Below are 104,873 nucleotides of genomic sequence, written 5' to 3'. Positions count from 1 at the left end.
CAGGGGTCTCCTCCTTTGCCATGTGAGTTGTGTGTGAGGACTGGTGGACACAGAGGGGACTGGGACATGTTTGTCCCCACAGTATGCCCTCTCCACACCAAGGTGCGTGGTGCTGTTGGTGGTTTTGGCAGCGTTTTGCAGGTGCTGCTTGACCCCATGTTTCCCTTTCAGCTTTTATTTCGTACCCCGGTGATGGTGTCTAGGCCCAGCTGGGGTGATATATCACAAAATTGGTGGTAAATTGTGCACGGTGGCACCAACAGTGTGAAGGCAGGTAAATAGCCCTTCCTCAGACGGGCTGGGGATAGATCTGCATCTACACATTGACATCTACGTTTTTTGCCTTCGCTGTTGGCAGATGAGCTTCTCAAACATTGGTTTCCTTATAAATCTTCAGCAGGAACCTGAAGGTGCAGATTGAAGGGGCCCTTGCCAGTAACCTCAGGAAGGCTTTCCCTGTGAAATGACTCTGTAATATAATATTCTTTCATCTTTCCAAGAGATGGAATATGTCTGGAAAGAAGGTCAGTAGCAAAGTAGGATGTATCTGTCCATTTTGAATCTGCAATTCATGTAATACATGTCCATGTATAGACACAAGTACTTATCCAGCTGCCCGCCCTGTCTCCAATTTCTTGGTTAAGTGAACCAGCTGAAAGTATCGTTGTTCTCACTTTTGAACATCTCTAGTGTATTTTCTGCAGAGGCAATTTGAGGAAGACAGCTGGGATCAGCATGACCGAAGGGGACAAGGAGCTGGCTGAGTGTACAGGAGCTATGCGCAGCAGAGGGGCTGGCCTGGCCTGCAGGAGGGATGAGCCCTGCAGCCTGTGGGAAGGATGTCCGTGTCCGGGTTTACAAGGGCTGGGAGGAAAACGAAGACTGAGGAGCTCTCAGGTACTTCAGGTGTAATAACGTGTGGGTTGGAATTTTCTTTTCTACACCTGTATTCCCTATTTGCTTACAATGTTGTCCTGGAGGAGTTAAATGGAAAGCCTTGAGTGTCTGTAGCCTACGTGAAACCAGCTCGGAAGGGTGATAGCGGAAACGACTGAGAGTTGCCAGAAATACACAGCGGATCCCAGATGCTGGTTTGGGAATCTAGAATGATGCCAGGCAAAGGGTTTAGATCTGGTTGTAAGTCCAAGATTAGAAAAAAGGGATTGTCACCAGGCTTAAGGATCAGTGGATTGGGGCACTCACAATAGAAAAGTGGCCATGGGAGTGGGATACAGGATTCAGTTTTAAGGAGGTTTTACTGATTGAAAAGAATAATAGATAATAAAAAGCCAACTTCAAACTTCAGTGGCAGTTTAGATTAGATTTGCCTTAGAGCTCAAGTACTCAGACTAGCCGTCAACCCTTATTTGTTGTCAATAACATATGAAATTGCATATTGTCAGAACTATTATACTTTTAAGGAACTTGTTTTTTTCTTTATCTTTACCATTCTTACATTAGGTACTTTGCTTTCCAATTCAAATGACTAATATGAGCACTTCATTTGATGTAGCTTCTTCATTTTTAATATACTTTGAATTAACACAATAAATCAGAAACAAATCCTAAAAGATTATTCTGTTACTAAAAAGGAAAAGTATATATCAAAAACCTATATGAGCTGTCTTCAATTTAAATAGAAAAAGAGAGAATGGAAGTTAGTAAGTAAAAATGGTACAAGAAATAAATTTGAAGTGGCCCTTTGTTGGATTTTTTTTTATGACCTAAATATGAAGGCAAGAAGATGCTAAGCAGACTTTGTTGAGCAGAACTGAAGTCACATAGGTGTCATATTCTAGAAATTTCACTATAATCCGTGAAGTTTCTGTTTTTAAATGTTTAAGTATTGTTGTATCCTTGAAAAGTGGTGTTTTATGTAAATTGTTAATATGACCTGGTGTCTTGTGATCTTGTAGTTATGAGTGTTTCACAAACTGACTCATCTTTACCTAGAAACTTTTACACAGCAGGTCATGAAGTAGGGTAAAGAATGAAAGGGGAGATGGCTGCTCTCCCACAACTTGCTTTTAGTCTAAGTTAAGAACAAACACAGTGCAGAACTCTACTGTGCACTTCTCGTCATTTTTATTTTCCACTGAAGGATAAGATAAACTCTTGTATTATAAGATAAACGTACTCTATAACTAATACGTAGTTAGATGTGACAGTTAATAGATTTCACTTAGGAGTGCCAGCTAAGGTTGGCTCATTCAGTTAAAGTTTTATTTCATCTTGAGCAAGCTGTTCATGAAGCCGTGCACTGGAGTGCTCTTGGTTGTGTGGACCAAGATCTTCTTGCAGACTTCAGATAAATAGTGAAGTTAGCAATTACTATGGAATAATGTTTGAAGATTCTTAATTCTCAGGGTTTTGTTTCTGGAGTATATCAGAGGAAAAAAAAAATCCCAAACACATCAGTAGAAATCTAAGGTTTGAGGGAGAGGTTTACGGTAGATTTCTGCTTTCATAGACACGATTAGCCAGCAGTATGAAAAGTCTGGCCACTCCCCAGCACCGATGTTGTTGGAGTCCTGAGCTATTAAATGTAGATGCAGCTCTACTGGTAGGTAATTCCATTCCTGGTAGGATTTGCTCCTGCTCTCTGGCTGTAGTTTCTGGTATCAGTACAAAGCACAACCTCACTGACATACCCTGGGTCCACAGCAGGAGTATTTTGCCAGCGTGCTGGTGTAAAACTGTCAGAGGGCTCTTAGGATAGCTATTAATTTAGATGCTGTTAGTCAGATATACGCTGTTTTGAATGAGTCTTAGACAAATCATGATCAGCTAAGTTGTTGAGAGAGGAGTAAGTGCAAATTCTGTAATCACGGGCTGATTAGGCAGTGGTCTCTCTGTCTCTCTGCAGCAGAGGCAGAAGGGAAGCAGCGGGATACATACTTCTGCACCATTTGAAATTCTAAAGGACTAAAACAAAACGTGCGGTTCTGATATCAGACCCAATTAAGGGAGGTATGAATGAACACTTAACTGCCAATTAACTTGAATGCACGCATCAAGTTTTCCAAATGTGCAAACACAGAAGCTGCAGATCATCTGACCTGTGGTACTCGTAGTCTGAAGGAAGAGACCTGAAATCTGCTCGCAGACACGACTGCAGCCGCTAGTGTCTGGTTTGTTGCCTTTGCTTATTTGACCTTCACCTTTCTAATTTCAGCATGCAGCTGAGATCTGACTTGGACTCTGCTGCTTTTACAGCTGTAGCCAGGTTCACATGATCAGTTGGGTTTTAATGGATGGCTCTGTCTAATAATAAGACCTAGTCCTTTAGTCTTTACTCAGATTTTATTGAGTTCCTACCTGGCCAAATTTCTATTGAAATCTATTTACTTTTAATCCTGTTATTTTCTTTGAAGTACATTTAATCCAATCCTTTTTTTTTTTTTTAAAGTTTATTAATATATTTAATCTACCACTGCAAGTGGAATTTATAAACAGACTAAAACAAAGGGTGCTATACACTGTTGTGGGGCAAGTTTGTTCCACTTCTTTCTCTGTCATGTCAAGAGAGGTTAAAGGAAAGTAGCAGGAAAAGAGGAATATTTTCTTCTGGTAGGGGAAATAATTCAGCACAAGATTCTCAGAACAAAACGGCTTTCAAGTGGAACAGAAGAGAGCATGGAGTGATAACTTTAAGCACAGGGAATCCCTTAGCTCATGTTAAATTAAGCAACGTGCACTTAATGGTTGTCCTCAGGTCTTTGTTAGTACAGTAAGCACAGATAGTACAAGTGATCAAGAATGAAGAAGTAGTCGTATCAAGACACTGCAGTGTATCACGAACTGCAGAGTAAGTCCTATCTGTCAGTCAGCTGGGCAAACAAGTAAGAAATTCTATCTGGTGGGTTAGCAAAGCACTTGTCTTCCTAATAATAGCTATGCTCTTGGAAAGTCCTGCTTTGCAGAACCTCTCTGCAAAGGTGGAGTGTGGTCCTTCACCGTTGTATTTTTTAGGCAACAAATAGGTCAAGAGGAAACAAAACATCGTTACTTGCTTTTAGCTCTAGTATTTAGCCAGTTTTCAATATCTATCAGGTTGCTTCCTAGTTATGAATGTTTTTTTATTTTTTTAATGAAAACCTATTTATTTTTTTCCATAATATACTTTTATTCCTGCAACACACAAGTTCCTCTGAACTCAGTAGAAGTCAAGCCTTAGAAAATATTTTTTTTTTGTCCTCAGTATTGCACAGAAGGTTTCTCCTTTAGCTTTCTGACTTCGGTATTAGTCCTTGTTCCTGTTCTTCTTTACTCTTTGTCTATCGGTTTGTTCTTTCACGTATGCATCTGCACACAGCACCTCCAATTAAAATTATAGCCTCTAAGTTTGCTGTATTGGGTCTTCAGAAAAATCCCTGATGTTTCTAATTAAACTTTGCAGTGTAATATGTCTTGGATAACAGCATCTAATTGTTTTAACTACCTCTTTTTATATAACAGTTGGTGCTTTTTACATCTTCTGTAAATTGAAAATGGTGGTTACGCTCATCTGAGTTAAAGGTAGGTTTCTAAGCAGTGTGTGCTGCTACAACAAAAGAGCTCCAAAATGCATCCCATTGTAGAGGTTATTTGCAGTGAAATGACTCGTCTAGGGATATACCAAGAAGTGGTGCTTTGTCCTTACTGTGGGGACTTAATGTGTGTGTTCCATGTTCTACATTGGCCAGGCAGAAAACAAAGCTAGGAAGAAAAGTCTTCCACTTGTACGTGATAAATGCAACAAAGATGGCTTTGGAAGCAAGTTGCTTTGATCAAAGTAACATCCATAAAATCCTGGAGGGAGACTTGTGAGTGCTATCTCATGAAGACAATCAGCTGGAGACAGCAAGGGCTTCCTCGGGAAAGAGAAGGGAGAGTCCCACGACTCACTGGCGGCTCATGGAATACACCCGTTTTGAAGTAAGGCAGAGACCGTGTACTGTATGGATGATGTTCTCCTTTGAAACTGATTTCTAGCCATAATCTAAATGTGTTTTTTTTTTTTTTCCTGTTTTTGTTAAGGACAGTTTTCTCCTGTAGTGTCTAAAACTGTCCTTATTTTGAATCACATTTGCAGATAGGGCAGTTTTACTTGCCGCCAGACTTTCATGATACAAAGTCACATTCAGAGATAACAGGGATTGGTGAGCTAAGGTAAAAAAGTGTGTACTTGCAAATACACTTGCAATTTATAAAATACTGTATTGACAGAACAATTGTGGTTGTTTCCTTTACTTGCAAGTTAAGTAAAATCAATTTATCAGCGTCTGCATATTGGTGATATCATAGGAGAATTTTTAGAAGCCTCTTCAATCCATTGCTAGTTTTGGGCATTCACTACCTGAAGTCACAGCAATCTACTGCATGCCATCTATCCACCTCCCTTCTAGCGGTTCTCTATTACGATGACTTGTCACCATTCACTCCATAATTACATTTTCAAGGTTATTTCCATCTCTACTCCTGATGTCTCCAAAGCACATACATTCAGACCGATTCATTTCTGACAACCAAGTCTACTTTTCTCCAATAATATCTTTAATATGAGCATTTATCTTCTTTTCTGTCCAGGAGATATGCAAGAGTCTTTGCTTGCGCCACATCTCAAAAGCTTCAATTTTCTTCCTGTCACTATTAATAATTTCTCAGGATTCACATTCATAAATTGCTACAGCAAAAAATTAAGTATTTCACCAGTCGAGTCTTTCTCCATTTTGAGGTGAAATGTTTTTTCAGGCTTATATAAGGAAAGCCATGGCCGAATTAACTATTTTTCAAAATTTTCCAGTTTCTATTGGACAGGTTCTGATTGGATATATTTGATTCCAGGTAATTGAATTCATGAACAGTCTCTGTAGCTAGACCATTAAGCATAAAGTTAGCTTACATTCTATTTTTATTAATTAAGTATAGTTACTTTATTTATGGCACATTCAAGACTAGCTTGTAGTTTTCATTAACTTTTTATTGGCTCTCTAATACTTGCTGCACAGCACAAGCATTTGTGACGAAGAGCACTAAGTCATCAGCCTATGGTCACTTAAAAGAAGTCTATTGCAAATCCAACTTTTCAGTTCTGAAAAGTCCTTCACTTTTTTTTTTTTTTTCCCCAGCCAGGTTTTAAGGAAATCTGCAGTTAGCTGCAGTTGCAACAGTAGCACATGGCTATTTGTTTGCTTGATATTTTTTGAAAAACAAGGTGGATTTGGGGAATTTCTGAGTGCATGGGACCACTCTTAGATGAAATACCACCAAGAAAACTGGGAAAGTTTGGTAATACATTTAGCCCACAACAGTTGCCCACTGAAGGGGAGATGATAAGAACAGTCTCCCTCTTCCCCAGTTAGATGGGGACTGTTCTACGATCTGTTAAAAATGAGAACACGTGTGGTACTAAAGTTCTGATTAAGAGGCTTCTTCAGGAGAAGTATTGATTGTGTTTGTAATGCTGCTGTTCCTCATTCTTTCTCAGGTACAATGCCTGCTGCTTGCAGTAAAGAAAAGAATGATATGAAACTTTACAAATGAGACCTGGAATTTACCATTATGGTCAAAGAAAGATGTTTGATGAATGGATGTGAAACCTCAGAACTGTAATGTAATGATGGGGTCACTTCCTCATGATGGATAGATATGCTGTGTACTCTTCAGAGCCTTAAAAAAAGGGTTGCATTTACCGTACTCAGGGAAGCATCAAAGTGTTTGGGTATGACTTGAAGCAATAGAATCATTACAATTTGCCTTTGAACAAAGTCAGGAAATGTATTGATCATATAGGTTTATGCTGCTAGAAAAGCAGCTAATGATGGCTCTGTTGATGTGTTCTGTGAACAGCTTGAGGGAATGTTCATTAAAACCTTACACCATGTATGCTGCTGCACCATTTGGGAGCTTGAATGTAAAAGCTGGAATTACAAACCCTTGTAAAGAACAATTTGAGTTTACAAAATACAATAGCATATCTGAATTCTGCAGCGCCAGTCATTTCACCCTTACAAAGCTTCTGCGGTTAATGCGTGGGATTTTTGCGGCCATGCGGGTTATGACAGCATGACAAAGGAGCACGCTGACAACACAGTGATCATCAGCATGGAGCTTCAAGTGTCAGTGGAAGAACGCTTTCCTAAACTCAGGATATGTGGTGAACCACAGCATGTATGCATTTAGTATAAAATTAAATCTCAATATACTGTTTCACACATCTCTTCCTCCTGGTCCCTTGTCTAGAAAACATGAAAACTATAGGACTTTTGTCTAGAATAGTGTGGTGAGAGATGAAAGAGGAAAATACATCAGATGATGTCTGGAGTAAAAAGAACTCTCTTGTTTTCTCGAATGTGCTGGTGCATGGTGTTCAATAACAACAATACTGGTCAATAGAGAAGATGACTGAGTTTATCTGAGCCAGCGCTTGAATGGGTATTTAACAAAGTGGACCATGAATATGTGTCTAAGGAGAGGACAAAATACCGGTTATTAAGCAGACAAAGCCAGAAGTAGGCTAGACAAGGCAAGAGCAAACACAGAAATGAGAAAAGCATAGTCTTGACAGGCATGAATGCTTAGCAATACAAAAGTTGTGTTCACAATAGCCACATTACTAACCAAAAATTTGCTGTGACCGAATATTGGAAAGTCCACGTTGGTATGGTCACAGAACGTGGTGTTATTGAATGTCAGCAAAGAGATTCGTTTTGTAAAGTGGAGTGATATGTATCCGCTTACAATTTTACCAACATCTAATAGCACTATTTATATCCTGTCTGAATTTGGCAAGGCAGCTCATGTGTACTCTGTGTAATATACTGTAACTACGCTGTATGAAGTGCATAAGCACCTGCTTTCTTAAGTATATCTTGGTACTGTTCTTTTTATCTTCCAGACACTGTGTATTTATGCCTAATCTATTATATTTTCAGTTAAGCACATGCTGAAACTGTCAGCCTCCTTTATCTGACAGTATTAAAAAGGCAGAGAGATTTTTAGCGAGCACGTGAACATTTTAAGCTGCTACTTTATATATACTCATTTTTTGATTACGGGATGCCATTGATTTATATATGATAAATATTTTTTAACTTCCTTCAAGATTTGCTCAGCAGACATCTGTAACCCAGCACATGGAGAAAAAAACTCGAGTGAACCAGTTTCTTCATTAATTTTCATTATCATTTAGCTCTGACACTGCCTTGGTTCGCTCAGTCAGGCTTCTATCCTTCAAAAACTGTAAGGGTGTGTTCTCTCACAGAGCTTTATAGTAAAAAAGATTTAAATGGAAGAATAAGTTGATAAATCGAACAGACTCTGGATATAGTAAGAACAGAACAACATTACTTATAGGGGAAGAAAAAGTTAGGTAGTAACCCGCAATAGGTCCTTTAGCCCCCTAAGAAGTAACTTCATATAGCAAGGAAGAAATAAGACTAAATAAGTACACAAGTGCTGACATAATCTGTGAATAAATAAATAAATAAAAACAAGAGCTTTACAGTTTCCTGAATTCAAGCTAATTTGCAGTAATATTTAGTCTGCTGTACCAACCCCCAGTTTTGGGGTTTGTCTCTGTTTTCCTTTCTAAAAGGATTTTCCCATGGCCCATTGCTAGCTATGAGAAGTGGGAACACAAGAAAAAGTATGAATGAGCAAGAGAAATGGTAGGAATTGGGATGAACACGTGCTAGAGAATCTGGAGCTAGCTGAGCATCAGGGAGTTTCATGTGAGTGAAAAAAAAAAAAAAGTAGAGAGAGAAGGTGAAAAAAATAGCCCCGAGTGAATTGCAGGTATGTTTTAAATATCATTGTTTATGATCAGTAAGTACACTGTTGCCAAATTCAAGTTGAACTGGAGACGCCAAATTTTGCAAACAATATGATTAAATGCTCTCTTACATATCTTAAAACTAGGTACACCTACGGTTAATATTTACTTAATATCAACCTCCTTTCTAGTTTGATTTTGGCTTTGCATATTTGGAAGCTACAAAAAGTCTTCTCTGAAACTAGATGAAAGAACTTGCAATATTTTTACGAATCAGAGCATACTAACAAAATTCAAAGTTAAAAAAGAGATTGTTGTGGATTTTTTCCCCCATTTACACACGAAGGGGAGTTCCAGGTCAGCTGAAGAGCCGCATCAAAATATATAGGGAGTTTTTTTTCTGCATGCCTGCTTGCTGTTTTGAGGCTCCCATGGTTAGTAAATGTTAGTCTTCTTGCTGAACCTGGGGAAGAACATGTATGTGACAGCAGCTGTAATTGTCCTTGGGAATGATACAGCCTGCCAGCCACAAAAGGGAGAACCTGACTGTTTAGACTGTTGACAGGTAAATTAAACAAACCTAACATAGAGAAGTGTTGTTTCTCTTACACTTCATTTCTAATAATAGGTTTGAACATAATCCGGATAGAGATTTGCTTTGTATGTGCCTTTAATCACTGCTGAATTTGAAAAGTGGATGTGTAAGCAGCAGCAATTAGGAGGGTCCAAAAAGATTCACCAGGAGTCATCAGAGGCATGAAGTGCATAATGCTGCTGAGGAGAGCAACTGCTAACACATGTATGGATGAGAGAAAATTTGTAATTTGTTTTTCTGACAAGTATTTAACCATTTTCAATTTCTACTCTTCAGTACTGTGTAGTATATATAGTTTATTTTTAGTATGTAGCAAATGGTCCTGTTCATAACAAAAAATGATGTGAAGATAAAATTCTTCTTTGGTTTCAAAGTGCCCATTGTTCTCTCCTAACCATCACCACTGCATAGGAGAAATCAAAATCACACCTCAGGAGTCGAAGAAGTGCATAGAAGAAATGAATTAATCCTCTTTCAATGTTCTTTTAAGTTACTGTGTTCTTTCTTCCAGGTTTTGGGGAGTGTAAACAAGAAGAGTCAAGTAATTGAAAGAGTTCAGTGTTTGATTATCTACTGGAAGAAAGCTTAAACATGTTTTCATGCTAGTTGTATTAACTGTTTTTGTTTCTTTTTTTTTTTTTAGGTTGTCTATTACAGATGGGCCCACATCCAAATTGCAACATCCTGAATTGTGTGTGAGCTAAATCTGGTTACAGATACAGATCTGAATATCATGAGCAGGGTGGAGTGGAGCTTGTGTTATGATCTGACTCCCTCGGCCTGGTGACTTGGATTTGGCATGAGTTTGGCATGTCCAAGCTAACACTCATTTTTTACCTAGCCCCCAAATAAATAGGAAACTGGAGGATGTCCTGTAAATGAGTGACTGTTGTGTTATATCTCTGAAACCATAGGGTGGTCTTTAGCTGCCTGCAGCACTCTACATTTGAGTTTCTTTTGTTGCTGGTGTTATTCACTGGGAAAGAATGTGGCCCCATTTCCAGTGACAGAAGGTGTGAAATGTTAAAAACTAGAAGTGCTAAGTGGATTTTGAAGAGATCAAAAAAAAAAAAATTCAGAATTTACAGGAAAGGAAAAAGCCCAGTAGTTCCCTATTCAGCAGTGACCAAAAAAACATGGAGCCAGTTTCCTATTTAAATAATTGAGGTACTGTCATATGACAGTTACACAGAATCACATACTGAACAAAGAATTTCCTTAAAAAAAAGAAAAAAAAGAAAAAAAAAGATGTAGTCTATGCAGCTGTTTTTAAATGCACAGCGCTCCCTGCTCCCTTCCCCCATCTCCTTGGCTACTTGTCTCAGCATAAGAAGTACAGCATACAAGTTATTCAAGTTTAGAAACTAGTTAGTGAAATTGAATTCATAAACGAGTGCTAGTGGTTTTAGACTATAAAGTGTTTCCTAATTTATTTTTATAAGCAGCTGGAATACTTCTCAGATATTCACAATAGAGGTTAAGTTTAAGGTTTGTTGTAGCCAGACCTTATTATTATTATTTTTTTTTGTAAGAATGGTGATTGAGGAACACTGACACCACACAGGATACATGTAAAATGCCTATGCTAATATAGCATGTATAGCATATTCTTATATCGTGTAGAATTTTGATCTCAGAAAGTTTTGTGAAATATGCAGGCCCAGGTCTGATCTGGAAGTGAAGATAAGGCCTCTAAGAAACACTTTGCTGAAAGAAAGCAAATAGATTTCTATATCTTTTTAAATCTCTTATTAGTTGAAGGTCAGTCGCTGTGAGGAAAACAGATTTATAAATGAGTAGTGATAGTCAGGAAATTAACTTCTGGTGAATGATTTGTACAGATACTGGAGTCAAGTCTTTCTTGACAGGTAAAAGCATTTCATCATTCAAGCGACATTAATAAATAGGTAACTTAAACTTGCCTGAAATTCAGGGTTGTACATAACATTAAATTTACTTAGAAATTCCATTCTGCAGCACGGTCCAATGTATTAATATTTTAAAATCTCTGAATCAGAGCAGTAGAACAGTAGGCACCCCCAAACTTTCAGTAGAATGAAAATACTGTGATTTTTTTTTTTTTAATTTAGAATCACTAAAAGGTTTTTATGATTTTTTTTTCAGGATTTTAGTAAGGTTAAATAGACGGACTAACATCAAAACAAACAAACAAACAAAACCACCACCATGAAATATGAAAATACATAAACTATAAAAGCAGACAAATTTTAATTGAAAAGATATCACATAATCAAAAGAAAACAGTAACTGATAGCTCTTTTTAACTCTTCTTTATAAAGCCAAATTTAAATTGACTTTTTCAGTAAATGATTTATTTTTGAATGCTTAATTCTTCATCTCAAAAAGACTCAATTGCATTAAGTGAACTTTGGAGGTAATATATTTGAGGAAATGCACCTGTTTTACTCTAAACAGAATGGTTATTTTAGGTGATATATAATAACTTAACTGTGCTGAAATCTTAATACGGGCAAGGTAGTTTGTAGTTTTTATATGCTATTGGAGTGAAGGCAAACAGGTAGAAAGATAAGATTACTTTAACCCTCTGGTACACATCACAGTACATTTTTTCCAGCTAAAAGATAAAAGCTTCCTTCCCTTTCTGCCTCTGTCCCTGTTTTCCTTAGTGAAGACATGGTCCCAACATAGGATGATGCGGATTTAGTATGTATGACTTATACTAGGGACCTGACTGAATAAAATAACCCAGGAAAAGCTCAGCTGCCCAACAAAATACAATGCTCAAGTTTCATACTGAAAATTCTTGAATGAAGTTAGTTCTGTTTTCATGTAGAAAATTGTAGCCCAGTTCCAAACCAGAGCAATTCCTTCTGCACCTATGGCTACCATGGTCCAGTAGCTGCCCAAGGCAGCTTCTCTGCAGGCTGAAGACCTGGAGATTTCCTGTCCCAGGGCAGTGTTGTTCTTGCAGCTCCGGCTTTACCAGTGAATGGAGGCCGTGAACGATACTGTTCCTTGGAAATGTCTTCTTTCTTGGTCTGCATACACATTGTTTTGTAAAAAAACAGTAAGTAAACATCCTGGTCAAATTCCAGTTCAGATAACAGCACTCGGCTTGCAGAGTTTCTGCAGTTTCAACTGGATTGCATATTTATGCCTGTTAACCTGTTCTGTGGCATTGCATGGTGTGGTGAAACAGCTGTTGCATTGTGTTTGAGAAGTGGGCTCTGCCAACTGAGGTATAAAATGGATGTTTTTTGTTTGTTTAATGACATATGTTGTGGACAGTAAAAGTTACAGAAGTGTCAAACATTATTCTTTTTTTCTTTTATCCTGGTACGCTTGGTCTAATTATTGCAGTGATATAAATGAAGTCTGATCTTGTAAATATTACAAATGTACAGTTTTACTCCTTGCCTTGTTCTTAGACCATGTCTTAAATACATTGGTCTCTAAGACCACTAATATTAAATTTGCTATGGGATAAGGTCGATGCAGTTTTCCAAAATAAAGTCAGTAATATCCAACAGATAAAAACATGACAGTTTCAATAACAGCCAGCTTATTACTTTTTATCATACTTCAGGGGAGCGTATTAAGCACAACTTGTTTTTCCTTTCCCCAGTTTCAACAGATCAGGATGGATTTTTGATATCTATGAAATTTGACATATCAGATTGATGAAAACAGCGCAGCAGAGAACATCCAATACATGAATCTGATTCACCACAAATCAAAACTGAAACGTGAGTTTATTCCAAATTCAGAAAGTACTTTGTGGCAGGGAGGCTTCTTTCGGCCATACAAGCATGATCTCACTCTTTGTCTGCAGAAAAGACACAATTAAGTACAATTCTTTACTTCTTGGATTACAGCATTTGTTTTCATCATCTCTCCCTATCTCCTTTGCAAAAACCCAAGCATCTTTGTACTTCATATGTTCTTGCGATGTTTATCAGGTATAATAAGCAAATTTTATTTATGTTCTGCAATATATCTAGAATCTCTCTTTAAAGTTCAAGCACTTTACTTGAATACTAGCAATATGTTGCTTTAGAATGCCTTTTAAACAAAAAATTGAAAACTCATACAACTACTAACTTTCAGCAGTAAACTCATACGATCCTTTGATAGTTTACAGATGAGTACATGAACCTATCATGAACAAGTGTTGACTTGTTAACTAACTTCTCAATTTATGATTCATTAGTGGTAATGCTGGAATTAGTCTGATCTGCTCACCTAAAATCTTGATCTTATTGAAGCCATCTGAATTTTTGCTGTTGTCTTCAGTGAGGCGAACATTGCCCCACAATCTAATTTTTTGCTGCTTCTAAATACTAATTTTTCCTCACTTAAAATAATGCTGAAATAGGACCCTGTATAAAAGGAATGAATGCATTGTTTTAATATAGGTGCAGAAAAATGTGTTATTTGGTATGAAAAAAATGTATATGTGAATAAATTAACATTACTGCAGTGATTCTAACTGAACAGTTAATTTCTGCGGTTAACTAAGGAGTCATTAGCTGTATGGAATAGAAGATCAGGGTACTTCAAGTACAGAAGTAAGAAGTGGAGTCCCTTTATGGAGATAAAACACTGTAATTCACTATGCATTTGATATAAATCTGGAGAGGACTGGAGGAGAAGAGACAGCTGTGTTACTTATTCTGCAAACATTTATTTATATAAAGCTTCTTTCTCTCCCCCTTCTCTCTCTCTCTCTTTTAAAATTTTACTTAGAGAATTAAATTTCTACTTGAGAAATCAAATTTTGGCTGAGGGAAGAGTTATTTCTTGTAGGAACGCAAACTCCAAGATCATGGACAAAGTAATACTAACTGGAGACACAGACAGTCCAAGAAGCCAAGGCCAAGTTAAACATCTTTAAATCAGCATTAAGTTAAATCTATTGGGGGAAGGAAAAGAAAAAAAGGATAAGCTAACACCTTTTTTTCTCCCGAGTGTAAATGAAACGTAAAGGTGGCAACAGAATATGGAAGGATTCTTAGGAAGACGGCGGTTTGTAGCATGGAGGGACTGAAACAATTTTTACATAAATGCTTACTCTGGGAACTAGATATGAGATTTTTTTCATCTCTCCTTTCTGGAGGGTGGGAATAACACTATAATTTGGGGCTCTGTTCGTACGTATTAATAGCCCAATATATATATATATGAATGATGATGAAAACTATGCCATGAGTTTCTGGAAAGATGTTTTATATATACTGTGGGCACACGTGAATTTTTAATGCACCCTGAGTTCTCAGGTGTTTCCCTACAGTATTTACTATTGTATATTTAATGTTACTGTAAGTAAAAATTAAAATCTTTAATGCTGACAGAATTAAACGTCCTTTTTACCACGTAAGAATGTTATTCAAGCCTACAGTCTAGCTGCAAATTGTCCATGCAAACCAAAATCTAATCTAATCTAATCTAATCACTTTTAACTATATACCCTCGAAGGCAATTTGACCATAGATGGAAGGAAGTGACAATTTGCTGAGTAGTCATAGGCTGTATATAACCAGAAACTTTAAAAGGGACTGACATTTTCTTGTTTTTATGGCCCAAATCTGGTAGTAATAATATTTTAATGTGAGTTATAACATAAGCAAGAACATAGTGCAGTATTTTTACTTGGAGAAGGCAGCATCGTAGAAGCTGAAATGGAAAATCTGTTGTTAAAGCATCCAGTGAAGACCAGACTAAACACTTGTGCCAAACAGCACAGATTACATGCTGTATGTTCGAGCCATTCCAAGTAAAAACAAGCCAACTGTAGACATAAGGGGAGACAAAGGAATGGAAAAAAACAATAGCGGATAATAAGTGATTACTGTGTTAAGTTTGAAAAACAGTTGTGTGAAAACTCAAAGAAAGACATAAAGATAGTTGAAAGAAGCTCTATTACAGTGATTATAATTATCTAGATACCAAACCACCTCCTGTTTAAACTGTTAACTGTGGTAGTGAGAAATCTGCCAGTACCCAAATTAGTCTGGCATTTTCATGGTGTCAAATACTGTAATATGTACAACTGGCAAAGAACAACATAGTTTCATGCATCAAGTGCCAGCAGCAACACCCCACTAGCAAGGCAGTTTAATGGAGGCTATCAGACTCGAGCATACCAAAACCCCTTCTCTTCCTCTTTTTGGCAACCTTAAAAATATAAAGCACAGTCATTAGACTGGAATTTACATGACCTATTTTTCCAAACGTATGATTAACACTTTACCAGCATCACACCCTTATAGAGAAAAGATTTTGTTTCTGATATTCATCCAGGCGCTGAACAAATGAAGTTAGGAAACTGTTCCTTGTACATGCATGAAATCATCACTTGACACAAGACACACACACAAACACTGATCACTGGTTTTCCTTCATATTTTGGGACATTTACAATATCGGGGTATTGAATAACTTTTAATTTTCCTTCTGCGAGTCGTGGCAAGTGACTGCTTTTTTGAAACTTAACAGCACATCCTGCGGATGAATATGCATATACGTATTGTATTAGAAATGGAAATGTTTGTCCTTATTTATTTAAATATCGCACACCATATAACTAGGAGATAAGCACTGGAACAGCAAAGTTGACAGGCAAATTAGCAATGCTTATATCAATCTAATCCCCCAAACATTAAATGTTTTGAATACTTTTCTCAATTTTAAGCATTACTTGTATTGCAAAATATATACGAGACTACGTACAAAATATTAATTTGCTTTTCAGTCGCTATGCTATCAAACAGATGGCACTTGGGGGCTGTGATCCCCACAAGCAATAGAAAAGATGCTCTGAGCACCATTGTGCGGATTTCACAAGAAAACCCCAGTGAGCTACCCATACATAATTAATCTTAAAACTCTCTCTTAATTTTGTGCCTGCTTTTTCTTTACGGACAGTAAAGTTACAGCTGTAATGCTGACAAGTCAGTGCTGGTGGCAGGGGGAAACAACCTCTGGCCCCAGAGGAAGCCACCGGGGCAGCACGAGTGACCGAGGGACGAAACTGGCCGTCACTCCCCTTGGGCTTTCTTGAGAGGCGTGCGAGATTAGGGGCTCGTAAGTAGCAATTTAGCGTGAGTAGTCTGCTAAAGACCACTTCTTGTTCCCCTCTTTGAAGGAAAAAGGACAAATGGGGCTTGGAGATGCCACCTTCTTCCCTGAATTGGCTGAATCACAATGTAAGTGATCTGTGGGCTGGGAGACGGCTTTACTGCCTCCGGGAAGAAACGGTTCTCGCCTTTCACAAGAGAGGAATCCTTGCTTCTGGGCACTGGGAAAATCACAGCGTGAGCCCCCCAGGTCGCTTCCCCCTGGCGGCATTGTGCCGCGTGGGGAGAAGCTGAATGCAGGTGGGGGGGGGGGCATCCCGAAACAAAGAGGTGTGGGGAAGGGACAAAGGGGGGCGTGAGGAACACCTGTCTCCAGCTTGGAACCGAGTGAAAGGGCAGGGAGGAGCTGAGCCCCTCCTGTTATCTTGCTCGGACAGGCGGGGAGGCAGGAAGCCTGTGGCCCTGTAATGGAGCGCCCTTCTTAGCAGTCAGTAGCGGGTAAACTTCATCAGCGATTTTCCCATTGTATTTTAATGGCTTTTTGTTGAACCTCAAATTTGTTGGATCATCAAACTTATATAAAATCACAGAAAAGTTTCCCAGTAGAACCTCTTGAATTTCTCTAAAGAGCTTTGTCCCTTTTGTTGATGCATTCAAAATTCCAGCTCGGGTGCTTAGTTCTCTTCACGGCGGTTCCAATTTAAGAGGTGCTCATCATCATCCCAGTCTGTCAGAAGCACGTCTCTCCTTTTTCATCTTTCCATAATCTGCCACCATCTATCTCCACCAAACATTCCTTGCTTGCTGCAGGTAATGAAAACCTCTCATCAGTTTCTCTTCTACTCCTCCCGCAGCTCATACCCTCCTCCACTGCAATCACGGATGCCAGATCCCACCAGATTCCCCCATTTCCTCAAAAACCTTGGCTTCTTGACACCATTTATCCTCCAGGATCAGCCCGCAGAACCTCTCCATCCTGCCAGGCTGCGCTCAAGGCTCTTTTGCTGTGGCCTTAGAAACTGCGTAGTAAAATAGGGCATCAGAAGATAAACATTTGCTTTCTTTTTAATTAGAAATTTGGAGCCTGTCACTACATGGCTCATAGATTTAACCCTCCTCGACCTCTTCAATCTCCGACGGCTTGGTAAACCGGCCTACCTCCCGCCGCCGGTGCCATGCTCTCTGTAGGGAGGGTTTTTGGTAAGTTTTGCCATACCAGCAGGGCACGGGACAACCGTGACAAGGCTGACACGGGAAGCCCTATCAGCAGCTTTATGGCCGCCCGCCTCAACAAGCCGGCAAGCGGCAGACTGCGGGGGACAAGCCCGGATTCCCCCCGCGTTTCGGGGAGCCACGGCGGATGCCGGCAGGAGGCAGGGCTGTGCCCGGAGCCCGGCTGCAGCCTCCCGCGGCCAGCCCGGCCTCCGAGGCGGCGCTGCGGGGCCCGGCAGGAGAGGTCGGGGGGAGAGAGAGGGCGGCGCGGAGCCTCCTCCCGGCTGCCCTTCCCCGGCCGGTCGGAGAGCGGCACTGTGGCCCCGCGGCGCACGATCCGCCGGAGCCTCCCCGTCTCCCCCTGCCTCCGCCGCCGCCGCCGAGCAGCCCCGCAGCCCCAGCGGCCGGCAGGAGCGAGGGAGCCGAGCGGCGGGAGGTAACCAGGGGCCGCCGGGGTCCGGCGCGGAGCGGCGGGGCCGGGGAGGAGCCTCGCCCTCCCCCTGCTGCCGATAGGGCGCGGGGCTGCGCTGCCCGCCGCCGCCGGCCGGCCGCCATTTCGGGAGCGGGGAGGCTGCCGGAGGGGGCCCGGCACCGGGCGGCCGCGGCCGGGAGGGAGGGAGGCGGTGGAGGAGGAGGAGGAGGAGGAGGAGGTGGGAGCCGCCCGCTGGCCGGGACTGGGCGCTGCCGGGGAGGAAGGGGAAGGGGCCGGGTGCCTGGTGAGGAGAGCCTCGGGGAGCGGTAATGGCGGCGGGCAGCTCCGGCTGCGGGCTGGGGCCGCTGCTCTGTGGGCTCCGGTCGCCGAGCGCCGTCGGTCTTCCTCGGGGAGACACCGGCCCCTTCACCCCACAGACTTGGAAAGGGAAGGGCTGCGGCCTCCGTGGCCGCCCCGGCCGCTGGAGGAAGGGTTTCCCCCCCATGCGGTGCAGCGTAGGCCATAAAAACATCCCTGAAATGCAGAGCCTTGCGAGTGAAATCCGCCCAGTGCAAAAGGAGAGCAAAAGGTTTTTAGTGCTCGGAAGGACTGCTTGTGCTGAACGGTCGGAAACTGCCGGACCACGTTTACCGTGCGGTTATTTAAGGCACGTCCTATGTAGCGTGGTGTTCCCAGGTGCTTTGGACGTGGTCTACAGTTTGCACCAAGTGCCATAAGGTCACTGGGAATTCAGAGGAGCCCAGCTTAAAATGAGAGAAAAAAGTACTGTTTTTCTGGATGTTACTTTTAAAAGTCCTGTTCTAAACGACTAAGAACAAGAACACTTTGACTCTTAAGAGATGCTTACAGTGTTTTGACACAAACTCTTACCAAAGTTCAGCACCCATCTCAAGTCTAATGAAGCTTTCAGTAGGGCCGTGCGGTTAAAAGATGAGAATAATTCATGTGGAGCTTAAGCTCAAATCTTCCCAAAGTTTTTTTTTTTGAGATTTCCATCCCTTCGTCCATTTCACCTTTCACTCAAATAAAAGCTGAAGATACTTTGTCATAGGATGTGACTGGGTGAGCCTGAGGTCAGGATGTAAACCTGAAGCAAATTGCAAAAGGGCAGAAAAAAAAATCAAGCGTGGGATACGTTTGTAATAACAGGTTTAGCCCTGATTCATGGGGGTACAGTCACCATTAGTAGGGCAGGGCTGGTGTGGGTCATGGGTTTGCAGCGCTTTCAAGTTGCAGTAGTTCTTGTTGCTGTCGGCAGGACCCACGTGATGAGCCAGCATCAAAGCACATCTGGAAAATCCTTTAATTTCTTCCTTATAGGCTTTTTCCTGTCGTGTGTTCTTATTTATTTATTAAACTATGACATTAGGTGTTTTTTTGTGGCCTTCTCTATACTATTTTTAATTTTTAAAGGACTCTCCCTCTGTTGTTTTAATGTTACAGGTTTTCAGCTGGGGAAGGCGCTGATGTAGGAGGGAAGTGAGATTCTTGGTGTTACAGATGTGAAAGTGCAACAGTACATGACAAAAATGTTAGCCTAGGCATGGTGTGGGGGAACATCCATGGCTTGTTTGTAGCTGTTTCACTTTATGGTGTAGGTGAGTCCTTAGTTGTGATCTTGTCAGTTTTACAAAAGACACTCAACTTGTTGTCTTGTCTTTGCGTGTAAATACATTGTAATACGAACTTAGGGGGGTTGTAGTTCTGAGGCCTTCATGGTCTGTCATCTTGGACTCCTCCCTGTGTGCTGATCTGTAGCTAAATGGCTGAAATAATCAGTCTTATTATTTTAAATAAAGTTCGCCTGTGCGTGAATTGAGTGCTAGTAAAAGTTGCTGAACTAACTAATTCATGGGTTTTACGTTTTCTTGAGTTTTCTATGCTCAATTATTAGTTCTTGGGTTTTAGGAAGTTGCTGCCATCCTCTTTACTACAGAGGCCCTGCTACTATAAAAATGTTGGTAGGGTGTTAATTAGTCTTCAGTGACACTGCTTCTCGCAATTAAGTAAGGCCATACGCTGATATTTTCTCCTAAATCCAGCTGTGCTTGTGGAAGAAGCTAAGTTTGCTAGCTGCTTCTTCTCATGACTTCACTGGGGATTTTGATCTACTGGTGGGTTGATTTATGTAACTGGTCCGTGTTCTGTCTCAAAAGTGGTCTGTGTTAGCTCAACCCACTATTTAAAAGTATTTAAATCGAGCTGGCTGATGTTTTTCAGTCATTTAACGTGAACTCGTGTGAACTACTTTCTGAAGGTAAATCGGTAAGTTTAGGTCTCTGCCAAGGAAGTAGTGACAGTCATTTGGAGGCTGTAAGCTTTCTGTTGATGTACCTGGACGAGGATGAGGTCATGTATCTGTGGGTTTACATTAAGCTGAAAATAGTCTTCATCTTTCTAATAGCTGCATAATGGCCTGCGTATGTGCTGTGTTCAACTGGCCTGGTGGCTTCAGAAATAGAAGTACATTTGAACATATGAAGAAGATGTAATTGTACTGATGGAGCTGTGTAATGTAGTTTCCAGCTTAGGACCTGATGGGCTGGATTTCTTCTTCCCTAGAAAACATTTAGGATGTCTTTGTGAATAAGCTGTTCTCATTCCTATCTTGCTTTCCTAATGTTTGGCTTCTTGCTTTCTTTTTTAAGTTGTGATCTTTTTTAAGTTGTGCACCTTGAATCGGTGTGAAGTGTGCCGCAGGTCACTGTAGTATGTTTTGTTTGGGAAGTTACTTTGAAGTGGTACTCACATTGCTGTTGTATGTGGGCCACCGTCAAATTTCATGAACTGTTCTGTGCTCTTCTCCAACCTCCCTATTCAGCTTCCTATTGTGAACTCTACTTTGTAAGGCTACTGGTTACTAGATAACACTTGGGTGAAAAATTTGGCTGATGTTCCCGCATACCTTGTGCTCTGAGGCTCCAGCAGTCGTGGTCTCGTCAGTGCCCTGTTCTTGCAAATGCTTTCTTCAAACCTGAACGTATCTTTGTTTCTGATGTCCAAAGACTTCTTGTGCTTCTGTTTTATCCCGGTGTGCAACAAACCTTCATTTGGAGTTGGAGAACTGGGAACTGTATGTATCCATTACTCAGCTGTGGCACCGGGGGATCAGCAGAGTGCAGCACTGTCTGCCTCATAGACTTGAAGGACTTAAGTGGACCTTCCGGTAGTAAGAGAATATGTTGCAGGAAATTGGTTGGATGGTGCTACTGTTGACTTGTTCTGTGTAGTAGATGCAAGGGAAAGTTGTGGAGCTGAGAAGCCTTTGTATGTGGAAGCATCAGGACCTGGTGACGTTGTGGAAACCCTGGTAGATGCCTGCATACATCTGGAGATCCATGCTCGGGAATCTGAATCGCTGTTAGCCGCTTCCTTTTGCTCTCAGCTGCGTTTAGAATTCCAGCAGCAACTAGAAATACTAAGTAAACCTGTCTTCATTTGCATCAATAGCTAAAGCAAGTCAAAATCTGGGGAAGTGGCTTTGCATTTGTTGCCAGTTCTGATTGCTGCCAGCACAGAAAACTCTAAGTATTCTTTAAATGTTCTGCTTTCCATTCCTCCATGAGGCCACCTGCATGTGTATGCCAATAATAATAAGCAGCACCTGTGATCTTCAGTGGTGGTACTTGTTTCCAATGCCATCTCATCCTGATGGAACCGGTCCTTACCCTTGCTGCTGCCCTTTCACTGGTTCTCCGAGTACTAAAATAAAAGCTTATTATTTGTCCAGGTCTTGATCACAGAAAAAAAAAAAGAGATCCATATAAAAAATGGAAACATGAATGATGTTAACCTCATTAGGAAGAGTCTTGCTCATGCTCAGATTTATTTTCCTTTTTTTTTTTTTTAACAGTCGCAAATACTTAGTGCATTAAACTATGTGTTAGCTTCTTAGTTAGATCTTACTGGAGTTGCAACTTACAACAGGTTACAAACCATTTCCAGCAGTTCAGAGACACCAAGTCTTGAATTATGAATTCCAGCCAGTGCTGCCTCCGTGAAGGCCATTCACAGAAAGGTATGCAAGTACAGCTGGGGAGGATGTGCAAGGAAGTTCTGTAGCACAGAAGAATTGCAGTTTTACAGAGAGGTGTTACCTTTATTCACTGCCCTTCAACCTGACTGTGGGACAGGCTCTCCGGAAACACGATGTGAACAAGTTGCAGCTCCATCTGGCAGGAGTTTTCTTTTCTCTTTCCAAATATTCCTTTCTATCTCCCTATTTTATAACACGAAACAGGAATGCAATTTTAAGCAGCAGTACTAACTGCAGGAGCCCTGACATAACCAGTGGTCTGGTCTCACTAGTTCCAGCCCTTTGCATTGCTCTGGGGCCTGGACATTGCTCACGGCAAAGCTGCTGCCTGGGGTCTGCACTGGGGGCTGCGAGGTTTTTGGAGAGCTCTGCCCGATGGAGGCCTTCCTCCCCCAAACCGAGTTTGGCAGAGGGCCCCTGACCTTCAGCAGGGCTCTGCGCTGTGTGGGAGGCTACCAAAGGATGTAGGAGGGAAGCCACAGGAGGATTTGATATCTCTCGGCTCTCCTAGGGCTGGAAAGACATTTTGCAGGTACTGTCACTGCTTTCTGAGAAACAACCAACCAAGCAACCCTCTGTACCTAATCAAGGAGGACAGCTCCCTGTTGCTTTTCTAGCCCATCAGGCTATGTATCTGCACCCTTCGTCATCCCAAGGCTCCCTGGTTTTGCCATATCCCAGGCTTTGACCTTTTGCAGGAGGAAGGTGTTTGGGGTCCTGTGGAGACATTTAACAAGCGTGGGGGAATACAGATGAGCGGTGAGAATACCCGAGGTCTTCTGTGAGCTGTCCTTATCTGGCTTCTAGAAAAGCTGGCAGTGAGAGTGCTCAGCTGCTAGAAATCTGGTTTCACCTGAAGAAATCTCTGGTGATGGGGGAAACACCAGTGAAAGAGGTGTACAAAGACAGTTGTTCTTAACGGGAGTTGTGGTGCGTGAGGATGTGCTTGCTGGTGGCTGGGCCTGTCCCATGTCTCCTTGTCCCGCCGTGCCCAGCTGACCGGCCTCCATGCTCACCTGTCGGTGGGCCTCTGGCAAAAGCAGCTTCCCAGCTTCAAAGGACACAGCGCGGTGTGGTGTTGGACAGATTCTGTCACCTGTCAAGCATGGGCTGAGTGCTGCTGTGCATTAGCTTCCCCTTCTCCTGGTGAGCCATGTGGAGAAGAGCCTGGGAGCCCGTCCTAGCGAGCAGGGCCCCGCTCCTCCTAGACTTGAGGTTACTTCTCCATCACCTGCTTCGCGTGAGCCCAGGCTGTTCCTGCACTCTCCAACTTTGTATTCAATGTGCAAAGCTTTTGTTTCTTACTCAGAGCAAGATGCAGCTTCTGAGAAGAAGAACCTGTCTGTGGTGCAGGCCACATGCAAGGCTCAGAAATCAAGGGAGCGGAGAAGATGCCCCAGCAGAGCGGCTCGCATCAGGACGTACGAGACAGTGTCTTGCACTTTGGCTGAATTTTCTGAGAAAAGGAGGACCTTAGTTGAAACTTGAAGTAGATAAAGCCCTCTGAACACGCTGTGAAAATTACGTTGCGTGGGCGAAGGAAGAGAGCAGAAAAGATAGTTTAAGTGTTTTTAAAAGCACTTTGGTCTCTAGCTGGGTATAGATTTTGACGTTAAATAACAAAGCATTTGAGAGTCCTGTTCTGTTACTGGCTGCTGTCAGAAATGAAAGAATGCAGAAGGCTCACAAACCGTCTCCTTTGCTACTCCTAGGCTTATTGAGAAAAATCTGTTGGCAGGCATTTCCTTTTCTTCTTCCCTTTTCTACCTTGTTTTCTGACAGGGGACTGAACTTTGTCTGAAATGAAAAGTTTCGTGTTGTATAGACAGAATTAGAGAGTACAGTGGTTGGATTTGATTTGATTAGCTGCTTTTTTTCTCTTGTGCTTGTACTTAAATACTTGTTTTACTCCATTTATGAGACTTAAAAATACAAAAAATGCAAGAGAACAAATCTGGAAGTAGCCTTTGCATTTTAATGCATTTATTAGCAGGGCCTGATAGAGAAAGCGGAAATGTGAGTAATGGAAACAACGTAGTGTCGCACTGCCATCAGGTACATTTTGGCCTTTCTGTTCCCCTTCTAGACTGAATCTCTCTTCAGAGCTGCAGTGTTCTGTAAAATTGCTGAACAGCTTTTTGGTCTTTCCTGGAGTGGCTTTTGTAGTTTAGCACAAATTTGGCGAAGCCATGTGTCGGAGAGTGGGGTGAATAGTGTTCTCTGTCTCCAACCTGTCCTTTGTTTTGTAAATTTGGATCAAAAAGGTCAAGGTGTTGCTTAGGTGAAGTGTTGTGTATGTTTTGATGACAATTCTTAGTGCTTTGGAGCAGTGGAGTGTGGTTAAATGCAAAATGGGAGGTGAGTTGAGTTTCCCAGTCTCTTGAAAAGACTCCTACAAAGTAATTGAGCTATCCACCTGTTGTATTAGGAGCATGACAGAGTATTTGTTTAAATTTCCCTATGTGGTTTAGCTGTGTATTCTCTTTTATTTTTCTTCTTTTCTTTTTATTTTTGTTTGGTTGGAAAGCCTGGCTGCTGTTATGTGCTCTAGGCTAATGTGTACACCAGAATTAAGTCAAGCTTTGAATAAACCTAACATCTTCAGTGTGGACCCAGTGGTTTTGGAGTTTTTAGGTGTTTCGACGAGTACCTAACATTGGTGGAGCGTTGCAAATTAATGGTGTATCTAAAAGCAATGTATTCTGTTTTTGTTGTACTAGGTTTATGTTGCCTAATTCCCCACGTGATGGAACAAAGCTTTTCTTGACCAGCATGGATATATAAACACTTTCAAGATGGTTAAGAACTGTTGTGAAGAACCAAATGGAATGACAAGTAAGGAAACTTACTTTTATTCCAAATTCATTCTGCTGTCATTATGTTATTTCCTTACCTGATCTAAGTCAGCTTTGTTAGGTAAGAAATTTGTAGCTGAAATCAAATAGGTGTTCCTGTCCTTGGCAAAACTTATACTTGATATTTGAGTTCAACTTGTCATGTTGTGTGCTTTACCAGTAAAATGCTAGGCATACTTAATCTATTAAAAAAAAGTGTTGCTCAGTGTTAAAACTACTTAAAGGTGCATGCTCTGTGAGCAAAATACTAATTTTAATTTGTATTCTGATGATTCCTTTGTCAGGAGGGAGCACCCACTTCTACTGACGTCTAATTTGTACATTTGACAGTATGGTTTCCTGACAGAAGAGTTTATTATATTTTTTTAAAAACTTCAAACCTTTATTAAATATGACACCAGTGGTGGTTTTGGAAAGATGAGAAGGGACCCACTGCGGGTCAACTCCGTGAAGCTGAAAATGTAAGTTTTTATGGCAGTATTATTTTATTTGAATTTAAATAAAGATTTTTTTTTCATTCTTAAGAATGTCAGTACCTGTGTGTGTTTTTTCAGAGCCAGAAGATTCAAATGAACATCGCATGATAAATATTCTGTGCAATTTGAAATTTAAATTTTTGTGGGGAAATAAGCAACCAAAACCAATCTTTGTTTATGTGTATGGAGTTAACTTCCTTAAACTGATCAGAGAAATTTAAAGACATACACAAATGAGCGGCTTTGGTCATATTGGCTGAAAGTTGCCTTGTGTCAAGGCTGGAGGCTTCCTTTGCCCTTAAAAAAGGCAGAGAAGTAATACTGATTGCTTATTTGTCATTTGAACTTGATCTTGGTCAAACCAGAAGCCATGCTGCTGAATGATTTTGGTAAATCTTGAGCAGCAGTTAGAATATTTTTCTGGTGTATCTGCTTCCAAAACAAATTCTCATAATGACTTTGAAAAAATTACATTTACTGCTGATTGTTTCTCAGTGCAGTATCTCTGATTTAAGGAGCTTTGTGAATACCTTGGTATCCACTGTCTAACTCACTTAAAATAGTTCAGTATATTTCTTGCTTCAGTGCCTGTGTTCTGTCTGTTGTTGAATACTACCTTTTTCCTTCACTTCCTATATTTGAGATTATATGTATAATATGACTTGCAGTCAGTCTGATGTTCTGAAGAATTTGAGTACATCTTGAAAATGCAGGCCACAGTGCATGGTTTCTAAGAAGACATCCAGGTATGAAAGAAGTATGAGATATCTCAGGCTTTCTTCAGACCTTTATTCAACAACTGTATATTCATTTTCACATTATACTGAAAATTAGACAATAATGCAAGTCTCAAGCCTTAGACTTGAGAAGTCTATGAGATTTTTATTTCTCATAAATTTTGGTCAGATGCTGCTTGACGCTGTTTTGTAATAGCTTTTGTTTGATTTTGTAAAAAATACTGTTCTTCAACAATACATAGAAATTCCTCTCTGCTTTCTCAGAACTGGTAGCTTTTGCTGTGGAATACAAATGTGCTTTAGCTGAACAAATTTAACATAGCTTCAGTGTAAAAATTACTTGTATCTTTTAGCTTACTTCAGAAAATGCATTTGTATCCTTAGTGATCTAATAGCTTCTGTATGACGTCTGTATTAGCACTTATTTCCTAGCATAAATGAAATCTTACCATTTTTAAAAAAAAAGTTTGTTTTTGAAGGGTTTCGGGGACTTTTTTTCCACTTAGATTTTTCTTTGGATGGTTTTAATGGTTGTGAGTTCTTTGGATTGTATCATAAGAGAGAATATTTTGATTCTTTCTAAGGAAAACTTAAAGTTACCGTTTGCTTTACCTATGCTGGAACTTGGATTTCACCCTAAAGTGTCTGCTTATGATGACTCTACCTCTAAAATTTTCAGTATAAGCACTCTTTCTATTTTCTCAGCCGTTCTATAGGTTGTTCACTCACCTTCAATGTAGGAAAGGACTTAAATGATTTAAATGTTGTAATTCCCAGATATCTTTGCTGCTGTTTGGCTGGAATTTACCTTTAGTGCAGGAAACAAATCTTAGTGTCTAGTATAACCACAAGGCTGGGAGGCCTCAAGGCCATGATTAAGTTTTTTTCCATAAAACATTTCGTAGTCATTGTCTTTCATGAAGTAACTTCTCTTTCCTCTTTGTATTTTGTATCAGGAAGGCTGCTCTGGTATTAGTTTAACTTAGCTCTTTGTTTATTTAATCTTTTCTAATGCCTTCTAGAGTTAAAAATAGTATGTTGAAAACAGGTCTAGCTGTCATCCCCCTTCCTTCCCAATGTGAGGAGTCTGACCCGGATGACTATAATATTCCTGCTAGTTTGGGTTATTTTTTTGTAAGGACAATTGCATTAATGAAAATAAAATGGAACATTGTGGAACATGTCTGCAAGGGAATTCCTTTGCAGTAGTTACAGTGATTTCAATCCACTCTGTGCTTTGTGGAAGAATTTTCTTAGCTATTTGCCCAAGACCGTAATACTTAGTTTATCAATTTTAGAATGAGAGTGGAAAAAAATTGAGAGAGAAAAAAAAAACAACTTATTTTTCCTCTTCTGTATAATGGTATTTACTGGAAACAGTGGTCACGTTACTTTTGTTCTCCTAGAGAATTACAAACATGTCCTTAAGGCTAGTTTAAGAAACTGTTGGTTTTCCTTTCCCTGGAAAGGAACGTTGCTACTTGGACATTGGTATTGAGACTTGACATTTTGGTCCATCCCCATGTTGTGCAAGGTCAGCCACTTCTCTGCACTTTGTTGTTCCACCTGTAAAACGAAAGGAAAAGGTGCGTTGTGTTAGGGTGATGACATCGGTGCTCACCTGTGTTTGTAGTGACTGGTTTGCCTGTTGGTGGCTGCTGATCTTCGGCTGTGTGTATCTGTGCCTGGAAATGTCTCGTTCATCTACCCAGCTCCTTAGGGGTAGCGGTGCTGAAACAGGCAACATCAGAGGCTCGTAATCTGTGATTAAAAATAAATTCTGGACATCTAGAAAGATGATGACATTAAAGCACCCTGACCTGACAGGTCTACAACATCTCTCTAGGGTTTGAACATCTTGTTTTATAGAGAATGCCGGTGTCTTAATCTCTCTTTTGTTTGTAGGATTGCTTAATTAAGAAGGTAATTCTCATAGAAGCAGATTTTTATACGTTTGTGGTAGCTGGATTACGTTGAGAAGAGATCCTTAATGTCAGGAGATGTGTATTTCTGAAGAACTGTGAGTTGAGGAGGTGCTTGTTGGTTTTTTTTTTTTTTTTTTTTTTTTTTTTTTTTTGTAAAGGTGAAGTCAAGACTGCCACAGGAGTATTGTTTTTCATCAGCGCTGTAATGAAACAGCTGTTTGCTTTAATTGGTTGCGTGCAGAAGGAGGTATCCTGAACTGCCGAGTGTATTGCAGCCTCTGGCTGATTGTGTAGAAACCTCCTTCAGTGTTTTCAGCACAGCCCTGCTCTTCTAAGTCATTCTGGTATTACAACTGCATTTACGTCTCGGGGAAAAAAGCCCCCATTCACAGCAAACTACAAATTGATTTATATGTTAGCCAGAACCAACAAATGTAGCTGACCCCCAAGTCTGGCTATTGGGTTATTCAAAATTATTTCCCCTTTTTTAGTTTTTTAAAAGAGAATTTTGAATATCTGAAAAGACAAGTCTGTAGATAAAATCCCATTTCAAGTTCAGGGCATGCATGCTCTTAAAAACAAGTGAATAATTTTCCCTTTCGATTGAGTGTAGTTGCATCATCTCTTTTGTAATGAGTGCAGTGGGCTTTGTGTGTGTGCGGTCGTCTATTTTTGTAGACTTTTATTATGCTTGGTAATGTCAACAGGAGATATTGTCTGGGAATCTGTCCAGGAATTACATTGAAAATATGGTGGTAAACGAAGGGCATTCTGTCAAAATATCTGATACTGTCCATGATACCTTATTTTAGCCTTTTTTTTTTTCTCATTTCACCGTAATAATATTTAGGATTTGTAGTAATACCTTGAAAAGGTTTTTGAGATCTCTGGACCATGGCACTAGCAGCTTACTGTAAATGCAAGGATTATGACCATAGCTCATGCAAACAAAATCTCTTCCTATGAAACACAGAGTTCTTTGTAGTGTATCGACAAAGGAGAAAGTATTGTTCGAATGACTGATGAAGGTGAATAAAGCGATGGGAAGTATGTGATTAATTTTCACAAACATTTTTTTTTCTGATTTAGATTGATGCAGGCTGAAGCGTGGGGCTTTGTTAGACCATAAGAGTAAGGCATCCTGATATATAGTGTGATACACAGCCTAACGCAGGACGTGTGTTGAGAGGGCAAGATCCTATAGTGAAGTAAGGGAACCAGTTGTTAGAAGTCCTAGCTAAAGAGCATGCTTTTCAGCAGGCCTGATCATTATAAGGGACTTGAAATGAAACATTAACAACACTTGGAGTGCTCTGCTTAAAGTCTCTTGGTGTGCAGTAATGTCGAGGCGCATGAATAGCTTTCTCCCTGGCAGGGACTTTTCTTTGTCACTGAATCAGTTTTAGCGGGGAGCATTTTTTTTTAGCACTGACACCTTGTGTGAAGTTAGGTCTCAGCCTGTTTTACTGGCTGGAGGATGAATCAAATAGAAAAACAAGTTTGAAAACCGTGACTCTTTTTAAATCATTTTGTTTGATTTTTTTTGTGTGTGTGACAGTAAAGAACAGTGTAAAGATGGCTAATCAGAGAGAGAGAAATCAAAAGAGTATAATGAAAAAAAAATCTGCAATTGTCCCAGCTCAGTCTGGCTAGCTAGCATCTTCCAGTGTCATCTCTCCATTATTTTTGGAATGCTGCCTCTGCCTTTTTGTGTGTATTGTCATGCCTTTCACACTTCCTCTTCATTGTTTCAGACATCCATCTAATTTTTCAGCTGAACTCCATAAACATACAGTAGAGACTCCTGGGATCCTGAAGTTGTTTTTCTTACACTCTCAAGCCATAAGAATTTATATAACAGTTTACCTCCTTTTAAATACTTCTCTGGTAGAGAAGCTATTGCTAGATAGTGATTCTTTAGTGATCTAGTGATTTACTTCAGATTCTCAGCCTTACCAAGGTTTTCCACTCTACTGAATAACCCCTTTAAACACTATAAATGAGTTTGTTATGAGCTTTGCTAGAACACAACAAAGCTTTAATGTTATTGGACATAAAGGAAGAGCTGAGATCACACTATACTCTGTGCTTGGATTTCTATTAAGAGTTGCTTTCCTCTTCTACACAGGATTAGTGCAGTAATTGCTGTTACCATCAATGCCATCATGTTTTAACTAGAAGTATTCAAAGGTTTCATGGAAGAAGTGGGGGAGGCCCAGAGTCTCTTCTCACTTTATGGCTCATAAAGCTACAAAATGTTTTTAAAAGTTAAAAGCAACGACACCAACAAAAAAGCAACGCAAAATTGCTGAGGTTGGAAGGCAGCTCTGGACATCATCTGGTTCAACCCACCTGCTCTGGCAGCGTCACCTAGAGCCGGTTGCTCAGTCCAGGCAGGTTTTGAAGATCTCCAGAGATGGCAACTCTGCAGCCTGTCTGGGCAATGTTTTCTGGTGTCTGAATACTGAAGAACCTCAACTGTTTACTCTTAAAATATCCAAGTGGAAAAAGATAGTCATGTTCTGAAGGACTTCTGGAAGATTTGGAAGTGCATGCTATGTTTTCCAATAGTTTTGTAAGAGAAGCAAAGGCTCTGAATTTTTAACAGAATGTAAACTCTCCGTGATGTTGACTGGTCATCAGCAGATGTTAGCAGAGGAGTCCTTTTTAACTATCTGCCTTGCATTGCTTCCCTTACTTTTCTGGATTTTTTGTTTAAACTCAACTTTATTTGTTCTTTCTTCCAGACAAGGATTGGATAGCTAGCTAGTTGGGAAGTAAGGCTGCCTAAGAAGAAAGGCACCCTTCTGGAAAAAGCATTTCTGGACGCTTGTGTATTTCTTGATCTTCTAGCTATCTTAACAGGGGACACGGAAATGCGACCATATTAAAAGTTGTTGATTCTCTTCTTTCCAGGTCTGCTCTTCTTGTGTACATCCTGGTTACGAGAGGTTTCTTGTGACTTCTAAGCTTGTTACTGTTGACCTCATGTGAACAAAACAAAAAGCAAGCTGATTTTGGAAAACAAAATGCCACGGAGAAGGAAAACTGGTGGAAGTCCCTCTCGGAAGAATGGAACTGCTGTTGCTGTGTTTCAAGGGGACCCAAGCCTTTCAGTGTCACAAGCAGCATACAGTGTCAATAAGGAAGAGCTCTTCAACAGCATGTCAGAAATGTTTTCTGACTTGGATCCTAGTGTGGTTTATATGGTTCTGTCTGAGTGTGATTTTAAAGGTAAATAAAATACAGTTGGCGTTATAGTTTTGTTCCATGTGCAGACAGTTCTTAACTAGGGCAACACCAAAAAAGTTGGTGTGGGTGTTGCAAGTATATTTGTGAGTCTAGTTTTTAACGAGTAGGTGAGTCATAATATTTTGAAATTTTATAGCTCTTTGCATGCACGATTCTCCACGTTTGACAGTGTTTCTCTGAGACTGGTAATTTGCAGTAGCAGTATGCTTTAAAAAATGGAGGTACAGTTGAAGCAGCAACATCTGAGTTGTTCGGGCAGGGAATAACTATTGCTTGGAGCATATTAGTCAAGCTGTGTTCATGTGGTCAGATGTGATTAGCTGAGATTTTTCTAAGAATATTTGCAAAGAAGGTAGAGGTTGGCATTCTTCATATGTGTGAAATTTAGCCATTAAAATGGCTGCTTTTATTGCTGTTTTTGTTACCTGAATTGTACAGAATTTGTAACTTTATAGGTCACTCATATTTATTGCTATGATCATTTTTCTTTTGAAAAGAAGAATTGATGTAGTTATTCATGCTTTCATGTAATAAGATTTACACACTTAGGTTCAGTTTAAAAATTGAAAAAATAGAATCTTTTTTTTTTTCAGGGATAATAGTAAGTTGCTCTCATATAGTAGGGAAGATGGAAGGACAAGGAAGATTTTATATAACATGTACCTCTGTGCAGAGAGAGTTGGACTTGAACAGACATGTTGCTACATTGTACTTCAGAAAAATAGAAGCTTAGTTTTAATTTTATGCTACTTGTGCCAGGTTTTCATTTTTGTTAACGTTAATCGCAGGTAACCTATGCTCCATTTAGTGGTTTTCCAAAGATTCAATGTGGATGCTGGATTTTTCAGGCTATTAGTTGTGACATTTTCACTTGGGCCTAGCCATAATGAAAACAATTTTTATACTTGTATCTCTTTAGTTCTCAATAGTGTCTTTCAGTTCATTTCACACTATTTCACTTGTACCATGTAGGTTAGAAATAAGTCCATTTAAACATCCAGCTCTGACTTACTTGCTTTTTTTTCCAGTTAAACACAGTCATTTTTAGGTGCTGTTTCCTTAGTCATTTTAATGCTTATTATGTTATCATTTTGCAATATGTCTATTTTCAGTTCTGTCTTTTACCTCTAAAGAGATACAGGTCAAGAGGGTTGCAAAAGGTATGGTGGTAGATGAATTGGTGAACTTTCCGTTGATCGTCTCTTTAGTTATCACAAATACTTCTTGAAGTAAAAAACTACATTCACATCAGCTTGTGTTGTTCCAGTTGATCACACTTTATTTTCTTTACCTTATTCAACAGTAGAAAATGCTATGGATTATCTGCTAGAGCTGTCTACTCATGCCGAAGGAGCAGTATCTTCAAAAATCTCAGGTTTTGATTCAGTAGTATCATCGCTAGCTCTTGTTAATCAGCAAAGATCTGTTGCAAATCAAAGAATGGGGGAAAGTACTGCAGAACACAGTAATTCTGGAGAAGAAAAAGAAAAGGTCTTATCACCTGATGTGCAGCTGACTGAAGAACTGGATTCCTTAATAGAAAATGCCTTTCAGAGATACAGCTTGAGTGATGAATTGCCTAATTCTGCAAATGACCAAATTGTATGTGAACATGATGGCTTTAATGAATTTCCTCAGTGGGAAGAATCTGGTCCAGGTTGCAATGTCCTACATTTTCCACAGCAAATAGGGACAAATGATGAGGTTTTAGAAAACTTCTGCTGTTCTCAGCCACCAGCGAGCCAACTGAGCACCCAGACAAGCTTCCCAGCTGCATCAGACACTTTTGCACAAGTATTGGAAGATTCTGATTTGTCAGAAATGCATGTTCACCATGAGGTAGCTTCAGAAGCCTGTAAACAATCAAGTGGAGAAATGTCATGTGGAAATCCTGATCAGGCACAAGATACTGTTTCAGATCATAAAAGTGAAACTGCTGCTTCTGGTGAGTCCTCCCAAGGACCTCTGGAACTTGGAGTAGCTGTCAATGAAAATCCTAATTCAAAGTGCTTGGAACAGGACAAAGAGGTAATGACTGCCTGTAACAGCCACCAGAGCACTTCTCTTCCAAAGGCATCTCTTGAAAGATCCAGTTTCAAAACACCAAAACTTGTAGATTTTCAGCAATCTCAGCAGGGTTATGACTCAAACTTTTCTATGCCATCATGTCAAAGTCATCAACAATGGAACCTCATGGCTCCTGCATTTTACCCTTCCAGTGGAAACCACAGCTTTGTAACTCCTGTGGCTGCCAGTCCAGGGCAGTGGAGACCTATTTCAGACTATAGGAATTTGGAAGAAGGACTGTTTTTTTCTTCTCCAGCGGTTTCAAATGCCTGGGATAGCAATCCTTCTCTGAAGGTATGGGGAAATCAAGATAGAAACTCAAAATTGAACCTCTCGCAAGCACAGCAACCACCTGTTTGTCACATGATGAGAAAAAAGATGCACCTTATAGGTCAAGTACTTGTTCTTCTCAGAGGTGTTCCAGGATCAGGAAAATCATATTTGGCAAGGTAGAACATCTATATTGTGAGCTTATAAAAGAAGTTGCTTAATTGTCTACAGGATTTAGTGCAGGCAAAGACAATTTTCTGACGTTTGTAAATAGTTACGATTAAACCTTAATTGTCCTGCTGTATGTACAGCATTGTGAGTAATAATAATTGGAGAGAGCTGAGTTACTTCCAGCTGCTTGATCTCAGGTGAAAATAAAAATAGGAGGGGTAAGTTTTAATGTCACTCACTGGCCTGAGGTCCGGAATAGAGTTACGCCAGCAGAGTAAATCTTCACAGTAATATTTAACTCTACTGTGTTTGTCTAATCCCTAATAATTTCATGTGTTTCCTTCCAGTAACATAGTTGGAAATACAGTAGGTAGAAACTGCCCTTCCACTGTCGGAATTTTTTTGAGAAAATTTGTGCAAGTAGTGTGTGTTGAGTGTCTCAGGGTGACCCCTTGATTTCTTTTCTAACTCTCCAAAAGCCTAGATTACACATAGACTCCTTTGGCTGGCATCTGACATATTTGGTGCAATTAAAACTGCATGTCTATCTGGCAATGTGAACATATGTCGCTAGATATAGATAGAAAAATACCTCTCTGATTTCTTGAAATGAGACTTGTAGGGAAACTATCAGCTGGTTTCCCTAGATATACCCAACATTTGCAAAAGGAGGGAAATTATTACAATTCATCTTTGCTTGGAGGATGATTCATCCCTTACCTGAATTTGCTGCTTATGTTCCAAATAATCAGCCACGCTGCTTTTGGACAAGAGACTGAAGATGTGTATGTTAGTAAATAGCAGGGCTGGGGAGGAGAAGGGGAAAAACTACTTACTTCTTGATCTTTCACAGGACTTTGCTGGAGGATAATCCAGGTGGAGTCATTCTTAGTACTGATGATTACTTTTGTAAACATGGACAATACGATTATGATCCCGATTGCTTAGGGGAAGCACATGACTGGAACAGGAAACGAGGTGAGAAATAAATAAGGGACTAGTTTGCTTGTTTACAGTTCAGTGCTTGTGTACTGTTGAAGAAGCTGCCTGTCTTGTAATGCTTGTGTCACAGGATCAGCATTTTTCCCATCTTGTAATTACTTTTTGATGTGTGTAGAAAAAGAGTATGAGCACAAACTCAGAAATCACCTGTTCATTGTGTGTTTTGCAATTGAGAGCACCAGTTTTGTCAAAAGATTGTTTTGTCCTCAGATTTCATCGTGGTATGTATTTTGGGTTGTATCCCATTTCTGGAGTGGTGACTGGTGCTATCTCCTGGGAATATTTTTTCTGAGATTAAGCTGAGTGGTTATTTATCCATATACAATAAATAATGAGAATGTTGATATAAATAAAACACCTACACAGTTATTTTCCTGCTCGTGGTTATTTTTTTCTCTTGAGCATTAAAATGGTGGCAAATTTAAAATATTTGTAAGAACAAGACAGAAACAATATCTTTTCCATAATCAGTGTATTTTTTGATAGAGGCTCCCACTAAGCTCTCCGTAGAAACAGCTCTTAAAGCTTTTATTTGCTAAATTTGAATCATGATCACTTTTGTACTATCAAATTTCTAATCTGTAGAAAAATGGGTTAATAAGAAACACGTGATTCAGCAATAACTTTGATTGTTCAGACTCGTTGTAACATAGCTACAGAAACATGGTGCTGTATCGCAAAGCTAGTGATTCTAAACATTTTATTACTATGTATTAAAAATTACAATAATTCTTTTGATTTTTCATATTTTATACAGTTTACAGAGTGGACTATTCTTAAGACTGTTATAAAGCCAAGAATTTTGTATGCAACAAAGAAGTCCACTTTAAGGTGATCATGTAGTTTTTTTTTTAGTTTGATTTATTGATTGATTAGTCATCTTGCCATATTTTACATCTGCATTTTCATTCCTTGATTATCATGCATTTATTAATTCAAAAGAATAATGTCGTATCTCTGTAGCTTTACATATGGGGGGGAATTTCTAAAATAAGAGGGCCTTGGAACAGAGAGATCAAGTTGTGGCAAGAGTTCTTTACTCAGTGGTTAATCACTGTGGATTATCTATTAAAAAAAATTATTACGGATTTAGAGAAGTATAAGCGTTACATGTCCGCTCTATTAATCACAAAATTAACTATATCACATTCATTTGTACATGTGTCTTTCAGCCAAAGAAGCATTTGAAATGAGAATCTCTCCTATAATAATAGACAACACAAACATACAAGCATGGGAGATGAAGCCTTATGTTACATTGGTTAGTATTATAATTTCATCAATATGAAAAGGGATTACTGACCCTTATGTCAACATGTTTTGAAATGAGATTATCTTTCTCAGTCTAGCTCTCGTACCGCAGGGAAGTCTGGAGTCAAAAGTGTTATACAGAATGATACTATCCAGTGTTGTATTCTGTGTATGCCTGTGTGTTGAACTGGCCTGGTTTCCAGGTGACAAATCCGAGTGTTTTGTACTTAGAAGCAAAAATATATTTTTGTGTGGAAAACTGGATTCTTTCTCTTCTATATTATGAGGAGAAATACAAGCTACTTTTTAAAAATGTATGGTTTACTTGCATCGTTAGTGCAGATTATAAGGGCCATTTACTTGCTGCCTGCTCAAGTTTCTAGGATGTCAGGAAGGCTGTCCACTCTAGCTGTGTTAGCAGAGCCGAATTGCCTGTTTGGAACTAGCTTGCGTCTGGCCAGCTCTGAATGTCTGAATGTAAGCATCGAGATTTTCTGTATAAGAGGCTGTGTAGACACATGCATACCACATCTGGAAAGAGGAGATGCTCTGTGCTCTTGAGTCTGCTCTGAGTCAGAGGAGGTAGAACATTAAAGGGATTATATCAAATAGAGACTTTTTTTTTTGCTGGGATAATGGCACAAACTTAATTTTAAAATCTCCATTTATATAATTAGAATTGAAACAGTGGAAGAAAATATGTTATTCCAGATATTTAATTGGTTCTGAAAAATATAAAAAAACAGCTTTAAAGAAGCAGCCTATGCGTGTTGTACGTTTTTTGTAGATGGATGATGTGTTTTTGTTCTGTTTTATATCTGTTTTATTCAGGCTCAGCAGTTCAAATACAAAGTCATGTTCCGCGAACCAGACACTTGGTGGAAGTTTAAACCAAAAGAACTTGAAAAGTAAGAATGTAAAGGAAAATTTCACGTTTGATTGAATGCTTCTCATAGTCTGTAAACTATGACTTTAAATTTTTTTTTTGCAATAATAAGTAGACTTTAATAAGTTTTTGTACAATAGTAACCTCTAGATTTTATGTGTTATATATTTATATATATATATATAATTCTGTCACCTTGTTTTAATTAATACAAAAGATACTAGCAGCAATGCTATGTAACGTTTCCATGATTGCAGTTCTTTTGCATCAAAGAGCAGCGATTGCTCCTTTGGGTTCCTGAAGTTGCAAAAATGATGTTAGATTGGGACTGGTTTTGCACCTGGATGGTCTGTTGTCTTACTTGGAATGTTTTTGCTGCCACGTAGTTTAAGACTGTCAGCACCTTGTGGCCTCAGAGGGACAAACCCCTGTGTATCAGCCCTTGTGTTGTATACCTGTTCTTTAGGAGGGACCTCTACACGGTCCTGTTACTTAGAGTTTGTCTTGCCTATTTAGCTCTATATCAGTGGATAAGAAGGTATCTTAAAAATATATTGGCTGGATGCCAAGTTCAAAAGGTGTGATCAGTTGTTCAAAGTCCAAGAAGTGGCTGATGTCCTTCTAGGATAAATACTAGGGCCACTGCTATTTAATGTCCTTTTTATGACTTGGATGGTGGGACAGACTGTGCCTACTGGAGCTTTGCAGGTGATACTGAATTGAGCAAGAAAAGTGTCTTCAGCCTTAAGAAGAAACGTTTAGGAGGGATTGTATTGCTGCCTTCAGCTACCTGTTGGGAGCTTACAGAGAAGACTAAAAAGATCTCTTCTGAGAATGGTGCAGGGATAGGATAAAACATAAACAAGTTGGATCTTGTGAAACTTTGATTACATAAAATAAAGTTTAAAAAAAAAAAAAAAAAGGTGGTCAGACACTGAAGGAGGTTGCCCAGAGTTTGTGGACATTCAGTCATTAGGTTCATTGAAAACTTGACAGCGTGGCCTAGCTGTACCTTCTGAGCAGGAGGTTGTGCTGCATGTTCTCCAGAGGTCCCTTTCACTTTAAATTATTTTGTGATTTCATAATATGTGGTGTCATCTGAATTTGCATGCTTAGCTTAAGGTTGGCCACTTTTCAAGGGAGGTAAGGTAGATTATTTTCTTTCCTAAAATAGAACTTAAATGTGAGAAAGCCCAGCAGAAACCAATGACCACCAGCGTCTCGTTGACTGTGGCACTATCTTGACTTTTTAAGGAGCAGGAGCTTCTTGATACCAAGCCTAGATAAGGCTCTGAAGTCTCTTAAAGAACTGAGAGGAGCTCGGATGGTTCAGTAACCAAACACCCATAGGTTGTTGGACAACTTTCAACATAAATACCAGTTCCTGGCCCATGCAGACTTCATTTTCAGAAAGCAGGAGCAAATGGGAGTCATTTTGGAATAAACTGTGGTTAGGCAGGAGGAAGGAAAGTCCTACTTTCTTTTACTAAAGATCAGTTGGTATTTTCTCCTGTACCTTCAATTCCTGTTCTGCCATCCTTGGCAGGTTTCACTTGTTCTAGGTATAATTGCTGCGTTGGTTGTTTAACAGAGCCACTGGAAATTCTACACACCCAAAAAGTGTCTAGAATAATACGCAAGTAAGCTTTCCTCAAGACTCAAGGAGTTGTTACCTTATTAAAGCCAGAGAAGACTGAATTCTGAAATCTTCCTTACCCACCTTGACTTCTTCCATCACTGTCTGGATCTGATGTGGTGTCTTTCTGATGCTTATTTGAAGGCAACACATTATTGGTGCAGTTTTAGATTTTAGTGCTAAACAAAACATCTTGCAGAGCAGGGCAACCAGATGGGGTGAAGTCAAATGGAGCAGTAATTTGTCTGAGACTCACTGTTTTGAATACGTTGGTGCACTGATATAGAATGAATTTCTGCTTCAGCTTTTGCTATGTCCCTATGAGTTCTCTGGTTTGTCTTGCTGTAACCATCAATTATGCTCTTCTCTTAGTCTATCGTAATATGCAAATCTGAATATAAATATATTTTTTTAATTCATAGGCGGAATATTCATGGTGTATCTAAAGAAAAGATCAAGAGAATGTTGGAGCGGTATGAACGTTGCCTTAGTATTAGATCAATCTTGGATTCTTCAGTCCCAGACAAATCAGAAGTTGCTGCCTGGAGTGAAGATCCTCCTTGTCAGGAGGAAAGTAGTAGGTTAGATTATTTTACTAGCCTTGTAGTTTCAGGAAAAAAAAAAAAAAGGCTAAAGAATCAAGCTTTATGGTAGTGGACCTGGGTAGTGCTGTTGAACACTGAACACATTTCAAAAATTAGTTAAATAATAACAAAGAAATACACTGCAAAGTTTTCTTAGTTTTTAGGAATTACAAGACTTCTAGAAATGAGCAGTCAAGTGATATAGCTTACCTTAAAAATGTGCTGTTGTATGTAAAACACTTAAAGTCTATAAAATGCTTTTCAGAAAAATAGTCTCAAATACGAGCAAATTACTATTTCTGAGTTTGTGTGCTGGTATAAGACGACATTCGTGTAATAGTAATGAGTTACCTACTTGCTCTCGAATATGCATAATGTAGAATAGACTAGATTTCTGTTGGGTGCACACACCCAACATAGATAATTTTGTAGTGGTTAATCTGAATAAAGCTCTATATACATCAATAAAATCTGATTTCCTGTGCATTGTTATGCAGGTTGTTTTTTCCATGCTTACTATATTTGAAATTAAGTAGGGACTGATAATGAATGGAATGTAGTTGATTGTGAAAAACAGTGTGATGTGAAATGGCAGGTCCCTTCCTGGTTAATTTCTGGACTTTTTTGTTTAGCATCTAGCAATCAGGAGAGAGAAGCAGTCATTAAACAGAAAAAGTTACCATGTTTGTGGCTATGAAGGAGGAAATTTGTGGCAACAGAGTGTTCCACATAGTGAATGATGGGAATGGGGAAAGAGAGACTCCTGGGAAAGTATTCTTAGCACCTTGCTGAACTAAAACAGGGTACTTACCAAAGAAAGTTCTGCTTTGCTTAGCTCATTGCTTTTTATAACAGTGTTGAGGTTTGTGTTGTCATCTTAAATTTGTTTTCCTCTCACTAAGGTTTTTCAGCTGGATGATTATAGCGTGTCCTAAAAGGTGGCTTATGATCTGTAATTTTTACAATATTAAATAGCCAAGGCAAAATTTAAAATGTGGACAAGAACAGGTGCTTAAAGAAAGTCTGAAGTGGGTTTATCTTTCATTTCATTTTGTTTTTCAGAGAGAGAGAGGCGCATTCTGATATAAAGGAAGAAAAAACACTTGCTTCTGATCCAGTGCCTCTTGAATCAGCTGAAGATGATAAACATGTTTCCGGTTCTTCTCTAACTTTAGAAAGTAACTGTACTCCTGAACATCTTCAGAAAGAGGAAAAAGAAATGGAAAATAACTCAGTGGAACACAGTACTGAGAACAGCACTGTTCAAGATGACTTGAATGTTGATTTGTCAGGTTGTGTAGAAAAAGAACTGCCCTGGGAGAAAAAAGAAGAAAAGGGAGAAGGAATGGAAAGAATTACTGAAACAGAAGTGGATGAGGTTGAGGTGACCACAACTGAAGAGACCTTACACTTACATATAGGAGGAGCTGAGGAACACAGCGATAACAACATTCTCAAAGTTCAGGCTGAAACTGAACAATGCAGTGAAAAATGTACGGAACCAGAATCAACACAGAGCAGTAACATAGTGGAACCAAGCAGTTCTGCTCTGGACACATCAGGGAAACCAGAGCTACTAAACTTTCTGGGTGACTGGCCTATACAACAAACAATGGGACAGAGAGTCAAAAGAGCTAGAAGACTAGAAAAGTCTTCTCTAAAGAATGATAGGGAAGGTAAAACTCCCAATCCTGAATTAAGTAAAGAGCAAGCAGGCCTACCTGATACCTGTACTGTTGAAAAAGGACAGGAGGAAGAAAATTCAGCCTCTAGCTGTTTCTCTGTCAGTTCAGATATAGTTGTACCAGAACTGCAAATGTTAGGACATTGGCCTGTCTCCAGCTCATTAGAACAGAGACAACAGAGGCCAAGGAGAATGAGAAGGACAAGTCTAAGTCAGTCTGATGAAGGTAGAAGTACTGAAGGTGATGTTAATAAAAATGCTCTTGAGACTTTAGATGTGCTTCGTGGGACACCTGTGAACACTGCAGAACAAGAAGATACAAAAGGGTTGCATTTTCACCAACCTGAAACAGTAGCTAGTAAAACAGTTGGTGAGAAGAAAACCCAGCAAAATAAGAGAACAAGGAAACATCACAAATTAGCCCTCACTTTTACAAACAACAGTTTGCCCCATCCAAAAGAAGAGGAACAGTTGTCTATGCTTACTTCAGCAGAGGAGAAACATGATGTGTGCTCATGTAGACAAATAAGTAGCCATTCACAAACTGAATCACATGATTTTGCTCTCCTGTGGAGGTTAGAAAAGAAAATGCTTTTTCCCGAAACTGTCAAAGTATTGCATGGCAGACTAGATGGCTTTAAACCCAAAGATGTGGATAATACTTCAGATTCTCAGGAAAAAATACCCTACCGAGTCACGTACGATAAAAGCACATTTGTGGAAGAAAGCGAACTTACCAATATTGACGAGTCTGAAAAGCTAAATATGCTTTGTAAGCTCTTTGAGTCTTTTTCATTTGAAGCTCTGAAAGACCTGTATGAAAGATGTAACAAAGACATAGACTGGGCCACAGGTCTGCTGTTAGACTCTGATGAAAAATTGCACAAAGATGTTGATAGTGAGTGCTTTCAGGTAAGAGAAGCTGAGCCAGTTGTTGCAGACCTTGATTTCAAGGAAAATACAAACTACGATGAGAATCTCAAAAATGGCAAACACACAGAGCAAATCATTGGGACTGTTGATATTTCTGAGCCTTCAGAAGTCAAGAACTCATCAATCAGCGTTGCAGAAAGTAGGGATACCAAGGCAATTGTGACAGATTCTGATGTGTCTGACTCATTTGCTGCTATCTCGTTGAATGATTCAGTGGAACTGAAAAATTCCAGCGATAAAGCTCCTAGAGATGATGCAGACAGCTCTGCAGCAGGTGTCATTGAGCAGTCCATGTCAAGAATGCAGACGATGGAGCCTGTAAGCCCCGTTGAAGAAACGCGAAATAAACTCTCAGCCTCAGAACTTGATGCAGGTGTATATGTACCCATGACTTCATCTCATGGTCTTAATGCAACCACCAATTTGAAATCCAAATTAAATAACGAAAGTGAAAGTAGTAACCCTTCAGAAAGCAATGCAGAGAATGCTGAAGGGACTGCTTTGTTACTGGAAATGGATCGTGCACCTCTGATGGGTCCTAGGAGTGATAAAGAACTGGAAACTGATAAAGACATGCAGGGGAGTACCAGGGAGACTTGTGGTAAAGAAGAAAGTGAAACTGCACGCAGGGATGAAGATAAAACCAAGTTACAATGCCCTTCATCAGTATCACCTTCAGCCTTCAGTATAGATAGCCTAGAACTAACATTGCCTCCTGAACTGGCACTCCAGTTGAAAGAAATATTTGGACCTGTTGGCATTGATGCAGGTATGGGCGTAATCATTTCCATATTTTTATGAAAAAAATACAAACAACAACAACAACCAAAACAAAACAAAAAGTTTTGGTTAAAAAACTTTCTTCCTTTGCTTCGTGCTTGTTTTTTTGGGAATGTATTTGCACAGTTCCTCATGATGTTGCTTGCTTCTGTTGATCTCAAAATGGAACTGAAGCAAGCATGGCATAAAATACAAATGCAGTAGTGTTACTTTCTAATTGTGTCTTTTTGCACTTGCTTTAAAAGCATAAGAAAATATATTGGCTTGTTTGCCTTCTGAGCCACAGGCCTTTGAACCTATATTCAAACTGGAGGGTTATCAAGATGGTGAGGAAGATGCAAATGATGACTGGTTAAGAAAAAAGAAAGAGGAGAAAAAAGATTTTAGGCATCAGTTAAACTGGGGAAGAAGGCGAATGGTTTAGAGAGAAAATGAAGGAAGGCTATACTTAAAGATGCAAACAAAATGAAAAACAAACTATGGTGAAGAAAGCTGTAAGCAGTTTATACAAGAGTTAAAGACTGATAGAAAAAAGAAGGAAGGAAAACATGAGGAGTGTAATTTATTTTCTCTCCCTTTTTTCTGTTCTCTGAAAGATTACTTGATGTGAAACCCTGCATACCTGATCTGTTGGTGGGTTTGGCTGCTCTTCTGCATTCCATGCCCACCCCCTCCAAAAAAGAAAAATTACTTGTTTTTGATAGCAGAAAGGTGTTTTATTTTGTCTTATATCTGCCCTGGATTTTTATTTGACATGTGTACTTCCTGACCTTTTATTTTTTTAAGAGTGGGAAATGTAACAATATTAGAAGGACATTTTAGGGAAAATACATATCATGATGATACCATGATAATTCCTGTTATTTCCTTTAGAGTTAGAGGTGATACTTGTAGTTCAGCTTCTCTAAGTTTGTGTGTTTGAAAAGAGGGATGTGAATACTATTGCACAGTGGCTAGTAATGCTGTATTACTTGAAAGCAGCTGCATGTGGATTGCAATTAAATAGGGGAAGTCGTGTTTTCACAAATGATACTGGAGTTGTAAGTTAACAGTGGCTGTGGAAGAGAAGGTACTGCTTGAAAAACAGGAGGAGGAAGAATGTAGTTGTTCAGGTTATATTTCAGCAAGGTCCATTTAATATTAACTTATTTTTCTTACTCTTCTGAATTTTTGAGTACTAGATAATGAATTCTGTGTGGCTTTTTTTTTTTTTTTTAAACTTGGCTGTTACTGAAGATTTTTTTTAGGCATTACAGTTTGCGCAAAATCTCCAGAATTCAACTTAGTAAGTACTAGGCTATTGTACTTTGGTTGCTTGGATAAATTCTTATAGAATGCTTTAATGAGTGTATTTTCTTTCTTCTGCAAGGATCACTGACTGTTGAGGATTGTGTGGTTCATATTGATCTGAATTTGGCAAAAGTGATTCATGAAAAATGGAAAGAATCTATTCTGGTAAGTAGATTTCTTATGGTATGATGATGTGCTATGTCAGTCCATTTGGCTCTATGTCTCGGTCTGAAGGCGTCTGTAAGATGTAAATATCTTTGCGAGAACAATGATAAAATACAGTCATATTTTGTGAAATATGTGGAGTATATCAGTATGCCATAATTATCAGAGCTGTTGAAAGACAGTTAGAGGGATGAAGAAACTGCATGTTACCAGTATGTCATCATGAAAATAAGATTCTTGAAAACAAAGGGTCATAGTGTGAAACTTCACTACAAGATTGATAAAAATTCCACTGGACAAAAATTATTGCTGGCCTTTCAACATTTAAGAGTAATTCTTGTATGAATTATTGTGTATGCGAAACATCTCCATGTACGTTTATTGAGAAGAGTTCTCTAACCTCCATTCTGCTGTATCCATATGAAACTTGGACTGCTTTTGGGCAAAATTTTTGTTTGGTTCATTTCATTAAAGTTACAAAATCTTAGCTGTAGGGCATGTTCCTCCCATTGGCGTGTTTGGAAATACAATTCTGACTTTTAAAATTAACTTGTAAAATAATTGTCTTAAATATATTTCTTTTGAAAATCTTATATTTGAGAAATACTGTGAAACATTATTTTGAAGCTAGGTAGGCTTATCTAGAAGCTAATACTTAAAAAGTTTAATTGTGAAATGCTGTGTTTATAGCTTATTAATGTTCATATTTTTCTGTTTTTATTTAGAAGCGTCGGAGGAGAGATGAATCAGGTAAGTTGTCTACAGAAGGTATGCCATGTATTTCTTTTCATTGTAAAAAATACTTAATTCCTATTGTTAAAATATTTAATTATTTAAAACTTAAGTAAGGTTGCAAATACTCTGGCTAGTGAAGGATGGATTCATTTATTAAGGTAAGCTTTTTCTGTATTGGTCTTGGTACCGTTTACTGTTCTTTTATGGAGTTATAGGGGGAAATAAAGTTAATTATAAGCAATACCACTGATCCTAAGGAGGTAAAACCAAAAAACATACTGTTTTGTGTACTTGAAAGAACTTAAAGGGAAGCTCTGGCTGGAGTAAGACAGCTGTTTGATAGGATTTTTGTAATCTCTGTGGGAAGAAAAGGTGCAGCTAGAGAATTCCTAGCGGAGGAAGATGAAAGAAAGAGGTCAGGCATACAACATGCACACATTGCTGCTGTTTTTAGAGGATTTGGTTAGTGCAGGAAGATGTATATCCGTGTTCAAAAAGTGCTAAAGTCCCTGGCGATCTAGTTTCTAGTCACTCAACTACCTGTGAAGAAATGTTCCTCTACAGCATAATCCCACTCCTCTTGCATGGGACCTGGGTGGAGACTTGGATTGCGATGTAGGTGCAAAATCCCCACGTGAATGGCCAAACAGTGCTGCTATCATTAATTCCTAGAAATGTGGAATCAGGTTGTTAAGCATCTGTCAGGTTATAGAGGGAAGGCAGGTGAACATGTAAATACATGTTGATAATAGTCTTGTAAAAGCATGTGTCAACGTATGTGCAGGGTTGTTTACAGCTTGGAAATTCTTAGCACTTGAAAATTTGGTGAATCTGGGAAATCTACTGGTTTTGCTTTTGTTTTAGAAAATAGGTGAAGATGATCAGACAGTCTTTGGAAAAAGAAGTGAGGAAGGTTGCTTTCTGTTTTACCAGGAATAACATAGCTTTAACAAAGACCAAAACACCTAGGGTGAAAAACTTTGTAATTATTTTGGCTTTGCTTGTATAAGTAATCTAATCATCGTTTTGTCACCTCATTTTTATTGCTTTTGAAGGTTCTACACTGATTCAGCAAATAGATATGAATGATTCAGAAATACTGTTATCTCAAAATGTGGACAATAAAATGCAGAAGAAAAAAATGAACTGGCTTTCAAGCTCATCTAACGACATACAGACTAAAAAAGCAACATCAGAAATTTTTCCTTTCATGGATCACTGGAATGCTCAGACTCAGAAAGTTTCTCTCAGACAAATAATATCTGAAGAAATAGCCATGCAGGAGAAACAGGACCTGGTATGGATATCTCCATTTTTATGCAGTATAAATTCCTTAGTGTTAATAAAACAGTATCTTACTTGGTGACTCATCTTTGTGCTGCTGATTACAGCCTGAATTTGAGAGAGAAATGCATGCAAGTTAGTGTTACTGATTACAGTGATACATGCATTTGCTTGTGGTAGATTTTTATTTTTTTTTCAAATCTAATTTTAAAATTAATATTTTGATTGTTTCACAAACAGATCATGGTGCTTTTCACTATACAGGTTAGCATTTGCATTTGTTTGAATTGTTTTTTTTTTTATTGCTGACTTAAAAAGGGATGATTTCTTGCACTTTTTAATGGAAGCAATATCAAAAAAGTACTTAATTAGCTTCTTGCCTTCTTTATTTGGAAACGGATTGAATTTGTTTTAATATTTTTTCCCAAGAAGAACCCACAACATTCCTAACAGATGAGCCATTAAAATAAATATTTAAGAATCTCAAAGAATTTTCTATACTGACTTGTCAGAAAATAGGAATATTTTAGAGATTTTTTTTAGTTTTTTATTTACCACACAATTCCCATACAGTCTGGTTGGCGTATGCATAATACTGCCCTCTACTGTGAGGCAATTGTTTAGAACAGGCATTTTTGTTTGTAATTGTCTCTGATAAGTAGCTGTTTCTAAAGCTTTGTTTCTACTGCTAAAGAAAGCTAGATGTTATTAGCTAGATGTTACTAGTTTGAAAGAATGGCTTGTGGATTCTTTCCTTGAACTGCATGTATGTGGCTTACTGATAATGGTAACGTATTATCCACAGATTTGGATTCTTGGAGCTTGGCTTTGTTCTGACCATTTTTTTCCCTTTTTTTGTAGTCTGAGTGTTGGAACGATCAGTCTAGTTTATTCTAGGGTATAATTATTTGTTCTCTTCCACATAACTTCACAAATGTGAATATTTTTTTCATAGTATAGTTTCAGATGATAACCTACATCAAGACAAAATTGCTTCACCTACTTTATAATAAAACATTGCTTCAACCCCAAGCCCTCAGTATCATTTTCCACAGGTACCTGATTAGAGAGGTGGACTTCATACAAGCTTAGCATTGGGCTGGATAGACTAGCAGCAAAATGCATTTGTAAACTGAAATTCCTCCTAAACATCCTCCTTTTAAGTCCCTTCAAATGACTGCAGCAGTGTGTAATACAAATCACCTGTCTTTGCTTTCTTATCATCAGATCAATGTGGCAGGCTGATACTGAGGTGTTGTCATCGCTGTGGGTGCATAACTACTGAGTGGATGTTTTTTTTTTGAATCCTAACAAATAGCAGTATAATTGGATTGGCTCCACTGTTAATATATTTTGTTTTCATCATGAGCTTGCAATATTATTTCTTTGTCTTCTGGGTAGAAACGTGTTCCTTCTATGGCTAGAAAAGACTGTGCCGCTAAACTGAAGGAGAAGCAACTTTTTGAGATGTTTCCAACTATTAATCAAAATTTCTTAATGGATGTCTTCAAAGACAACAAGTAAGAAATCTTTAAAGTTCTTTATAAAACTGGTACTCAGTAATGCACAGTTATTGTCTTAACTATCAACAGTTAAGGTACAGCAAATTAATGGCTTTTTCCGAACTAGCACTTTGCTTTTTGTAGGTTTAAATAAAGGCAAAAGTAGCTGGTCTTTAAAAGAAAAAGGGGTATGAAAACTATATGTGTACACCCGATTCTTGCTTTGAGGAATAGGCAGTTTCACTTACCAGAAGAACGTTTCCGGCTATAGACGTCGGACTGTCAGTGGAACTGTGTATTTGCTCTAGAGTCAAGGTGTAAACAAAGTAGGAGAAATTAGTAGAGGATTTAACAGTAGATGCACAGAAGATATCATCCAGCCTAAGAAGAAAACTACCACCTGATGTTAACTGCTAGTAGTCTCATGGTTACTGCAGCAGCTCTGAAGGAAAGAGCCATCTCTTTAGCTCTTCCTGCTTGTATTCTGTTTCTCTGTTCTGCATTATATTTCTGGGGTGTGTGACTACCTTCTTAAATCTAAATTCCTGTGAATTAAACTTCTTTTCAAGAGAAACTTCTCTTTTTCATCCTTGGTCAGTTGAATGTGTGTCTCTACATATGGGTTTGGATGCCTATTTGTCAGTTTTTCTGCTTGTCCAGATTGTTATCAAAACCTTTCCTTGTGGAATGTTTAAAGCAAGTTGTTTATCCACCTCTACACCTCTTTCACTGTTTTTCATATTCTAAATTCTTTTCATAGTGTTGCCTTTCCCAAAATCTGTCTTTACTTCTTCTCTTTACAATCTTTCTCTTGTCTGCGTACTGAGCAGCAAGAAGAATAAAGAAGAAGAAAGGGCATACTGGAAATCTGGTGGCAAATGATCTCCTATTCTTACTGCGTTAAATTTAACACAGAGATATTCCTGCATAACAGTTCCAGAGAACTGAGCTGGTTTTAAACTAGATTGTACTATCTAACCCCATCCAGAGGAGATTTAAGATAAAGTAACTTATACAGCCCAGAAGACAGTGTTTCCTTCTAAACTGATGTCAGTGTTTTATTAAGATATGATGCAATTTACTGTAGTATTTCATAGTCCTTTCAGTATTCAAGTGCCCCTTAATGACATCTTGGTCAACTAAGACTGCTTGTGCATTGGTGGCAGTAATGCAGTACAGTGAGTTGACGAGCCTTTTTGTAAGATGGAAAATTCCATTCTAGTGCTTTATTTTCATAGGCATTTATTTCTGTAACTCCATGAAGGTCTGTAGCATGTATTTTAGTAAATGTAGCAGCTATTAATACACTTGAAAAGTCACAAATTTTACCTATTATACTTTACAGCTATTCTTTAGAACAGACCGAACAGTTTCTGAACTGTGTTCTGGAAGCAGATCCTGTAAAAACAGTTATAGCTCAAGAAAGTGTTCAGCAAAATGAAAATGTTTCTTCCTACAGTGCTGCAAAGAACCGTGAGAAGAAGGTACTGTGTTTTTTTTAATAGTAATTACAAATAAATCCAAAGCCATGTCAGTGAAAACACCCTACAATACATACTTAGATTCAACACTGCAAATTCCTACAGGCAAAAAAAGCTAAGGAAGAGGATGATGTTTTGAGTGAAATATTTCAAGAATATGAGTATCCACAATATGATGATTTAAGAGCAGAAGCTTTTCATCACCAACAAAAGAGACAGGAATGCTTGAAAAAGGCTGGGGAGGCCTATCACATGGGAATGAAGTCTGTGGCAGCGTTTTATGCACATCAGGTAAACTTAAATGTTGTGCTTTCTTTCTGAATTTAGAGAGACAAATACTAAATTGGAAGTGATAAAATTGTGCCTACTGCAGTTGATAAACTTGCTCAGTTACTGTTGCCTGAGTGTTATTTCGAGAATCGTCTTAAAATTAAACTCACTTCCATTAGTAATGATGCTGACACAGGAAGCTAATGTAACGAAATTCAGTGTGAAATCTCATGAAAGATGATATTTAAATGCTTAGTCAGATACGCTCATTTTCTTACAGATTGCACTCTCACATCTGCACGCTTGTAGGCACCAAGACTTGTGTCGATGTGGTCTGAGTTCACTCATGCATTACATGGAGTGCAATGAACATCGACTATTGAATCCTTTAAATGTCCTTTGGGTTCCTCTTAACTGGTGAGGGACTGTTTCTGGACACATCTTTTGTACTTTTTAGGAATCAGGTATTAAGATATGATCTTTTGCCTCAGAATTATGCTTATTTCGTCCTCTGTAAATGTTGGACAGGAGTACTGTTTGTTGTCTTTGTGTCCTCGTTTTGGATATCTTTATGGCTACAGTCTGTCTTCCTGTTGGTATGAGGTGGTGTGGTACACCATGCTTTTTGCCATTTGTTTTTGGAGTTTAGATCTGCAAATCAGTCTTGTGTACTCTGGCCTTGGAGCACAAGCTATCTGGTCTTGATTCAAGCACAGTTCTTGGCATATACTAGTTTGATTCCTGTTCATAGAATCAGAGAATGGCTCAGGTTGGAAGGGACCTTAAAGATTATCTAACTTCAGCCCCCCTGCATCATTGCTGTTGATCTTGTTCTTTGTTGTAAGTACAGAATGATTCTCTGTCCTTTCCTATACGCGTTTTTATTTGTCTTCACACAAGATACTTTAATTCATGCATCATTCAGACCACTCTTAAAAATTATAAATCTCTAATTCTTTTCAAAGGCTGTAGCTTTCCTCTGATCTAATGGCATATAAAAGAAAAATTTGGCAAGAATTTCCATTATAGAGCCATTTAATTCTAATCTATGAATTGCATTAGGAGAGAATAAAAATGAAACAATGAGTTGCTTGAATTTGCTTGTTATCTTATAAAAGCTTCATGTGCTTGGTATAAATGTTTGGATTGTTACTGTATATGTAGGAAATACTGAATACTTGTGTCTTTATAATGAGCTCTTTATGTTCTCAGTCTATATGTTCTTGAAGTTTGGGGAGGTTCTGAACAAGGCTCTGCATGATTTTAAATAAAAATGTAATTTCAAGTCCTCCCTTGCTTTTGTTCATAGACATAATGACAAGTACAGTCTGGAAATTTATAGTGTATTTTCTTTTAGGTAATAAAAAGGCAAACTAAAGTACCTTTATTCGTGAAAAAGTACTTTATACTTGGTGGCCTTGGCCTGTCCTGGGAGTCCTCTGCAAGTGAGAGTTATGGGGCTGGTGTCTCTGTTCTGACACTAATGTACTTCAGATGATCCATTTTAAGAAAGTGTAAGACAGTCTGTCACTTCTGTTCTCTTGAGCCCTTGTCAGTCCAGTACCCGGAGTTAAGACTTGCATTTCCTTTCAAACTGTGCTTACAGATCTTCAAAGACATAATTTGTTGCTTCAGTCTCTCAGATTTGATCACTGCAAGGTTTGTGGGAAATAGTTGGTGTTTGTTCACTGTGTAATGTGAATAACCCTGTACTGCTCCTTGCCCCTAATTCCAATAGGGACTATACTGACATTGTTAGTCATAAAAGCTGTCAAAATTATTGGGAGAGATAATAGGCGACCATCCAAAAAAAAGAAATAAAAAATGCTTAAGTGCTTGCTCTTCTTGGTTAGACTGATTTTTAGGGAATGTGTTCAGAAGAACTAACCTCAAGTATAACACTCAGCAGGTTTTTCCTGGGCAATTAAGCAGTTTCTTTGATACTGTTTCATTAAAGTTTTAGTGACATATTTTCAGACACTAAAATGCCATTGTTAGGATAATAAATCTGAAAATCGTCATGAAGTGTAACTTTTTAGCTTATGTAATGATGTTACATTTTGCCTTTTGCCTCTTGCCTTTTTCTAGTTTTTTCCCTTTCTCATGAAGATTTTGTTTATAGTTTCTTCTTGGTGCCAGCTTTGAGTAGTTCTTAACAAACAAATTTCATGAAATCCCCTTGTGCATAGGTCTCACTGAGCCTCTTCCAAAAATTGTGTTGTGATTATAAATTTCACTGCTTCAAACTGTGAGCTAAAAGCACCCTGCCAGTAGTGTCGTTTTGAACCCAACAACCAGTGTGAAGCTTAGGTTACGTCTCAGAGTGTAATAGTTGATGTGCTTTTGAATAAAGGGTCGCCTTCACGAGCAGAAGATGAAAGAAGCCAACCATGCTGCCGCTGCGCAGATCTTTGAGAAAGTAAATACTTCCTTGCTGCCTCTGAACGTGTTGGATCTGCATGGTCTCCATGTGGATGAAGCTGTGAATCAGTTGTCCAGAGTGCTGCAGGAAAAATGTGAAGGTAGGAATGAGCTAATAATTCTTGTCCCCTAGAAGTTATTCTCCTCATTCTCTGCTAAGAAATCAGTATATATGGCAGTATCAGAGGGTCTGAGTGTAATCTAGTACTATGTGAAAACAGCTGGCTTCCGTGTTGTTTTATTTTCAAAGTTCCCCCATGGAAATTGTTTTCCTTGACAAGGCAATGATTCTTTTTGCTCAAAGCTGCCAACCTCCACCCCCAGCACTTTGCTTCTTGTTTGTAAATCTTACTGTTGCTTCTGTTTTATCCTCTCTTTATTTTTTTTTGAAGACTTGATCTGTCCTTCATGGCATTTGTACAGAGATGGTAATGCAAACATTTGTGTTGTCTTTGCATTGCTTTGTCAGAACTATTTTGCTTTTTTTAATCTTTAAAGAAAAATCAGTATTTTGGAATACTAACCACAATGATTAGATTGTCTTCAAGTTTTACATGAAATTGTGTGGTTTAAGCTGTCTTTCAGTAACTGTTGTATACATTTGCCAGTAAGATCTCTAGAGATCAGAATACTGCTGCTTCCATAAATGACATTTTGTGCAGTTTTGCTTGAGGGCTTGTTTTTTCTCCCAGTGGAGTGCTCAAGTGATTTATGAGTGTTCTTGCTGTAAAAAGATACATTTTCTGCATTATTAGTTTACCCTATAAATCTAAGCACACTGGGAATGCTTTTGTAAGAAATATTTCTTATGCAAGGTACCACTGCACAAAACTTTCTTTTTAATATACAACAGCTACTCCACACAGTAGAAACAAAAGTGTTCAGTAAGGCTTAGATAGTCCTCCTTTTTCCCTTGGTATAGGTCAAAGCTAATTAAATTGCATTCTCTCGTTCTACTCCTGAAATTACATTTGTATACTTTAAGCTGTAATCTAATGCTTTTTTAGAGTTTTGTGAAACTACACTTACATCATGAGGTTTGGAATGATGGGAGGGGCTCATTGCTCAGTCCTAGTTCTTGAAAAGAATTCATCTTCATTTCCATACGTGGGAAATGGATCAATCAATATGGGCACTTAGCACTAGCAGAATTAAGAGTAAACTAACACAAAAAGGTTGAGAGAGAAAGAGAGAGTAGGTTAGGAAAGATGTCAATGTGAAGTGATAATCTTGAACTGACAAATCTTGGCTTGCGAGAACCCAACTTCATGTATATTTTTTCCTCTCTTTCTTAATCGACTTAGGCTGATGTGATCTCTAGGCTAAGAGCAATTTCATTGCATATCATAGCTAGATAAACTAATAAAGCTCATGATGTGCTGATCTACTGATTCACGTGCTCCAACATAGCAGAAATTACTGTCCAAATAAGTGTGACTTAAATGTCAAAAACTCTGTGGTTTTATATTTTCCTTCTTCTTCCTTTCTTTATCCATTAAAATCTCATTTGTTTATATGCATTATTGTCACTTAAAAATTAGTGTATGACGTCTCTCTTTTTTTAATTTTGCAGTTTAACTATATTCTCATGGGGTGCAAGTTCCAAGTAAGGAATAGATGATAGAAGCAGTAAAGCTGCTATGAAATTAGGAGGAGTTTCTGATGATCACATCATGCATATTGCAAACAATCTAGATTTAAAAAGCTTGACTGTATTTTTCTTTCAGAGAATCTTTTTCAGAGGAAGGCAAATATGACTTTTTATAAGAAAGGTGCATAGCTACCATGTGAAAACAAAGTTCTAGATCACTGGTGAAAGTTTTCAGAAAAATGGATGTAAAGGTTATGTTGAATGCCAGGTCTCAGCAGAGGGAGAATTTTAACCGTTACAATCCCTGCTATTACAGAGTACCAACAGACAGGTGGTAAACCTTATCTCTGTGTTATCACGGGAAGAGGAAGCCATAGTCAGGGAGGAGTTGCTCGCATCAAACCAGCAGCTATCAGATACCTCACAAGCCACAACTTCAGGTGAGTTTAGATTTTTGTTAGCGATTCATTTTTTCTTATCCCACATTTAACTAACTGAAATTGAAGTCTGTTTTAGCGTACTGCTAAACTACTAAACAGATCAACGCTGGTCTGCTGTTTCATAAGACCAGTGCCAATTGCATGACACAACCATCTAAGAAGGGATACCTATTAAATTTTAGATCCTTTTCTCTGAGGTAGATGAAAACACGATGAATTAAAGTTACCTAAACATGGCTTAATTATCTTTCTCCATTCAAGGTTGCTAGCTTTAATGTGAAGAGTTGTTAACCATGCTTTTTATTGGTCTCCAATATATGCTTCAGCTCTCAGCTTCTTACATGGGACAGCAGTTTAGCAGGTCTGGGTTGGTGTCATTGTGTTTGCTGCCTTTTCTTTACAGGAGTGTATGAAGGTGACTGTGAAGGTGGGACTCAGAGCAAAGACTTTTTTTCCATTTCCCTCTCACTTTCTACACAAAACAAGGGAGAAAATGTATTTTGAAAGAAGAGGGCATAAAAAGGGAGTAGGGAAAAAGGAGTAGAATGAATATAACCAAGAATATTGGACAACCTTTTTGTTTTTTAAAACTCTTCCTTCCAGTTCGTGGTGTTTCCAGCTGTTTACCTCTCCAGACCTTTATAAAATCCTCCTTTGCTGTCACATCCAGTGGACATGATGCTGGTTTCCTGACTCCCACATGCACATATACTTGACTGAGAACCTTATCGCTTTCCATATGTTTGATGAGGGCTGAAGGAGATGGCATTGCACGTAGCGTTCATCTTGAAGCTTCATCTTTTCTCATTTCACAGGTTCGCAGAAATAAAACCCGGCTGCCTGAAAGTCATGCTGAATTGAAGGGTTGTCAAGAAGAGATGAGGAATACAGAAACTGAGATGTTGGATTACAGCTAACAACTTTTTGAACAACTGCAATAATATTTTGTAATCTGTTTTAATGGATGGTGTTTTATCAGAAATGGTATCGATTTACAGCAAGTGGTCTTGTCAGTATATTTCCAAGAAAACTTTCATGTCAGATGGATCTTCTTTTTGAATCTGCACAGAGACGACATTTTACAGGTTTTGGAGTCTTACAAATGCAGATTAAGAATTCTGATGAGCGTTATATGATGTTTTAAAGGGAAGTTAAGGTACAATTTTAAAATACAACTCTTAACATACCCAGCCTATGACTCTTTCTTCACCTTCATCTATTTAAATTGCAGTGGATTCTGTGCTTTTGAAATGTAGTACCTTGGACTTTTATGATTCAGAATTTTGTGCAAAACCCCTCAGAAGAGCACAGGGAGGTGGGAACTCAGCAACTACTGATATTTCAAATCCAGTTACTGTTGAATGATAAATACGTCCAGATTTCAAGAGTCTGATTTAGTATTTTTAGTGGTCATTTTGTGATGGCTTGACCAGTTCTGTTGTCCTTACTCCATTCTAAACTACTACTGACACTGATGGAAGTTACATATAAAGGACTGTGCATTAAGACCAGCTGTATGTTAGGTATGTTTTACAGACTTACTGTGATACATTAAAGGGGAAAATACAACACTAGTTACACATCTCTACTCACACATAGATAATGCTGTAATTTTGGAAAAAACACTCATTTAAAAAAACAACTATTGGATGAAAATTGTTTCTTCCTTTTATGTCTTTTATAATGGAGCAAAATGAGTACTGTTTCATTTTACAGGTGTCTAATGGTGATGTCTTCATTCTGTGTGTATTAAATTTGGTAATTTTCTTGTAGTAAATATGTTTATCTGTGAGACATTTTAAATGTATTTTTTAACATCAAAATGAATGCTAATACTGCAGTAGTAATTGCCTAACTGGAAAGTCTAGGAGTACCAAAGCTACTCTGGTGGTGTTGCATCAGCATTTAAAAATACTCCTGTTTAAAAACAAAGACAAACAAAAAGAACAACAAGAAAAAATAGAAACACCTGTACTTTGTCAAACATTTCCAATAAGCAATTGGATAAGAAAAAAAAAAGATTTTTCATTGAAATATTGCTTAGAATACATTACAACTTACATCTTTGCCTCTTAAGAGGCGTAAGAATTCTTTAAACAATTTGATTTTTTTATGTAAGACTTTTTTTTTTTCAGAACAGATATGAGTTGTGTGTTAGGAATAGTATTAATAGGTTAAGGATTAATAGGAGAGTCTTTCATTTTTAAATTACTTCCCTAGAAAATTTTATCAAGGAACTACATGCATACTGAATTTGTATATGAATCCGTATGTGTGTGCAAGTTCTGCCATTTGTGTGCACGGGTAGTAGTAAGCAAGGAACTTCTGTGAGAAAAGCTGTGCACAGAAACAGGTTTCATTTCAAAATGTGTCTGTGTAAGTTGCTGACAAACTGAAAGACATGATGTTTCTTGAATATCCATATTTGTTGTAATATATACACAGTGAACACAATGTACGGTAGATCTAAAAATGAGTTTGTCATGCTTCAACACAGTTATCTTTTTATGGTGATTTCAAATGCAAGAATAGCTTGAATAATATTTAATCAAAGAGACTCCTACTGGAATAATAGATTGCTGTAAGTAATAAGTTTTATGTTTTTGTGGATACTTAATTCATCCAAATTGTTTCCCTTTTTCTCCTTGCTGGGCTACTCTGGCAAGCAGTGTTTGAAATACAAAAGGTCTGGGCCCCCCAAACAGCACTAGCAGGGCTGTTTAGGCTACTGCACGACATCCTGTGTGATCAGGCCTGTGCTGTGTCCTCTGTGACAGTGCCTAAAATGGACTGAGATGTCACAAGATAGCAGGTCACCTCGTTATCAGCTGTCCAGGGCTGCAGACCTTTGAATTGCTTAAATGGAGCTCGGATCGTTCTTTTGAACAAAGAAACCTCCTTCTGCTTCTGAGCAGATTGCCCGTAGTGCTACTTCTTATAATGAGTGGCTCTATAATGAGCAGCTCTTTGAGGCACCTCTTTAAAGCACAGACCCTGTTGGTTGGTCTGAGTGGCAGAGTTGCCCAGCAATGGTTCTAGCGTATGCCCAGAAGTGTCACGCCTCGAGCTGCTGGGTGCCGAAGCTCTGCGGTGATGTGCTTGTCCACGGGGAAGTGCCCGTGCTTCTGGTTGTTTTGGGAGGGGGCCTGATTCCCTCAGTACATTCGCACCATTCCTGACGTGGACAAAGACAGCGTAGATTTCAGTTCAAAAGATGAGCAGAAGAAGTTGTTGTCTTGCCCATCTGTTCATCATAGCCTAGTTGTTGACGTGCTTACCCTGGAGGTGAGAAATGCAGCTTTTCACCTTCTTCTGGCTTAGCAGGGGGACGGCGATTGCACTTGACTCTCACTTCCCCAGAAAATGCCATAACCAGTGAGGTCGGGGTATTCTTGAAGTGCCGCTTTCTGAGCCTCTGTCAAACCTGCTCCTGCAAGCTAAAAATTCAAGATCAAGGGGGTGAAAGAGATTAAACTATAGGAGTGCATAAACAGTGTCATGAAGAGGGCTAGGACTCTTAGAAAGAAGCTGTACCTGCTGAGCTTCAGTGTCCCTCCCTATAATTATTTTCTCTCTTTATTCCTATTTGGTTAAATGCATAAATACGTTCAAGGCAAAACCTCAGTTCCACCCTTACTGGAGAGTTTTTTCCCATCTGTCAGAGTCAGCAGAGAAGTGCATAGCTCAGGAGCAATTTGGAGTCCTTCTTTCTCTCCCTCTGTCCGTTGTCCTTTTGGGTACAGGCATGCATTCAGTGAGGTACTCTGAATACCTTACCTGGTTATATGTTGGTCATTTTCCTAATTAAAAGTTGTTTGATTACAGGCTGAATTTTGATGACAGACGATAGTTTAAAATTGTAATGCAAGCAGAACCAGTCTTGCTTTTATTGAAGTGGGAGATAAAACCTCCCTCAGCTTCAGTGGCTTGGGATGAGGCACTGCAGCTCCAATTCAGAAAAAACATGATGAGCTCAGGCTTTTTCTTCCACAGGAGTTGAAGTGTGTGCTTAGAAGCTTTTCTGAGCTGAATGCAGAATGGAGAAAGATGATCAGTGGAGAGAGAGAAAGTAGGGTTTTATTATTAAGGAACTCCATGCTTTCAAACACTTGCCAAACTGTCCATAAAAACACACGGGAATCCTTGTATTTCTTTGATTGTTTTTATAATGGGATGCATATTTTATAGTGGGATGAATTATTTCAAATATAGTTGTTTGAAAATGGTATTTGAAAGTAGGCTATGTTTTAGAACTTCCAGCCTTTCTGATGTCTTTTGCAGTTGCATCAGTGAGAGTCCTGAGGTATATCATGTAAAAATCTTATTTTTAATTGAAGTAGCATGTAGTATTGCCACCAGCACTCTGAAATAATGTGCGACTTTTCAAATACCTATATTGTGTACCACTTTTTAATCTATTATTCAACAGCATGTGGTTGTGATGACTGCTGTCCTCTTAATACATGACTTTGTTTCTTTTTTTTCTTCTATGAAACATGTTAATATTTAGTCCAATTTTTAATTTAGGAAATTTCTCATTTTTTTTTTTTCACACCAAATTTAATGCTAGCGCCAGCATTGATGAATAACCGTACAGTAAAGAAGAGAAAGCAAGCTCACAAGTACAATGGAGATGGTTATTCTCTAAAGTAATGTGGGTGTTTAAAAATATATTTCAGTCGATTATGAAAGCAGTGGGGCAAAAGTGATTTTTAAAAGATACCTTGATAATACTTGGATGAACTTGGATTTTGGTTTTAATAGTATGTGGTATGTTGTTTAAAGGTAATGTCTTTATAGGCCTGTTGAAGGACACCTCAGGCAAAGTTTAACTGGCGTTTTTTGTGGTTGTGGGAAACCAGTGTGACTTGGGAGTCCCCATTTAGACAATGTCCGGATGCCCTAGTTTAACCTGGTTGTGAGCACGTACAGTGTTTGGGGAGATCTTTGCAGAAGGTCGGCCAGACGTGTACTCTGAACAAGGTTGCGCTTGAGGAAGTGAGGAGTAACCAAATTGTTATTTCATCTTGCCACAAAATACGGTCGGTATTTAAGAAAACAATTTTATTGTTGATAATAGCAAAGAAGGATCATCGTTAATGTACTACGATAAATTATACATAGACTCTATGTTGCTCATGCTTATATCTTCTAATGCAATTCACGTTTCTAGAATAATTCTGCTCTCTTCACAGAGCTGGGGAGAGGATATAGTATGGACATTGACAAACAAGTGTTCATCACCACAGTTCCTGTGTATGACGATTACTTTCTTTTTTCTTGAATAAAAATATTTTTAATAAAAAAGAACTCCAATGAAAACCCAACTGATCATGCTATTTCAATGGCATTTCAGCTAAATACCCTGCTGAGTATCAAATGACTATATGAATATGCATGTGAAAAGACCTAGTATTGCAGCTACCAGTTGTAAAAGCTTTTAGGACCAGTACGTTGGAAGATATCAATGTCTATTTTTAAATTAAAAAAAATATTTTTTTTATTTGTATAAAGTTGTAATTTTGCTGTTAACTATAACTTTCATTTTTTACTGAAATACAATTTTGTAATTTGAATTTAGAATTTCTAATGTGAAAAGGAATTTACAAAATCTAGTTTAATAAAGAATTTTTGCCACAAGTATAGCCTTCTGTCTTTCCTTGGAAGACTGCGTTTCAGCTCATATCAGATTTTGTCAAATAGTAGACTTGGAGTTCTGCATGAAAGCCACTTGTCCTGACTTCGGGATACCATCTGTAGAGAGAGAAAGCAACCATCTGCAGGCGTAAAAAGGAACAGATTTGTGGCCTGATTTTAAGTGATGTGAGTGGGAGCTGAATGCTCACATTACTGAAAATGAGGGTCATGGTTTCAGGTTGGGTTTTTTCTTTTTTTTTTTCCCCCCCTGAAGTAGCTGAAGAGAAGCTGCTTAGGCCCAGCTTATTGTGTAGGAGAGCACGGGCAGTGGCATACGTCAGAGGGGCAGGTAGGAGCACTGTAAAGATGGGTTATCAGTGGAAGAAAGTGTGCTGGGTAGACCTCCTTTGGTGAGACCCCTTAGGTCAGAGGCAATAATCGGACGGATTCTGAGGAAGAGCAATTGCTGTATGATTGTGGATTTATAGCTAGCAATCCTAGCTTTTCCCAAGGCTGCTCTGTGCAGATCGAGTGCGGGTATTGCTGTATCACGTTCCTGCAAGTGTGGAAAGACACCTGAGAGCGAAGTGCTGGCTAGAGTCCAGCATGTTTTATTAGCTCTGGTTGGGGACAACTGACTTCGACGCGAGCTGGCTCCTGCAGAATCGTTCCTATGATTTCTTTCCCTTATAGCTTGGATACGCTGCAGAAACAAGCCAGGTTTGTGCATTTGCACAGCAAAGCCCTAACTAAAAAAAATGTTCAAGAGAGCAGGGAAAACAGGATTTGGAAACGTGAAAGCTTGGTGGAAGCTAGCTTAGATTTAACATGGCTGATTCTGAGCCACAGCTACGTACCACAGCCTGAGTAACGTGTAGTTAGTTTTTTTCATTACTTACAGACTCCTGTTTCTGGCAGCCAGGGCCATCTTGGGGATGAGTTTCTCAAACTGCAGTGTTTTAAAGTGGAGGTACTGCTACTGGACTTGCCTCCTCCCTGGAGGCGGGACAGCAGTGTTTGTACAGTGCTCAGCGCGGAGACCCAGCATGGCTCCTGTCCTGGCTACAACAGTCCGTCCTGATTCGACAGCTGCTGATTTGGTTATGCCTTTACTTCCTTGTGTGCTGGGCCAGCTCCAAGCTGCTCTCTGCTTACAGCCGGGAGTTTTCTCCTTGTTGATTCTCTTGGGATTTCTGAAAGTCCTTCTGCTTTTTTAAATACGAGAGAGGGACTATTCTAACATGTTCTTACCTATGGAAATGGTTTGAATGTTATAGTCAAAAATTAAAGGGTAGTAATTTTTTAATTATTATTTTTACAGGCGAACAGTAAATTTCAGCCCAAATCATTAACATACAATTAAAGGTGGGATGTGCTGGCGGAACACATCAGGTATTGTGACAATAGGTGGTGCCCTTGCTAATGACATAGAGCGGTGGTGGAAGCAGCTTTTACTGTGACCTTCCCAGAGCTGTTGTTTCTCTGTGTGAGGTACACTAGAGGATGTTATTACACATCACGTGCTGTTTGTTTCTTCCTCAGAGGAAGAGTACTGTATTCAGGGTATTGTTTTGGCGACTTTTTTTTTTTTTTTCTTTCTTTGCATATGGGTGGGGTTGGGCTTGTTTTCAAAAGGTTATTGCTGTTCTTTGCTGAAGATGGGCAAGACCTAGAAGTGCGTTTTGCGCTTAGATCTGGAGACGATAATGTTGGGTTTTCTCCTTTAGCTGCCCTGTGCTGCTCTTTGTAGCTTGGCTGTCTGGCTGCTGTTCAGAGCCTGGCAGGGAAAGAAGTTGTGCTGTTCGGTGGAGTCCTGTGCCGCCGTGGGTGTTGCTGGTGGCAGAGTCATCTTGAAAGCTCACGGGGAAGGAGACTCCTGATTTTGTTTGACTTTGTGTGTCAGGGAGCCTGGCTGGGCTAGCTATGGCTTCTTACCAGTTGTCACCCGATAAAAGTTCCCCTTTTCCTATAGGTTGCGTGGTTTCTACATGTCCTGGAGCTGGGAGGTGCTGTCTTTTGAGGATTTTCTCAGAAAGCCTTTCCCACAAACGGGGCCTGTGTTTGTCTGGAGTGCCAGTTGGGAGCTTTAGCTTTTTAGGAGCGTGGTATTTAACAGCTCTCTTGTCTCGTGACTTTGAAGGCCTGAGAAAGGCCTTGCAAACCTCATGGTGCCCCATTCCCCTCTCCACCCTTCTGCCAGATCCAGGAGCCTTTCCCAACCTCTGGGTTGGTTTGTCCTGTGTTCCTGAGGGCTGGAGAGTACCTGGAGCACTTGGGATGATGAGTCAGATCCTCAGCGTTTCCCTCCTACACCTTAATGGAAGATATATCGGGGGAAGCTACAGGACACAGGAATACCCTGTAAGCTGTAAGATCTATGGAGATGTGTGGATGGTCCACATCCGAGGGGCATAGTGCCTGAAAGAGCCGTAGGGAAAGCTGGAAACTGGATCCAGAGGTCAGCCAGCACCAAGAGACTGCTGTGATGAAGAACAAATGCTTACTATGGCATGAGGGACTTTATGTAGGAGGGTGGTTGGTGACGTGGGGTAGACGTGGATGCAGGTGAGTTGGGAGGATGGTAAATGCTAGAGCGGATCTGTAAGAGCTGATAGGGAAAGGTGTCAGAGTCACAGAATGACTGGGGTTGAAAAGGACCTTGAAGATCATCGATCGGTTGTGGGTGGGTGGGTGGGTGGGTATTGTGGAGGTGTCCAGGAGACCCTGGGGTGCTGCAGGATCGTGCAGTAAGGCACCCTGTGTGGTTGGGGCACTACTGCCGGGGCAGCCCCGTTCCTCCAGCCCCCACAGAGCAGCACTGATGTATCCAAACCAGCAGCTCGAAGCAGACTGCTGCCAGGATGCGCCATTCAGAGGTTTTGCTGAATTAAATGCATGTGGTAGGTAGGGCTCAACATCCTGTGAGTAACGTGTTTTGTCCCGTGGTCAGGTTCTGTTTTTATTTGTTTTGTATCTTGTTTTGTGTGTTAGCTTCATTTATGTAGCTTTCATATTGTAAGAGGGCTACACATCTTTCTCTGGACTGAGATGAAAACTGTGCTGCCGATTTTGAGGAAGGGAAGGACTTGAAGTTTTGGTAGCTTGTTGGTGGACAAACGGGGCTTTTGGCATCCGTTCAGAGATGAAAATGTAGGCTCTCTCTGCCACTTTAGGGTTTGACAAAGGCAGCTGCGTATCCCCAGTGCCACCAGAGGTCCCCACGACCTGAGACCCTTGTGCTGTCATGCTATCTGAACTTGCTACCCGAGCTGCAAAAACAAAAAAGACTGAGGCAGCTTTGGAGTGGAGGCAAAGGATAAAAGACAACATTTTGCTTTCCTTCCCATTGTCCTAAGCTGTTTTGTATCCTCTGTCGTGGTGTTGGGTCTAAAACTAGATTTGTGTCCTTGTGAGTAGGAATGCTTTTCATACGGCTCAGGAGACATTTGACCTGACTTGCAGCGTGCTAAAATAATAGTAAAATATTAAATGCTGATGCATTTCCTCTGTCTGATCAGGATGTGATAGCTGCTACTTTCTTTGGGCTGTAGGACATTTGAGTGTGGCAGTGCTTCTATGACAACAGTTGTTTTTAAAAGCTTTGTAAGCAACCACGTGGATCGTTATTATTTTTGTATTATCTTGAGAAACAGAACCTCTTACCTACACTCCATGAAACACCGCCATGGCTGGCAGCAAATGCTGGACAGCAGAGCGAGCAATGGAAATCCTGTGCATGTGCCACAGATTTAATCATTGTGTTTGATCTGTGAATGGGAAGAATGGTTGTATTGTCAGGTCAGGCTGTGGGAGCATTACGTGTTTGCTTGACTTCAGCTAACTCAAAAGGCATTGCCTCCAACTCCCACCTCTAAAAGTAGCCTTCCTCACCGGTGCGTCACCCTTTCCATTCCAGATTACCCTCTTTTACTGCGTCTGCAGTACCAAGTAGACAAGCCACAGGGGAGCTCCCTGCCATGACAGACCTCTTCCTCTTCCCCGGGAGAATGGAAGAAGGAACCAGCGTTTCCTCAGTGCTTCTGGCCTCTTTCAGCTCTTTCTTCCCCTGCTTCTCTTTGCAGGGAAGCACCTCAGCTTTGCGGCCCTTGGGCAAGGCCAGGGTGGTGAGGGCAGGAAGCTGATATGACCATGAAGCCATGAAGTCCCTCAGCTTGGGCACGATTTCACAGAGAAAACCACTGGATGGAGCCTCCTCCATGGTTTCAGCAAAGCCATTGGGATCATTCTTATGTTAAATCCACATGGGGGGCAGGAAGTTCAGGTGTCCCTGGTTAGAGGGAATATTACACAGGTCAGTCAATTTACAGAAACTGATGTGGGCTTGTGCTCATGCCACACTGTGTGGAAGCGTTTGCTGGCCAGCCTGGGTCTGGGCTCTCCTCCAGGCCTGCAGTCCCCAGCCAATGCTCTGTTCCCCTGGGGGCTGCAAACACCTCATAGGGACCCCATAAACCAACGGCAAGAAAACACGGGTACAAGTCATGTGTCACACATGGAAGACATTTATTCTGCTAATCAGGCTGGCGGGTGTTTGGGGAATTAGGATGTCTACCTGATTTTGGGGAAGAATACTGAGTTTTGGGGAAGTCATGTGGTTGCTTTTGTGATAGACTGTTTTAAGATGAAAGCTGGGGAGAATTAAGTAACCCTCAGTATGGTACCTAAGCATGCTTCCCTTTTAGGAAAGGGGAAGAAGATTTTTAAGTTACTCTAAAGGAGAGCACTTCCCATAAGTTGTCCTGACTGCCACTTCCCTCCTGGCGTCACAGGAGGAATTATACCACGAAGTGATCGTCACTTTTCTGCTTGTCAGATAACAAGAAAGGAAAGACTGTAAACATTAGCTTTGTTGCATGGCATATGCCACTGACAGCCACATCTCAAGAGAAACATCCCAAAGAAATAGGTAATCCGTTCACAAATTAAAGGCAGTAAAGAGTAATTCTGTTGTTAAGACTACAGAATACCGAGGTCTCAAAAAGCAGGGAGAGCTCTGCTTGCTGCAGCTCCACGAGGATACGGGTTCAGTGTACGGAACAGAGCTAAATCGGTCTTGAAAGGAGGCATGATGTAGCTGCCCACACCCAAGTTTTGGAGCCAAACCCAAGTCTGGTCACCATTTGCACAACATGGGGTTTTCCGTGTTGGGCCTGAGAGGTCTGCACTCAGACATGCCCAGTTCAGTGCCTCACACCCGTCTCAGCGCTGCTGCACCCAGACACTGGGTGGCCCAGGGCCTGATCACCAGAGCAGGAGTAGCTGAGGGCTGCTCCACGGCCACCTGAAGTGCGGGACAAGCCCGGCGCTGAAGGATGATGTTTCCATGTCACGATGGGGACCGATCTGCTGTTGCAGGGCAGATGGAAGTGCCCTTGGCCCACCCTGCCCAGCGAGTATACTGCTGGTGGCCAAAGCCCAGGCTCCTCTGTAGCAGTGCAAAGCCTCTCCCTCCACACCGGAGCTGCGTTGGATCCTTTGGCACACCTCAGGGCAGAGGCAGAGCCTTGGGAGGGGCTCGACAGCTGAGGTTTGAGAGCTGAGCTGAGGGTTAGCCTCACGTCAGGGTTTGGGTTCTGTGTTATCACCACATGCTTCAGAATGTGCCACTGCAACACCAAGCTGAGGGGGGCCTAACCACCGCGTTAGCTTGCTTAGAAACCAAAGCCTTAACTCATCAAGGCAAAGTCATGATATGTTTTACCAAAATCCATGTAGGAGTTGCTTGTGAAACTGCATTTTCATTTCCTCTTTCAGAATTAGTTCTCTGACAATGAGTAATTCTGCAGATATTTCTATGCTGGGTCCATTTTAGACACCTTTGCGATTCTCTCCTCCATGCTGTAAGGAGGTCCCCCTTTCTCTGAGGTGTCTGTCCCTGGGAAGGGGATGTGCTCACCCCCAGGTTGAAATGGGTCTGGGCAATGTACCTGACCTGTACTGCTCAGGAACTCAAGGGAAAGCAAATTGCAGCATCCCAGTTTTCCAATGCGCTGCTGACATCTTGACTGTACACATTTTTTCCTGCTCCCCTTTGAAAATGATGATTAAAAAAAAAAAGTTTTTTATCGAGTAAACACACACCTTGTATGTTGTTTATAACTTTGGTGATGTGCCTAGACGTGAACAATTTGCTTTATTTTGTGTAACATAATGGTCACTTCGGACACAAGAAAGGCTCGTTGGGGCTAAATACAATGGGCATCAAGAGTGTCATGGTTTACTTCCTGAGCAAATCTGAGAACAAGGAAGTCAGGCCAGGGTAACAGGAACAGCTTCCTTTCTTGATCTCAAATCCCTTCCCAACATCTGCTTCCCACTAATTTCTCCAAGTCAGACAGAATCAGTGGATCAAGGGACAAACTTGACCTCTCATTGTAAACCACCCTAAGCCATGACAAAACCCTGGATAATGTTATTTTACATTATTGGTAATAAATCCTCAGTTACTTGAGGTTTAAGACTATTTTTTTGCTGTCAACTTAGTCTTCAATGCAAAAAAATATATATATAAAATTTGCAACCCTCCACTCCACCCCCATAAATATTTTCCACAACAAAGTGTTTGTTTCTGAAAGTCCCAGTTAATGACTCATAGTGAGTTTAAAAAAAAAGGAGAAGCAAGGTATTTTTGAATGTATTAACAATATTTTCTCACAGCCAGCTGTTCCCCTTCGTTGCACAGTTTGAAGAGGTGAAAAGGGGCAAAAAACTGCAGCAAGAAAGACAAGAACAATGTCAAAGAAAAAAAAAATTATCAAGGGAAACATATCCGTTAAGCTGCAGTGTTGTACCTGACTTTGGAATTGTGTGTTGTGCAGTGAGTGTGGAGCTGGGGTGGTCCTCATGGCATCCCAGGTCTCTAGGAAGTGAAGTCATGGAGCAAGTGCTACACAGCATGTGCATACCCATGAAAAGGCTCCAGTATTTATTCAAAAACTCCCCAAAAATGAAAGAATCAAAAAAAATCCACCCTGACGTTCAAATATTTTTAAGAAATTACTGGGTGACGACGCTCCAGGAAGCATAGTGGAAGAAAATGGGTGGAAATCAAGGCTTGTTAGAACTTTTTTCTTATTCTACAGTCTTGTTTTTTCACAGAACTCATGATTCAGGAGTTGTTTATGAAGTATTTCACAGATTGATGCGCTCTTTATCCGAAATGCAGACTGCTTACCCAGATGGCCTCACATCTGGATTAGTTTGCAGAACAAAGCAGAAAAAATAGTTGCATTTAAAGTAGTTCTATCTGTAGCAGACCTAAAAGACGTTTAGACTTCACCTAAGACATTTGTATCAATATAATTTGCAAATGGTAGTTATTTCTCTACTTCTGACAAGCCACAGCATTTTAGTGGAAACATTTTTAAATGTTTGGGTGTCTGGCTTTCTTTATCATGATCGCAATGGAAACTTATTGCCTGATTGCATGCACTGGTACTGGGAAACACAAACCTGGTTAAAACCAGAAGAATAGGTGTTTAATGTGAAAATTAAGTGACATGAGTTCTCACGTAAGTTATTGAAGCCCCTTATCCAAAATTTTGTCTCAAATGAAAAGGAGTATTGAAGTGTTTAGGACTAGACTATTCCAAAAATGCCTTCTGTGAGCTACCTTTTCTTACCTTCATCCCTACTGATAATTAACTGAATTCATTTCTTTTCCCTATGATTCCCCAGCCTAACTGTGCAGCACTGTTCTGCAAGCTCCATCTCAGCATGTTTACAGCCTCTTTACACAGGTAATATTATTTCAGCAGCTATTTATATTTTTGGCACAAACTGCGTTTCATCTACACATAAATTATCATTTTGTTTCCTTTCTGTTTTATCTTGTAATTTGTTGGTTTTAAATCATTCTTGGAAGCAGTATTACTTTATCTTGGAATGCATCATACCAACATAATGTTTATGTGGACAAATGCACTAGCTCTCTTCATCAAAGGCTTCTCATCCTGCAATGAACACAAAACGCATGGCTTTAGACCTGGATGAGGCAGCCCGTTCTTGCTACTTCCAGGCAAGAGATGGTCAAGAATGGCTTCAACGAGCCCCAAATATTTTCTGGTAAAGTGTCGGGTTCCATTTTTCTGCCTCAGAGGCTGGTCTTGAGGCTGCTGGGCAACCCCGTGCTTGTGGATCTGGCTGAGGAGCAGCCAGCCCCCTGCGCTGGTCAGGACTGGGGCACCTGGCATTCAACTTGGGGCCCCTGTCCTGCTGTGGCAGGGTTCTCTGGCTGCTTCAGGAGTCTGGGACAGGGGTGCCCTGATGGCAGTCCCATTGCCTGCTCGTCCAACCTGGGAAGCCTCTTGTAGTTCCCTGACCTGTGCAGCCAGGTGTCCTCCCTATAGCAAGGGTGGCAAGGACAGAGGGATCCCCATGCACGTAGGGCTTGAGTCAGGAAGGAGCATGCAGGGAGCTGGGAAGTGGGAACTGGGAAATGCTCATAGCTCCTGCAGTACAGACCGTAGACCAGGCACTTGAAATCCCAAAACTAGCATTGGAGCCTTGTGGCAGGAAGGCTGGAAGTCATGATAACCCGGCCTGCTCGAGCTGTCTGTGCTGCGAAAGGCGCACTCTGTGTTTTATTACAGGCAGGGCCTCATTCCAGCTTGCACAAAAACATGCCAAGTGTTACCATGCCATGTTACCAGCACGTGAATCATGTGCAGAACCACCGGGCAGCTGTGGCTCTGCTCCTCTTCTCCTGCTTGTGGGGCTGTGCTATGCCTCCAGCAGCCGGAGCAGAGGCGGCCGGAGGAGCAGCAGCCTGCAAAGAGAGAGCGTGCTGCAGGCTGCTGGCTGTGCCTCCCTCCCCCAGCTTCGAGGAGCGGGTTTTTACATGCCACCAAAGACATTAAGACATTCGCGCTCACACGCCAACCCACAACAAAACCCACACAGGCAGCGCCGAGGAGCTCTCACCAGGAAGCTGACTTACCCTAAACCACTCCGCTGTTTCTCGTCATATTACATCTGGGTCCCCTGTCACTGCCGCTGCCGGATGAGTGACCCAGTCTCCGGGACTTATTTGGCCTGTAGGTGCAGAGGGCCCTGCTCACCACTTACTTTTTTTTCCCCTTCTTTCTACATAATATATTTTTTCTAATCTGCTAAAAAAAAAGTCCGTCTGAAAACCCAAGAACACAGATCTCCATTCTTCTTTTTTTCTTCCCCTATCTCACGCAGAATAGTTGACTTCCGTAAAGTTTATTTTTCAACAGCCTCTTTCAGCTTCCTGTGCCTGGTAAGTTCTTTGTCTTTTTTCCTTCTAAATGTTGTAAAGTGAATTTATATTCTGAATCAAATTCAGTGTCTTTAGTTTTACTTTTATTAATAAAATTGTGAAATGGATTTACATAATTAGTTCTATATAATTAGTTCTACTTTTAATACCATCCGTTAAATATTCAGTAGTGTGATATTCTGTTAAGAGATTGTTTAATCCCAACCCAGGTCATAGATCTTCTGTATTTTTGTTGCAGAGTTTGTTTCCACTTCAGCGTAAAAAGTCTTCATATGAAAGTAGAGAAAGTGGTGTGATGGGCTGCGCCATGCCAGTATTTTATATCTTAACTGATAGAAGAAAAAAGAGAGAAAACATGAATTATTCTAAAAATGGTGGGCCTGATTCTGATTCCCATTGCTGTTGTAAGAAACATGAACGCAGGAGCGATAGGCACGTTAGAACTCAAAGGATGGCTTTCTTCCTCGTTTGTGAAGTATTTCGTCATTGGGGGAAACTATTCCACTTCATCTTAAATGTTTCCAAGCAAATTTAGAAGTTTTATTGTTTGAATTTGAGAAAGGTGACATTCAGGTTCTTAGGACTGAAGTGAGGTTTGAAATATGTGTAATTTGCCGACATCTCCATCACGGGCTCTGGTTGCCGCCGCAGCCATGCCCCGCTGGGCGTTAACAGGCATCTCTCTGCCTTCCCCTGAGATGGAGGGGCTGTGCCTGCCATCCAAATGGCCGCGGGTGTAGCTTTTTGCTTTCATCTTACCCCCACAGCGTCTTCTCAGCTGCTTTCTGAGCCAACCATGCCATGGTCACAGTGTGGGATCCCGTTAGAGAGCAGTGTGTGTGCGCACGCACGTGTCCACGCCTGTGCACACACGTTGCTGGATCCTGCTCACTGAAACTGCGTCTGGCAGTGGGATGGTCTTGTCGTGTTGCCAATGAGAGGCAGGTAATCTAAAAGGTGAATGAAGAGGGAGCATACAGGTCCCTGTGAAAAATCTGAATCTAGCTTGAAGGCTTTCTAACTTTTAGGCCTCTCATGACCGCCTGCGTCAGAGGACAGTCACTATACCTACATGCAGCACAGCAAAACTGTGAAGATAGAACTATACTTCCAGAAAGTTACTAAAATACTTTTCCAGCCCGGTGTTTTTCTTCCAGAAGAAAAAAAGGCTTTAAGGCTTTCTAACTTTTTCTTGCAGCTGTGTTTCTGTCTGTGGATGGGGCGGGAGAGGGGCCGTGGCGTCTGGAGGAGGCTGGCTTGAACGCAGGATTTACCCTGAGGAAAACACTTGTGTGGGGAAAAGGTAGGGTAAGAGGGATTAGTTGTTATCAAGCAGATCTGCTGGCATAATTTTAATATCAATTCATGCCCTTCTGCTGTTGCTATCAGAGTAAGGTGGGATTGTGCATTGCACTGTGCCGCTTTGTGTTTTACATCTCTAAAACCCGCCGTTCGGATCAATGGGTGTTTGCAAATGTTCCAGTAGTAAAGACCACCCATATACACCTACGTGACTTTAGGCTGTGTTTTAATGTCAGTTTTCAAAGGCAGGTCTGAAGACGTATCACACGAGTGAAAGTGGGCACAGACTTGATGAGGATACCATGTTTGGGCCTTGGGTGGAAAAGCCCCACGTGCACTTGCTTCCTACTACACTGAGAGGTGAGGCCTTGGTGGGGTGTAATGCCAAGTTATATATTCACTAGGTTGGGCGTCAGGAACCAGGAAAAATTGTAGTTCCATATTTACAGAGAATTTGTGTTTTTATAAGTAACCTCTACTTACTGTCTAAGGTCCAGAGCAAAGAATTAAAACAGAAAAAATGGGCTTGACTCACATGTATAGCAAGACATAAATTCGTTGTTCATCATCAGGGCAAAGTGGCTGCAAATTACTGCTACTTAATCCCATTTTAAGGGAATTACTGTGCCAAAGCAGATAGGCTCATGGCAGCGGAGAATCAGGCCTCCCATGACCGCCTGTGTCAGAGGACAGTCGCTGTACCTACATGCAGCACAGCAAAACTGTGAAGATAGAACTATACTTCTAGAAAGTTACTAAAAATACTTTTCCAGCCCAGTGACCAGCTTCCAGAAGAAAATGTAGAAATTTAGCAGATCACAGCTCAGCTTCTCCACAGGGAGTGTGGACTTGGGGACGAAAAGGAAGGCCTCTCCCTGCTGCGTGGGCCCAGCAGCCTCAGAGGCTGGCACTAAAGCAGCAGCATCTGATCACAGCTGCCAGTGGCAGTGATATTGGGGAGGCAACCAGTTACATAGCTAGAAGTGAGCCGTATTAGTCCTCGGGGTGTACACGGACAATTCTCAGAGCACCCAGAGCCTGCAGGAAACGAGCACAATTTGTGTTGGCAACCTTGCAGGCTGAGCCGCTGGCCCACCCTGCAGAGCTGCTGGGCTGCATCGGCGGAAGCGCCTTGTGGCCTTTTTTGGTGGCACTTTCAGATAACCCGTCCGGAGGTTGCCTAGACAGAGAGATGAGAGTCTGCCCTTTCTCCTGCTGCTGTTGCTGCGCCATTCTAGATACATAGCAGCAGCTGTTTAACAGCTGTAAATGAAGAGGATTCTCACTGAAAAACACCTCTTCTCCCTAAAACGATCACCTCAATGTTCTTCGTAAAATGTTGGTGGTATGATTCTATAGCTTTATTTAAAAAACAGGTGAGTATTTCCGAATTCATGGTTCAGGTGATTAATTCAATTTGGATTTGATCACACAACAATTATAGTCTATTTTCTGTAATGCTTTTGAGCATTGCTTGAAAAGAAATAAAAGGAATAATTTGCCTGTTTCAAAGTCTTAATGTGACATTTCAGGCATCACAGCACACAGCATAACATCATTCCAAATTAGCTTCTCACTTTCTGGCCAGTGGTATGTGGTTTTATTAAATCAGCAGTTTTCAACTGTTTCCTCAATATGGAAACAGCTAACACCTAACAACTGAAATATGGCTTGGGATAGCCACAGTGCAGTAATCAAGAAAGGAAGTTGGCTGCAGCTGTCTCAAGCCCACTACTAAAGCATTATGTTTTAAAATCCTGCACAGGATCACACAAATATAACAAAGCACTGTAGCAACAAAATCTGTGGGCTTCTCCACAGCTCTTTGCAAAACCAAACGTGGTTTCATGTATATTTGGCAGAATTTAGTTGTGCTTCGTTTCTGATGTCAGTGAAAAATTGGAAAACCTTCCTCATCTACCCAAAGCTTTGATGACAGTGGAAAGAGAGATGTTCGGAGCCAGAAAATCCTCTGCAATGCAGCAGTGAGCGAGAGCACTGGAATTCACTGGTTGAGGCCTTGGTGTATTGGGTCTAAAACGAGCAGCTGCCAGAGTAGTGTGGAGTAATGGCCCCAGCAGGCCTGGAGGCTGTGGTGAAGGAGAGCTTGGAACGCGGCCTCAGCACTCGCTGTGTGCCTGTGTTTCTCCAACAGCAGGGAGAATTGTTCTTTTTGCATGAGGAATCGTATTTAGTCCTCACGCTCAGAAACTGCGGAGAAGTGTAAATTCCTCACTGGTGAGGGTGGTGTTGAGCTGGCATGCTTACCTTTACCTGATGAAATGACTGGCTGTATGAACCTGCTGGAAACCACAGGATTTTGCTATGGCTTGCATTTTTTCCCCAAGGGGGGCCACGGTGATATAACACATAAGAAAGACCCAACATGTGTCGGAAAGGGAACAAACACCTCGCCCGGCAGAAGTCAGCATGAAGGGCTGTGGTTGCTTACAGTATTCCGTGCCACTTGTTGCACACAAGCGTACAGTGGAGTGGCAGTCGTAACAACTGATACTCAACTATTTGCGGTTGTTTTACCAGCTGGTCATACCTCTTTTCCTCATGAGTGACAGTCATTTGCTTTTGAAGGTTATCCTGATTTATGTCAAAGTAGAGGTAACACCGAGTCTCCTACTGTACAAGTATGAGAACAAGACCCCTGCGTAGCTTAGCTGCTTGGTTATCTCCTGTGCACAGTCACTGAAATAATACGAAGCCTTTCCATCCAAAAAGAAAACCTTTCGTTCTTCTTTGTTGAAGGGTATGCCGGTGGACATGCAGTTTATTTGCAACTTGCTTTCTTTTCTTTTTCCCCCATCAAATAACTGTGCTTAAAAAATGGAAAATTCTTTAGAGTTCAAAGTTATTGAATTAGTGACATATTTGAATATCTATTAACTTCCTCTCATCATCTGTGCGCTTGTGGTTTTCTCACTACAAAAATATATTATAAAACATGTATCGTAAAAATCCCTCATGTAATTTCTTCTGTTTTCGTCAGTTTAAATGCAATGCAGGTTTTAAAATTCATGTATCTTTCAAGCGGAGTTTTAATTCTGGATGAAAAGCTGTTGTGTAAAATAGCTGAGTTTGAATCAAGTCTCCCAGGATTCAAAAATAAGGCATGGGAAATGTTTGCATAATGCTCAAATGTAGGTCTCCTAAAATATCTTTTTCTTTCATTTGTGAGATCATTTTCATGCAAAATATGTAAAAATTAAGGAAAAATGTAAAATGTTCCTTTCTATGCTTCCCTCTGAAAAACAGAAACTCTGCAGTAAGATTTATCAAAGCATGGGGATTTGCATGATCTTTAAACCAACGGAAAGCCAAATAGATGTCAGCTTTAAGTATCTGAAATGGCTTCTCAAAGTACTGAAGTGAAGAACGAGTGAGAAGGATTTATATATTACTTTTGGTGGCAGAGTCTTTTCTCCTTTTAACCTATTACATATTATCCAGTGCTGTCTGCAGTATTATAAGTTTTATTATCTTATATAAAAGTGACAAGAGATTAAGTTTATACCGGAATCGGAGAAAAGTGAAGGGAAACAGGCCCTGAAATATATAGTCTGTTCTGGCATATGGTTGCTGTAAGATATAAATCAATGCAAAATCTGAACTGCCAGGTATAATCTGTGCTAATTCCATGAAAAAAAAAAAAGGTAATCTTTAAAGGACAATTTCAATTGCTGTGTTCATACATAACTAAGCATAGGATGTAGGCAATTTCTTGTAGGCAAGTAGGCATACCCATTTAATTTAATTTACTACAATTAAAGAATTCTAGGGAGGCTATTTAGCAAGAAAAAATATTTTTCTACCTATCTTGTAAATATATATTAACTCTGATTTTATCCTTATGCCAGGTACAATGTAGGAATACTGAGTTGTGGGATAGACTGGGGAAGGCAACTGCTTTATCCTTTTCATTTGTTTTATAAATTAAAAAAAGACCTTAAATCAACAAATGCAAGAAAAGTCATGATAATTTTATGTTTTATGTTGCACCTTCTACCTGCAAAGTGATTGAAATTATTTCCAAGCAAGCCCTCAAAATTTTTAACATTTTAACATTTGTGCACATACACATAAAATTTAAGAATGAACTCAGAAGAATGGCACTTTCCCTCTGGCTGAAATCTAGACTATGATTTTAAATAGTCTAATATATACAGAGGCAAGAGAAATCTTTTTGTTGCTGGCTCTTCTAAGGGGAAAAATTAAAACTGTCAGCCAGTTTCTCAGTGTTATAAAATAAATAACCAATCAAATTGCTGTTGCTTACTTAATCCCGGCTTTGCTCATTAACTCAAGAAGTTTAGCATTCATCAGGACAGGACTGAACAGCGACATGCAGTAAATATGTGTCCTTCACAAGTAATAATAAAATAATAATAATAACAAAAACCCACAACATATTTTAACAAGAAGGCAATATTCTGAATTGTTTGATCAAATAATGCTTTATTATTTGCTGCTCAAAACTTGTATACATTCAATACATTTTATTATTATCACAAAACATGCAAATCTTCTGTCAAACATTGGATAATTCTGTTCTAACATTTTCCTCTTCCACCTTTACCTCCCACTGAAATCAATCTTATGCAAATACTGAACTTAATGAACACGGAGAACCTCCTGAGGTTAGGGGAGAAGATCTGGGCTTGAGAGCCTCCTTACTTTGTGATAGATAAAAACTGAGCAAAGTTAAACCCAAATAGACCTCTGAAAGTAACCTTGGCGGTCTTGTGAGGGATCCGTGGAGGGCAGAGGAGAAATGGTAGGATGATTTTTTTCATTTTTTTTCCCCAGCTCTAGGGAGGGTGTTATGCCACCTGTATTGTTCATATATTAGCTGTTAGTTATATTGCTAATGTCGATTACTTCGTAGTATTTAAAGAACCCGGTTGAGAAGGTTGGGTACTGTGCAAGCAAGGGAGAGGAGCGCAGTCCTACCCCGGGTTAGAGCCGAAACACGCTGAAGGCAGCCCTCTCCGCTGCAGTGGGCTCGACATGGGCCCCGAGGGAGAAAAAGCCCTTTCGCTTGTGAATGCAGGTGTGTATGTAGGGTTGGCGGTTGTTAGCTTTGGCGTTTTACCACGCTACACATCTGCAGGATTTTATACAAATTGATGCATCTCCTTAACAACAAATTATCGTTACATATTGTAAAGATGCATCTAAAAAATTTAACAGCTGCATATACAGTAGAAAAGTAATTGTTTAAAATGTATGTCTATATATTTATTTGTATGTGAAAGACTCTATGATCTGTCAGTTATATATCTATGTTAGTGCAGATCCAGATCTGGCTGAGCAGTCATTTCTGCCTGTGTATATACAAACACACATGCATACCTATATGTAGAAATAAGGTCATTTAAAGCCCATGATCTTTAAATTTTAATTTCAAGTAATTTCAATAACACATCCATTGTTTGATGCAAAATGTACATACAGGTTTTAAAATGAGGGTGAGATATCTTACACTGAATATGTGTGTTTCGTATGGCAATTTATAGCAAAGTCTGCAATGAACAAATATCAGTGTACACGAACATATATATCTATGTAGATGTATCTAGATACATATCTAGATATACAAGCATGCATGCATGTATATATGGATATAATATTATGTATATGGATGTATAGATTCATTATTGTAAAGGTTATTTTTTTAAATATATGCTGTTTTTTTTGATTTTTTGCATATGTGTGTATACACTTCTATGCATCCAGACAGCAAATAATGCATCATTATGCAAGAAATTACAACACATTTAAAACTAACAAATATTAGTTATGTATGAATAGAAAATGGATACTTTATGATTATACCCATATCTGCAGATGGTCAAAAATCCCCAAGCAGAAAGAGAGAAAGGGCTAGGCTTTCTGGAAAGAGGTTGCAATCTTTGTTAGAGATGGTAAATAAAAGAATACTTCATATTTTATCAGCCTCAAAACCAGAGCAAAACAAAAGAACAGATTTTGAAGAGTTAAACCTGTAAAAAAAAATTCTACAAAAATATGTTGTAAGTGCCCTTTTGATTTGTCTCAAACTTCAAGAAAGGTGAACTGTGTTAAAAGAGGATGTGGCATAAAAAATTTGAAGTGGTTTGGGGCCCAAAGCAGCAAACCTTTCCACATGTGAATAATTCTACACACACAGTAGTCTCATTGAAGTCAATTATCAAATTTTATACAATCTAGAATATCGGTCCATCAGTTCGGTCGCAGTGCAGTTAGGCTTGTGGGGAGATTTGCTTTATAACTGGGAGTCCATTCTGATACACAGGGTGGCTTTTCATAGGTATGTACAATAGCACAGTAGTCTGCGTGTAGCGCTTTATCCGCATTCATCTGCAAGCGTATCTGTATGTCCATCTGGACCCAAAAGTATGCCAGTGGTGAATATATATACTTATATGTATACATATATAAGTGTGTGTGTGTGTGTGTACAAAACCAGAGCTATGAGGGAACGCAGACGGACAGATGGTTGGCGAACGTCAGTGCTCGAACACACACACGTGTGACATTTGCACATCAGCTGCTCCGTTTCAGGCCGCATGTGTGCTGAGACTCAAGAATTTCTTCACTGTTTAAGAGCAGAGAAGAAAAGCTATCACAGAGGAGGGTGGGAAAGGAAGGTGGCGTACCCTGTATCTTGCAGATGGAAACGCTTGGTAAGTGCAAGAGCACGTGCAACACTTTGGGCATGACATGCTGCTCCATTTCTGGTGACTTTGGAGGGTATTGGACCAGGCTGAGGATGGCACATGGACCAGTTCACTGTGAAGGGTTTAATTCCCTACAGGGGAACCTACAGGTTTACCCGAATTTTACTTTGGAGAGGATGCAACCTTTCTCCTGAAAATGGGTCAGTTTTGAAAAAGCCTTGTAGCGCTTTGAATACCGCACAATCCGTAATTTACTCTGTCATGCCATAAACATGGGAAAAAAAAAAAAAAGATTTCAGACTCGTAGATTGAATTTTGAAGCAGGTACTTAACACAGATGAATTGAATTCTGTTGGGTTTAGGCTCTCTGACCGATACACAGGAGTCTTACAGAGCTTTTGTTAATTTTTCAAGTGGTTCTAAATATTTATGTTCATGCCTAATCTGTAAGTAACTGAATTAAGGTGTGATTAGTCACAAATAAAAGGCTCTCGAAGATAAAATAAGTATTTTCTTTATTTAATGGGTTAACTAAAATGAAAGATGAATAGTTTTTCTCAGTGACTATAGTAAATTGAATCGATCTTCAGATGTGTCATTATCCATTGCTTATATGTATTAATTATGGGTACTGTTACTAAAGTAATGAACTACCAATTTTTAATTTAAATGATAACATTATGCAGCTTTATAGTTATGTTCATGTTTGTAAGCAAGTGTGTAAATATGTACATTTACTTATGAGAAAAGCTTTCATCCATTTACTTGGACTTCATATCTCATTCAAATAACATTGGTCTGAATTTGTCATTGTTTTATAGCAAGATTCCCCGGTCTCAGTATGAGGGTTTTTCTTTTAAATCTGATGACTTGTGTTCCCTGGTTAATGACAAAGTTGGCAACATGACTGAATATTTGATCATAAAACCTTTACTTCAGTTTCAGTTGTTAAAACTGCCAAACAAAGAAACTGAGGCTTTTATTTTCAGGTTTTGTATTGATCCTGCAGTGATTTTTGTAAAGGTTCCTAAGACCGTGTTTGTCCATTCTTCAAATTTGCTGAATTAGATTTTTTTTTTAAGAATTTCAGTTTTGCATTTTTTTTTTCAAAATAAAGCATTGAAATTCTAAAAGAAGAACAGAATTTCAGTTTGGCAAATAAGGGAATGACAGAAAAATTTCTAAGTTTTTATGACTGCAATTTTTTATTTATTTTTCTATTCTGGAAGGAAATTGTTTTTTGAGATGAGATGAGATGACAAGACATCCTGACTTTGACAATATGGGCTCATTGCATGTTGCTTGCTCTTCTAACTTTAGGAAGCCACTGCGGTTATGATTGTACTTAGGGATAAAATATCTGTATAACAGCTCTCATCCAAGCTTCTATGCATCTTCATAATTCTTTAAAATAGAAAAACACATTGAGAGATAATCTGGCAGTTAATCTGTCTATATCGTAAATACACCAGATGACTGAAGCACCAGCAACCAAATAACCTGCTGTCTTGCTCTTGGGCCAGGGAATACAGATGGATGCTGCGGTTGTCTGCTTGGAAAGTGAGTGGGTTGAATGCAGATTTTTCGGTGGAGTAGTTTGGGGAAAATACGCAGCATCTTGCAAAGGTGCGGGCTGTGCACCAGTTCCCCTTCATGGCAGCGGTACCACCACGGAATGGCACTATGGACTGAAATGGTGACGCTGAGAAGAAGAGAGGCTATTTCCTAGACTGACAAGACCGGGACTACTTAGTGCTATAGACCAAAATCATTTTAAAATGGGGTCAAAATCCAGGAGGTAGCTAACACAAGTGTCAGAGCATCAGGTTAATGATTGCATGACAGGAAACTGCAGCAAAGGGCCACCGGCTTGCAGACCAGCAGCAGGCTCCAGACAGGCCACAGCCGATGTATGAGTTTGCAGCAGCCCTGGGCTGCAGCGGCACAGGCCCCTGCAGCAGTCTGGAGGTTTGTGTCTGAACGGAGCAAGTACGATTTGCTCATGGAGTTGAAGACAAGACAGCATGTGATGTTGGTGACCTGGTGATCTAGCTGGGCATCCAGACTAGATCCACAATGTCCATGGGGTCTCCGTCAGGGGGGCCAAACATCTCCGTGCTGCATCTTCTGGGTGCTGCCCCTCACAGCTTGTCTGACCTCTCTTGATTTTCTGCCAGACCTCCTCCTCCTTCTCCTTCCCTTCTTCCTTCTCTTCCTCCTCCTGCTCCTCCTGCTCCCGGGAGTTGCTCTTAGGCCCCATCTGCACCCTGCAGTGCTCAGGGCACCCATGGAGGTGAAGACGTAAAGCCGCGCACTGTTCCGGTCAGTGACAACAGTCTCCATAAATCCTTCCTCTCCTTTAGGGCCTCTAAATAAGAGACACAATGGAAGTTTTTATATATCTGCAGTACAGTTGGAATGAGTATTGATTATAACCAACACAGTGGAGATGTGTTGTAGACACGCTTCTGCAGACCCCATCTCCATGTGAGGTGGGACTGTGTGAGGAGTAATGCGTGCAGGCAAAGCCAATATGTGCAATCAAGTATTGCACAGCCACTGGAAGTCTCTCCAGTGGTTTTCAACCTTTACTTTTTTTTTATTACCACAAATATTTTTACTTCCTTGCAACATCAGTTTTCTTCAAGAGCTACTGTACACAGTGTTCAAGATGAAAAATTAGCCTGCTTTTATCCTGATATCAACAGGAACTGCACTAAGACATAATTGTGGTAGGGACCGGATAATGGCAATAATAGTTAACATGTTAATTGCTTTAACTCTCTGAAGCATTTTGTGGCTGCCAGATCAGTGTAGCATCTGAAAAGCCTGTTGTCTTGCCTGCGTGATTTTGTTTATGTATGAGCTCATCCCTTCCAAATCCCAGCCTACCTGGTGCTGCACAATACACAAGATAGGGTTTTGAAATCAGGAGATCCTGATCCTTTAGCTTTTCTCCCATCATAAGGCAGTGTCTGCTCCCTGCAGGTGTTTCACCACAGTGAGCCGTGCTCACAGTAACCCTGCAGTAGATGCCAGGGATGTTCCTGGCAGGAATGAAAATCCCATTTGGTTCAGCCAGTAAACTTACCCCTTCTGATACAAGCAGTCCTGCTTTTGTGTGTTGGTAGATTTGTTTCAACAAACATTAGATTAGTGTTTTGCAGATGTTTTTTCATGTGAATCCTCCACCCGCGAGGAGCCTGGAGCTGCTCTGCTCCTCCTCCCGTACTGTCGCATCCCATATCATATTCAGCCATGACCAAGTGTGAGGCATTTACCTGCATGGGACTGCTGGGCTGAGCAAAGACAGCCAAACACACGGCAGCAGGACCAGGCCTGGGGCAGCTTGCATGGAAGCGGTGAAACAGGACCTCGTGATAGGAATAAAATCCACGGGTACGAGCGCCGCAGCATCGTGCTGCCCAGCGGGATCCTGCAGAGCGGCTGCAGTGGGGCTCTGGCATGGCTCTGTGGGTGCTGTCCGTGCTCCCAGGGGAGGACAGGCCACAACTCTGCCCTCCGCTCCGCCAGAAACCCCGACCCTGCAGGCTGTGAGGGGCTTTGGGGAGGTGGCTGCCTCTGTGGTGGGTGCCTGGGGTGATGCTCCTGTCGTCACCTCAGGGCTGAGGCCGAGGGCTCTGTAACCACACACCCGTATGAGGCCCTCTGTTCCAAACACAGGGGGAGAAAAATGGGAAAGCGAAGCAAAACATTGCATAGACATAGTTACATAGACAATACGGCATCTTTGAAAAAACAGTGTTCTATCCAAAACTGTGCAAGAATTTGCTTTGAGGCTAATCCCCAAATTCATAGGATCACTATTCATGACTGTATCAGAATTAGACATAAATTCTCACACTCAATATTATAAAAGCTCTCACCATATTATCTAAGTAAAATCTTTTGTTTTTACAAGTGATGAAAGCATACATTGAAATAGTGTAAAAGAAGATCTATGTTTCTGGAATTCCAGATACAATATAGACTTGATAAAATCGGTAAAGTTAGGCAAACCGAAGTGTTGGAAAAAATCCTGCAGTAGGTTAGACTCAACTGTCCATGATTAGACGGTTTTGTGCAGTCTTTTAATGGGTGTAGCATGCTGGACTGTCAGACCAGGACTGTCGTATATAATATGAGAGAAGGGAACCAAAGCTTTTGCAAATACTTACACAACTGGCTGTATACTGGTGTGTAGCAGTGCCCTGTACTGGCCTGTCCTTTAAAGGACATTGCTTTCTATTGATGTTTCATCTAAAGGTTTTTCCACTAATTGAGATGAACGTGTATAATTATTTTAACTCATCCTCTCCTATCCTGAGGCCGTGTCAGTGACAGGCTATGTGCATAGTTTAGAATAGCTCTTCAGTATCCCAACAATACATGCTGGTGCCTGAACTCCAGCAAGCTATGAACAAAAGCAAGATTGGGACCACTGACTGCAGTCTGTCCTCTGGAGCAGAGTAGGGATCTGGTTATGTGTGGTGCATTTTTATAGATCAAAACAATTTGCTTTGAAAACGTAGCCGCGCTGTCACACTATTTCATCTTTTATGATTGCGTGTCGACTAGCCATGTACACTAGCTCTCAAAACCTTTTTTTAGGCTTTAATCATTTATATATGTTATTTTCAAAATAGCTAACAAAATCAGACCTGTTTATCTTCAAGCTGAGTAGCAGAACAGTCTTTTTATCCACCTTCTTCTATTTTGGCATTTATGAAATTTAAGATTTGTCGGCATTTATGAAAAGTCATGCTTTGGGCATTCTGACTTTTCTCCGCATTCAAATATAAACAAAATAATGAGGCTAAGGGCATTAAAGACTACTTGCACCAAAAAAGTGTTTGTTCCAAGAAGAAGACCTGGTACACGCTAACTTTCTCCTGTGAGCACATGCTTTTTTCTGAATCATGCACTACCAGCTTGTGGTGAATGGTGGTGTTTTAAAACTGTACTGCTGACACAGTTTTGAAGTAGAATACCCCATAGGAAAGATGATGATGCACTTAAGTAGTTGGACCACATATCCTGAGCGTACTTTTTGAATTTTCATAGTTGTATTTTTTAAATATCTTGTCTAATTCCCTTGAGAGCTTGCTTGGGGAATGGAGTAGGGCTTAGATGAAGCACGAAAAGTGAATTTCCAGTGGCTGCCACCCCACCTTTAACTCTCGGAGCAGCTCGTTTCCCAGCAGGCAGGAATGAATATCTGCCTCAGCCTCTATCCTGCTTCCCAGAAATGAACTGAGATGACGAGCGTGTGGCTGTGCGCGCAGGCCAGGAAGCGCCGCCTGTCGCAATGGCTCCCGCAGATCCCCGTCACCCCGCTGAGCACAGAGCTGCCCCGCAGCCTCGGCGCCGCCTCTATAAAGCAACGTGCTCCAGCCAGGCCCTGACACATCTTCTTTCGGCTGGGGTGTCGGGTGGGAGAAGCACCCCTGTGCGGGCACGCCGGCAGCACGGGAGGAGGTAGGAGGCTGCCTCGTTGCAAAATGGAAGGAGGGGAGTTGCCAGCAGCAGTTGTCAACGTCTGTGCAATGTGCTCTCTAAGCTTGCCCAGCACTCTTCTCTTCTTTCCCTTTGTTTTTCCCCTCTGTGAAGTAAGACGAAGCTTTGAGCGTACTAGAGATGTGCGGTGGTGGGGTTAAGGTAGCAAGACTGGAGAACGTTACTGTAAGGTGGTGTGTATGCTTCTGGTGGCCCTCATTCATTTCTGTGCAAATAACCCACAGTCCGACTTCTCTGTCCATATGTGAAGGAGACAGAAATATATTGTGTGTGTAACGCGAACAGGAAATTTTGAAATTGTCCAGTGATATTTTGTTTTAACCAGTTTTGTTGAGCAGAACTAATTTTCCTTCGGTTTTGCAGTTAGTGAATTTTGTAGCGTTTTGTGTGCAGCTCCGTGTGAGCAGTGAATCTTGCACACAGCCAGTGGGGAAGAGACAATTGCATTCAAAATAGGAAAATTTGACTGAATGCTGGCAGGAGCTCAAAAGCAATTGCATACTACGAAGAGTTACTCTCAGTTTGGTTTTTCAGCAGACTAAATGTCAGGGCAGCTGCATCCCCTTCAGATGAAATTGTCTGACTGGGGCAGCACTGGTGGTGTGGCTTGCTTTGGCTTATGTTATCTTGCTTGTTGGAAGTGATTTGTAAGAAACATTTTGAACTTTTTTGGTATTTTTGCTGCGCATCCCGCATTTCTTTTGAAAACTGTTAAGGTTTGTGTCAGTCAAGATTTGCATCTGAGGTCTTTCCTTGCTCGTTGTCGCAAGCAGTTTGGCATTGCTGTTCGTCATAGAATTGCCTAAATAGTCAAATCAGTTCATGAAGTGATTTTTTTCTTGTGGATACCACCTTTAGGGGACAAGGGTATATTTTCAATCTGAACTAATGGGTTGGGAGGAATTCAGGATTTTGGCTGTCTTGGTGAAAGTCAGAGGCAGGAACTGTCTCACTAAAAGCAGGTCAGTAAGATTGTAACAAGTTAACTTGATTTTATTAGTTCTTTAGAAAATTGGAGGGAAAAACCAGCTGGTCTCAGTGCAGAACAGCAGGGGTGATAAGACACTTATTCCTGTGGAGCAGCAAGAAGGCTGCTACACATGATGCTGGCTGGGAGGGACGGCAGGGTTCAGCGTCCTCCATGTGGGGTAATCCCCACAGCCGTCCCAGGACGTGTCCAAGGAACTTTATCTTGATGGAAAATGATCTGTTCACTGTGGGTTACAAATGTTACATTTTATTTTTACTCTTCCAGAAACATCGCTTGACTCACTGAAGAATTAAAACTGACAGCACCGCAGAGCCGTGTGGGAGAAAAGGGGATTTTAGACTCAAGTGACACAGTCAAGTCTTGAGGAGTAAAGACATTTGGATGGTTTCTCACCAAATGGAAGTTATCTAGAGAGCCCCCAAGACCACTGCATCTCCTCATTGTGCTTCTGCTGCGCCGAGAAAGTGCCCTTGGCCCTGGACGTTAATAAAATGCTGGATTCAATCAAGTGCGTGCTGGTGGGGGACTCTGCAGTGGGGAAAACATCTCTCTTGGTACGTTTCACCTCCGAGACTTTTCCAGACGCCTACAGACCCACTGTGTATGAAAATACCGGAGTGGATGTCTTCATGGATGGAGTACAGATTAGCCTAGGTCTCTGGGACACATCTGGCAGCGATGCCTTCAAAGGCATTCGCCCCCTCTCCTACCAGCAGGCAGATGTGGTGTTAATGTGCTACTCGGTGGCGAACCACAGCTCCTTCCTAAACCTGAGGAACAAGTGGATCGGCGAGATCCGCAACCATTTGCCCCGCATCCCTGTGCTGGTGGTGGCCACTCAGACTGACCAGCGCGACACAGGGCCCTACCGCTCCTCCTGCATCAGCCCGATGGATGGGAAGCGGCTCGCCCAGGACGTGCGAGCCAAGGGCTACCTGGAGTGCTCTGCCCTCAGCAACCGCGGCGTGCAGCAGGTGTTTGAGTACGCCGTGCGGACAGCAGTCAACCAAGCCAAAAGGCAGAACAGGCGGAAGCTCTTCTCCATTAACGAGTGCAAGATCTTCTGAGGGCCGCCGGCGGTGGTTTTGCCTGCATTCGTTCTCTCTGTCTTCTCACAGAGACGCTGCGGCAGAGATAATGGGGGGTGAATCAAAGGAGGACTCCTGGCAGGACCACAGTGCAGGTGCTCCTAATAAGACAGATGCACGCTCTCTCTGATCTGTTCCCCCACCCAACACACATGGGCACTATCTTTAAAAATGACGAGTACAGGTGAATGCAGCCCTGTGCTTGGACTTTGCTGTCCTGGACCGGAGGATTTACAGACCATAGCTGTGTTGATTTTGTTACTGGTGTTCCTCAGTTGTTGGTTTGTCTGCATTTATTTAATGAAAAACTTCTGCCTGGATCAGCCTCCCTTCGATGTATCTGTCTATGTGGAGATTTTTTTTTTTTACTCTAAGGACTTAATGTATAAAATCTGACCATTGTATATCTATTTAAAAGAGTCTTGTATTTGTTGTTGTAAAATCCTGACACTTTGTTTTCATATTTTGGAAGTTCTTCCTCATATTTTGGAAGTTCTTCCTCTACCTAACCATAGAAGCGAATCATCTTATCCATACAATAAATGGCCTGCAAGCAAGCCGACCACTTCTTACACATGCCTGAGTTACTGCACGACAGTGACTGAGCCCAGCATGTCCAGCGTAGGAGCGATTAAAACATACTTGACAGATATTTGATAGCTGACCCATGGCTTTGTGAGATTTATGTTGTTATCATAGTCCTCTTCCTAGGAAAATGGAGTCCGCCTCAGGTCAAAAATGGGATGAAACAGGAGGAACTTAACTTAATTCTTCCTAGACCTGACCTAATTACAACCCCAGAAGGGCTGGCTTGCAGTCAGGGCTTGTTTAGACACATGGGTGGGGTGGCAGAGACAAATCTGTACTATCATCACCTCTCATGTCTCCGACGTAGTTTTGGAGGCAAAAGATTTCATTGTCCAGGGATGAAAGGTATTTTTTCACGAGCACTAAAATTCTCACAATATTTTAGTACATTTTTTAATAAACTGTGGTTTTAGTGAAACCAGTGACCTACTATAGTAAAAAAATAATTACGTGGCAATGTTGAACATGCATATTTAGAATGGATAAATAACATTTTGGGGGGTTTGAGTGGTAAGAGTAACTGCCTTGGTTCTATAAAGCAATGACTGAAGCAGGTTTTGCACCCTGGGGAGCTTGGCAAGTCTGAGCGTCAAATCCTGGCATACCGACTTGGGCCAAGTTACCCTCCTGCACAGAAAGCCAGGCTGAGGAGGTGGAAACTCCAGGTGTGTAAGAGGACTCTGCTGGAAGATGGAGGGGGTCAACCTGCAGGGGTTCGTCTCACCACGTTGTACGTTCCTTGTGAGCTGTGGTGTCCCCCTTCTCCTCATGTTGTCTTCACCAAACTCGCTGCCCCACATCATCCCTCAGGTCTTGCAGACCTGTCTCATTCCAAGGTTTCTGCTGCCCTTCCTGGTCTTCAGCTAGCTCAGAACTGGCCCTTGAGGGGCCGATATCACACTGCCATGGACAATGGTGTACAAAACCATAGGATGATTCTCCTTCTCTGTGGAGATCCCAAGAGAATGAGCAATGTCTGTTCTGACTAAACCCTGACTCGTGTCTCAACAGGAATGGATGCAATGGATTTTCTAAGTCAAATACAAGATGGGACTTCAGGAGTTACCCTACTGAGCAAATAATCTATAGCTGGGATCTAACCTACCTGTAGTTTATTCCTGAAAAATCAGTTGTGTGCTCTTCTCCACTCTCTGTTATACCTCTGAGCTTCTCCATAAAGAGAAATTCCAAATGAAATTGTTCTTCTCCTACGAATCCCAGAGAAGATCTCATTTGTGATGTAGGTGAGCAAGTATCTGCATCGTGAGCACCTTGAATAGCAGTGGTGCGCAGGACACTTGATGTTGTAGTAGTCACGACAGCTCCCAGCCTGGTGAGTGTTTACCACTCATCAACCTTATTCCAAGGGAGGCTCCTGGTCATTAAAACATGTTGGTCTCATGTGAGGTGTCTGTATCAGCCTCAAATCTTTGCAAGCTTCTGCATCAGAGTACACAAGATGAGGGCTCTCATCACCACCCATCTTTCCTGTACTCTTCTCTTTCTGACCCCTCTTTCTCTTTGTAAAACTTTACGTGTACATTGCAAATCTTTTGCCCCCTGAAACACTAAAACTGACATGTTTGTAAAAGAACCCGAACTGCCTGATAACTTATGCTGAGTTACACAAGTAGCTAGGTATTTGCAGTCTTCATTTGAAAATATTTTGGCTTTTGGAAGAAATGTTTCTATATCTCAATTCTTGTAATGCGTCTTCACTGAAAGTGGTTTTTTTTTTCCCCAACCCTAATTTAAAAGTAGCCATTGTTACTGTTTGAACATTAAAGATCATGTGCAAAATATCACTCTTGTTATGGTCCCTTTTTTGCTAGCTGATTTAATGTCCGTTTTCATCAATGTGAAAAGTTTTTTGAAACATTTTTTGCCAGCATGTTCTATTATCTGGTGGTGTGTGTATGGTCTTCTTTTATTTCCTTCCTTCCTTCCTTCCTTCCTTCCTTCCTTCCTTCCTTCTTTCTTTCTTTCTTTTTCTTTCTTTCTTTTTTTCTTTTCTTTTCTTTTCTTTTCTTTTCTTTTCTTTTCTTTTCTTTTCTTTTCTTTTCTTTTCTTTTCTTTTCTTTTCTTTTCTTTCTTTTTTCTATGGGTAAAGCTTTGCTTACAACAATTTATGCTGCTGTTTTTATGTGTTGACAAACAGTAACTGCTAGGCCAGGATGCCCTGCTACAGTATCTGTCACAGGATGCTGGGATTCAGGGAACAGAAAGCTCCAAAGAATTGTTGTATCAGAAAAAGCCAGATGAAAATGTTCACACTGTAATTCAAAATCCCATTCCATCTATATTGGCTTCACAAAGCTTGTGATAATATGTTATAAAATGATGAATTTTTCATTGCAACTTGCTGAAGCAAAATGGATAGGCTTCCCTGAGCTGGCGATATGGGATGCACAGGGAATTCAGGAGTGGCTTCATAAACCCTTCGTTGTGCATCCTAGAGCCGTTGTGAACCCACTGAAAGTTGGCTGATTTTTAAAATCAAATTGAAGAGAGGATAAAGTAACAGAGGGATTTGGGTTTGGTGTTATGCGAAAAAAAGAACTGCTTCCAATTTTCACAGCCTGCTTATTTTCAGGCTCTTTTAGCTAAAAGGCACTTTTCATTGGGAGCAAACTGTGAGACACGTTATTTCAGTGTCTGTAATTATGCGGCTTTCCTGGGCTGATGTGCTCAAAACGTGTGGCAGCTCAAAAGCAGAGTGACATCTGGACGTGGCAGATTCTGGCAGAAAACCCTGCTGGGTCTGGGCGGGCACCGCTCATGCTGTAAGAGCACCGCAGCCTGCACGGACACGCAGACCCGCACAGCGCCTCATCCAGCGCTGCCCCTTGCCCGTGCCCGGAGCCAGCCCTGCAGGAGGACAGACAGACAGACAGACAGACAGACCTGCTCTCTCCTCAGGCCTCACCCTGCTCAGAGACTGACCAAAGCCCTGTGATGTCAGGCTGAATGCTCCTGCCAAAAAGCGCTGCCAGCGCAAATCACATAGCTGCTTCTCTTTATTTCTGAGAAATACTAATCTCTATTTGAGTGATTCAAGATGTTGGGCCACCTCCTGTTTTCTCTCTTTCTTTTTTCTTTAGATGAAAAGATATTTCCTTTCAACGCTCTGAATTATGCAAACTTGAAAATGTCACTCAGTGTCCCCAGCCGGATTTGGCCGAGCAGCTTACTGGGGTGGAGCCAGCGCTTCTGCGACCGCGCTGTGTACGCGGTGCGGATGGCAAGGGGAGGGATGGACAGCTTATGCCTCCCCCAAAAAAACATACTGGGGTTATTTTGTCAGCGTTACTTGGGCAACGGGGTCCCTGGGTACAGCTCTGTGGTAAAAACCCAACGCCAGTATTCAAAATACATTCAAATGACAGCTGGGTAAAAGCGTTTAGCTTCTGAAATGAGGTGCAGCCTGGCGGCTTGAGCCACTCTAGCCGAAAGGAGGAACCTTGCCCAAACGTTCCCTTTCTGACGTTTCAAACCTTTCACTTTATTACTTTGCTGCTAAATTAACTTTGGCTTACTGTTAAAATAGGTTGAAAATAATGAAAAAAAAAGAGAAAATATTTGAAACAAAATGAGAACAGCAACAGCACCGCTATTTTCGTCACTATATGACTTCTCGTTTTGACAGAAAAAGATCATTTTGGGTCACGATTTTTTTAATGCATTCTGCAAGTTGGATAAAAAAGTTTAATAGATCCACAATTATGATTAGAACTGGAAACTATTATTTAGCAAAGTACGGTAAGTATGGCCTATGTTATTTTATATACAAATTTCACAGCCTTTTTGTACTTACTTGATCTATGGCATATGACATGAATATTTTCTAAGATTAAACAATTAAAATGTTACATCCCCCCCCCCAATTTTATATAGGAAATTATTCAAGCTTGTTAGATATAATTGTTGTTGTTTTGCCAGTCCAATATTTGCAATTAATGGTTTGCAAATATTTGTGTAATTTTATGTGTACTCTGCAATTGCTAATGTGTCTGACCACATACTAGCTAATGCTTGTGTTGTGTTGACCTGTTGTCTTTTCATACATGCTACCACCATGAAATAAATCACCACAGGGATCAGATGTGAAGAAAAAAGAAATGTCAGCATCTGACATCTCAGCTTTCCCTGTATTACCATTGTATTCAAATGAATACAGCTATTAAAATAGTTTCAAATAAATGAGGCAGTTCATGTCCCCTAGCACTTTCTCCTAATGCCTCTCTGACACAGGGCCCAAGTGTTGGGGTGACAAGGATTAAAAAGAAAACAAACCATACAAAACATTTCAGAAGATCAGAACAGCTTGTCTGCTCCTGCCTTTTTGAATAAGTTAACCACTTTGACTTCATTAAAAGTCAGTTCAGCCTCTGGAAACAAGCCAGATATAAGTGCAGTTGGGTTAGCTGGACAGCCTTGTTAGAAAATTCTCTCTAAAAACTGTGATGAACTTTTTCCTCTGGATGTGAGGAAACCTGTTTTATGTCTCAGAGATCTCCCTCACAGCTGTAAGTGTGAAAAACCCAGGTGAGTTATCACGGTGCACCTGCTCTAGCTGACCTCCTGCGTGTCCCTCACGTTGCGCTCTGAGCAGCCGGCTGTGCAGAACAAAATTCAGGGAGAAAACAACCCTTTTGCACATTTAGGTGTTTATGTTGCCGTAACTGCTTAACTGTAGCTATGGTGGCCGGCGTGGTTCCTCCTGCCCAGGGGCACCAGGATGGTGAAGGAGCAGCATCACCGTGCGGCAGCCCTGCCCGCACAGCCAGGGGCAGGGAGATGGCCCTGGCCAAAATCTCCCCTTCATGGCACGTCCCTTCCCGGGACCTTCCCTGCAGGGCCCCGGGTTAGTAGTTAGCAAAGGATCTAGAGCTGTTGCTGCCTTTCTAGTTATGAAAAAGTGAATGAGCGACGTCTTGCACCTTCCACAAGCAGCCTACATGAGGCTCACTGAGGGTTTCTCTCATCATTTCTCTCCCCCCGTGCAGAAGTCAACATGATTCATGCCGGGGTGGAGCAGAAGGGCACAAGCATGTGTGTGTCAGTGGTTGTTTCTGTCTCTGGAAAAGAGGAAGGAAACGACGACCGATGTCTCCGCACGGTGAGAGGTGCTTGCCTGCCCGCACCGGCAGCATTTCCAAGAAGCCTCCACACGCCTGCTGCTGAGGGGGTGCCCCGGGCCTGCACCATCCCCGCGGAGCAGGACAGCAGCTCCTGGACACGAGGCAGTTCCCTGTGGCTGGGGATGCCTCCCCACAAAGCCCCATCTCCGTTCTTGTGCCAAAAAGGGTGAGGTTTTCGAAAGAGCAGGATTTGCTTCTGCTCGCTGCCCGCTGCAGAGGCCTGTGGCTGGGCTCCGCTCGGGCTGTGCTGCCTCTAAGCTGCCAAGGGGCAGCTCGCGAGGGTCAGGTATGGGGAACGGGTGCTCGTCAGCCTGTCCAGTGAATTAATTATGTAGGAGCAACTAGAAGGAGACTTCTGTGTCTTATACTGATAACACACATGCGACTGCTGAATTTTCTCTTTCTCGGAATACCTTGCTCTTTTTACATAAGAAATGCTAACTGACTTTTTGGCTTTCATTTGTCTGCCACCATGACATCAGGTCTGCTACTTAAAAGCCAGCGCCAGAGCCGTGAATGATGCAGGGTTCAACACAGCATGCACCTGAGTAAGGGCTGGAGGTCACAGGATTTCATAAGAGACTGGTTCAGGTTTCACATGGATCCTGGGCATTAAAATATATACATATATTTAATTATCATATGGTATATGGAATTTGTACCGGTGTCAGATCTGTCATAGAGCTGTTGAGCAACTAAACTAAAGCTGCAGCCTCAGCTCATGATTTGGGCATTGGATTAGACAACTAATGTTGCTGTTTAATCCCTCTCCCATCACCGACTCGATAAAGCCAGGCCAAGTCCAGTTCAGTCAACGGGAAGCTTTTAAACTTAGCCAGGTTTTGGACCCAGTCTGTGCAAGACTGAACAAGTAACCTACAGAGATGCAAATCTGAACTGACTGCTGTTGCAATCAACCTGAATCAGGGATTAATTCAGGATCAGCTTGACCAGGTCCTAGTTCTGAAAAATGTTTCTGGTGATGGCTTTGACCTGCAGAGTTTGCTCTGGATGGATTTGTGACACAGCTGCACAGGACTGGGGCTCTGTACTGCTTCAGTTAACTGCAGGCATAGGGAGGAGGACAGAAAGAGAAGGGAGTGTATATACGATGCACTGACTCCTTTACTATTTTACCAGATTGTAATCACATCTGTCAAACTAACGCTCTTCTTAATTGCATAAAGTACAGGTAATGGGTTGAGCTAACATCTCGTTCATTAGTGACATGTTTAGAAATCGAAATGAAGGAGTAATGCTGAGCGCTGGGAGCAGCAAACAGAGGGAGCATCTCTCCATCCTTACCCCTAAGTGCTCTTTCTGGAGCATGCTCTTACGTCTCCTGTAGGGACTGCTGCTGGAGGCTGGGCTCTGGGCAGGACTGATCTTTGCGTGTGCTGCAGGGACAGTCTTACAGGAAGGACACAGTGGACAGTCCATAGGTTTTACTGAAATTTGATCAACTTGAAAGTGTTTCAGTTCCCTTTTTGAGTGAACAAAAGGCATTCCACACAATTGGAACAAAAATTTAGGTTTAGTAAGACTGGTGAGAGCAGTCATGAGGTCACCAACTATGACCTTCGCACTGTTAGAATTTAACCCTTCCATGATTAAAAAAAAAAAGGAAAGAAATTACCAATGTTCTCTAAATTGTTCCACTGGGATAGGAAATATTTCTTTCTGTGGTGGCAACAGACAGAGATACCCACATATAGTCTCAACCTTCCTATGTAGTACAAAGCATAACTCAAGGAAATTAACTCAAGGAGAGGGCTTCTGACTCTACTCCACTTCTTCCACAGCTTTCCACCTGGCTGCCAAGAGAACCGATGAGCTGCTCTTGCTCTGGAACATCCCCAAGGTTTTGGCTCTGTGGCGTGCAGGCATTTAAGCTTTTTAGTTTTGCCTGACTATTCAGAGGTATGTAAAGAAAATGAGCCACCTTTATCCAAGAAATTCCCCTCCAGCTTTCATAGCTGATGCATACATAGCTGATGCATAGCTGAGTCCCACTGCTGAAGATGTCACAGTTTAACTTCTAATGTGCAGGTGAAAAAAATACCTATGAGCCTTGCCTCACAAAAAAGATTAGTTGGGATGTTGCCGTCCTCCCCTGAGAAGAACTAGTTCTGGTGGACTTGATGTTTAAAATAGGTGTCAGCCAATGCTGGTGGAGTAACGTGTCTGTGAAACCACGTGGCAGAGATTGGAGGGCTATCACTGTATTGTCTATTAAAAACATGAGCAGTAAGGCTTTAAACAGAGAGTACAAGCAGCACATGAGGACAGACATTGGTTCTCTAAAGATCTAAGGCAGAAGGGGCTGGTTAACTGGTTTTCTAAAAAGAGACTAATTTCTGACTGGGATTTGGGACAAATCACTCAGGGATGCTATTGAACTATCTGGCATTTGCCAGGTAGAGGAGCTTGGGTTCCTGCAGGGTAGTGCTCTGACACCATGCATATGGCAGAAGAAAGAAAAAAAAAAACGTGTGAAAACTGGAAATATCTACCTTTATGAAAATATCTATCTTTTGTTCCATTAAATTAGTTTGCAGAGCTGTGTGTGCTGTGACTAACAAGAGGAGCTACGAGTGTGCCAGGTATGAAGCATGAGATGCAGAAGGAGCGGTGGACCACACCACTTCACAGTAGCCTGCAAGCACCAGGAGAACATACCTGGGGCAGGACGAGGAGAAGACAAAGCTGGGGAGCTCAGAGGCATTCTTCATGAGCGCAGTGGACAAAGCAGCAACGGGAGATGAACAGACAAGTCAGCATGAATGTGAGAGGAAATTACATTCATTTCTGTACAGGGCAGGGGTACGTAAGCAACTGCAGTGCCAAATAATTATGTAACACTTAAAAAAAAAATCCCTAAGCTGTGGAAAAAAAAGCTGTGCCAGGGTCTCTGAGGGTTTGCAGGTATATAAAAAGATAGGTTGTGTTAAAAAAAAAAAAAAGAAAGAAAAAAAAAAAAGCTGCTTTGTGAAGGTGATGCTGTGCTTTTCTGGAGGAGGAAAGTGGTCATGGACAGTGGTGTCTCTGAACTGCAGCCCCGTGCTGGCGCTGCCCAGGCAGGCACACCTTACAGAGAGATGTTAGCCCAAATGGATGGAGATGATGAGTCAGCCATTTTGCTGAAAAGGTCTCAGAGAGGCAGCAGATGAGAAGGCAGAGTCACAGGACTCAGGATAACCAAAACAAAAGAGAAGAGTGGCGTTGATACCCAGGGTGGCAGTGATGGCAAATTGTGGAGCATCCCAGGGGCTGTGGGAGGGCAGCCCTGGCACCATCCCGGCACAGTCTCAGACTTCCCCTCCTTGTATGGTAGTTTAATTACATCCCCCCAGGCTTGCTCACAGACCTTCACACACCATCTACTTGTGGCTGTTACTTGCAGGCCATTCTAGGTGCCATGCTGAATAAATGCAGGCTCTGGGTCTGCAGTGGCGAATCCCACATCTCCAGGTCCCACTGGGTTTCATGGAGTGCACTGGGCTTCAGGACTGGACTGTGAGACACTGAGAATTGTTGGAGCAGCAGAATTTGCAAGAGAAACTTGCCAGAATAATACAGCAGCTGGAAGGAGGAGATGCCAAAAAACAGTAAAAAAAAAAATATAATGACAAATTCATTGTGTGCCTCCAGTGTGTGCACAGCTTTACATGACAGCAAGCAGCTGTGAGGGGTTTTGCTTCCCTGCAAGGCAAGCATCTCCTGATCTGGCAGTCCCGTGGAGTGTGAGTGAATGAGCCACAGCTGGAGCAGGCAGTGACCGTGATGGACTGAGGTCTGCTGCTCCTTGTTCGTATGGATATTGCGCAGGACACAGGGGGCAAACAGAAGGCAAAACTGGAGTTAAGCAGGGTCAGACTCAAGGCTGAAATAATAGGTTTTCAGTTGGTATTTCTTACGAACATTTGCTGGTTGTACAGAAACTATTGAAAGTGTCTGGTAATGGCTTCAAATCATCAGCTTGGGAGATAGGACAGCCACTTACAGAGTGTGCAGGGACTCCATTTTTCTCCACGGACTGAAGATCAGAGCCCATAGCCAGACCTGTCTGGAGTCATAAAGGGGCAGGAGATGTGGGAAATAGTCACATACCTCATCAGACCAAACGGAGGTAAAAAGCATCCATGGTATTTGGCAGTGCAGTCATATTTCTGCTTCCCCACGAGAAACCGAGCTTGGCCAAGGGAGCCAGCCTGCAGGAGCATGCTGCTCATTGACTGCCAGAAGCTTGGGGACCAAAAATACCTGGTGAATCCCTCTGTGCCCGTGTTCTGGAGGTTGTCTGGGACAAGACCTGCAGGAATGGCAAGTGTCACCTCCTGATGTGGTGACCACATTCTCAGGTTTAAACCCCCTGGTAGCCCAGTGAAGGAACTAGGGCCTGCCAGCTAGCAGATGTCAAAGCAGCAACATGTCTCTCTTGCTGCTCCCTGTGTGGACTGTTTAGCAGAGCAGATTTCTGCCTTTTTCAGGCCAGAGTCCTCCACTCTAGTTCTTCCCACATGTGCAGTACAACCTTTGCAAAACCATTTTCTGTTTACAGGCTGAGTGTGCGTGCAGAACAGACCACCGCCACTGAGACCTACCTCGCATGCTTCCCCTGAACGTGGCCCCAGTGAACGGGGAAGCTCCCTGTCAATGCAGCGAGTGTCGATCGAGCTGCAAAACCACTTGAATGACTGTGACAGAGATGCTGCTTGAAAATAGCAAGGCAACTCCCCTCAGACAGATGTCCAAAAAACCCTACCTCTACACAGTGCAAAGGGGGTTGGTGTCACAGAGTGAAAAATATTGTTAGGCCAAGTGATGGAGATGATGCAGTTTGCAATAGCCGGCATCAGCTGGATTTTGTGATCAGTGTTTCATGCTCTTTGTGGGTAAGTGCAAGTGTTGGTGCAATGAGAGTTCAGTCATGTACTTGTGCCTCAATCAGCTCAAGTCTGAGTCAGTTGCTGAATGATTGAATAATGTGCACATTCAGCATTAATGGTCACATTAAGCCCATGATAAATGACACAAATTTGAATCATTTTATTTCTTTCCCTGAACTGTCCAAAGTCCATTTGGTTAGCAAAATATTTCTACAGGACCACAAACCTGCTCTGGATTTCAAATTCACGGAGAGCTCACACTTACCGCAAGGACTAATGTACGTTTTTGAGGTGTGCATGGTGCAGTAAAGGGGAACTTAGTTCAAACACGTGTAAAGTACAGCTCACTGGGGTAGTCTGAACACCTGCAGAGAGGAACTTCTAAAGAGCTGTTAAGGTTCAGAGCTGCCCTAGACCACTTGATCAAAACGTAGTGAGGAGCCGTGACAGCAGCACGGATGGCGGCGCTAACAATGAGAGGAACGTAAGGATGTGGTTTGCTCTCGAGAAGGTCTTGAAAGGAGGTAGGAGGGGGAAGGAGGAGAGAGAGGTGGGCTGCTGGTAAGCAGAACGGTAGGAGTTAAAGCGCAGCGAAAGGAAATAACTCAGGCTGTAAAAAGTGAAAAAGGTTACTGAGAATTGAAGAAATCAGAGAAAAGATGTGGCTGAACTGAACCTTGCCCGAGCTCCTCGCTCCTGGTTTCTGAAACTGCTCACTCGGTGTGGTTTGCAGCATGACAGGGTGCTTGGACATTTAGTCCTGATTCTTCTGCCATTGAACGTGACATTGCAAACGAGGGAATAACTGATCAACAGGCAACATGAGGAATGGACTGCGTTTGGTGCTAAGTGGAAGGGTTCTTCTGCAAGGACAGCCTCTGCTATGTGGTAAAGCATGGAAAGGTGGCTGAGGCCATTCTCAATCACATGCTCTTAAAGGCAAAGTCTAATACGCTCCCTAAAAGAGCAAATTTGGTTTGCATCTGCACTGCAGCAGGCTGTGACACCCGTACATGGCCACATGCTCACCTCTGTGTCTGTCCCCAGACCTTAGCAGGGCTGCAGCGTATGTCCTTGTCTCGGGGGAAACCTGAGTTGAGGATGGCTGTCCCACCAGGGACAGGAAGGCTGTCCCTCTGTCCCTTGGCCAGGAGAAGAAGCCTGAGCTCAGGAGTGAGTGAGTGGCTATTTCGGAGGTGTTGGGGCCCGGGCTATGGGGTGGTGGAGAGAGGTGAAGGTATATATGAATGCCCTGGGTGCAGTGTGGCAGCAGATCTGTGATACCCAGTGACACCAAGTGGTAGCAACCAGGGCACAACAGCATTTGTGGCACTGAAACCTAGGGCTGATGCTTTCCTCGGTGCTCTGGAGCCTGCACAGTTACTACAAAACCTCACAACACTGGCAGGGAAACCCAAAGCCTGGTGACCTTTGTGTGGAGGTTCTAAAGAAAAGGTTTCCAAGAGATGGCTTCTCTACCCGAAGCAAGTTTTGCATGTGACTCAGGGGCTTGTCACTCTACTGGGACAAGAGCTGTGGCCCTGATCCTGCCCAGGTTTGCTGCAGCCTGCCAGGGAGTAGCCTGCCAAGCATGCAGCATGTTGTACAAACAATCTCACTTGCCATTTGAGTGACTGGGGTAAAAACCATCTTGTGTGCAAGGTGAAGTGACACAGAAAGCCTCCAGAGCATTCGCTCTGCTGTGACGTCCTGCATGCAGGTGGCCAGATGCTACAGAGACCGGGTGGCTTGCGATGACATGTGGCTCTCTTGGGGTATCAGCTCTACGTACCGGTGGGTTTCGGTAGGGTTTGGTTTTGGAACAACGCAACTGCTCCGAGCATAGCTGAGAGCATAGCTCCTGGCCCAGCAGCTGGTGTTTCAGCATTTCAGATCCTCGTGCCCATCTGCGTGGCACTTCAGAAGAACTGTCAGGAAGGGAGAATTCACAGAACTGAACGAAGGCGAAAGACCAGCAATCGGCAGCGCCGGGTACTGCATTTGAGGGCTGTGCTCTTCCCTCCTCGCCTTGCGAGAGCGTGCTCGCAGGCTCCATCGGCACCAGCCGCTCGCAGATGAGCAGCGGTGTGGGCAGGGGTCTGCTGCTCTGTGTGGAGCAGGCAGGCCTCCCAAAAAGTGAGCAGGCAGGAGCATAGTAGAGATAAATAGGTACATCTGACAGATGATTCATTTGGTCTATTCCAGGCACCAGTTATGTGAGCTGTGCCCCAGAAAGGCGTGTTTCTTGGCTGTAAAAGGAGCCTAGGCAACGAACTCTGCCACAGGTGTCAATACATCTGAAGACGCAGAGACCAATCCCACCCTTGTCTACAGATACGGCACGTGCTATCCACAGCTGGCACGGCTTCGGGGACCTTGCTGTGCCCTTCCTGGTGCTGGTGGGGTGAGTCCTGCCGCAGCTCTCGCCACCGCAGGGCTTGTTTGTCACAGCACAACCGGTGGAGCAGTCTTCCTCGTGGCCCTGTGCCTCAAAGGTGGATGAGTTCAGCTCGCAGTGAGCCCTGTCTGATTATTTGCATGGATTTTTTTTTAAGAACTGAGTATCTCTGAGGGTTTTGCTCCTCCATTGACTTTAATCAAAATTTGCCAATGTATTAAAAAGTTACCTAAGGGGAGAGAAACAAGCAGACGGCAATCATGCAATCCATGTTTCCTTCTGAATTCAGGCTACTAGGGTGATGATCACCTTATTTCTCTGGACAGTCTAATCCATAGGATAAAAATATTTTCAAACAAAACACATTCAGCTACATCATGCACATGATCTAGGTGCTGCTGTTGAAACTGTGGGTGGAGATGTAACAACACATTTCTACTTGCATTTAAACCTTTTATATTACAACTCCATTGAGAGGGATGGAGGCACTTGTCACAGCTATTGTTTCTCTTTCTGAACTTAATTGCCCTGTAAAGGTTTTTTTTTTTCCCCACCTGTCACACCAGAGGCAGAACTAGAAACTGCCACGAACGGCTGTGCAAGAGAGTGGCAGAGATGTACGACCATCGATATTTGATGTCAAAGCAAATTAAGCTCAGAGGAATTAGAGACAAGGTAAGCTTACAGGCCTGAATGTCTGAAGCAAAGCTGCATCGAGATCAAGACAGAATTATTCTGCCCTGCCTATCTGAGGTTTTGCAGAGTTTTCAGAGGCTTCCCACTGGGTAGGGTACAGTCAGCTGTGATGAGCTGATCCCAGATGTAGGATTTGTTGAGACAGGGATGGACACTGATGGGAGGTGGGAGCCATGCAGCGAGAATGCATGGCTTGATGCTAATGTGGGGGCTAGAGCCATCACCACTCAAAGTAATCCCCACCAACTTTGGTGCTGGAATTAAATCCAGAGGGAGCCGAGAGGTCTTTTTGACCATGAAACTAATTGTGAAACTCATCTGTACTTGGATTTTCAGCTAAGAAGCTTCCTGCCAAAGCAGATGTGGGTCAAACCTAACAATTTAGATGATATGTTATTAATCAATTACTCTCCGAGGTTAAGACCTCAAAATCTCTCACTACATGGCGAAGAGTGTTCCTGTGATCACACAGCGTGAACGTGGCCCTCTTTCCTGAAGGGAATGGAAATTATTAAAGCAGGCACAGGCTGAGTGAGCTGCTGCATGGGAAAAGAGAGGGCTCTGACTCATCGACTCTGCAAACAACCGCATGAGACTGCAGTTTCACTTTTTGATGTGGTCTCATTACAGAAGCATATGCCAGCTCTGTTATCACAATGAAATACTCTTCATTCCACCTGGCTAAGGACTGGGTGATTTTACTTTAGGTTCTGGGGAAAGAAAGCTGAAGCTGCTGTAGTGGGCATTGTACCCAAGGGAGAATTCAGTCCTTAGTGCCTTCAGGGAGGAACGGAGACCTCCCACCCGTCCTCTTTATCACCTTCTTGGAGGAGAAAAGGGAGAGGCGTGCAGAAAGGCCGGGATCTTGTCCTCTGAGGCCTGTGTATATGAGAAACTGCTCAAGGAGACTGCAATAAAATAATGAGGCCTCTGTTGTCTACATGCCAGACAACAATTATTGTATAAAATGTTTGGTGAGATTAGGGAGTGCTCCTGTGTTTTATTATAATGACATAATAAGAGAAAACTTAAAAGAGAAGCTTTTGGATGCACAATCCCTCCTTCAGCATCAGACGACCCTCCCTCTCCTGTACTGCGTGCATCAGAAGAGCATTGCACCGTGCCATCACTATGATTTAAAAATGCTCTTAAGCATAAGGAATGTCAGTGCCTTTCCAGTGTGAAGTTACAAATTACATTAATTTTGGCATCTTCATTAATACCAAGAACCAACTAATGAGAGTCACTGGGCTCTGCCTACTGAACACCTCCTCTGTTCTGTGGTCTCCAGCCCTGTGTCCAGGTGAGGATGCACCATAGCCTCGTGCCAGTATCACAAAATTGGCTGTTTCACATACATTACATTGACTGGAAAGTTCTCAGCCTAGTCTGGTCAACTGCAAATGTAAAAGTTCAAATCTGAAGATACAATGAGGGCTCTTGGCCTTACTAGCTCCTGTTCTGAATTTTAAATGCTGATTCCTACCTATGGAGAAGAGAAACACCATCATATAAATAAAAACACTAGGTAATTATCTGAAACTCTGAGTCCTGAACTAACAAGAATTTGGTTACTGGGTCCTTTTATTTTCCTCTTAATGGGAGATAACAGCTCCCACTCAGTGGGAGCCTGACTAAGCTCCCATTTAAAAGCAGTTAAAACCTTTACACAGAACATGAGTACGATTCCCTGAAACAGGGATGGATTATTTGATTAAAGCTTTGTCTTTGCCAGGGAACTAATTCCCTGAATTGAGAGAGATCCCTCTGGACTTTAATAGTGTCTGGATGAGGCCAGAAATAGGGCAAAGCTTGCTTTGGAGCACACTACTTGGTTAAATACCTTTAGTGCCTGGATGAAGTGCCTGTTCGTTGATGAAGTGTGAAGTCATTTACACCTTTTTACCTTGCATTTTGCTGAGTAGGAGTGTGTACGCCTGGGTAGTTACCATGGAATAAATGACATGCTGTAAATTCACACCATCAATTAATTTCTTCATGTGCCCATGCTCTGAGGCAGAGGAACACCCTGTTTCGGGATGGTGGGTGAGGAGAGGCGTGAGGACACTGTCAAAACAAAGCTGCTGCTGTGCGTATGTTGTAGGAAAATTAAGTGGCCGAGAAACCTTACGGCCACAAACTGTGTGCCTACAGGCTTCCCCACGGCCCCGGCTGTCTCAGGCTGGCTCGAGGCACCACCAGCAGCACACCAGCTCTGCCCTGGAGAACCGCACGGGATTGCCTGCAGAAGCAGCAGCTGGAGCGGTCAGGGTGCCAATATGCCCATTGAAATTGGTGGGAACAAAAATTCCTTTCTGAGGGTTCCTTGTAGTCACAAGTAGAACAAGACGAAAGATTCTGCAAGACAAGGCGGGGAAGTCTTGTGGAAAACAAAAGAAATCTGAGTTTGCTTCAGTGTTTATTGTATGTTTGAAGGCATAGGGAGGGGCACGTCCCCAGGGAGCCTTTGTTTCCTACACGCACCAGGGTCTTGGCTGTGTTCTCCCCATGGCAGGACTACCATGCTGTCCATCCCTAGATTTTTCAGCTTAACTTTCCTTTAAAAGCCTCTGGAGACTGCACAGGCCCTTTCTGTGGTGCCTATGCAGGGTCCTCTGGAGCATTTGGAGACTCGCAGCATAAGGCTTAGGTGAGACCCAGAGTGACCTCTCGCCTGTGTGCTGTTTTCCCACAAAATTCCTGTGCTTGCAGCATTCATTAGATCCCCCGGCTGAAAGGATGAGGGCAGCATCACTTTCCAGTTTGATAAGGATGAACAAATCCAACAATTGCAATGCAAGGAAAGGGCCAGGCAGGGCTGGGAGGCTTCTCCCCAGCACGGGAGCTGCTGGAAGCAACCCCAGCACCTCTGCCTTGGCCCAGCTCTTGCAGCTAAACCAAAAAGTATAATTTATTTATTCATTCGTTTATTTACTGATATGTTAAATTTACTTTCCCCGGGTAACATTAAGTTGTGAAGTTAGGGCTGGGTGTTAAAATGCTCTCCCGATTCTGGAGTTGTTCACAGGGGTGCAGATAACGTGGCGGAGCCGCTCGTGCGCGGCGCTGGTTGGTGAATGAGGTGAAGTAAACCGAACAGCTTAACCACAGGGACCTGTTTTCTTTCTGCACCGGAAACACCTGCCAAAAGGGCTGCGTTCACTCGGGCTGCACCAAGAAAAGCCCCGAATGAAACTTCCAGCCATACAGCGGCAGGTCGCGAGATGACACCGGGTACGCGGGTTTACATTAAATGCAGTTCGCTTCATTTTTTTATGGGGTGAACCATTTGGGATCACAGGGCAGCCTGCGGCACGATGTAGCAGCAGCTCTTCTCCCAGCACAAGCCATCGTGGAGGGGATGATAAGCTCTGGCTCTACACACGGCAGCTTCTCCATCAACACCGCTGCTGCAGCCACAACCCTCTGAGCCCCCAGAGCACCAGTACCGTGCCCTTTGCCAAAATGGTGACCTTGCATTTCTGTAATCTGTCAACGGAGGAAGGGTGAAAGCTCCGGATGGTTCACGAAGGGGAGCAGTTGGCTGCTTTTGTCCTCTCTGCACACTCTGACATGCGGTTTGCATGCTAAAAGCCCACGCCGGGTCAAAGCCAGCAGCGCGAGTCCTTTGTGCACGTGGAGCTCAGCCTGCAGAGGAGGCGCAGGCCGTAATGCCTGGCTGGAGAAGTGGTTAAAGGTTTTTGCCTCCTCCTTTTGGCACCTACCCGCTGTGCACGATCCGCTGCCTGGGCCCTGTTTGTCAGCTCTTCTCCTCCGGAGGCTTGCCAATCTGGGGCACGTTTAAATGTCAAGAGCTGGGGAAAAGTCATCCTGCCTCTTTTCAGCTTTGCTAAAATGGGCTTGGTGAAAGCACAGGCGGCTTTCAGCAGACTGCATCTGGTACATTTTCTGTGCATGCTGCTTGTCCTATAGACAGATGTAACTTAGTCTCCATGGCTAGTTCCCTCCAGATGTCTGTAGGGGTGTTGTGGTCAGCATGTCCAGCACAAAGCGATGGCTGAGGGACACATCTCCTAAATGTCTTTTAGCATTTTTGTTTGCAGCAGTGAACCTGCCAAAGCATGTCAGAAGCAGATGATCATGAGATTTGCACTGTGGCATGGACAAAATATTTTTTTTCTTGAATGGAACAAAATTGGAAACTGCCTCAGTGCTAACAGGGAAGGACACAAGGACATGACACACAGATGGGTTGCTCTGCACCTGAAATAATTCTGCATGCGTGCAGAATACATGTTCCATGGCTTCTCAGGATGTTTAGAAAACATGTCATTTTCCAAATGCTTTCAGTGTTATGTGAAGAGCTGGGTAATGTCCTCTCACTGCCACAGTCACTGGCTTTTCTTTTTCCTGGCTGACTTCCTTACCTTTTTCTTCTCTCCCTTTTAAAACACAGACATAAAGAAAATGGAAATCAGTGGCAGAAAGCTAGCCATGTCCATATATTCAGAGTTGGAGGTGATACTGGAACAGGAACAAGGTACACGAGTGGGTTTCTATTTTTCTCTGCAGACGATATGTGCTGCCTCTGTTCCTCCCATGCGTAAAGTTCACCTTACTGTTAAATTTTCCTCATACGCAATGCAGAGCACAACAAATATTACACATGCACATTTATTCTATCACATGACCAACAGCGCTATATCTTTAGTAATATACTCTATGATCTTTGTTGTTTAAGCCCCTAAAGGTTTTTATCCCAAAGACTGGTAGCAAGCAAACCTTGCACCACGTGCCTGTAGTGTGAGGACAGGAGAGCTCGTGCTGTCGAGTGACGGTGGATTAGAGGACGGGGTGCAGCATGGAGTGACCTGGCAGCTAATGCTGCAGTGATGCAGTGAAAGCCAAGCTGAGATGCACGACTTGGTGCCTATCTGACATGGTCGTAAAGTAAATCTGAGTTTCTGGAGGAATGAGGGGAACGTGCCAGTAAGTAAAGAGCTAAACAAGTGGCTTATACAGGAAATTGGGGTACTGCCTGCATAACACTATTGGCATTTGTAGCTAGAGGATTAGGCATCTTTATAAATGCCCAATGCAGAATGCACGTGTGAAATTAACACAAGAGGCTTTAATAATTTTAACGGCTGAGTTCTCCACATCCAAAGCTGGGAGGATGCAGTGCCTCAAGCTTGATCTCCATAAGGAGTTTGCTTTCTACCTCTAGTCTTTGCGTTCATTTACGGGGAATTTTTAAGGATCATGTTTACACAAGATTTTGCCTCACTCTTCTAGAGGCTGAGCATGGAAAAAGAGGAACAGGTATTTACCAGTAAAATGGCTCTATCTGGTCACACTCATAGGGTATAACAAGATTAAATTTGTCAGCTTAGGTTGTCAATTGATTTTCTTTCATTAGGAAGTAGCTGCATCTTGGTGCCATTAGACTACACAATTTTTTGTGCTATGACACAAAACGTCGTCACTGATGTGCACAACACCTAGCAACTTCTGCTTGGAAGTTTTAACAATACATCACTTAAAGGCAATTTTGCTTTTCCTTGGCTGGCTTTGCTATCCACGAGTTGTTGCTGCAGTAACAGAGTCTCAGGATACACACTAGTAAAAGCTGTTGGTGGTTGTACCGTAGGAAGACTATTTCATTCTAAATGTTTTTAGGATGTAATTTGGTGAAAACCCTTTTTTTGGCAGGAGAACCAACCTATGCCATTTTCTTACTTGGCCTCAGCTGGGTCAGTACAGTATTTTGTTGGACTACATGATAAAGTTAATCCAATTATTTTTAACCTAAATTTGCTTTTGTATTTGCTCCAGGTTTAGCCAAGCAAAGCGTACTAGCTGAGGGAGACTCCACAGGGAGAGAATAAATAGCAGTGGACACAAAGTGGTGTAAGATGGTATTGCTGCTGAGCAAACACTTGTGAACCTGCAGGTTCAGCACAGCTTTTACACATTTGTTCAGGAGCTCTTTTCCCTGCCAGGAGTAACCTTTTGCTACCTGGAACCTAATTACACAGCTGATAAGAAACCTTTCTGGGACAGCTGCTCTGTGCAGTTATTCAGCCAATTTTTGCAAGGTTCCTCCTCCATAACTTTCCTGCTTCCTTAGCATCACTGAGGTCATCAGCAGGGACATCCTAAGAGGCTTTCCTAACTTTGAATTGATCATAGTGAGCCCTAATCCTCTCTAAAAGCATTTTTCCTCACAGCTCTAACAGACTACCAGTTCATACTTTGATTTTACTAGAGACCTGCTGGGTAAGGACAGAACATTAAACTTCACACCTGAGGACAGTCTCAAAGTCATTGTCCCCAGTGCTGCCTTGGTTACCTGCTGTACTTGTGCGATGTACATCAGTGCCTTCCTGGTAACACAAGAGACAGCAAAATGGGTCTTGCAGTTACTTTTCCCTGACATGGAAATTCAGTATTACATTGGTTGTTCTCTCCATAGCTAGTTGTCACCTAGGCAGCTCCTGAACACGTGACACACTAAAGGATGCCATTACTTCAAACACCCTTGCTGTAACAGAAGGTGACATTCAACCTTATGATCCTGCTTCACAGATAAGTGATTTAATCTGTATGAAATCTTTAAGAAGTGCCCTAATTAGAGGATGAGGGTTATTTATGTAAGAGCTGACAAAATGTTCTCTGCTACAAGGGATCCTTGGAGCCAGGCAAGGTCACCTGTGATAATTTACCTTCATTTCAATTTAAGGCTTCTTCTGGTCAGTATCTGGGTCCTATACACCATATACCAATACCAATCAGAGGAGGGCATCGCGATCCGCTCCGCAGCTATAAAAGTGGCGGCGCGGGCAGGGCCTCTTAGTCTTTGTGGTACGGCGGAGGGGTGCGGTTGTTCAGCGCTTGGCCTTCCGCTGTGTCCTGCGGAGATCGCCTGGCG

At 41.5% G+C, this 104,873-nt stretch overlaps 2 protein-coding genes across 5 annotated transcripts; both read left to right on the top strand.

Moving 5' to 3' along the window:
• The first annotated feature begins 17,925 nt into the window (after positions 1-17,925).
• Positions 17,926-59,416, top strand: N4BP2 (NEDD4 binding protein 2). Its single transcript, XM_035550036.2, has 19 exons — positions 17,926-18,056; positions 24,810-24,924; positions 25,229-25,405; positions 30,999-31,316; positions 32,638-33,850; positions 34,696-34,820; positions 36,017-36,105; positions 36,927-37,003; positions 39,040-39,198; positions 40,264-42,587; positions 43,968-44,053; positions 44,779-44,803; positions 45,844-46,085; positions 47,474-47,592; positions 48,920-49,058; positions 49,161-49,346; positions 51,679-51,847; positions 53,654-53,777; positions 54,593-59,416. Exons 4-19 carry the CDS (start codon positions 31,112-31,114, stop codon positions 54,636-54,638), a joined length of 5,328 nt encoding a protein of 1,775 aa, XP_035405929.1. The 5' UTR covers positions 17,926-18,056; positions 24,810-24,924; positions 25,229-25,405; positions 30,999-31,111; the 3' UTR covers positions 54,639-59,416.
• Positions 59,417-60,446: 1,030 nt separating this feature from the next.
• On the top strand, positions 60,447-85,219 carry RHOH (ras homolog family member H). 4 transcript variants are annotated; one of them, XM_035552966.2, is made up of 3 exons: positions 60,447-60,514; positions 60,736-60,806; positions 83,446-85,219. In XM_035552966.2, exon 3 carries the CDS (start codon positions 83,673-83,675, stop codon positions 84,246-84,248), a length of 576 nt encoding a protein of 191 aa, XP_035408859.1. In that variant the 5' UTR covers positions 60,447-60,514; positions 60,736-60,806; positions 83,446-83,672; the 3' UTR covers positions 84,249-85,219. The 4 variants fall into 4 exon arrangements, with proteins under 4 accessions (XP_035408859.1, XP_050566484.1, XP_050566485.1 ...); XM_050710527.1 differs by lacking the exons at positions 60,447-60,514; positions 60,736-60,806 and adding an exon at positions 68,351-68,679; XM_050710528.1 differs by lacking the exons at positions 60,447-60,514; positions 60,736-60,806 and adding an exon at positions 74,594-74,767.
• Positions 85,220-104,873: the final 19,654 nt, after the last annotated feature.

The sequence above is a fragment of the Cygnus atratus genome, chromosome 4 (genome assembly GCF_013377495.2).
Source record: "Cygnus atratus isolate AKBS03 ecotype Queensland, Australia chromosome 4, CAtr_DNAZoo_HiC_assembly, whole genome shotgun sequence".
Taxonomy (NCBI): Eukaryota; Metazoa; Chordata; class Aves; order Anseriformes; family Anatidae; genus Cygnus; species Cygnus atratus.
This window is presented reverse-complemented; position numbering and strand designations above follow the sequence as displayed.

Coding starts and splice junctions, on each gene's coding strand:
- N4BP2 (XM_035550036.2), top strand. CDS start 31,112: ATGCCACGGAGAAGGAAAACTGGTGGAAGTCCCTCTCGGAAGAATGGA. Junction 34,821..36,016: donor TGACTGGAACAGGAAACGAG/GTGAGAAATAAA, acceptor TGTGTCTTTCAG/CCAAAGAAGCATTTGAAATG. Junction 49,347..51,678: donor CAGCGTTTTATGCACATCAG/GTAAACTTAAAT, acceptor TTTTGAATAAAG/GGTCGCCTTCACGAGCAGAA.
- RHOH (XM_035552966.2), top strand. CDS start 83,673: ATGCTGGATTCAATCAAGTGCGTGCTGGTGGGGGACTCTGCAGTGGGG.